The 144,179-nt window shown below is 37.9% G+C and overlaps 5 protein-coding genes across 5 annotated transcripts in view; 3 read left to right on the plus strand and 2 right to left on the minus strand.

Annotated features, from left to right (window-relative positions):
• Window positions 1–10,444: 10,444 nt before the first annotated feature.
• On the minus strand, window positions 10,445–72,946 carry csgalnact1a (chondroitin sulfate N-acetylgalactosaminyltransferase 1a). Its single transcript, XM_061733675.1, has 8 exons — window positions 72,816–72,946; window positions 48,890–50,211; window positions 41,054–41,270; window positions 37,232–37,333; window positions 24,260–24,438; window positions 16,570–16,664; window positions 16,278–16,359; window positions 10,445–11,344 (listed from the first exon to the last, which is right to left on the minus strand). The coding sequence occupies exons 2-8, from the start codon at window positions 49,713–49,715 to the stop codon at window positions 11,055–11,057; spliced, it is 1,791 nt and encodes a 596-aa protein (XP_061589659.1). The 5' UTR covers window positions 49,716–50,211; window positions 72,816–72,946; the 3' UTR covers window positions 10,445–11,054.
• A 9,774-nt stretch (window positions 72,947–82,720) lies between these two features.
• nxnl2 (nucleoredoxin like 2) lies at window positions 82,721–86,188 on the minus strand. The gene is made up of 2 exons (XM_061733269.1): window positions 85,737–86,188; window positions 82,721–83,971 (listed from the first exon to the last, which is right to left on the minus strand). Exons 1-2 carry the CDS (start codon window positions 86,036–86,038, stop codon window positions 83,803–83,805), a joined length of 471 nt encoding a protein of 156 aa, XP_061589253.1. The 5' UTR covers window positions 86,039–86,188; the 3' UTR covers window positions 82,721–83,802.
• Window positions 86,189–88,807: 2,619 nt separating this feature from the next.
• Window positions 88,808–91,857, plus strand: gng10 (guanine nucleotide binding protein (G protein), gamma 10). The gene is made up of 3 exons (XM_061733270.1): window positions 88,808–89,049; window positions 91,002–91,129; window positions 91,214–91,857. The coding sequence occupies exons 1-2, from the start codon at window positions 88,969–88,971 to the stop codon at window positions 91,125–91,127; spliced, it is 207 nt and encodes a 68-aa protein (XP_061589254.1). The 5' UTR covers window positions 88,808–88,968; the 3' UTR covers window positions 91,128–91,129; window positions 91,214–91,857.
• Window positions 91,858–97,864: 6,007 nt separating this feature from the next.
• btc (betacellulin, epidermal growth factor family member) lies at window positions 97,865–112,600 on the plus strand. Its single transcript, XM_061733271.1, has 5 exons — window positions 97,865–98,136; window positions 98,694–98,801; window positions 103,133–103,250; window positions 103,499–103,645; window positions 111,142–112,600. Exons 1-5 carry the CDS (start codon window positions 98,097–98,099, stop codon window positions 111,278–111,280), a joined length of 552 nt encoding a protein of 183 aa, XP_061589255.1. The 5' UTR covers window positions 97,865–98,096; the 3' UTR covers window positions 111,281–112,600.
• Window positions 112,601–143,927: 31,327 nt separating this feature from the next.
• The window catches only part of rxfp3 (relaxin family peptide receptor 3), a 1,302-nt gene continuing 1,050 nt past the window's right edge, over window positions 143,928–144,179 (plus strand). The window contains exon 1 of the mRNA XM_061733585.1: window positions 143,928–144,179. This exon is cut by the window's right edge and continues 1,050 nt beyond it. Coding sequence (XP_061589569.1) covers window positions 143,928–144,179 — 252 coding nt within the window.

The raw sequence follows: 144,179 nt of genomic DNA on the forward strand, positions 1-144,179 counted from the left end.
TGATTTCCACTTAAAAAGATAAGAGAGGCCTGTATTTTTCATCACAGGTACATCTCAACTATGAGAAACAAAATGAAACAAAAATCCAGAAAATTGTAGGATCTTTACTGAATGAATTGGTAAATTCCTGGGTAAAATAAGTATTTGGTCACCTACAAACAAATTTCTGTCTTTTACAGACCTGTAACTTCTTCTTTAAGAGGCTCCTCTGTCCTCCACTCGTTACCTGTATTAATGGTACCTGTTTTAACTCAGGATAAAATACACCTGCTCACAACCTTATTTAAAAATATACAGATTAAAAGATACCTTGTGCAATAATGAAGAAAGATGTTATTGTGAGCTACTTCTATGCAGTTCATTGTGACTATTGAGAATTTACAGTGAAGGTTTCTTTTTTTCCAGGTGAAACCAAATCTTTACCTTTATTGTCTGACAAAAAGAAACCTTTACTTTGTCTTTGTGAACTGTTTCTTTTAACATTGTTGACCACCGAAGAATTTATTCCCTGTTTAAATTGTTGCTGCAGCACTTCTTAAATCTGATGATAAAATAACAATGAGCCATTTTTTTGTAAGATGATTCAAAACCTTAAAAGAAGCATTTAATTACTGGTGTTTCTAATGTTTGCCATGAAACTGTCACTTTTAAAATCAGATGTATAAAAGTGTATCTAGGCCTAATTTGTAAAGTTATTTTTTTCATTTCATGTAAATTAGTTAAATAAACATTGGTGCTTTGTAAATGTTTTCTTAAATTATGTTTTTTTTCCCACCTTGTCTGCACACATATTAATTTTTAATACCATGCTGGTAAGAACCTAAGGCATATATATGTGCTTATTATTTATATATATATATATATATTATATATATATATATATATATATATATATATATATAGTTTTATCCACATTTTTATGCAATGGAGTCACGAAAGCAGTTTTCCAGACCCTAGGAACTGTACCTAATAAGATAGAACGGTTAACGTCATATAATTTACTATAATTGGGCTGGCAAGCTTTAAAAAGTAAGGGTCAAGTTTAGAATCATCTGAGAATCAGGAACAATAGTGGACAGAGGGGTTTCTGAATCAGATTTGTCAAAGAGGTCACCAGCAGCTAAAAAATGTTTGTTAAAAGCAGCACAGGGGCACGGTGGCGCAGCTGGTAGTGCAGCGGTCTCACAGCAAGAACGTCCTGGGTTCGATTCCCGCCGGGGGACGCTGTGGGTGCTGAAGTGCGTGTTAGTTCCCCCATGACTTCAGTGCCCACACCATGGGTGGGGTTGGCGAAAGGATCTTTCTGTGTGGAGTTTGTATGTTCCCCCCATACCCTGGGTACCTAATGGGAGCTACCCTCACAAAAACATGCAACAGTCCTGGGCTACACATGCCCCCTCTGGCCAACCGGGGCGCCAGATGGGGTGGGGAGGATCTGGCCGGAATAACGTGATCCTTCCACGCGCTACGTTCGGCCGGAGAAGCCCCACCCTGTCTGGTGATGCCCAGGACTGTCAGTAGGCAGGAGCACGGGGTGGTAAAAATGGGAAATATTAAAAAAAAAAAAAAAAGCAGCACAGATCTCTTTATGATCTGACATTGAGGATCCATCAGCTGCAGTGAGAGGAGGAAAAGAGGGAGAATACTTCAGGTTAAAAGAAATGATTTTGGAATTAAAAACAAAAAAATAATCAGCTTTAGCCTTTCTTATTGTGGCTGTGCATTTATTTCTTTATTTATTTATTTATTTTATTTATTTCTAATACACCATACACAGTAAGCCAGTGACTGGGGTCACCAGTGCGCCTGGCAAGAGCCCAGGCTTTATTTCTCTGAAAATATTTCTCTGAAATATTTCTCTGAAATCTCTGAAATGAAATTTCAGCTGTGAACCAGGAAGTTGACCTATTTTGCACCCTACGTTTTTTAAAAGGAGCATGTTTATTGACTATAGAATTAAAGGTCTTACAAAAATGGTCAAGAGCTAAGTCATCATCAGGAATTTTAGCAGTGTCATGAATGTCACTTTCATAAAGGTCAGACAGAAAGGCTTGTGGAACAAAATGTTTAAAATTCCTACTGATCATCATACGAGGACTTAGTTTTTTCTTCTTTGTTTTTCAATATCGGACAGTGATCACTAAAACCAAGCTCAAATACTCCTGAGTCAGTAATTTTGTCACCTCTGTTTGTCAGAATCAAGTCAATCAGAGTTGAGCTTGAAAAATCTTTCAAGTTTGGCCTGGTAGGTTCAGTAATTAGCTGTGAGAGATTAAGATTTTCACTGACTTCCTTCAGATAATTGGAGGCAGAGCTCAACCAATTTAAATTAAAATCACCTAAAATGATCATCTCAGAATCTTTATAAGGAGCTAAAAGATCAGCTATCTCATCAATAGCTGAGTAGGGGGCAGAGGGAGGTCTGTACACAGCAACCACAATTTAAAGTACACTCTTAAAATGAAACTAAGACTAAGGAAGGATGATTAAATCTATAAAACCTTTGTAATTTCTCCTCTTTGTTGTTAGAAGATGAGGAATAAAGCATGTGTAAACTGGGGAACAAGTTCACGTTATTTCAGTAATATAGTTTTACACTTGGGTTGTACATTAAAACTAACAAAACTGTTAAGCCAAAATCATAAAGTGTACCCTTGTGTTTATACCATTCTACAATGACATACAGTGACAAGTATGTGAACTAGAGGTGGGTGCAATTCATCGATGTGTCGATGCATCGCGATGCGACACGTGACGTTTTGGAATCGATTAATAAAAAAAAATATATATATATATATTTTTTTTAAGTTATCCTATCCAGATTCCAGACTGAATAAGCTGCAGAATCATTTCATTTTCAAGAATGCACATTTCTTATTGTTCACTTGAAATATGGCAGATATGTTTACAGTAAATAAATTTGATGGAAGTACATATCTTGTTTACTTGAATTAATGAACTCATTAAATCCAGGGCTTGACCGTTTTCAGTGTTTTCCGCCAATAGAGGGCGCTCTCATGCAAGTGCAGCTTTCCCTGGTCAAAGTTAAGTAAGTCAAAGAGCAAATGTTTACATAGTCATAAAATACATTATTTTGTGTCTTTGAAAAATACATGTCAAATGTTCAAAAAACCTTGTTATTTACTTAATGAGTGTTGTTAGAGGAACTGAGTTAATTGATTGGCTATTTATTTACAAATGTAGCCACAGATGAAGACAAAATCAATCTTGTATGGAAAAAAGCATTAAAAATCACAATAATCGAAGAATCGTGGCACCAATAATCGAATCGACAATCGTTATAATCAGAAGAATCGAAATTGAATCGAATCGTGAGGTACCCTTGTTTGCACACCCCTAATGTGAACCCCCCTGGAATATACAGTTTTTCTGGATTAACTGATCGTAAAATATGATCTGATCTTGATCTATGTCACAGCGATACAGAAACACCGCTACCACCTCTGTTTTCTTACGCCCCACTGGCTCAGTTTGTCCAGCTGGAGTTTCTCTGCTCAAAAAGTAATACAAAAAAATTCAGGAAAAAAACCCCCCACAAACTAACAAAGCAGCTCCTGTACCTATATTTAATGATTTAATTTACCACCAAGCTTCATGAAAGTCTGCCCCAGTGGCTTCCCCTTATATCTTGCTAACAAAAGGCAAACAACACATTGGTCACCAAAACAATTTGTTGTGTATTTCAGGGGGTTTAATCCAAACATATAATCCTGTCCAAATATGTCACTGCAGCCCCACAATTTAGATTCCAGAAACAAAACCTTTGTTCACGTTGGGGGGGTTAATCTTCATGGAATTACAAAAAGCCACTAAAACTAAGTGGCGCACTTAATTTAAATCTGTGTTATTTAAAACTAATCTTCACAAACCGACTGGGAAGGTTGAACAACAGCAGCCGTCTTCCCCTTGATAACGTTATTAGCTCAGTAACCCCATCTAGAGCCTTGAACTTACAGCTCTACCCAGGACTCGAGTTGTAAAATAAAATCAGGGGGGATGGTGGATTGTATCATATGGGGACAGATAATTTGTGCTGATTACAAATAATATAATATATTACAAATAATAGCAGTGACCAAAACACCTGCAGAAATACTGCAGGAATGACATAGCAGCAGTTAAATGCAGCCTTCTGTAAGCTTTAAATATCCACTGGGCTTACATCAAATACATCAAAACACAACAATAAAAAACAGTTTCCTGAACTTATCAATATGACTCTGTCCTTCACAGGATAAGTAAAATGGATCACTGCAAAAACTCAAAATCGTAACAAGAATGTTTGTCTTATTTCTAGTTAAAATGTCTCATTTTAGTAAAAAAATCTCATTACACTTAAAACAAGACTCATCACTGGAAAAAACAACAATTTTCACCTGTTTTAAGTAGATTTTCACTTGAAATAAGTAGAAAAATCTGCCAGTGGAACAAGATTTTTTTTGCTTGTAATGAGAAGATAAATCTTGTCCCACTGGCAGATTTTTCTACTTATTTCAAGTGAAAATTTACTTGAAACAGGGGAAAATTGTCAAATAAGTTATTTTTCTGGTGGTGACTCTAAATGTTGAAATAGCAGTAAAACCACATTCATTGATGAAATGACATAAGGGATGGAAAGGGGGGGTGGCAGTTTTACAGGGGGGATGATTTTGACCGTTTTTATTTCAGGGGGGATGCCATCCCCCTCATCCTCCCTCATCCCCCCTCAACTCGAGTACTGGGTGTTCCAATCAAACATGTTACAGAAACTGATAAATACAAATACTATAAGCTACCTTTTTTTCCTCTTTCATGTAGGCATTTCCTTCCCCCAAGAAGAATATGCTTTGTCACTTGCAAGGTGTTTCACGATTGGTATAAAAATCTTTCCAACTAAATAGCTTATTTAAATTACAGCTATATTGATTTTTTGTTTTTTTATTGGGTGGGGGGAAAATTAGACATCAATTATCACGTGAAACAGCATATTTTAAGGTCTTAAACATATATTGAGAGGCTGAACACTAATAATCTGACCATTTAATGAATAGATTTTTGTGGTATACTATAATTCAGGATTGAATAAAAGAAAATAATTACACTAATGGAAATGCCTTTTTAGAAGGGACAAAATAAATTATCATTAAATCTGCCATGACACTTTTGAGAAATATTTGTAATCTATGAGCGTAATGATCAACTTGATCTCCATACGTTTTTACTCAGTGTATCAATGACCAAAGGGAGAAACTAAATGAAAATACATAAATCATCTTTCTGTACAATTTCATGCCTCATAACAGACTAACAAAGAAATATACATACAGTGGGGCAAAAAAGTATCTTATCATAGGTATATCTCACCTATGAGAGACAAAATAAAAAAAAGATAATCCAGAAAATCACATTTTCTGATTTAAAAACAATGTATTTGCAAATTATAGTGGAAAATAAGTATTTGGTCAATGATTAAAGTTCATCTCAATACTTTGTATATATACCCTTTGTTGGCAATGACAGAGGTCAAATGTTTTCTGTAAGTCTTCACAAGGAGTTCTATTTTGGTTTCATCTGACCATATAACATTCTTCCAATTCTCTTCTGCATCATCCAAATACTCTCTAGCAAACTTCAGACGGGCCTGGACATGTACTGGCTTAAGCAGGACACGTCTGGCCCTGCAGGATCTGAGTCCCTGGCAGCGTAGTGAGTTACTGATGGTTCCTTTGTTACTTTGGTCCCAGCTCTCTGCAGGTCCTTCACTATGTCCCCGTGTGGTTCTGGGACTTTTACTCACCGTTCTTGTGATCATTTTTACTCCACGGGGTGAGATCTTGCTAGAGTCCCAGATCCAGGGAGATTATCAGTGGTCTGGTATGTCTTCCATTTTCTAATAATTGCTCCCACAGTTGATTTCTTCACACCAACCTGCTTACCAGAGGTGTCAAAAGTATTCACAATCATTACTCAGGTAGAAGTATAAATACTAGAGTTTAAAAATACTCCTGTAGAAGTTGAAGTATCAACTCAAGTTTTTTACTCAAGTAAAAGTATAAAAGTACTGGTTTCAAAACTACTTAAAGTATAAAAGTAAAAGTAATGTAAGGGGGGAAAAAAGCCATTGAAAATGAATGTATCTTAGTATAATGCAAATATATTAAAGAACCATATATGTGTACTATTGAGAATTAACATGTGTTTCAGAGAGCAGAAGATATGATGACTAGTTGCCTATAAGTATTGTAATGGTGCAAAAAGTCAAACTTCAGAGGCATGTTATCATTTATCCTAACCTTTATTGGAATGTACATCAAAGTTTAGTTGCAGGAATCTGAGGGAACGGATGTAAGAACAAAACTGGACAAGAACATCTGAAACAACCACAACCAAATTCACTCTATCCGGATGGAGCAATTTAACTGGATAGTTTTTTTTTTAAGGCCGAAATGAAATAGAGTAACGAGGTTGTTTTTAAAATGTAAGGAGTAAAAAGTACAGATAATTGTGTGAAAATGTAAGGAGTAAAAGTAAAAAGTCGTCTGAAAAATAATTACTCCAGTGTAGTATAGATAACGAAAATTTCTACTTAAGTAAGGTAACAAAGTATTTGTACTTCGTTACTTGACACCTCTGCTGCTTACCTATTGCAGATTCAGTCTTCCCAGCCTGGTGCAGGTCTACAGTTTAGTTTCTCACGTCCTTTGACAGCTCTTTGGTCTTGGCCATAGTGGAGTTTGGAGTGTGACTGTTTGAGGTTTTGGACAGGTGTCTTTTATACTGATAACCAGTTAAAACAGGTGTCTTTTATACTGATAACCAGTTAAAACAGGTACCATTAATACTGGTAACGAGTGGAGGACAGAGGAGCCTCTAAAAGAAGACTTTACAGGTCTGTGAAAGCCAGAAATCCTGCTTGTTTATAAGTGACCAAATACTTATTTTACCCAGGAATTTATCAATTAACTCCCCCCATTCTATCTCTCATAGTTGAGGTTACCTACGATCAGTACTCAAGTTGTAAAAAACAATCAGGGGGGGTGGTGGATTTTATCATATGGGGACAGATAATTTGTGCTGATTACAAATAATATAATATATTACAAATAATAGCAGTGACCAAAACACCTGCAGAAATACTGCAGGAATGACATAGCAGCAGTTAAATGCAGCCTTCTGTAAGCTTTAAATATCCACTGGGCTTACATCAAATACATCAAAACACAATAATAAAAAACAGTTTTCTGAACTTATCAATATGACTCTGTCCTTCACAGGATACGTAAAATGGATCACTGCAAAAACTCACAATCTTATCAAGAATATTTGTCTTATTTCTAGTTAAAATGTCTCATTTAAGTAAAAAAATCTCATTACACTTAAAACAAGACTCATCACTGGAAAAAACAACAATTTTCACCTGTTTCAAGTAGATTTTCACTTAAAATAAGTAGAAAAATCTGCCAGTGGAACAAGATTTTTTTGCTTGTAATGAGAAGATAAATCTTGTCCCACTGGCAGATTTTTATACTTATTTCAAGAGAAAATTTACTTGAAACAGGTGAAAGTTGTCAAATAAGTTATTTTTCTGGTGTTATTTTTCTGGTGATGACTCTAAATGTTGAAATAGCAGTAAAACCACATTCATTGATGAAATGACATAAGGGATGGAAAGGGGGGACGGCAGTTTAAAGGGCGGATGATTTTGACCATTTTTATTTCAGGGGGGGATGCCATCCCCCCTCATCCCCCCTCAACTCGAGTACTGCCTACGATGAAAATTACAGGCCTCTGTCATCTTTTTAAGTGGGAGAACTTGCACAATTGGTGGCGGACTAACTACTTTTTTGCCCCACTCTAACTGTCTCATAGTCCACCTTGTAGAAGTTGTTAAAAAAACATAATTTAGGAAAACATTTACAAAGCACAAATGTTTATTTAACTAATTTACATATAATGAAAAAATAACTTGACAAATGAGGCCTAGATACACTTTTATACATCTGATGTTAAAAGTGACAGTTTCATGGCAAACATTAGAAACACCAGTCATTAAATGCTTCTTTTAAGGTTTTGAATCATTCTACAAAAAATGGCTCATTTTGATTTTATCATCAGAGTTAAGAAGTGCTGCAGCAACAATTTAAACAGGGAAAACATTTTTTGGTGGGCAACAATGTTAAAAACAGTTCACAAAAACACAGTAAAGGTTTCTTTTTGCCAATAAAAGGTAAAGATTTGGTTTCACCTGAAAAAAATAAACCTTCTCTGTAAATTCTCAATAATCACAATGAACTGCTTATTAGTAGCTCACATACATTTTTCTTCATTATTGCACAAGGTATCTTTCAATCTGTATATTTTTGAATAGTCACATTGGTCAATTTAAAATTAAAAAAACACATTACAATATGGCTCTGACTAATTAAGTCATTGTCAAAGTCAATAATTTGACTGATTTTCCTCAACATGTACAGTATTAACATGCGTCGCATGCTTTTACATCAAACTGGTTGATCTACAAATAAACACACCTTTACTGTCACTGCAGGCACATTAATCTCATAATCAGAGATCTGAACAAAAATACTTTAAAATAATTTGAAATAATTCAATTTCAACCACGTTCTTGGACCCGGCAGCACTCTCACTTTATTAAAAGGTGGAGGAGTAAATCCTGCTAATACTGTATAGACTGAAAGTAAAATCTTCATCGTAAGACTTGTTGAATTTGAAGAAAGTACGACGGAGTATTAGGGCCAAACTAAGACAAAAAACATTGGAAATTACGAGAATAAAGTCATAATATAATGAGAATAAAGTCGTAAAATTACGAGAATAAAGTCGTAATGTTGCGAGAATAAAGTCGTAATAGAATAAAGTCGTAATATTATGAGAATAAAGTCGTAATATTATGAGAATAAAGTCGTAATATTACGAGAATAAAGTTGTAATGTTGCGAGAATAAAGTCGTAAAATTACAAGAATAAAGTCGTAACATTACGAGAATAAAGTCGTAATGTTGCGAGAATAAAGTCGTAATATTATGAGAATATAATTTATGAGAACTCTAACAGGAAGAGCTTCTTCTCCCTGTGATATAATGAGGAATATTGAGCATCTTGTGAAGTTATATTTATATATTTATAATATATTACGACTTTATTCTCGTAATTTTACGACTTTATTATCATAATATTATGACTTTATTCTCGTAATTTTACGACTTTATTCTCGTAATATTATGACTTTATTCTCGTAATTTTACGACTTTATTCTCGTAATATTATGACTTTATTCTCGTAATTTTACGACTTTATTATCGTAATATTATGACTTTATTCTCGTAATTTTACGACTTTATTCTCGTAATATTATGACTTTATTCTCGTAATATTATGACTTTATTCTCGTAATTTTACGACTTTATTCTCATTACATTATGACTTTATTCTCGTAATTTCCTTTTTTTGTTTTTTTTTGTTTGGCCCTAATACTCCGTCTTAAGAAAGGAACAAACACCAATAAAATACTAAAAACTGGTGGTTAATAATTTACGGAAGAAATAAATATTTACAAGAACGTTTGAAGTCAAAAATTCACCAGCATGCTGTTCACCCCCGCGGCCACTAGGTGGCACTGTTCCCACACATATGAGACCCTTAGGGACTTGTTTTTAATCACGTAAGGCACAAGGTTCAAACTGGTTTGAAGTCTATAAAATTAAATTACCTGTTTTCATTTAGATAGGCCTATAAAGGACATCTGCTGAATAATGCCCACTGCATTTACGTAGATCCATACTTTGAACAGTTGTGTCATTTTTAATTAACTGTGATCGTCGTTCAAATGTAAAAAAGGCCTCTGTTTTTTCCTTAGAGGAATAGCTTGAGGAATATCTTGAGAGGAACATCTGTTAACTGTCTGGCTGAGAGTCAGATTGACACTATGATGTATGGATGGTAGTTATGAGACTACAATTTATAATTTAGCGTCGTGTAGCAACTAGGGCTGTTCCATTAATCGATTTTAAATCGTAATCGCGATTATGTAATTAGAACGATGTTAAAACGTGAAAATCGTAAAATCGATTTTTCACTTTTTTTTTTTTTTTTTTTTTTTTATCTTGTCTGCACACATATTAATGATTGATACCATATTAATGATTGATGGAAATACCTCTCAATACCTGTGACAAGTGCCCCATCGGAGAATGTAATGACTGACATTACACACCTCTACCTCCTTCATGTGTTGCATTATTATTTAGCATGCAAAGACCCAGTTTAGTTTAATTAGAAAATGTCTTGTTTTATTTAATTGGAAATATAACTTACTGTATGTTTTCAAGTGCTGATTTGCTGATTTTTTTTTTTCAGAGATAAAACTTTATATTTTATTATATTTTTTAAAACTTTTTTTCAACTTATTTTACAGAGTTTTGCACTTTATTCATTCATTTTTGGTTTAATAAGAGCAAAGTTTGCACTTAAAGCCCAATGGGGCAAATGTTCAATAAAAAAACAGCATATTTGAAATCATTTCTTTGCCTTTTGTCAATTCACAAAATAATCGTAATCGAAAATCGGATTTTGAGAGAAAAAAATCGAGATTTTATTTTTGGGCAAAATCGAACAGCCCTAGTAGCAACTATAGACGCAGGGAAATGGCTAAGATGACTCTTCCATAGAGACAAAATTAATCTATTTCTTCTTATTTTGGGGGCTCAATCTAAACCAAGAGTCATGTCTCTACTTTGTCTTCCGTATGGCTCAGATATTTGCCACACCAAGGCATTTTTTGAAACATTTTCTCTTGCATTTCAACATTTTACAGAGACGGGCTTCTCCTTCCTTTTCCCTTTGTTACGACTCTTTATCTTTACTGTAAAACACGAAACAGAGTCCTTTGAATCGTCCTCTCCGCAGGGAAAGTAAAGACAGGCATGTTTCACATTCATTTAAGGATGATGCAGTCCAGCTTGGCTGAACTCACTTGCGCTGTTTTCACCGGATGCAGGTCCTGACAGTCATTAACATTCAAACAGCCTCGAGTGCTCATGTCTTCTTGGGGCTTTGCTGTTGTTTCTGTTTGCGGAGGTGAGCTTCAATCTCGTGTCTGAAGAAGAGCATCCCCAGCTGGCCGTGCGAGGCCTCGTTCATGGCCTTGGACTGCATGCACATGCGGTACTGGTCTGGAGGGAGCTCGTCGGCGCAGTGCTTGGCGTGCCACAGGTGGAACAGGCCGCGTGACGGGGCGCGGACGACCAGCAGGTTGCTGTGGAGGTACTTCCTGTAGAGGTGGACGTCTTCGCCACCCCAGCCTTTGATATCGATGTCAAAGCCCCCTGGGAAAACAGAGCGATAAGATCAACTCATTTCTTACGTAACATTTAAACCCTCTTCATAAACAAACTCTTTTCAGAGCAGTTTGTATTCCCAGTGTTGTGTTTGTTTTCTCAAAGGATTCGTGATTACAGTTTGAAGTATGTGATCACAATCACTAGCGAGGTTGGCTTTTTCTTCTTGAGGGGGCGGCAAGGACATTTTGGACTGCTGCCGTTTTTTTTTATGTGGCAAGCCTAAACCTATATAGCTAGATCAGGGGTCGGCAACCCGCAGCTCTAGAGCCGCATGCGGCTCTTTAGCGCCGCCCTAGTGGCTCCTGGAGCTTTTTCAGAAATGTTTGACCTTTTTTTTCCTTTTTTTCTTATTTTTTTCTTTTTTTTTTAAACTTTTTTTTCTCTTTTTTTCTGTTGTTTTCCTTTTTTCTCTTTTTCATCTTTTTTTCTTTTCTTTTTTCTTCTTTTTTTCCTTTTTTCTTCTTTTTTTCTTCCCTTTTCCTTTCCTTTTTAATATTGACATTTCAAATTTTTTCTCAACATTTCGACTTTTTTCACGAAATTTCTACTATTTCCTCGACATTTTGACTTTTTTCTCGACATTTTGACTTTTTTCTCGAAATTGTACTTCAACATTAATCTCGACATTTCGACTTTTTTTCCCCGAAATTTCGACTTTTTTCTTGACATTTCGATTTTTTTCTCGACATTTCAACTTTTTTCTCGAAGTGCATAATGAAAAAAAAACTTCCCCCAGTTATAACTAATATAGAAACAAGCAGCATGTGTTGCCTTCATTCTAAAGCTTATACAAGACTTTTCATTTTTTGCGGCTCCAGACAGATTAGTTTTTTGTGTTTTTGGTCCAATACGGCTCTAAAACATTTTGGGTTGCCGACCCCTGAGCTAGATGATAGAAAAGCTCAGAGTTTGTGTCTCCCTTCAATTCTGTTACGATTATGCCCTTTCCATGTTTATATTCACATCATATTCAAACCAAAGTTCCAGGGCTACATGGACATAAAACAGAATTACGAGGACAGGGATCCATGTTTCATGTATGTGAACCTATTAGTTAAAAAAGGACAAGGAAGCTTTCATTTCAAACATGAAGCATGTTCATGCTGAAGTGTCGTCAAAGTGCGGTACAGTTTAATGTCCAGCAGGGGGCGCTCTGATAAAAAGCAGAGGACTCCTTTAAAACAGGTATCTTTAGGTGAATACCTTTAATACTTTCTTGATTTGCTTCAGTAAAATGTTCCAGATAAGTTTATGGTCTCTGATTTCTTGTCCTTTTCTATACAGCGTGATGTTTTGTAACGCTTGGTCCCACTTAGAGTAAAATATGCAGTAAAGCGGATTATGTTGTAGTATTGTGCAACTTTGTGATTGACATATCTTCACATATCTCCTGCTTGCTTATAATTTCCCTTTTTTTTAACTAAAGGTTAAAAAAAAAGAGTCTGCTGACGTATAGGTGACATCATGGTGGCTACACCCATTTATTTCCCATTTCTGTATGCTAAACTAAGCAAATCTAAGCTAAGATGCGGCTGGCTGCAGCTTAACAGTTATTTCACTGTTCATTAGCCCATTAACCCATGCAAATTTGCACCATATGTTTGCTTTTACCTTTAAGTAAGTAGCCAATATTAAAAAGAAACTCCCGCACACCTTTCTTCTCACCGTACTCGTGTTTATTAGGCCAACGTTTCGGTCATAGACCTTTTTCAAGGCATTCACCCATTCCAGGCATTTCAAGGATGCCTTGAAAAAGGTCTATGACCGAAACATTGGCCTAATAAACACGAGTACGGTGAGAAGAAGGTGTGCGGGAGTTTTCTTTTTAATATTGGCTGCAGCTTTCCTCCTCCGACGCACCTTTCTGCATATCCGGTGTGCTAAAAGTTTTCTACTTCGGACCTTTAAGTAAGTAAAATATATTTATATAGCACTTTTAACGGAGAACGCTCACAAAGTGATTCACATAACAATACAAAGGTAACAAATTAAAACCATAAAAACAGGTACACAAGGAAAATATAATCCATAAAAGCACAAAACTAAGACTTAAAGCCTGCCTGTACAGATACATTTAATATGTTTTTTTTTAATGTCCACAGTAGCTGAGTCCCTCAGATCCTGAAAAAGGAACCTGCTGGGGGACATGAGGTGCCTGATGCCCAGTGTTGGGGTAGTTACTCAAAAAAGTAATCCATTACATATTACTAGTTACTTTAAAAAAAGTAATCCCTTACACTACTTAGTTACTGGTTGCTGAAAGTAACTAGTTACATTACTAGTTACATTACTTTTGGATTACTCCGCAATATCACCTGAGCTGCACCATAACTCGATTGCCAATGAACAACATATACAGGACTGTCTCAGAAAATTAGAATATTGTGATTTTCTGTAATGCAATTACAGAAACCAAAATGTCATACATTCTGGATTCATTACAAATCAACTGAAATATTGCAAGCCTTTTATTATTTTAATATTGCTGATCATGGTTTACAGCTTAAGAAAACTCAAATATCCTATCTCAAAAAATTTGAATATTCTGGGAATCTTAATCTTAAACTGTAAGCCATAATCAGCAATATTAAAATAATAAAAGGACTTTATCACAATATTCTAATATTCTAATTTTCTGAGACAGTCCTGTAGTTGGAACCTTATTACTGCAGTGCCCAGATCAGCACCAGAAGTCCCGTAAAATTTAAAGGTTAAAGGCTGATTTATGGTTCTGCGTTACACAAACGTTAAAGTCGATTTAACGCGGAACCATAAATCAGCCTTAAGTCAGACAAGTGTTGCGCAACGCGTGAAGACGCATGAAAGGCAAGTTTGATTTTCTTTTCTGTTCTCCTGTTCTACATGTAGCTGAAAAGCTTAAAGTAACTAAGGTAACGTATTTTTTTTTTGTCTTAGAGTAACTATAACGGGATTACCCAAATTACAACTGTAACACGTTACATTACTGAGTTACTGGCGAATGTAATCACATACAGTAACGCGTTACACCCAACACTGCTGATGCCTGACCTTGAAGAGCTCTAAAAGTTAAAATCAAGATTTTAAAATGAATCCTAAAACTAACTGCAATGCCGAGACAGGAGTTACACAGCAGCTCCTCTCAGATTTAGTCGGCAGCCTGGCCACGGCGTTCTGCAGTAGCTGCAGGCGGTTGATGGCGACCTGACTGAGACACAAGATTAAGGCATTGCAACAGTCGAGCCGAGATAACGCATGTGTCATCTTTAAAGCTTGGAGGAATGCACATGTTGCGTGAACACTTTGAAGAGTCGACACACAACTATTATTATATATTTTCTCCCCCCCCATTATATCACCCAGTGCTCTACCTAAGCTACAGTCCTGTGCATTGCCATCCTCTCCCAACCCCGGGAGGGCCCTGCACTGAGCTCAGGTCTCCTCGTTAACCTGAGGAGTGAGCAGGCCGCATCTTTTCACCAGACAGGGTGGGGCTTCTCCGGCCGGACGTAGCGTGTGGAAGGATCACGCAAAGATCCTCTATACAGAAGATAGCGCATTACCGTTACTGCCAATGGTATGACATGGTATACACTTCCTGTCTCCTAAGTTCAATTCAATTACATTTTATTATCCCCCAGAGGGGAAATAAGTGGGCGTGGCCACCCCTCTCCCCACATCGTTTTGGAACATACAACACCAGATACAGTACAACTTTCTTCCAAAAAGACTTAAATAATAAAAATAACAGTATTATTAAGCAAAGAAGCAAGTTTTATTTTAGTTTTAAACTTCATTTTATCCGATGGGTAAACGACGAGAGCCAAATCTCGCGAGTGTGTGTTGCTCAGACAGAGACATGTCTCAAACAAAGTTCATTTTCTCCTAATCTGTTGGTCTGAAAATTGCCATTTTGGTGTCAGAATGTTCAGAAGGTTTGTGGCTTTTGAAAAATGGGTCCCATATTTACTTAGGTTACTATGGGGTGAAGGAATTGGTAATAATCTGTGCTCACGTTCACTTTTCCCATAGGACTCAATAGACTCTGGACCTACTTCCGGTCTCCTAAAGGGGCGGGGCAGTCACGTGACACAGATACAGGAAACCGGACCGTAGTGGGCTGTCTCGTTTATTGAACATCTCTGGATCACGTTATTCCGGCCAGATCATCCCCACCCCATCTGAAACCCTGGCTGGCCAGTGTTCAGCCCAGGACTGGTGAGTCCAGGGGTGTGCATGTTTTTGTGAGGCTAGCTCATATTAGGTACCCAAGGAAACATGGGGAGAACATGCAAACTCCGAACAGAAAGGCCCTTTACAACTCCACCCAGGGTGAGACGGCTGCACTACCAGCTGCGCCACCGTGCCCCCGATTTCTTAATCACTGATAAATATGAGGGCAAAGTCAGTCATTTACTGGAAAATAGAAAATAGAAAATATAAAAAGTTTTCACGTAGTTTTATAGAAACCTCTTTTAGGTCTTATAGTATAGAGTTTATGTGTGCAAACTTGTATATGCGTCCAACACAGTAAAATACTCTGAAATCTATCGCAGCCTTTAATTGATTTCCCTTTGGAGGGAAACAAAATTGATGTAAATCTATCAGCAGAGCCAATATTCCTCCCCCAGTTTACAGATGGAGAGGACATGGGGAGATGTTAATGTATGCTGCTGTTCCTCAGAGTCATTTCATGCTGAGTAACTTCATAAAATCTCCTCCCTGTTATGAAAAGTAATATAATACTGAGCTATTTAAGGTCTGATGTTTTTCATTTCCATTAAGCGGCAGCACCATCAGCATAACAGAAACCCCTTCCTTTTTTTTTACATCTTTATCAACCCTCAAGAGCAACTACTTATGAAATCCTGCTCTGCTAAAATGTGTCATACGACAAGAGAACATCTCAAATTGTGTGACTGATGTGCTGCAAATATACCAATGTTGATGAAGTCGGATCTGTACTGGCAAGTCATGCCAAAGCCGAAATCTCTCCAGAAGCCTGTGTCTTTTTTGATCACCTACGGAGAAAATAAGAGGGTACAAGGGAACTCACGGAGGGTAAAAGAATATAATTTTCAACATGCCAATGCTAGCAGCTGAAGAGGTGACGTACTGTCAAACCTCTCAGCAGTAAGTACGTAAATTATCACTGAGTGAGATATTTTCCACGTGCGGTCAGCACGGTGACAAAGGAAAACAACAGGATGAGTTTGAGTGCTGAGTGTTACCAGCTGTTGCTCCACAGGTGGGATGTGATCAGGACCGCCGTAGATCAGCGTGGGGTTGTACTGGCTGAATAACACGGGGTAGAACACCTTCTTTCCTGCAGAGACACGGCAGAGTTGGACAATTCAGTGGTGATTTGAGGGGAATGAGATTCCATTGATTTCATTGATATCATCAATAGTTTAGATATATCTAAAGCAGTTTGATTAATCGCAATAACAACGTGCTTATTTGGAATGACTACTTCTAAAATATCTATATCGAGGTTACAGTTGCTTTATATGCACTGACAGGAGTCATTACATGTGTACTTGTGCATTTTATTTATTTATTTTTTATTCTACCCACATTCCTACGACGGAGTATTAGGGCCAAACAAAAAAACAAAAAAAGGAAATTACGAGAATAAAGTCATAATGTAATGAGAATAAAGTCGTAAAATTACGAGAATAAAGTTATAATATTACGAGAATAAAGTCGTAAAATTACGAGAATAAAGTCATAATATTACGAGAATAAAGTCGTAAAATTACGAGAATAAAGTCGTAATATATTATAAATATATAAATATAACTTCACAAGATGCTCAATATTCCTCATTTTAACACAGGGAGAAGAAGCTCTTCCTGTTAGAGTTCTCATAAATTATATTCTCATAATATTACGACTTTATTCTATTACGACTTTATTCTCGCAACATTATGACTTTATTCTCGTAATTTTACGACTTTATTCTCGTAATTTTACGACTTTATTCTCATTATATTATGACTTTATTCTCGTAATTTCCAATTTTTTTTTGTCTTAGTTTGGCCCTAATACTCCGTCGTACATTCCTACCCTCTCCATAATTACCCTAGGAAAAAAAACAACAAAACAATTAAAAAAAAAAAAAAAAAAAAATACATTAAGGGAGAACAAAATTAAATAAATATTAAAAAAAAAAAAAAAAAAAAAAAAATATATATATATAATGGCCGCAACAGCAATATCAAACTATATATATATATATCCATACATACATACAAACATACATACATATAAGGCACAAGTTCGAAAATAAAGATACTCATTGGTCCCCTTTGGAAAAATTCTCCAGTTTTGAAAATAATGGAAACCAAAATTCTTGAAAAATATGACCAAGGTTGTATTTTTCCAAAGTTAATTTTTCCAATGGTAAAAAAACTGAAATTTGATCCAAAAAAAACTTGAAAGTTGGAGGGGAATCATCTTTCTAAAGTAAAAGTATGCATTTCTTAGCGAAGTATGCGATCATAATTAATATCCTGCTTTTTTTCCGGTCTAACTGAAGATCCGGTGTGTCATTTAATAAATACAAATTGGAGCTTAACTCATTAATTTCTAATACTGATTGTGTGAAGGAATGAATTGATTTCCAGAAACGTATTAAAAGATCACATTCCCAAAACATATGTACAAATGTTCCATCGATTCTTTTACATCTTGGACATTTTGAAGAGATATCCTTTGAAATTTTGTGCATCTTAATTGGAGTACTTGTGCATTTTTGACCAATTCAGCTTCCCTGATTGTCTATTCTTTTTATAGAAATTATTTCCCTATTTCAGGTTCACAGCAGAAGAGCGAGACTCCCAGGCCTCTCCATCTCCAGTAACTTCCTCGAGGTTCCTCCTCTGTGATCTTCAGTCACTCCCAGGACAGATGGGAGATATAATTCCTCCAGGAAGTCCTATTTGAGCAGCGGGACCTCTGCCCAGGTGGCAGACCTCTAAAGGTAAATAACCAGGTAGATACAGGGATTTTAACAAATACAGAGCTCTCAAAAAATTTCGGCTTTTAGGGGAAGCAAGGGTAAGAAAAGAAATCTGCTAGGTAATTAGGTTCACAGTGGAATTTACTTAAGAAATCACATTTGGTTCGGAGAAGCTTGATTTCTGCTCTTTCTGCTCTGAACGGAAATTGCTACAATCACCTCTGTTTGTGGTGAGAAATGTCACCATAGTAACCAAGGAAGCACGTCTGAGTGACGTAAGTGAAATAAACACAACTTGTTTACAAGTTTCAGGTCGTTGGGGAGAATCTTATCACTTATTTTCAGCAGACTGGATGTCTCTGCCATGTGATGCAGTTACAAAAACTGTCCACTGACACGTCCGTGCAATTATGAACCGTTATCAGACAAACGGGAATAATTGAGAGCTTTGTCTTATGGCTGAACTTTGCTTCAGCTCTCAGACACGGTAGAGCAAAAGCATCACTGCAGAGGAATGGCCACTCTATAGCTGTTCATTAAAGGTATTGTGACATGAAAAACACATTTTTCTTGATTTTTTGTGTTTTGTTGGGTGTCTTGACATCAATTACACCCAAAAAACAACGAACTTTTAACATTCAGTGTATTGTGTGCTTTCTGGGATTTTCCGCATAACTGTGCAAAAACGGCGCACCTGGTTTGGTGGCGGGCCGTGACGTCAGGGCCCGCTAAATCACCGCCCCCTCCACCCAGCTCCCTGCCTCCTCTCCTCTCCAGCGCACCATAAAGGCTGATTTATGGTTCCGCGTTACACCGACGCAGAACCTACGGCGTAGGGTTACGCGGCGACGCGCGCCATACGCCGTACGCTGAACCCTACGGCGTAGGCTCTGCGTCGATTTAACGCGGAACCATAAATCAGGCTTAACACGGAGCTGTTTAGAGCCTCTTCTGTTCTAATCACCGGAGGAAAACTGCTAAGAAGACCCGCGGCCACTGACTGGACTTAAAGGTGACCTATTATGGCATTTAATGTATATTTTAAACAGGCCTTGAATGTCTTAAAAACAATCTAAAGCTTGTTTTTTCTACATAAATCATAAATCCAGCCTGTGGGCCCTGTCACTAGTTTTACCGCTTCTAACCTCTTTTTCTGCGCCTCATTTTTAGGGAAGGGGGGGGTATGATAATGAGGCTCTGTGCTGATTGGCTCCCTGAATGACGTGTAGCAGGGGAGGAGAATAAACCTGCTCCGCCAGAGCAGCCCGAGCCTGTAAATTATCACAACACTGAATTTTCACAAATGGAAACTTTATTGTTAAAAAATAAAATATGAGTTGTATATAAATAACATTTATGCACTATTTAAGCCGAATCTACCCGGCGGATGCTGAACGCTGGCCCCGGAGCCACGCCGGGGCGCATCGCGGAGCCGCGGCGTGGCTCTGGGGCGCATCGCCCGTTACCGGGGATCGAACCGACAGATTTAGCTGAAAATCTCGGAGGGTGAAGCTGGTCCAGCCTGGGACAGACCCCCGAGGACCCAGCTCCCAAACCACCCGGGAACCTGGATGATTTAACCCGGGTCCGCTCCGCTGCGGCGCCGCGTCCGACTGGCTCAATGAAAGGACCGCTCCAGCCTGGGGAGAGAGCTGGTTGTGGGCGTGGTTTCAGCAGCGGAGGCTGAACCTCTGGAAATCTGCTCCCGTCGTGACGTCACGACGGGAGCAGATTCTAAACGGCTCAAAAAAAACCACGTGACACTGGGGGACTCTGTCCGGCGGAGGTCAGAGACCTTGCAGAAATTCATGGTATTTTGTCTCCCCTGTGCTGGCAGGGTGAAGGGAGACCACTTTATATATGTTAAAACAAGAAAAAACATGTTTTTCATAATAGGTCACCTTTAAGATAAGGGGACATTGCTGCTTGCATGCCTTTATTTTTATGATTGTTTGCTGTGGACTGTCTGCTTCGCCCTGCTGCTTTTCCGTGCATGCTTTGTCTGTCGCTCCCGGCTTAACTCTCCGACGCCGCTGTGAGCGTATTGCTCGCGGGGAGCTGCGGTCCCGGTCCTCTGGTCCCGGTTGGACTTCATCCCCGGGCTGTAGTCGCCCTGTCTGGGCGCGTGTGTGTGGAGCACACATGTTTTATAATACATCCATGGTGTGGAGACGCCGGCAGAAGTGTGTAGCGGTTGGTTGGAGGAGGTTGGGAGGAGGAGCGGAGCAATGATTGACAGGAAAGGGGAAAAGGGAAGCGTTTTTCACGGCGCAAAAAAACACTGTCATAAAAAGCCAGGAATGGAGTACTAGAGTGAAGTTTTTCTTGTTGCACTCTTTTAGACACATTTAAGGGATGTTGGCCAAGACTTTTAATAGTGTTAAAAGCATGTTAAAAATGATGTCACAATACCTTTAAGAAAACCCTGAGCTACATGAACAAGCCTCCGGCTGGGGTCAACTCTCTAGCTTAACCTGAAGAGTACATGCTGTCCCTGTTTTCAGGAAAGAATCATTCAGAATGTGGAGTCATCAAACTTTTATGGGATTTTTCCACAAGTACCTACTCGGGTCAGCTCGGCTCGACTCTACTCTGCTTTAAGGAACTAGAACGAGGCCCCTCCCACATTGAGCTGGTACTGAAATCTAAAGGAAACGACGGAGACCGAGGCGAGTCGAATCCAGTCGAAAACTGTATAATTAATTTAATTTCATTTAATTATTTATGTATTCATTCAAACAGATTAAAACAAAAACAAAAAAATAATCAGAATACATAAAATGTATATACCGAGAAAAAAAAAAACAAAAAAAAACATAAGCAAAACAAAGCAAATTAAAGAGATAAATCTATATGTAGATAAATATTTCCTGTTTGAAAGGGTGTAGGATGAAGTTTCAAAAGATTTTTCTAGTCCTGCCCCTTTCTAATGTTCTGTTTTTACAATTTCTTAATTTCACAGAACTTCTAAAAGAAAAGCATAAAAGAAAAGAAAAAGTGGCTCAGCTGAGCAAGGCACTTTGGTCACTGGCTGTCAGTTCATGTGTCCATTTCCGTTTTGTATCCATAAAGAGTATTGATTTTAAAGATTTGTTTAAACTTACTTAGTGATTTGCATGATTTCATTTCATCTTTGCAGTTGTTCCACAGATTAACTCCCTTCACTGATACACAATGTGTTTTGATGTTTGGTCGTACATACATACATACATACATACATACATACATACATACATACATACATACATACATACATACATACATACATACATACATACATACATACATACATACATACATACATACATACATACATACATACATACATACATACATACATACATACATACATACATACATACATATATATATATATATATATATGTATAATGGGAAAGGGGCATTAGCTGCATCACCTTAGGGCTCAAACCATTCAAGCATGTGGCTCCAGAAAGACGACGTCATCCAGAAAAGATAAAATGTCTGAATACCAGATAAGGAAAATGGTAAAGTCCAGAAATCTGCATTTGAATTATAACCAGTAAATTAATTATTCTCTTGAATGTAGTTTTAATTTCAATTGAGGTTTATTTATAGGTGCCAAATCACAACAATTGTCATGGAAAGGCATTTCAAGAAAGAATACAGTTCAACTCATTCCAAATGAGCCAAAAACAATACAAAGCCAATAAAAATAAAACAATAATCATTGCCTAGTTAAGGAAACCAACTAATTGCAACAAAACTTTTCTTCGATACAACCCCCGTCCTAAGCAAGCACCAAGTGAGTGTGGGAAGGAAAAACTCCCCCATTTCACTGAAGGTTATCTTTTATTTAGCACATCAAAGGAAATCTTAAAAATAAAGAGCTATGTCAGTCAGCATTCAAGATATCTGTAACAGGAAAACGAGACGCAACGAAAATGCTGGTTATGTGATGATAACGATAATATATAATGCAATATCGTAGACGGATAAAAACGAGACTAAAATGTAGATTACAAAAAAAAACTGCTAAAATGTGTCTTCATTTTTGTTGAACAAAACAAGACGAGACAAAATGTTATAACAAAGATCCTTAACATATATTTTTTAAAGTTGTTTCCATTGGTTTAGTCTTTAAACCAGTTTAGTCCTTATATCTTTGTATACACTTTCCTACATAGACAGACATAGAAAAGAAAACCGAATGTGTCTTCAAAAAAGAAAAAGATGGGGAGAAACGCGGTAAAATAAATATGTTGTAAACTCAAATTAGAGTCTTCTGTATCTGGAATGAATGTATTCTTGAGTCTATAAGGTAACAATAATCTAATAATAAGATAACCTTGTTTGAATTGTATGGGTTTGGCTAAATACAATCTTTGACTAAAACTAGACTAAAATGGTCCTGGACAATTCTGACTAAAATAAGACTTAAATGCTCAGACTTTTAGTCGACTGAAACTCAATAAAAACTAAAATGATAGCTTGACCCAAAGACTAGACTAAAACTGAAAACTGAAACAGGCTGACAGAAACAACACTAGTAACAGATTCTGACTAGTTGATGTGATTAAAGGCATGGTAAGCAATTTCGGGCTGAGGCCTGATTCTGTTGATATTTGAAACAAAGCACCACAAAACACAGAGACACACACACTCCACTTCATGTCTGTCATGTGTTTGTTTTGGTTTTGGGGGGCAGGCTGTAGACAGTTATGTATGAAGACATTTTTTTATTTATTTATTTTCAACAGTGTTCTCGTAGTGACAACAAGATTTCTGCTTACCCTACCTTTAAACTAAGGCCCCGTTTACACGGAGCAAAAACTGTGGCGTTTTCATGCGTTTTGGCCGTTCGTTTACACGAAAACGAAGCTCAAAGTCACCAAAAACGATAATTTCTGAAAACTCCGGCCAAAGTGGAGATTTTCGAAAACTCTGTTTTCACGTTTGCGTCTAAACGGAGGAAAACGGAGATTTGGGCTTCAGAACGTCACATTATGCAACAGAAACGTCACCAGCATCATTTGTGCGACCTGTGTTTACAATTTGTTTGGCCACCGTTAGGGCTGTGCGATTAATCGATTTTAAATCTAAATCGGATTTATTAATCACAATCGATTTTCATTTTTTGCAGCTTTGCATTACAGACGGAGCTCGTCTAGTCATCTTTGTTTGGTCAAGAAAATTGTAAATGTTGTCACTTTACTAAACTCAAGGAGGATTTACAGTATCTTTCAATTGCACTTCATTCCCAATAGGGGAATTTGTTTGCTATTTTTCTTTAAAAATAAAGATCAAATATTTGAAACAATTTATTCCATTGTATTTTGTAGTTTTACCAAAAAAATCGAAATCAAAATCGAAAATCGTGTTTTCAGAGAAAAAAAATCTGGATTTTATTTTTGTCCAAGATCGCCCAGCCCTAGCCACCGTCAATATTTTCTTGTATTTTACCTGTTTTATATTCTAAAGTCACACCTAAAAGTAACTCCACTTCTCTGTCACTCCAAACGAAAGACTCTCGTTCCGTCTTGGAAGTAACTTGGCAGTCCAGGCTGATTTATGGTTCCGCGTTACACCAACGCAGAGCCTACGGCGTAGTGTACGCGGCGACGCCCACCGTACGTAGGCTACGCCGTCGATTTAACGCGGAACCATATTATTCAGGCTTCACACGTGTCATTTGTTGAGGTTTTTTTCCAGGATTCCGATTGGCTAGCATGACTTTACGCTTCTCGTTACACTGCCCCCTGCAGGTTTGGATGCTCATAGCACCTTAACAGCGTATTTATCCGGGTTCGTGTAAACGAGGATATTTTTCAAAACGTAGAGGGGGAAATATCCGTTTTTGTAAATACTCGGCTATGTGTAAACGTGGCCTAAGGTTCAGCTATGAATCCATCCCACACATCTTGGCAGTAAAGCACTAGGTTGAAGGGGGGTGTAATGGTGTCTGTGCAGCGTCTCACCAGCCTGTGTGTTGAGTCGGCAGGTGTTCAGGAAGTCGGCCGTGAAGTAGATGTCAACGTCGCAGAAAAAAAGCAGCACGTTGCCTCCCTTCCAAGCCCGGGCCCCGACGTCCAGACCCCGTCCTCGAGAAAACTCCTCATCTATCTGCAGCAAGGTGTAGTTCTTAAAATTCAGCTCCCTTAAGGTACACAGAAACCATGAAAGGGATTAGAGGTGTATGAAATGCATCTTATGTAATACACAACCCTTCTTGGTTGAACTAGGAGAGAATACAAAACTGTTGAAGCAAGACTCATGTGGGATTTTGAGGAGATTTTCTCAGCCTTGAGAAAAGACTGTTTCAAACTTTAATGAGCTGTGTACATCACTCTTGCATTTACTCTATGTATTGCCTTTAAGACACTTTCATTTCCTTCACTGAACTTTGTAGTTATTCTTTGAATGTGACTGTATTCATATTAGAAAAGTCCCAACACTGTTTTATCCTTTTAAATACCCGTTTTGATGCGTAGGTTTTGAGTATGGGTATTCAGTACTGACCCAGTACTGGTCCTTTTTTTATTTTTTACTGATTATATTTTCTAATATCCTTGATTAACTGTCAGATAATTATTGCCACGGTATCATTTAGACTTCTCAATTCAATTCAATTCAATTTTATTTATATTTGTTTATTTGTTTATTTATTTATAGGATCCCCATTAGCTGATGTCACAACATCAGCTATTCTTCCTGGGGTCCCCAATGCAATTTTAAAAGAACATAGTCCATACCAGGGGTCAGCAACCCAAAATGTTGAAAGAGCCATATTGGACCAAAAACACAAAAAACAAATGTGTCTGGAGCCGCAAAAAATGAAAAGTCTTGTATAAGCCTTAGAATGAAGGCAACACATGCTGCATATTTCTATACTAGTTATGACTGGGGGAAGATTTTTTTTTCATTATGCACTTCGAGAAAAAAGTCAAAATTTTGAGAAAAAGTCGAAATGTCAAGATTCATATTGAAGTACCTTCTTGAGAAAAAAGTCGAAATGTTGAGAAAAAAGTTGAAATGTTGAGAAAAAAGTTGAAATGTAAGATTAAAAGGGAAAGGAAAAAGGAAGAAAAAAAGAGAAAAAAAGGAAAAAAAGAAGAAAAAAGGAAAAAGAAGATAAAAAAGAAAAAAAGAAAAAGAAAAAAAGGAAAAGAAAAAAAAGAGAAAAAAGGAAAAAAAGAGAAAAAAAGGAAAAGAGAAAAAGAGAAGAAAAAAAGAAGAAAAAAAAAAAGGTGAAACATTTTTGAAAAATCTCCAGGGAGCCACTAGGGCGGCGCTAAAGAGCCGCATGCGGCTCTAGAGCCGCGGGTTGCCGACCCTTGGTCCATACATACACACATTTATCGCTGTTACGGATCACCGTAACACCGAGTCATAATATACACTAACAGCAAACTTTCTGTCTAAAATACATTAGTGGTACAAAAAAAAGGAATCATACAGTCATTCCAATACCACGAAGTATAACCAACGAATCAATTCCTGTAATAAATTATAGCATGTGATATATTTGTTATTCATTCAATTGTACGTAAAAAGTCTTTTGCTACCTTTTTAAAACTGTATTTTGATGTAATATTTTTGATGTTATTAGGTAATGTTTTCCATCCTGTGATAGCTCTGTAAGTGTGTTTTAAAAAGTTTGTTCTTGGCTTAGGTGCCAGTAAATGATCATAACATGATTGTCTGGTTGGATATTTATTGACGTTTCTAGTGAACACTATCTGATCTGCGAAATATTGTGGTTTTTTACTATTAATTAAATTCCTCATGAAAGTAAGGAGACTTAATTTTAATCTGTCTACAACCAACAGCCATGATAAATGCTGATGCATTTTTAAGATATTTGCATGCAGTGAACAATTTAAAGCAATCCTAGCTGCTTTGTTCTGTGCAATTTGAAGGGGCTGCAGGCCAGCACGCAGCTCCCTTCTCTGGAACGGCAGGCCTTGATTCGACTATGCCACGGCTCCAAATGTTTGACCAAGTGGCAAAATGACAACGATTTAAACGATTAGTAAAGTCTGGATGTCCAGGACAACACTTTTTTTTTTATTGCTGCATCATTCTGGCTTCGTTTCATCTTTCTTTAGTCTGATGAATCCTGAAGTGCTTGATGAGGTTGCAAACCACAGTCTTGCATAATGATCATTCCAGTGTTAAATAACACCATACCACCAACATAATGGTGAAGCTACACGGATAGTTATTTTGGAGGCTCATATCAGAATTGGAACAACACTCATTTATGTGCACCAGCAAATTATGATCTAATGCAGCGGTTCCCAACCTTTTTTCCTTGGAGCCCCCCCTACTTGTGTCTAAAACCAGCGCGCCCCCCCCCCCCCCCCCCCCCCCCCAAAAGAGTAAAGTGATTCGTTACAAACCTTTAATTGAAAAAAATTAACATTAATTATGTTTTTTTTGATACATTTCTCTTTGGTTTATCCTGTATACAATATCAGTCTGTCTACCTCACACACATTCTACCTGCTTTTTTTTTCTTTCGCACTACTTTTATTTCCATCGCAATGTATATACTGTCCGTTAATTATATATATATTTTTTTTTACTTTTTTACCCCCTTCCCTGCATGTGTGTGTTAAGTTACTGCTGCTTACATGTGAGTTTCCCCATTGAGGGAGAAATAAAAGATTATCTTATCTTATCTTTTATACATATGACTTTGTTTTTTTTCACTTAAAGGAGCTTGAGGCTCCTTTTAAGAAATGAGACTCTCTAGCGCCACCCTTCACCACGACGGCCGTTGGGGGTACTGCAGCCAACAGTGAAGCCGGCACGGGAGAACGGGGAGAACGTGCATGCAGCGTCATGTGACGTCACATCCGCAGCCCAGCGCGGGAAAATCGGGACCGAATTGCAGCACATTTTGCAGCACACAGCCTGTTTAAGGCAATGGAGAGATACACTAGAGGAATCATTCTTTTAGGTTTGGAACGCTTCATCTGACATTATTACTGGAAAACTTAAAATGTATACAGATTTTTTTCATAAATCTTGCCACAATCCGGCCTCAAGCTCCTTTAATTTTGTGTCACCAATGTTTAAAATCTGCACAAAAAATAATTGCAAGGACATAAAAATATTTCTGAAAAATGTCTCTCAATATGAGAACGCACATTTGTAACATTTTTCCTTTAACAACCTGTCGGAGTAGTAGTATGATTAAATGTTGAATAATTATATAATACGTTTTTAAGTTTTTATCCTGCTAAATAACTTAGTATTTTAAAATGACCAAAATATATGGGGTTATACAGATTTGGATTACTGTATTCCATTAGTTGTGTTATTATGATTTTTTATTTATTTAACATGCGCAAATATAATTTGTAAAACTGCATATCCTCAAAGCAGACAAAGTTTCGCGCCCCCCCAGAAATCTCTGGCGCCCCCCCCAGGGGGGGCCCGGACCCCGGGTTGGGAGACACTGATCTAATGTAAACCCAGAATGTACTTTTACAAAGTCTTGCACCAAAATTTAGCATAAAGTACTTTATTATCTTAAATCTCCTGTTTTCTGCTTTTTATGTCTTTGGTATTTTTAATGATTGCAACATAAAGACTGTGTGAATTGTCACCAAAACATTAACATTTGTATAAAACTCCTGCTCTAACTCTGATTATTGTCCAAATTGAAGAGGAACCACAAATGAAAAAGTCTGGAAAACAAAGCTTCCTGTGTCGCCGGCTTCTCAAGGCTGTGGCACCAGTAAAGAGAAACAGCTGGTTTCAGACGTACACAGCTGTGACTTTTTCATTAACCCATAAAATTTCACACTGTTAGTGACTAATCCTCTTTACCCACGCTTGCGTCTACACAGACACATACGAGCTTACGAGCACAATGACCTCAGTCGGGTACTGAGGGGAAAACATGGCTCGCATGCCTAAGTTTGCTGCAGAACAAACAGGATGAAACTTCCTGCCTGTTCGTGTGATTCGGCGTAACAGAACACATGTAAATAAGCAAACAGAGTGCAGGTAGGCAGGGGCTGGCACGCACGGCTTTGTTGAAGGAAACCAGCACGTTTACATAGGACGTCTTGTCTCGGGCAGGTTGAATCACGTCCTCTTCAACGCCACATCTTTACTATGTTCTGTGGTTTAATAGCACCTTTAAAACCAGAATATTACTTCAAGTGTGCGAACATCCCTTTTGTCATCTCCCATAATGCAACGTTTTGATCCTCAGCAGCTCTAAATCCCAAACAAGTATAAACTTGATGCCATTTACCAATAAAAACAACATAAAAACCTGTCCATATCTGCTTAAACGCTGTCAGTGATAATAAACTGATATGTCAGAGTCCGTGCATGTCTACAGTTCATGACTCCAAACAGAGTCGGCCTGTTTCGGTGCCTACGAGAGTCCCAGAAGACTCGAGCACTGACATTAAACTGTCCACAGATGGCAAAGACAGAACAATGGCTCTGTTTGTCTCACAGAACTTTAAAGCCACAACAGCTACATTGACGATTCAGTCTCCACTTTAATGGAGCATGAGGCTCATTTGTCAGAGATGAACAGAAAGCTGGAAACCGTTAAGTTAAATATAAGCTAAATTACTCCACAATGCTTCAATTGAGATTTTAGAGAGTTTTGTTGAGGCAGAAACACTGTGTACACCTTCTGTTTTCTGGTTTCCATTATACTTGGGGTGGTTAGCTCGACAGGGCGACTGGGTACCCCACGTAAAGGAGGCTGAACGTCCTCGTCACAGCATCCCTGGTTTCAATCACCGTAACCAGTACTGGAGTTGAGGGGGGATGGCAATAAAAACGGTAAAAATCATCCCCCCTGTAAAACCTTCATCCCCCCTTTCCATCCCTTATGTCATTTCATCAATTAATGTGTTTTTACTGCTATTTCAACATTTAGAGTCATCACCAGAAAAATAACACCAGAAAAATGTGACAATTTTCACCTGTTTCAGGTAAATTTTCACTTGAAATAAGTAGGAAAATCTGCCAGTGGGACAAGATTTATCTTCTTATTACAAGCAAAAAAATCTTGTTCCACTGGCAGATTTTTCTACTTATTTCAAGTGAAAATCTACTTGAAACAGGTGAAAATTGTTGTTTTTTCCAGTGACGAGTCTTGTTTTAAGTGTAATGAGATTTTTTTTACTAAAATGAGACATTTTAACTAGAAATAAGACAAATATTCTTGTTAAGATTTTGGGTTTTTGCAGTGATCCATTTTACTTATCCTGTGAAGGACAGAGTCATATTGATAAGTTCAGAAAACTGTTTTTTATTGTTGTGTTTTGATGTATTTGATGTAAGCCCAGTGGATATTTAAAGCTTACAGAAGGCTGCATTTAACTGCTGCTATGTCATTCCTGCAGTATTTCTGCAGGTGTTTTGGTCACTGCTATTATTTGTAATATATTATATTATTTGTAATCAGCACAAATTATCTGTACCCATATGATAAAATCCACCATCCCCCCTGATTTTATTTTAACAACTCGAGTACTGACCGTAACAATGGCTAACATCTGTCACCATGGGAACCAAGTTGAAGTGCTCACACACGAAGTGTTGCTTTTAGGGTTAGAAATAGTTAATGCGCGTTGGGAAATCAGTTATAGCGATGAAGGGAATGTAATCTGTGCACGGAGAGTCCTCCTGGGTATATATGTCTCTGCTTGTTTGCATTCAAATCATTTCTTCAGAAGTCACGCATGTCTCCTACCGTTACAGTCAGATAGTCAATTTAAATGTGCAAAATCCTTTATTTCCAAATTTGCTTTACATCCTGTTCTAGTTTTCCCTCCTTCCTGCCAAGAGACATCAGCTCCCTTTTTATGGCCTAAAATAGGCAATTTGTCTACAGTAGGCGTGATGGATTGTACCTCGGAGCGGCTCAAATTGTTGTTACTGTGTCAGAGCGAGAAGCCTGTGAAACGCTGTCCTGTTGTGTCTCCGCAGTAGGTCTGATCCTGTTGGTTCTGCTCAGTCAGGACAGGGAGGGGAAGACTCGATGCAAACATGCTGCTCCAAATCTCGCTGCTGCATTCAAGATTCTATACTTACGGCTATTTTTAAACCGTGACACAGCATTGCTTTCTAAATGCTGATGTCAGATGGGATGAATTGCCTGATTTTGTACGGACATTAAGGGTCCCCAGAGACCGAACCCTTCATGACCCTAATGGGGGTTTATGGACTACCACTTCAGTTCGAGAGTGGATAACCAGCCACAGCTCCCAAACCTGACCCAAGACAGGTCTCCAAAGACAAAATGTCATGCTTTTCCTGATTTTTAAAGATTAAAAGTTGTCTTTTAAAGGAGCTTGAGGCTCCTTTTAAGAAATGAGACTCTCTAGCGCCACCCTTCACCACGACGGCCGTTGGGGGTACTGCAGCCAACAGTGAAGCCGGCACGGGAGAACGGGGAGAACGCGCATGCAGCGTCATTTGACGTCACATCCGCAGCCCAGCGCGGGAAATTCGGGACCGAATTGCAGCACATTTTGCAGCACACAGCCTGTTCAAGGCAAAGGAGAGATACACTAGAGGAAACATTCTTTTGGGTTTGGAACGCTTCATCTGACATTATTACTAGAAAACTTAAAATGTATACGGATTTTTTTCATAAATCTTGCCACAATCCGGCCTCAAGCTCCTTTAACTGGCACATACCTAGTTTTTAGGATGTTTAGCTGTAATTTGAAGAGGTGCATGATTAAATAAGCAATGCATACAAGTTTTGAAAGGACAGACATAGGGCTGGGCGATATGGACCAAAAGTCATATGTCGATATTTTCTAGCTGAATGGCGATACTCGATATATATCGATATTTTTTCTGTGCCATAATTGGGGTTTCCCCCAAAGCATTATAGCATAGCATCTCTGTTAGCTTCATTTTTTTCTGAGGCAAACCCTTTTTATTTATTTTTACTTTTTATTTATAAAACAGTCAGTTTTAATACAAAGCCTCGTGCCAAATGTCACACAGGTTCCTTTATTAACAGAGGTCTGCACAATATCAAAATGTATAAAACAAATGAAATAAAAATAAACTGCCTGAATATATAGAATAAAAATGCTTCTTGAATAAAATAAAATAAATATCCCTTTCCTGCATAACAATTAAATTAAAATACACTGTGCAATTAATACAATGTAGACAGTAACAGGCAGACTTTTCCACTGAGGTTGACAGTTAAGTTAACACAATATATGTGCAAATCTCAAATAAAACATTCAAGTCAATTTGTCACAAAATAGGCTATATCAAAATCATAAAAAAAAAAAAATTAATAATTGATATAAACGATATTGTCTCGTACCATATCGCGTTTGAAAATATATCGATATATATTAAAATCTCGATATATCGCCCAGCCCTAGACAGACATACTCTTAGCTTCCAGGGACTTTTTTTGTTCCTCTCCAAACAACTTTCTGCTTATGCAAGCATGGATTGCATCTGCAGATTGGTCTTGCAAGCCCCAAGCACAGATCAATCAAAGCCATGCATCTCTTCCTCCATCCCCGTGGCGGGTGACTGTTAGTAACATGCCTGATTGGTTTAGGAAGGTAACCAATAACTCAGAGTGAGCGCAGAACAGCATTAGGGGGATGACAAACAGGCTGCTCAAGATTTAGGCTGCGTGATTCATTTTTTGAGGCTGCAATTAAAGTGAAACAACTCTACTGTGGTGCTTGATCAATATGATTAGGGATCAAAACAGCATAATAATGGTAAATGTAATTAAACATGTCTAAAAACTCTTTGTGCAGTTTAAATAGGTAAACTGGATTAAAATATGTGAGAATTAGCAATAGACCAAAAACCTTATTTTTTCTTGTATTAATCTCTTAAAATATAAACTTCAGTTCCTGTTAAAATATGATTCTGCAGAGACTTACTCACTTTAAGAGCTTTCCCCCTCCCCCTCTTGGTATTAATCTTAGTAATAATTTTTATTGATTTAAAAACATTCTCATGAGCCTTTTGTGCTAATTAGCTTAGTTGACCACAGGTAATATTGCAAGTGCCTAACGTTTTACGAGCGGTAAGACAAATTTATTACAAACAAAATGCACATTAGTGGTGATCACTCCCTGCTTGAACCTTCAGGCTAAAAAGGTCAACAGATTACTGATATTGCACAAGTTTGGGAGGCGGAGTGGAACAGAAGCACTAAATAAAAAAAACACACATAAATGGTTTGCATAAGATCTGCAAAGGCAGATGCTCTCTTCAGATCTCAATACAGACCAGAGGTGTCAAGTAACGAAGTACAAATACTTTGTTACCTTACTTAAGTAGAAATTTTGGTTATCTATACTTCACTGGAGTAATTATTTTTCAGACGACTTTTTACTTTTACTCCTTACATTTTCACGCAATTATCTGTACTTTTTACTCCTTACATTTTAAAAACAGCCTTGTTACTCTATTTCATTTCAGCCTTTAAAAAAAAACTATCCAGTCAAATTTCTCCATCCGGATAGAGTGAATTTGGTTGTGGTTGTTTCAGATTTTCTTGTCCAGTTTTGTTCTTACATCCGTTCCCTCAGATTCCTGCAACTAAACTTGGATGTACATTCCAATAAAGGTTAGGATAAATGATAACATGCCTCTGAAGTTTGACTTTTTGCACCATTACAATACTTATAGGCAACTAGTCATCATATCTCCTGCTCTCTGAAACACATGTTAATGCTCAATAGTACACATATATGGTTCTTTAATTTATTTGCATTATACTAAGTTGCATTCATTTTCAATGGTTTTTGTCCTTAATGGCTTTTTTCCCCCTTACATTACTTTTACTTTTATACTTTAAGTAGTTTTATACCAGTACTTTTATACTTTTACTTGAGTAAAAAACTCGAGTTGATACTTCAACTTCTACAGGAGTATTTTTAAACTCTAGTATCTTCTACCTGAGTAATGAATGTGAATACTTTTGACACCTCTGATACAGACTCAAAACACATAACTTGGATGTCACTTCATCATCTTATAATCCTTGCTGAGTCTCTTCTTCTTCCTCAAAGTTCCCACTGTCACAGACTGTTCACAGAACTGACTGAAATGCTTCAATTTATGAAAGTCAAGTTGCTAAACGAGAATTCAAACAGAAACATCGAGGCTGAAGGAGTGTCAGCGTGATCTCACCCTTTGGCCATGTTATCGTTCTCCAGTTTCCTTGTTGATAGGCTTCTTCCATCCTTGAAAGTGTGCCCCCCTCCCTTGTTAATGTTTTCCCTCCTTTACTTTAACCAACTTGTGCTGACTAATTATTCTGGAGGTGTGTATATGTTTCAGAAACTGTTCTGGATTTAAAATATATAAATGTTCATTAATAACTGCAAAACCCTCTAACGCCCTTGAGATGGCGATTCAGGATAATTTAGAGCTAATTAAAGGCTCAACGTTAATTACAAGCGGCTTTGTAGTGGTTGCTTATATTTACATGATGCTTCTGGAAAGAATGTGTGAGTAAGGACACTGCTCTGCCTGCAGTCATGCTCCCTGCTCAAAAGGAAAACAGTCTGACTGTAATGTGATTTTGGAAAACTAAAAAAAACCCTAATAGCTTGAGGTCATTGTAAGGAGTCACAAACTAACCCAGTTAGTTGAGGTGAATTGAATTCGCTGGAAGGCTGTGCAGGACATGACTAATGTGAGCCACTAATGATGCCGACATTTCTGTGACAAAATGGACATGTTTATGAATTAAGATGAGTTCATGTCAACATGTTTTTCCCAAGAAGCTTAGTCTGTCTTGGTGTGACATGAAAATAGAAGCAGCTCAAATAACTTGCATTTATCTAATGTCACATATTTAATAGCAAACAAAAGAATATCTGTTAGCAATACACTGTAAAAACAGCCCCTCTAGAAATAAGCCTCATTTTATTTAAAGCAAAAGATCTTTGCCAAAGGGGAACAGAACATTTTTTTTGACTAGAATTCTTAAAACCAGCAAAACCAGTCCAAAATAGTCTTTTCTATCTTTTGTGAAACACAGATTTTTTACTTTCTTCAACGTGTTTTTTTGCAGTGTATTTATAGGCCCAATCTCAATACTCCCCCTACTTTTCTCCACTCGCACTTCTTTTCTTCCCTAAGCCCTAAAAAAGAAGGGGGAGATTTTAGGGCACTTGAGATCAAGGGCACTTGGCCCAGGTGCCTGTCCCAATTCTCCTACTCCCCCTTGTTTCCATCCCTACCCTGATCAGGAAGCTGAGAGCCAAAAGCTGTTTTAATTTCAGCTGTAGCGCTGTTAATATGGCACTTTATTAAGTTTTAATATTTTTTCAGGCATAAAGGTAACCTTAAGATCCGCAACCTGGGCTCAGTTTATCCAAATAACGCCTGTTAAGAAATTTGACCCGATGTTTTCGTAGATGAGAAGAGCCGCCGCCCCCGGGGAGCAGGCTCAGCTCACAGCCCGAGAACAGACGTGTCCGCCGGCTCAGGCTGCTGCGTCGCCCCGGGAGAGAAACTCTCTCCCGGGACGCAGCTCTGTTGAGAATTACGCTGGCTGAAATAAATCATTTAGGAAGACGTTGGTTTAATAGATGAAATCTAACAGTTGTAGCTACGCCTGTTAAGAAATTTGCTCCGAAATTTAGAGATTTCTGTCTGCCGGCTCTGGAGTTTAGGTCCGCGTTAAATAGACGCAGCCTATGGCGTAGTTTACGTAACCTACGGCGTCGCTTACGTAGGTTACGTAACCATATTCCGGCGCGATCTTAGCGAACAACGGACAAAAAAGGGATTATGTACATTCACTGAGTGAATATTATGAAAGTAAAATATTGGTTTGCGCCGAGAAATGTAATCAAAATGCATTTTTATGCAGAAACTAACTCAAAATATTGATTTTATTCCCAAAAAAATAAGAAATGTCCGCCATGTTTTTTTTTTTGATTCAGTCCGCAAATGACGACGAAAAGCATTCTGGGAAATTTTCATACCCCCTCGCTCGCCAAGTGAGCATCTGCAAACCCTCGATTTGAAGGGGCTATTCTCAGCCCCTAGCCCTCGTTATGCCCCCTCCCCCTAGGTGAAAAGAGGAATTGGGACACCACTACCTTCACGGGAACGCGCAAAAGTTAGGGTTAGTGAAGAAAACGAGGGCGAGGGGGAGTATTGGGACGCAGCCATAGTGTGCTAATATAACTGGATATTACCAAGATTGTTTATGTGTCTGAAAAGCACAAGATAATGAAGCATTATTCATCATTGAAAACAGAATTTACATTCATGTCAGAAAACGGACAATGGATTAATTGTTTATTATTCCATCTAGTAATTAGTGCTGCTTTGTTTTTAAAATATCCTACAGCATGAGCACATGTTCGTGCAACAACCACCGGCAGCCAGTTTGGGATTATCTGTGAGAAAACTGTATGTGTGTATATCTGCTAGTTATCGTGCACTGATGATTCCCATTCAGCCCACAGCCTGAAGGCTGATAAAAGAAAACAAGTGTAAGTTGAGTACAGGCAACGACTCAAATCCAGAGATGATGATATAAAACCAATGAAAGCATCGGTAAAACTTGAGGAGAATACTAAAGACTGAAAGAGTTCAAAGCTCCCATTGTTCTGGACAGTATACTTAATAGACACCATTCTCTTCCCTTCAAATCCTCTCCCACAGGCTTTATGAATCACTCAAAATGAAAATCTCTTAACTCTTAATAGCACTTTTGTTTATTCTTGTGTTGTTTCCCGTTTTCACAACTCCAGGAGAAAAAACAGAGACATCATGTGATACTGGTGATAGTCTCGCTGATTCAAGGCCACACACAAACCTTCAAGGCTGGGAAATCGACAAACATCACCATAGCAACCCCTTAGGGAATCTGCGCCTCAATTCACATTGGACCTGACTCCCGGTCAACCAACGGCTATCAACTCCGGAGGTGATGCAGTTGTCAGCGTCCACGTGAAAAGGCAGAGCAGAGTCAGGGGTGATCACAGGCCTTTTTGCATTTTATCGGAGATGGCTCTTCAGCTCCACAGCTCCACAGCACGGGTGGCGCACTGCTCCATTATTTATCCGACAGATGACTGGCTGTGGCAGGATGCCGAGCCAGGAAGGTGCGTGTGTGTGTGTTGTGCATTTGTGTGTCATGAAGAAGAGAGGCACTACACATAATGAGAAGAGGAGATGCTTTTGATGCATATGAGGAGAAAGCAAAAATACTTTTACAGCATCTCTTCCTGCTAGATAGTACGACGGAGTATCAGGGCCAAACTAAGACAAAAAAAAATGGAAATTACGAAAATAAAGTCATAATAATATGAGAATAAAGTCGTAAAATTACCAGAATAAAGTCATAATGTTGTGAGAATAAAGTCGTAATATTACGAGAATAAAGTCGTAATATTACGAGAATAAAGTCGTAATATTTTGAGAATAAAGTCGTAATATTAAATATATTATAAATATATAAATATAACTTCACAAGATGCTCAATATTCCTCATTTTAACACAGGGAGAAGATGCTCTTCCTGTTAGAGTTCTCATAAATTAACACTTTATTCTCGTAATATTACGACTTTATTCTCATAAATTAACACTTTATTCTCATAAATTACCACTTTATTCTTGTAATATTACTTTATTCTTGTAATGTTACGACTTTATTCTCATAATGTTACGACTTTATTCTCATAATATTACGACTTTATTCTATTACGACTTTATTCTCGCACCATTATGACTTTATTCTTGTAATTTTACGACTTTATTCTCATTATATTATGACTTTATTCCCGTAATTTCCAATTTTCTTTTGTCTTAGTTTGGCCCTAATACTCCGTCGTAAGATAGTGTGTCATTTTGCTTTATTTTTTTTTAATATTACATCTGATATTCTACATTTGTCTAATTCAAGTGGATGGTCTTGGCTGCTGTTCAAACCCACCTGGACGTGTTCTCCAGAGTGCTGCGGACTTCGCTCATCTGCTCCTTCCCAAAATACACCACAGTCAGATGCACCCGGCCGTCCTGACGCACGCACACTTCCCTGCACGTACACAAGCACACACGAGGGATGGGATATTAAGGATGAAAGCATCACGTAAACGGAGCAGAGAAGATCGAAAGGAGGGCTTGTTGGTTTAATTCTCGTAGGACTGGAACACTTCAATGACTTGCTTTACAAGTCTAAAATCTTTCCTTTTTCTGTTTTATGCAATTGCACTTAGGATTTCATTTGATGTCACAGCACAAAGGGCATATGCAAGTAAAGGAGAGAACGATGAGTACTTTCATGGAGTCGTGTCAAATATATCTCGCACATGTTGCAGATACGCAAACATTTGTCAGAATTTTCTCCATTTCTTCATGAATAATGAAATTTTGACTGACATTATAGACTTGGTGCAATTCTTTGTTTCTTGGATCAGAGAGTTGAATATTTCTGCTCTAGCGATCTACAGTAAGAGGTTTGCAGTTTATTCTGAACATTATAGCATCAAATATGCTGCTATTTTCAAACCCATCCTCCATGTTCATATGTAAAGTGACTGGCGCAGCTTCTCTGGTCACACCGTTAATATCGAGAGGGGGAGACCGTTTGCTCAGCGACCTGCCAAGTCTTTTAAGTAAGTGTGCTTATTGTGCTGCTGTATATCAGCTACTGCAGATCTGCCTGGGGGGGGGGGGGGGGGGTAATTTTCATGGGTTACATTACTTCAACTAAGCTGGATTTACAATGTAAAAAAGCACAGTGAAGAAGCAAAACAAATCACCGACATTAAGAGGGATAATTCTTCCACTGAAGGTGACGGCTGCAGAGCTGAAACAAGTATATTTAGCTGTTTTTAATGGGTTTTGATAGCTCGTCCCAGTAAAGATCTGAATCTATGTGAGAAACAACATTTAAGCTTCAGGGCAGTAAGAAATCCTTATACAGAGTAAATGTTAACTGTGTTTAATTATCTTTAAGTGATAGCACAAGTGAAACAGGTACAGAAGTGGAAAGTAAGTACATGTTCCGGTGTGTGAATTGTTAAGAGAAGGTTTGTTCTTTTGAGTCTTCAAAAGATTCTTCAAAGTGGTGGGACGCCCTTGCACTAAAGGCGTTAGGTAGCTCATGGAACCACAAATGAAGAGTCTGGACTAGGGCTGGGCGATATATCGAGATTTTAATATGTATCGATATATTTTCAAACGCAATATGGTACGAGACAATATCGTTTATATCGATTTAAAAAAAATAAATAAATAAATACATTTTTAATTTTTTTTTTTTTAATGATTTTGATATAGCTTATTTTGTGACAAATTGACTTGAATGTTTTATTTGAGATTTGCACAAATGTTTTGTTATTTGCACAACTGTCAACCTCAGTGGAAAAGTCTGCTTGTTACTGTCTGCATTGTATTAATTGCACAGTGTATTTTAATTGAATTGTTATGCAGGAAAGGGATATTTGTTTTATTTTATTCAACAAGCACTTTTATTCTATATATGCAGGCAGTTTATTTTTATTTCATTTGTTTTATACATTTTGATATTGTGCAGACCTCTGTTAATAAAGGAACCTGTGTGACATTTGGCACGAGGCTTTGTATTAAAACAAGACTGTTTTTTTAAGGGTTTGCCTCAGAAAGAAATGAAGCTAACAGAGATGCTATGCTATAATGTTTTGGGGGGAAACCCCAATTATGGCACAGAAAAAATATCTATATATATCGAGTATCGCCATTTAGCTAGAAAATATCGAGATATGACTTTTGGTCCATATCGCCCAGCCCTAGTCTGGACTGAGACTGCCTTGTCCTCATGGATGGACACACCTGATGACATTTCTGAGAGGAATACAGCGAGCAAGAACGACCATAACCCTGGCTGGGTTTGGTGGAGGCTATCTCGTCAGTTTTCTAGACTTTGCAGGGCTGCAATGACTCAGATTTTGACGTTTGTGCCATGAGCTTGCATGTCAAGTGAGTGCAAGCCAAGAGCTACACATTTAGACGGATTAGCGTACAGTGGGACCTGCACTTACGAGCCCCTCTGCATGCAAATGATCTCGGTTACTAACCACTGCTCCCGCCCACTTACTTGCTCAGTTATGCACTTGGTACGAACCAGATAACACTAGCGTGGGGATATGTCGCAGTCGTTGTCTGTGCTTTCTTGTGCTTTTGTGTAATCTCTTTGTGCTTTAAGACCTTGCCAGTGATTGTGAGTGTGTAATGTGTGACAGTAACCCTCCTCCTCATCGTGCAAGCCAAGAGGATCCACCAACGAGCTAAACTGGATTTTTTTTTACCTTCACAATCATATTCTATTCTTAATTATTTTGTAACTTTTTGGTATATATCTTTTACAAACCATTGCTTGCATAGCAAAGAATTGGTACTTTTGTCAAAGCTGGAACCAATTATTCACATTTCCTTTATGTCTTGTGGGCAAACGAGTTCCCAGATACAAACTTTTCACCTTGAAAACCGCATTCACGAATGAATGAAGATCGTAAGCCGAGGTAACTGACCACACTGACCTTGGTATGTGATAGGTATAAGTTAACACCAGACTGTGTGAATAAATGAATCATTAAAATCACATATAGAGTACAGTGTTTAAAACAGGGAAAGAACCCTTCTAGTTGTAATTAAAAAAAAAACTCTCATCTACCTCAAGCCTTGGGTGCCTGACCTCCACTTAAAATGTGAAACTTTTTAATGACACTTAGTATCACTTTTCTACGACGGAGTATTAGGGCCAAACTAAGAAAAAAAATTTAAATTACGAAAATAAAGTCATAATAATATGAGAATAAAGTCGTAAAATTACGAGAATAAAGTCATAATGTAGCGAGAATAAAGTCGTAATATTATGAAAATAAAGTTGTAATATTATGAGAATAAAGTCGTTATATTATGAAAATAAAGTTGTAATATTACGAGAATAAAGTCGTAATATTAAATATATTACAAATATATAAATATAACTTGCTCAATGCTCAATGTGCTCAATATTATATAATATTTTAACACAGGGAGACAATGCTCTTCCTGTTAGAGTTCTCATAAATTACGACTTTATTCTCGTAATATTACGACTTTATTCTCATAAATTACGACTTTATTCTCATAATATTACGACTTTATTCTCATAAATTACGACTTTATTCTCGTAATGTTACGACTTTATTCTCGTAATATTACGACTTTATTCTCATAATATTACGACTTTATTCTCATAATATTGCGACCCTATTCTCGTAACGTTACGACTTTATTCTCGTAACGTTACAACTTTATTCTCGTAATGTTACGACTTTATTCTCATAAATTACGACTTTATTCTCGTAATGTTACGACTTTATTCTCGTAATGTTACGACTTTATTCTTGTAACGTTACAACTTTATTCTCGTAATGTTACGACTTTATTCTCATAAATTACGACTTTATTCTCGTAATGTTACGACTTTATTCTCGTAATGTTACGACTTTATTCTCGTAATATTACAACTTTATTCTATTACGACTTTATTCTCGTAATATTATGACTTTATTCTCGTAATTTTACGACTTTATTCTCATATTATTATATGACTTTATTCTCGTAATTTCCAATTTTCTTTGTCTTAGTTTGGCCCTAATACTCCGTCGTACTTTTCCTTGATGGAGTAACGTGAAGTAAAAAGGACGGCATGAATAATTTACTCCATCTCCGTCTCTGGAATATTTCCAACATAAATGAACACAGAAGTGTAGAAAAGTGAATTCACCTGAAGTTGTGCATGAACTGCTTGAACTTGTCCGTGCGTCCAGACAGCGGGACGACGATGTTGATGGGGACGTTGGCCGTGTCCACCCTCTCGTGCTTCACCTTCATCAGGGGTCCGAAGGGCCGGAAGAGCACAAGCCGCTTGAATTCATTGCTTGCATCCCCTCTGAACGTTAGCTGGTACAGCGTTCCTTTGTCTTTCTCTGTGCGAGCGATACCTGATAGGCGAAGTTGAAGTAAAGTTAAATACACTGCAGACATAAATGTGGTATGAGGCTCTCACTTTACCCTCAAAAACAAAAGGTCTCTTTCTTTTACCTCGTACTAAACTTTGGGATGGGGGTTTACCACGTTATAGACATACTGTATATATTTTAGTTTTTAATCATGATTGGGGGATTTGCCTGCCGTGCAAAGGCTTTAGAGATACATTTTGAGGCAGATATAGCTGAGTTCAGCTCAAACTGTTTTCCAATCAATCTCACATGCTCTCTGTTACTCCTGCAAGCTGTAAATAAACATCCAGAAGATTCTAATGGCTATATATATATATATATATATATATATATATTTCTATATATTCTATATATTGGCCCTTTTCCACTAGTACCTACTCTCCGCGCTTCTACTCGCCATGTCTGGAGCCGCAAAAAATCAAAAGTCTTGTATAAGCCTTAGAATGAAGACAAATGGCGAAAGGCGAAATGTCGAGAAAAAAGTCGAAATGTCGAGAAAAAGTCAAAATTTCGAGAAAAAAGTCGAAATGTGGAGATTAATGTTGAAGTACAATCTTGAGAAAATAGTCAAAATGTTGAGAAAAAAGTCGAAATGTTGAGAAAAAAGTCGAAATGTCGAGAAAAAAGTCAAAATTTCGAGAAAAAATTTGAAATGTTGAGAAAAAAAGTCGAAGTGTCGAGAAAAAAGTCGAAATGTCGAGAAAAAGTCAAAATTTCGAGAAAAAAGTCGAAATGTGGAGATTAATGTTGAAGTACAATCTTGAGAAAATAGTCAAAATGTCGAGAAATAAGTCGAAATGTTGACAAAAAAGTCGAAATGTCGACAAAAAAGTCGAAATGTCGAGATTAAAAAGGAAGAAAAAAAGGAAGAAAAAAAGGAAAAAAAGAAGAAAAATAGGAAAAAAAAGAAGAAAAAAAGGAAAAAACATACTGGCAGGGACTATGTTACAGGATAAAAAAATAAAAATCAGACAGAAACTTTGCTGAATATAATCCATGTATTTTTGGAGTCTCCGGGGTGCAGATGTTTAAACCTCTTGAAATTTCGGATCTCAACACCTACTTTTAAAAATGAAGCTTAAAAATAACCCAAGTCATAAGAACACTTTGTTTTATTTTTTATGAAGCCACATGAGATCTAGCCCTCAAACTCTGTTGCTGTTGGATACTGAATCATCACTAAACATGTAGCACACACGGGCAGAAAGAGCAGCCAGTCAAGTCATCCAGATTAATTTTCTTATTGCAGGCCTTACGTCAGCCTGGTTCCCAAGAGAGCAGTTGTTTTCCAATCACTTTGCCATTACTAAGATTTTTTATTTGCCAGCTGACCCAAGGAAGTTGCTGTGCGGATAGAAAAGGAAGGGGAATCTGATGCTGAAACTGAGAAGTGAGAGCAAGGAAACGAGAGGGAGAACACAGCGAGAAGAGGCAGAGGATCTCTGAAGAGAGATTGAAGACAAAAACGGAGCAGACACACAGACAGAGGAGGGTCAGAAGATGGCGGATAACGGGAGGATTTATGTGGGCAGAGATTCAACAGCTTGATAGCAGCTTGAATTAAAGCCTTCGTGTTCAATTGGCCCATGTGAGGGAAGGCCTCATTTCCCAGAGGAGCAAGATGAGTTTTCATTTAGTAAATGTGGAAAACAATTTTGGTTCCTGTCTCACTCTCTCTAATGGCACATCTCCTCTTTCTAAGGACTCCCTGGCTGGCGAGCTACATGCCTTTTGCTGACAGTCAGGTTTAAAAGTATTTGGACCACAACAGAACGTTTTCATAATTTTGCCTCCATACACCACCACTATCCTCCTGAGACCCAGGCTTTTGTTTGATGTGCATTTTTTATGTCTCCTTACTATTTGGGATCAGTAGGACCTAATTTTTGTTGAAATTAAATTTTTGCTTTCTATGTGCTGTTGAACTATGTCAAATCCAATGGCCTCACATGAGGACAATGGGTTTATTTTCTCTCTATTTCCCTTTCTTGGTCCTGCCCTGCATCCTTGCACATCCTGGTCAGGTTCTAATGATAAAAAATATGATACATTTTATTTGCAATATACTCAGCATTTTGAATGAAATAAAGTGCTACGGAGTAAAAACATGGGTATTAGGTTATATATCTATATAATTTATATGTATATATCATTTTCAATTGTTTTCTTTCCTATTACAAGGAAATAAAAACTTGCTCCACTGGCAGATTATTCTACTTATTTCTAGTGAAAATGTGCTTTAAACAAATGGAAATCTAAAAACAAGTATTTTAAGTGTAATGAGACTTATTTTGACTAGATATTGGACATTTGGGCAAGAAATAAAGACAAATGTTCTTGGAAAGAATTTACATGTTTGCAGTGAAGATAGACCTGATGTCCTCAAACGAGTACTTCATGTTTACAGACGTTGTAGCTTGCTAATATTACTCAAATATATCAAAAAAAGCATGCCATGTGAAGCTGCAGACGTTATTGTGCATAAATATACTAGTTTCAATCATAAAATTAGGTTAGGATTTTTACCAGGTCCATATTTCTGTCGGGAGCTGCCATAGAAGACTTTCATTGAGATCCCAGCCATCTTGTTTTTTCCCAAATTAGTGTAATTTCATTATGAGACCACTAGATGGTGCAGGCGGGGGTCCCGAATGAGGACAATGGGTCAATGTTCGTACAAATTAAGTATCATGGCGCAGAACAGCAGAAATGTAATGTCCTCATATGAGAACGCAGGGTCTCAGAATTTGAATTTAAACATCCAAGATGTTATTAAAGTCAGCTTTAATTTCAGAGGTTTCACTAAGGTTTAATATACAGGAATTACAGACATTTTAAACAAAGTACCAACATTTTCAGGGGCTTAAATGTATTAGAACAAATTGACATTGACAATATTTAATACATGAATATAAAGCATTTTCAGTCTGGAGATGATTTACCAGACCTTCACTGCAGCCGTCTTATCAGTTTTCTAACATTTGACTGAATATGAGGAGAGCAGAGCTGTGTACACATCGGGATTCATCCTGCTACATCCGTCAGCAGTCACATCATCAATAAACACCCGTTGGCCTTTCCTACTGGCAGCCATACAAGACCCTACCACAACACTGCTGTCACAAATGCAGGAGATCGGAGCAGCAGGAGTACAAAGAACTGAGACTGATGGGAACACAGCCTTCGTACGTCAATCAAATTAAGCTTTGGCTTCCGGGCCTTTCAGCTGAACGTCGCCGAAACATCTGCATGTTTAGATCCAGTTGAATATATCGTTTAACGGGCTGGGCTTCTAGGGCTGGGCGATATATCGAGATTTTAATATATATCGATATATTTTCTTAATGTTTTCTTATTTGCACAACAGTCAACCTCAGTGGAAAAGTCTGCCTGTTACTGTCTACATTGTATTTTACACAGGGTATTTTAATTGTTATGCAGGAAAGGGATATTTGTTTTATTTTATTCAAGAAGCATTTTTATTCTATATATGCAGGGCAGTTTATTTTTATTTCATTTGTTTTATACATTTTGATATTGTGCAGACCTCTGTTAATAAATGTACCTGTGTGACATTTGGCACGAGGCCTGTATTAAAACTGACTGTTTTTTTAAGGGTTTGCCTCAGAAAAAAAATGAAGCTAACGGAGATGCTATGCTATAATGCTTTATAATGCTATAATGCCCAATTATGTCACAGAAAAAATATCGATATATATCGAGTATCGCCATTTGGCTAGAAAATATCGATATATGACTTTTGGTCCATATCACCCAGCCCTAACGTGTTCTTGGCACTGAAATCAAATATGACAGTTGTGCTAAGCCAACGCTGGGTTAATACAGATGGCTAGTTGCTTCGCTGAGCGTGATAGGGTGACGATTATGGACGAAGAAGAGCCAACCGCCTCAATTAAAGCTGAACTTCAACACTTTGACCAAATCTTGATAGTTTATCTTAAATCCACTGCAGTGGTGTACAAAGACAAACTAATAAAAGAAACCCTGATGTTCTTCAAATACTTTTTTAACCAAACTGTAGCTTTGACTCATGAGCCCGATAATGCAGCCCTGGAACGCCAGTGTCGTCATCATGAATACTTATTCAAGATTAAATAAAATGCATGCTCACTGAGGAGAAAATTTGAGTAAGAGGCAACTGTAGTCTGTACGAGTGAAAAGAAAAGTCACAATATGTGTGAAGACACAAAGATGCAGAAAAATGTGTCACACAACATAGATCGCAAAAGTTCACCTACACACACACATATATATATATATATATATATATATATATATATATGTATATATATATATATATATATATATATATATATATATATATATATATATATATGTATATATATATATATACACACAAGCAGAGGTGTCAAGTAACGAAGTACAAATACTTTGTTACCTTACTTAAGTAGAAATTTTGGTTATCTATACTTCACTGGAGTAATTATTTTTCAGACGACTTTTTACTTTTACTCCTTACATTTTCACGCAATTATCTGTACTTTTTACTCCTTACATTTTAAAAACAGCCTCGTTACTCTATTTCATTTCGGCTTTTAAATAAAAACTATCCAGTTAAATTGCTCCATCCGGATAGAGTGAATTTGGTTGTGGTTGTTTCAGATGTTCTTGTCCAGTTTTGTTCTTACATCCGTTCCCTCAGATTCCTGCAACTAAACTTGGATGTACATTCCAATAAAGGTTAGGATAAATGATAACATGCCTCTGAAGTTTGACTTTTTGCACCATTACAATACTTATAGGCAACTAGTCATCATATCTGCTGCTCTCTGAAACACATGTTAATGCTCAATAGTACACATATATGGTTCTTTAATATATTTGCATTATACTAAGATGCATTCATTTTCAATGGCTTTTGTCCTTAATGACTTTTTTTCCCCCTTACATTAATTTTACTTTTATACTTTAAGTAGTTTTGAAACCAGTACTTTTATACTTTTACTTGAGTAAAAAACTTGAGTTGATACTTCAACTTCTACAGGAGTATTTTTAAACTCTAGTATCTATACTTCTACCTGAGTAATGAATGTGAATACTTTTGACACCTCTGCACACAAGCTCATATCCATACACGAGGTTCATAAGTAACTGTGGACCGTTTCCTGCAAGTCAGGTGCCCCTACTGCTCACTTTAAAATCTCAAACTACTCACACACATTCAAGGTAGTTCCCACACACACGCACGCACGCACGCACGCACGCACGCACGCCAACACACACACACACACACACACACACACACACACACACACACACACACACACACACACACACACACACACACACACACACACACACACACACACACACACACACACACACACACACACACACACACACACACACACACACACACACACACGTTTGAAGAGATGCTCCACTTGAACAGGGAACAGCTGTGCTCATTTCCTGACGTTTTGGTCGGAGTGGAGCAAAACAAACTAGGAGGATATCCTGATTGTAGTTACGCACAAATGCACGTGTTTCAGACCTTTCAGGGATGGCTTATTACAAGAAAAAGGACAAACGTAACACGAGACAAAAGGAAAGATGAAATGATGTAGAATACTGTTGACAAATGGAGAAACGATATAGTAAGTACAGCTAAGATTTTGCACCATAATTACGTTTATGTTGTATGTATCATTTGGTGCATTCAGAGAAACTAGCTTACTGTATCATTTCCTTTCTTTTACTAAATATCACACACAAAAATCATCCTTTTTTTGTCATGTCAAGTCTATCAGCTCAAGTTTACGAGCTGAAAGACTTCAACCAAGGAAATACTTCCCATATAAACGCCTCAGATGAGCCTATGTTAAATAACATGACTAAGGAGATTTTCTGTGTAAATTATCTATGATCTTGTTGGAGGTGGAAAAAAAACATGGTATAAAAGTACTGCTGTAGCATGCAAAAAATGTATAGAGGACTAAATAAAGGTGGGGAGTCTTTTATGTGGGACATATGCATAAAACTGTGTGCTTTCATGTGTAAAACTATGTGTACACACAAAGGAAGGAATGTGCATACGCATGCCTATTTGGCAGAATTATAAAGGGTATAATATATATATATATATATATATATATATATATATATGCACATGCACACATAATATTTTATAAATCTGCTTTATGGTGAAACACGCCTAAGAATTTAATCTTTTTTTTTTTAAGTATGACTGGATGCAGACACTCCTCTTAGTCACTGGGATTAAAACAAATCAAATTTTCGGCTCTACTAAATAAATATTCATTCATTTACTTTCTATACCTAGTTCAGGGTTGCTAAGGAGGGGGTAACTGTAATCAGAGTACACCAGGGCAGGCACAGGTCATCACCGGCCCACAAACACACACAGATACCTGCTCACCCTCACATTCACTCCCACAAGGGCTTTTTTCCCGGTGGGACAAAACAAATAAGTGGTCTGACAAACTAGCCAGGTACGCTAATTCTCACTGTACAGTAGGAATGGGCGATATTTTACCGTTCACGATATACTGTCAAAAAAATTCCTCACGATAAGAATTTGTCATCTCGCGGTAAAAATTATAAATTCCCGTTGATGACGTTTTTGTGTAAAGCTGATTTATAGTTCTGTGTTAAATCCACGCACAACGTACGTGAAGGAAGGAAGGAAGGAAGGAAGGAAGGAAGGAAGGAAGGAAGGAAGGAAGGAAGGAAGGAAGGAAACAAGGAAAGAAGGAAGGAAGGAAGGAAGGAAGGAAGGGAGAAAAGAGGAAGGGAAGAAGGAAGGGAGAAAACAAGGAAAGGAGGAAGGAAGGGAGAAAAGAGGAAAGAAAGAAATGAGCCAGAAAGAAAGAAAGAAAGAAAGAAAGAAAGAAAGAAAGAAAGAAAGAAAGAAAGAAAGAAAGAAAGAAAGAAAGAAAGAAAGAAAGAAAGAAAGAAAGAAAGAAAGAAAAAAGGATAAATTCCCGTTGATGACGTTTTTGTGTAAAGCTGATTTAGGAAGGAAGGAAGGAAGGGAGAAAAGAGGAGGGGAAGAAGGAAGGAGAGAGCAGGAGGAAAGAAGGAAGGAAGGGAAAAAAGAAGGAAGAAATGAAGGAAAGAAGGAAGGAAGGAAGGAAGGAAGGAAGGAAGAAAACAAGGAAAGAAGGAAGGAAGGGAGAAAAGAGGAAGGGAAGAAGGAAGGAGGAAAGAAAGAAATGAGCCAGAAAGAAAGAAAGAAAGAAAGAAAGAAAGAAAGAAAGAAAGAAAGAAAGAAAGAAAGAAAGAAAGAAATAAAGAAAGAAAGAAAGATAAATTCCCGTTGATGGCGTTTTTGTGTAACAAACATGGTGGATCTGAGAGCGATATAGATTTATATTTGAAAAGTTGGAGTTGAATTGGTATTTTTTTTATCGTCATTTTTATCGTTATCGGGATAAATGCCAGAAATTATCGTGATACATTTTTTAGTCCATACCGCCCATCCCTACCGTACAGTCTTTCTTTTTAAATGCCAGGCGTGTGTTTGTGTGCAAGAAGTCACCATTTCCAAATCTAATTAGTTAAATACATGAACGTATTTTCTGGGAAACAGTTCTCACCTTCTATGAAGTCCGACGGCGCATAGATCTTTCTTGTTTCAGTCTTCTCTGCTGCACCCTGGCCGTCCTGCTGGGACGAGGGCGTGTTCAGGCTGCGCAAGGCCATTTCCAGCACCTCTGCCAACTCATCTCTCTTGTCCTTCCTCACAGGCTTCTCCTCAGGATGCCGCGTGAGCCCCATCTCCAGTTGGAACACCTTTTGCAAGGTGAAGCTCTCAAAGGGCACCACGGCGTATTCGCTCGGCAACCTGGTGCCGGCCGTCACTTCGGCCTTCGACAGTTGACCCTTCAGGAAGTCCTGGAGGTCAGATTGCTGGCTCTTGGACCCTTGCACTTCTCCGAGTCCCGCTCCGTGTGATTCCGTGCCCCGTTCCTGCCCCTCCACCGGCCCCCCCGGCCCCGTGGCTCTTTTCAGGCTCTCCTGCACGCTTTTCAGCTGCTGGCTGCGCTCCTGCAAGTCCTCTTTCAGCTGAGCTATCTGCTTCTTCAACGAGGAGATGTAGAGGCGGTGCTGCTCCTCGCGCTCTTGCAGGAGCGCCTGGTAATTGCCGACTCCCGGCGGACCACCGCTTTGGGCAGCGGCGGCGGCACTGGCTCCTCCCGTCCCACCGGCCGCCGCACCGATCACCGGCCCCGTACCTCCTAGTTTGGGGTGGTTGGATCCAGGATGGGGCAAAACACGACTCAGCAGAAGGTCGTCAGAGTGCGGCGGGCTGCACGTCATCACGTAGAGGAGGGACAGGGAGCAGCAGAGGAAAACCAGGATGCCCCCGACGCGGGACACCCAGGTTAGCAGTCCACGTCGCAACATCACTGCATGAAGCATCCAAACTCACACATGCACACGGAAATATCATGTAACCTCACACAGGCCAGACTCGACGATAAGAGCCCATAAGCGATTATGTTCCATCACCCAGCGAGGAGGCAAGGCTACTTATCAACGTGAGGTCATTTGTTCTGCTTTTCAACCGCCTCAGAGTGTAACTTGTTTTGTCAGAGGAAGCATAAATGAAAGAAAAAGCCTGTGACTAAAAAACACTTTCTCTTGGTCCAGTTCACATCACGGTCTGCTTAAGGAGTCCGTTTCAGACATCGTTACATCATCTGTCACTCACTCGTGACTCATCCGTCTGTGTTTGCTCTGACTCTCTCAGTCAGTCCACATTGTCGTCCTCCCGTCTGCCCGCGCGCGCCGTGGAATGACTGGACGTTCGGCCACATGAGCCCGGCCGACGCTGGCTGATGCATGTGGGAAAAATGTGGCATTTCAATGAGAAAACAGATCCTCCTGCTCAGCGCTGGTGTTTCATGGTGTTTTCCTGACAAGGGAGACAGAAAGCAGAAGAGAGAGTTTTTCTTAAAGTTTGTCTTTAAGATGTTGTTCACAAATAAGACATCTAAAGTGTAACAAATCAGGCCAACTCTGGCCAGGGCCGCCGCAAGGGGTGTGCAAACCGTGCGACCGCACGGGGCCTCGCGCCCCAAGGGGCCTCGCGCTATGGGCCGTTTACTTTTTATTTTTATTTTTTTTCAAAATTATTTTTTTTCGTTTTTTTTTCGTTTTTTCCCTTATAAATATCAACAGTCACGTTCCATTACAGACCTAAATGTGTACTAGTCTGTGCATATCAATAAATATATGTGCAATGATGCGCGTGTCTGTTGTTCAATACAACTGATCAGACCAAGCGCAGACACAAGCTGCTCTGATCCAGACGGGTGGAGTGTGGAACAAACTGTCACACAATGTCGAGAGAACGATATAAATTCAGGAAATTTCCATCAGGGGATGAAAAAAGAAAAAAACTAAAGAAAATGGAAGAGTTTAATGCCTCTCTGAAAGGCTCGTTTGATAAATTTGTTACAAAAATCACCTATCCGACCAGGTCTCAAGCAGCCGCGGGGCCCCGCGTCGAGGCAAGAGATGATGATGAGGCAGGGGAAGGTATCCAGTATTTTGCTAATTGGAGAGTTAAAATTGCGCATATAGACACCCGATCCGACCCGAAAAACCCCAAAATTTCGCGCGCATGAGCGTAGCGAGCACGCGAGGGCCCCCCCCGGCCATTTCGCACAGGGCCTCGCAAATCTCCCAGTCGGCTCTGACTCTGGCATGTTGGTTTTAGGGTGCCAAAGGCTTGACGTGTCTTCGCCAAAATAAGCGTTTCTTCTCGGCTCCAGCTCTTGGACAGCAATGTCGTCACTGGTGTGTGACAACAAGAGGGAGTGTGCACAGAGGTGCCATTTATGCACTAAAATGTAGTTATCAAACTGTTAGTTACCATGAGTGCATATTCAGTGGGTGGAGGACAGAGTTACTGGGTCATATCCATACGTTTATCTTTCAAAACCTGCTCTACAGGCAGAGGTGTCAAACGTATTCACATTCATTACTCAGGTAGAAGTATAGATACTAGAGTTTAAAAATACTCCTGTAGAAGTTTTTTACTCAAGTAAAAGTATAAAAGTACTGGTTTCAAAACGACGTAAAGTATAAAAGTAAAAGTAATGTACCGGTAAGGGGAAAAAAAGCCATTAAGGACAAAAGCCATTGAAAATGAATGCATCTTAGTATAATGCAAATATATTAAAGAACCATATATGTGTACTATTGAGCATTAACATGTGTTTCAGAGAGCAGGAGATATGATGACTAGTTGCCTATAAGTATTGTAATGGTGCAAAAAGTCAAACTTCAGAGGCATGTTATCATTTATCCTAACCTTTATTGGAATGTACATCCAAGTTTAGTTGCAGGAATCTGAGGGAACGGATGTAAGAACAAAACTGGACAAGAACATCTGAAACAACCACAACCAAATTCACTCTATCCGGATGGAGCAATTTAACTGGATAGTTTTTTTTTAAAGGCCGAAATGAAATAGAGTAACGAGGCTGTTTTTAAAATGTAAGGAGTAAAAAGTACAGATAATTGCGTGAAAATGTAAGGAGTAAAAGTAAAAAGTCGTCTGAAAAATAATTACTCCAGTGAAGTATAGATAACCAAAATTTCTACTTAAGTAAGGTAACGAAGTATTTGTACTTTGTTACTTGACACCTCTGCAAATAAGACATCTAAAGTGTAACAATTCAGGCCTACTCTGGCATGTTGGTTTTAGGGTGCCAAAGGCTTGACGTGTCTTCGCCAAAATAAGCGTTTCTTCTCGGCTCCAGCTCTTGGACAGCAATGTCGTCACTGGTGTGTGACAACAAGAGGGAGTGTGCACAGAGGTGCCATTTATGCACTAAAATGTAGTTATCACACTGTTAGTTACCATGAGTGCATATTCAGTGGGTGGAGGACAGAGTTACTGGGTCATATCCATACGTTTATCTTTTAAAACCGGCTCTACAGGCAGAGGTGGGTAGAGTAGCCAAAAATTGTACTCAAGTAAAAGTACTGTTACTTCAGAATAATATGACTCAAGTAGAAGTAAAAAGTAGTCATCCAAATAATAACTTGAGTAAAAGTAAAAAAGTACTTGGTGACAAAACTACTCAAGTACTGAGTAACTGTTGAGTAACGTCTGATTTATTTTTTTAACACAACCATTCAAACAGACAAAAGTACAAAATAATCATCTCCAGGCAAATTAAATCAATAAAATAATAAAATAAATTAAAATTAATAAAAAATAGCTTAAATTAAAATAATCTTAGAGTAAATTCATGTACTTAAATAAATAATAAAATAACAGAATAAAAAAAGAAATTAAGCACAAGTAGCACAAAATTTCAAGCCTTTGTACTTTTCTTTTTTAACCAGGCAGAACTAGAACAAACATGAACTCATAGAAACTCTGTGTATATGTGACAAAACATGCAAAAACAAAAATTTTTCCCAAAGAATCACTCAGTGATGTCATGAGATTGACGCGTACGCGGATAAAAGGGATACAAGAAAAGTAACAGCTCAACGTAGCCTAATGTAGCGGGGTAAGAGTAACAGTTTCTTCTTCACAAATCTACTCAAGTAAAAGTAAAAAGTATAGTGATTCAAAACTACTCCTAAAAGTACAAAATGTCCCAAAACTTACTCAAGTAAATGTAACGGACTAAATGTAACTCGTTACTACCCACCTGGCTACAGGTAAACTAAAAACAACTTACGTTTGTTAGATTTATCTCTATTGTACTATTTATTTCACTTTTTTTAACCACAAAATCTGTTGAGATGCTTAATGTTTTCTTAAAGATAATTTATTTTAAAAATAATTACACCCCTGTTGAAGCATTTTGGTATCATGGTCTGTTCCATACCAGCATTAGATGGGGCTGGCTATGGATGAAAAGACTAAACACTGAGTAGTTTTCCATTTAATTCTTCATTCCTTTGGAGGAGGTGTATACATCTTTATTTCTTTTTAGGAGCTTTCAAAAATTTTTATTCCACTGGGAATGAACCAGCTTCGATGATCCACCAGTTTTATGGTTAATTTAGTAATTAGTGTTTTTACATTAGAAAAGCTGAACTGTAAGAATTACCCAGTTTGTTGTCAGGATACAGTTTAAAGCCAACATCCGTGATGATGGTATGTTGGTGCATTAGGGGGTTTACGACTTTTAAGTAACTGCATTATTTTTTTGCTTTTTTTTTTACACTTTACACACTATTCCAACTATTTATGATAAAAACAAATTGCATTTAGCTGTCCCTTTTTGAGACAGTTTAGATCAGGGGTCGGCAACCCGCGGCTGTAGAGCCGCATGCGGCTCTTTAGCGCCGCCCTAGTGGCTCCTGGAGCTTTTTAAAAAATGTTTGACCTTTTTTTTACTCTTTTTTTCCTTTTTTTAATCTTCTTTTTCTTCTTTTTTCCTTTTTCTCTTTCTTTCTTCCTTTTTCCTTTCCTTTTTAATCTCGATATTTCAACTTTTTTCTTGAAATTTTGACTTTTTTCTCGACATTTCGATTTTTGTCGCAAGATTTTACTTCAACATTAATCTCGAAATTTCAACTTTATTCTCGACATTTTTCTCGACATTTCGAAGTGGATAATGAAAAAAAAACTCTTCCTCCAGTTATAACTAATATAGAAACATGCAGCATGTGTTTCCTTCATTCTAAGGCTTATACAAGACTTTTAATTTTTTGCGGCTCCAGACATATTTGTTTTTTTTTTTCTTTTTGGTCCAATACGGCTCTTTCAACATTTTGGCTTGCCGACCCCTGGTTTAGATGTTTCAATCAGTCTGAAACCAAGAATTGACACATTCAGAATGGGTTGTGTACCTTCTGCAAGAAAAAAAAAAGGAAACACTATACAAGTGTATTTGGAAATGTGAAGGGATGGATGTATAAACATATTTTTGTTGGAATGTGTTTTTCAATGTTTGAGTTGCTGCATGCATCCGTAAATGTATCTCTGTGTATCAGTCTGAGTCCCCACACAGTCACCTCTTTGACAGGACCGCCTGAAGCTGGAGCAAATGAAAGGATTAGTATACGGCAGACGTGAATACTGAACTGTGCTTTAACACATGGCTGAATCGGGAGTCACAGGGCATCTCTCCAAGGAGGACCTCCACTGCTGATTCAAAAAAAAGAAAAAAGGAAAAGAAAAACAGATTTGAGGAGAAGGTGCTCATGGAGAAGTGGGTGCTAAAGACTGAGAACGGCTGCTGAAAACGAGTATCATCCTCATTTACAGTAAAACCCTTTTACAGCCATAAATCCTCGGAAAATATAGCATGACGTTCATGGAAATTTAATTAGCTACGCCGTTTGGTGAGCAAATGGTTCTCATTACTTAAGTGTTCTGGGAACTTACTTTTTATGATTACATCACCACTTGTAGAGGATTTAGTTTTTTTTCCTCTGTGATGAAACTTGTGCTAGTGCCAGAATGAGGCTTCACAAACCATTTGCACAAATTAAAGCATCCTTTTATCCTAAGAGTGTGAACTTCAATTTATCTTTACACTGAAGAAAAACTATCTTCACTTCGCTTCCTTGATGCATCACGTAAAGATTTCAAGCAAAATCTTTAAAAATGACAGAAACATCTGAAAATCCTTGCTTTAAAGAGGCATCTGCTCCATTAGATTATTGCTGCTGGTTTATTTTCTGCCAACTGACAAAAGAAAAAAAGCCAGACACTTAAGAGTAAAAAAGGAAAATTGTTTTAAAAAATAAATTGAGGTCAGACTGATACAATAGCTTAATCTGCTTTCCTTTCTTGCCTGTGGTATTAATGAGACCTTCAGAAACTTTTATCAAGCGTGGCACAAACACACCAGCAGTACAGATCACCTGAGGTGAGGCAACGGCTCCCTGATGCAAGGTTATGAGAGAAAGATGCATCGTTGAACGGGAGGCAGGCGTATGATTTGAAATTTACGAGCGGAGACCCACAGTTTCACCATCATGAGTGAGTTGATTCAGACCCAAATATTTGACTCCCCGTGGCGACAAGCATGACTGCAACACAAGAACACTGGCAGCTAAATAATCATGTTTGATTTTATTGGTGCTGGGATGCCTGAACAGGTGTTTGTGTTTTCCTGTTACCATAGCTGTCTTGCTCAAGCTCATGTATGGCTTATGTACGGTGGCCGGAAAATTAAAGAAACGCTGCAAATAAAAAGAAACGGCGCTGCAAATAAAATAAACGCTTTGCAAATAAAATAAATGCTGAAAATAAAAACAAACGCCAGTTAAAAAAAAGCAACGCTGCAAATATAAAGAAATGCCGCTGCAAATAAAAAAAAAAACAACGCAAATAAAAAAGCCACAACAGAAGTGAATTATTTTTGCTGATGCACCGGTGTTTTTTACGTGAGAGGAGAAGACGATGACGAACAGGTAAGTGAAAAGGAAGAAATAAGAAGAGCGAAGAATAAGAAGAAGAACGAACGAGAAAATAAGTGAAAAGGTTAGTGTTCAACGTCGCTACGTGTAATTTTTAATGTGCAACACCGGTGCATCGGCAAAAACAGTCCCCGGTAATTCACTTCCGTTGTGGCTTTTTTATTTGCGACGTTTTTTTATTTTATTTGCAGTGTTTCTTTTATTTGCAGCAGCGTTTCTTTTTGTTTGCAGCATTTATTTTATTTGCAAAGCGTTTATTTTATTTGCAGCAGCGTTTCTTTTTGTTTGCAGCGTTTATTTTATTTGCAAAGCGTTTATTTTATTTGCAGCGGCGTTTGTTTCTGTTTGCAGCGTTACTTTTATTTTCCGCAATGGCGGGTCTCGGCCACCGTACTTATGCTTATAGTTTACATCCAAACAACTTTGTGCCTAGAACCAAAATACTACCAAAGAAAAGTAAAACCAAACAAAGCAGAGAGAGGCAGCACTGACACAAGCAAAGGCTTAATTAATCTGACCTATTTTGCCATACATATAAAAGTACCGATTCAGTTAAGTGCAAGACGAGGCCATGAGCTCTCCTCTTTTTTCTTTTATTGATAATAGTTCACAAAATTGTCGGGTCGGCTTGTACACAGTTATATTAAGATCAACAAAATGCCCTTGGTTTTCCTGTAGAGACCCCATCTACACTATCTACATTTAATTCTTGTCAGAGTTTAAAATCATTTATTTTGATGCAAGTCTGCTCCAAGTGCATGAATTGCCATTTTGCTGCAAACACATATTGTGTTCTAACTCAATTCCGCTTTGATTCACATTGTTTTGGTCCGAGCAAAGATTTGCATTTATCATCCATCTATTAATAGACCTGGGGTTGTTTTAACTCCAAATGTTTTAATGGAAGACAACGTTTGTGTGATTGCATGACTTTGTTAGAGATAAAAAAAAAAACCTTACAACATTCAGGTTTAACACTTGCCGGGAGGTAAATCTATCATTGTCCTTGTCTGCCACATAATGACTATCCATTACCACAAGAGTTGCGTAAAACCTAATTACAGCAAAGAAAAACATGTAATGGAAACACCTGGAATTTGAAAAAACTTTCAAATATCCCAGAAACCCTTTTACGCTTCCATAAGGTGCTCCTTGAGATGTGTTGATAGTCCAGTTTAGCACCAAAGTGTAATGGAGATAAGACAGACGATTAATCACATTTGCAATAATATCGCAATATCATAAAATGCGATTTTAACATTGCAACATAAGCGATTATGGGGTTGTCATGTGACGCGAGCAAGGACTCAACTTCATCAACTCTTCATGCTGCGCGTTATTCACAACGGCCTCTGGCTAGACTGTTTTATACAGTCTATGGGCTAGATCAGGGGTCGGCAACCCGCGGCTCCAGAGCCACATGCGGCTCTTTAGCGCCGCCCTAGTGGCTCCCTGGAGCTTTTTCAAAAATGTTTGACTTTTTTTTCCTTTTTTTCTTATTTGTTTTTCTTTTTTTTTCCTTTTTTTCTATTTTTTTTTCCTTTTTCTTTTTTTCTTCTTTTTTCCTTTTTTCTGTTTTTTTTTCTTCATTTTTCCTTTCCTTTTTAATATCGATATTTTGACTTTTTTCTTGAAATTTTGACTTTTTTCTTGACATTGTGACTTTTTTCTCGAAATTTTGACTTTTTTCTCGATTATTTCGACTTTTTTCTCAAGATTTTGTCTTTTTTCTCGTCATTTCGACTTTTTTCTCGACATTTCGACTTTTGTCTCGATTGTACTTCAACATTAATCTTGACATTTCGACTTTTTTCTCGACATTTCGACTTTTGTGCATAATTTAAAAAAAAATCTTCCCCCAGTTATAGCTAATATAGATACATGCAGCATGTGTTGCTTTCTTTCAATGGCTTATACAAGACTTTTCATTTTTTGCGGCTCCAGACATATTTGTTTTTTGTGTTTTTGGTCCAATATGGCTCTTTCAACATTTTGGGTTGCCGACCCCTGATATAGATGGACCAGTCTGAAACTGAATCAGCTGAAACTGTCTAGAAGAGTAACAACACATCCATACTGTAGGATTAGCCCTGGTGCATAACCGCTGCTGCATCAGGAGACAGTCATCTAAATAACAAATGTTTCTCAAGATTTTTGGTTTTGAATAATTAAAATGATATTTTGCCATTATGGTGGGATATTGGATACTACAGTTTACTTTCGGAGCTCTGATTAAAACTATTACTATTCTACAGCGCAATGCTGATTTACCTTTTTTTTCTTGTTCGCGTGAGTCACAGATGTTGTCGCTCGTCAGTCTCACAGATATTGGTAATTTTCTTGCCCTTGAAAAGAGGTGTTTAAACCAGTAACACCACCAGATCTGTTTTTAATGTCTTTGAACCTTTTGGTGAGTTTAACTGTCCCACTTTGAAATGGAGGAGGAGGCATCTCTGCTAACACTGTAGCTGGTTTCTGAATCAAGGCAAGACCAAAGAACCATTGCACCATATTTTAGAGGAACGAGGCCTTAGACCAGAACCAGTTCTTAGACCAGAACCAGTTCAGAAGCCACAATACTAAAACTGCTCAACGTGGATTAAATTAACTCGGGGACACGTTCAGTTTCTTTTATTATTCAATTTGGGAACATCTTATATAATTCAATTTCACTGTGTTTTAATCAGGCCGAAAATTGAATATTTTGTGAAATCTGATTAAAAAAAAAAAACATACAAAAAAATGAAGTATTTCAAATTCGTATTACCTTAATTGTTTTGTTAGTTTAGACTTTATGTCTTTGAGGTAGTAGATCTGTTGGTTTGTGGTGTTGAAGTAATCTGGTTAAAACTTAGTTTAAAAAAGAATTAGTTATATTGTTATTATTAGTCTGTATATTGTATTTACAGGATACATTAAAATATGCAAGACTTAAAACAATGATGCCTAGCCTGGAAGAAAATGTTTTCTAAATGTATATAATATTGTGTTAGTATTAAAATCATCCATTAGGTTTTATTGAAGAAAAAAAAAAGCATATGAAATTGAAATATTGGGAAAAAAAAATCACAATAAGAGTATTTCCCAAAATCGTTCAGCCTTGACTGGAAATGCTCTTTCCACATTTGCTCCTCTTCGATATCACTGGATGTGATGTAGTTGGTCATATTTGAATGATTATCCGCAGCCTTCATCTAGTAGTCTAGTAGTCTAGTAGCGGCAGTCGCAATAACTTGTTCAAAACTAAAGGCATTTTTGTCCTTCTTCAAAGTCTTCTTTGTTTTGAAGAAAAGTCTCAGAGGACAAGATTCTAAGAGAGTAACTCTCATAAAAAGAAGTCTTGCGGGGCGACATTTCACGAGAATTACTCTTATTCACAAACTGTCAGGGTTTGGCATTCCCCCCAGTTTGTTTCTGTTTTGCCCCCTGTCCCATCTTCCCTGATTGTCTGCCACTGTGTCTCGTTATCCCCTGTGTATATCTGGTCTTGTCATTCCCTTGCTCCTTGTGGTTCCACTGTGTTTTCCTCCATGTGCCCTGCTTGTTTTTGCTCCAGTTTTCTGATCCCTGTTTTTGTGTTTTGATCTTGCTAAGCAGCGCTTTGGTTTTTGGTCCTTGCCTTTTCTTTGGAATAAACCCTTTTTGTTGAACTCCAGCCTCCCACTCTCTCTCCTGCGTTTGGGTCCTCATCTAACCTACCGTGACAGAACGGAACCACAAGGAGCAAGGGAATGACAAGACCAGATATACACAGGGGATAACGAGACACAGGTGCAGACAATCAGGGAAGATGGGACACAGGCGGGGCAAAACAGAAACCAACTGGGGGGAATGTCAAACCCTGACACAAACACCTTTCAAAGGAAACACACCCCCCTGCCCAGAGATTGATATACCGTATTTTCTGGACTATAAGCCGCTACTTATTTCATAGGTTTTGAACCATGCAGCTTATACAAAGGTGCGGCTATTCTGTGGATTTTTCTTCCACCGCTAGGGGGAGTGCTAACCGGAATTAGAATAAAAACTAAGACAAAATAAATGCAAAAAAGAATACGCTACTTCTTCTTTAGCAGATAGAAGTAGGTAGAAGCAGATTTCAAACAGATAAATAGATAAATAAATACCGGTTATTTTCTCTTGGTTCTGTCCCGTTTTAATCAGCAAAGTTGCTGTCGTGTTAAAAGACACCGTTAGGAAAGGATCTATTTAGGTACAAACATGTACATCATTTACAGTTCAAAATCGTTCTGTACATGTAGTAAATATCTAATCTAACAACATAAATATCTGCGGCTTGCATATCTTTTTTTTAAAATAAAAGTGGGTGCGGCTTATATACAGGTGCGGCTTATAGTCCAGAAAATACGGTATATTCTAGGGAGAACAAATAACCTACCGGTAATTTGTCCAGGGTGGAGCACAGCTTTTCACCCACAGAGAACTGGGATATGCTCTTGAAGACCCCCGTGACCCAAAACAGGAAAAGCGGGTATAAATGGATTGGAGAAATACTGTAGATAGCGTTCAGCCAGATTAAGCTATGGCAGATGAGACGGCACTTCATACTTTCAAGGAAACTTAAACCGAAACCGGATGAAGAAACAGCTCTGATGTTTTTGATGGTAAAAAAAACTTGCAATGAATGAACTATTAATCCCCAAACAAACATTGGAAAAACAGCGATGGAAAATTTGGCACTTGTGGGAAAACGTATTAAACGCTTTTTAAAATGTTCTTTCCAATTAGGTGAATATTCAGTCTGAAACTGATAAATTACCAATAAGGACTTGAGAGAGAATCCAGATATCAGTAGTTTTAATTAAACAGTTTCATGCAAAAGGGTCAAAACATAAGGCATCTCGATGCAGAATGACAATGAACATAGGGAAGCATAAAGATTTTAAAGCATAAAAGATGACTCATGATTAATATAATAGCTTTTTCCTCTCTTGTAGCTCGTAGACGTATTCTACTTCAATGGAAGGACCAAAAACCTCCATCTCCCAATTCTTGGTTGAAAGACCTGATGTCATTTTTATATTTAGAGAAAATTAAATACGGTATTAGGGGTTGCTCTGATAAGTTTTCTTATATTTGGGAACCTATTCTTTCTTTTGTTAATTCTTTGGCATCCTTGGAAGATTAATTTAATCTGATTTAATTACAGGGAAGTTTGATATCGCTAACCATGTCTAATTTTTTTTTAGGGTTCCTCTTATGTCAGTTTATTTAATTTTTTTAATTTATTTATCTTATTTCGTTTTTTAAATTTTTTAAATTTTTTTTATCTTTTTTTGTTTTGTTGTTGTTGTTTTGTGTGTCCTGTATTTTATTTTATTACTTTATTTTTCCTATTATTATTGTCTTCAGCCAGAGTTTGATTGGTAATTGGTACTTACTTTGGGACCTGTTTATAATTACGTATTTTGCAGTGTGTGTGTTTTGGGGTGTTTGTTATGTTAAGTTTTGTGTCCTTATTTATTTATTTATTTATTTTTTTGTGTGTATGGTAAAATATAAAACGGGGTATTCTGTCGAACCCTTTAAAAAAAATGTTTATTGTGTAATATCATTTACATGGACTACCCAATAAAGAAACATGTTAAAAAAAAGATGACTCAGTCGACAAATTATTGTGACGTCAAAGCTAATCTTTTAGGGGCAAAGTATCAGTCTGCATACTCTGTTGAAAGCTTAATCCAACTGTGCCAAGGCTACATTTTCCATCATAATCACAGCACTTCAGCTTCAAACTGGCTCACGGCCTCAGACATCTGGATGTCCAACGCTTTAGATGTCTGATGTCAACTGGATTACGTGTCTCGTGTGTCTAAGTGCTGCTGAAGACTCCCCGCTCTGGTTCGCAGGGACACTTGGTGAACAGTTTACCTCTGTGTTGGCGGAAATATCTGCAGTCAGGATAAAAACCCAAAAGCACGTACTTCCAGTATAATGAAAGAGACTGTCTGTCTTTTTGTTTTTAATTACCTAATCTCACAGAGTGAGTTTTGCTTTTAGTACAGCCTGTGAAAACTGTCCGAACAGCAGCCAGTAATGTCATATTTAAATAATATTTGTGTAGCTTATGCTCAGCATGAGCTCATTACAACAGCAACAAAAGCCACAGTGACCCTGACATGAAATTTACCACAACAGTTCCTGTTTTCTCTCTACCAGTCGAAATCTCTTTCGTGCAGGGCTGGCACCTGATACCAACCTCCTGATGTTTTTTTTTTTTGCAGATTTCAAACACCAAATAACAAAAACTTTGTTTCTGCATTTGCTTCTTTGGCTTTTACCGGGTGACAGAACCTGCATACCATTGCACATGCAGGTTTGTTTACCAACACAATAACTAGGCAGAGGATGCATTTCCTCTACTTCCTGAGACGACAACACTGATAAATGTGTTTTCCCGCCCTTATCACGTATTTCATTTTCTTTGTCACTTTGGGGATGAGAGGGTTGACTGTCGATGAAGTAAATGATCAAGCTTTCATAAAGAAAACTAAACAAAAGAGAAAAATGATTTCATCATATGGTATCTTGTGGTATCTCCAGCAGCAGATCTATGCAGTCTCTTGTTAAACCAATAAAATCACTTCCTCCTCTCATACTGCAGCTTCCTGCCAACAGAAGGTGTGTGAGGGTCTGTATTGTTCTGTTTATGTGTTTCTATTCAAAATGATACCATCTGCACTTGCAGCACAGATATTAATGTTGCCATCAGTCTGAACAACTGTTAAAAGTATCTTTCTTATCTTTGTGAAACTAAGTCTGACAGGAGAAATGGTGAGTAAACAAGAGCATTGAATGGCGAGTCTGTGCTGCAGGGTTTTACTGTCAGAAAACACAAAACTGTTTGGTTTGTTTTCTTAGCCCTCTGTTCCATTTCTGTTTGACAGTTAACACTGGTACAGCAGAAATCACACACATGTGACAGGCTACCTCCATTTGTGTGTTCCCTCTGTGCTCCAGCTTTAAACAGACCAACCCCTGAACATCTGAGGCACCCAACAAGCAACCTGGTGACCCCCTCAAAACGTGACAAGTGCACTATTTCAACCTTGCTGTCAGATATAAAGACAACTCGGTCTTTGTTCTCTGCTGGTTATCACAAATATAGAAGATGGCCTGCTGTGGCCATGCTCGGTATATGAACTTGTCAAATGGTGTTTGTGTGAAAACAATGAGAGTAATAATAAAATGTGGGGAAAGGGGTGGGCAAAAATATTGATACGGCAATATATCGCGATACATAGTCTCCTGATACGGTATCGATATTCAACGTATGTATCGCGATATATTGCCGTATCAATATTTTTGCCCACCCCTAGCTGCACTGTATTTTTGTGATTTCAATTTCAGTGTGGGTGAGACACTGCATTTTATTTTGAGCATTTTGTATCTAAGAATAATGCACACTGCACTTTTTATTGTGTTTCAGTGTGTTTTTTCATGCAAATATGTTGCATATTAAAATGGAAAGTTTGAATTACATTGTTTTGACTCAGTCTGTCCAATGCATTATCACTATCATCTGATGTACATATATACAACTTGGATTTTAAGATGTGTAATGCATTTTTAAATTTTTCGGTGAACAATGTAGAATATCGCGATAATCAGGATATATCGCATAATTGCATATCGCAATATTGTATCGTATCATGGCTCAAGTATCGTGATTAGGGATGTTAAAAATTAATCGATTTTCGATTAATTGCCGTTATGAAATTACCCGATTAAAATTAACGATTACAACTAATCTATTTATTTATTTTTTTTTTTTCGTTTAATTTCACCAGCTGGTATTACGCCCGGACCACATTTAATGCGACACAACGCGCCGCGGCGCACACATAAAGTTAGAAGAAAGAGACGGCGGATATGTTTGGTTTTAGTAATATCATGCTCAGGCAATGAGTCTGCAATGGCCCAGACGGGAGACACATGTAGCTCAGTGCTTAACTTTGATTTTTAATCCACTCTATATTCTTCTGGTTGTTCTCCGATATGCTGCCCTAAAGCCTGAATTATGGTTCCGCCTTAAATCGACGCAGAGCCTACGCCGTAGCCTACGGCGTAGGCTCTGCGTTGTTGTAACGCGGAACCATAAATCAGCCTTCACCCGGTACATACATAGGTTTCTCTAAACATCTGTCCCCGCTACAGTTTTAACTAAAAGAAAATGTGCTCCAATACAGCAGGTCTCATCATTTTATTTTGAACACTGCCAAAACTCTAACTTAAAACGTAACTAGAACTTAAAATTTGCTTGACACAAATGACACTATTATGGCTGCTGCTACTACTAATAGCCTTGAAGGGCACTTTATATTATATTCCTTGTGGTACAAAAATGTCTTTTTGTTACTTTTGTATCAAATAAATATTTGATTAAGGAATACATTAAAATGTCCTTTGTATTTTATATAAGCAAAAAAAATTATGTTTGTATCTCAGATGGGGGAAAAACGCCGCTTATCAACTAATCGATGATCGATCGATAAGGTTATCAACTGTCAATTAATGAAATAATCGATAATTTGCATCACGATTCGTGATGCGTATCGTATCGTGAGGTCCTTCCCAATACCCACCACTAGGGGAAACACAGAGAACACACTATAAAACAGTTTTGCGCTGTTTGACTTATTCTACCTGCAAAGCTTTTTGGCTTTGTTGAGCGTCTCGGGCCATCCTGCGTGAACTGCACTTTTGAGCTCTGGTTACTTTTTCTTTTCCAGGGGACTGTGAGAACCTTGGGAAAACATTCAGCTTGCACATCTTGACGTAGTTTGCAGAGGATGTTTAGGCGTGTTTAGCCACACCATTTTCATATTCACCTTCTTTACAGATGGTGTTGTCTGTAAAGAATTTGCTGGAACTTAATTGAATCCATGTTTGGCTTCCTTCAGCCACTGACTGCTGAAGGAAGTGTGCTCGATTCTGGCAAAATGAAGAGGTCTCTCATTAAAATGCTTATTTTTTTCTCTCCAAACATACTTTGACTAATTGTGAGTCAAATTAAATTTTGATTCACCTTCTTCAGCCTATCCACATTGTTACCATAAAGAATCAGTCTTATTTTAGTTGTTTGGAAAGCTCTCAGCCTAGATTTTGTAGCAGACCCCACTGTTACTGTTAACTGCCATTTCCTAATTACATAATGATCTGAGGAAATGCCTTCCTGAAAGCTCCTCGCTATCTTCTGACAACCTTCTCTTCCTTTGTGGCCATTGCTTCTTTTAATCTCAAAGCTCTGTCTAGGCAGCCGACTGTGGGGAAAAACAACCATGCTCACTTGTAAAGCTTTTACTTTACATGACCTGACTTTTGCTAATGATGACAGTGAACGATCCATCACCCTGACGAGCTAATTATGGCCTGAGATCATTGTAAGTGCCATACAAGACACCTCGAATGCCTTTAAAACCTTAACAATGTGCTCCTAAATAAAACAAAAAGTGAATACTTAACGTTGTGCCTTTGTGTTGATGAATTTAGGCTCTCCTTCAAATACCCAATGTAGTGTCCGAATTTTCACATCACACTGTAGATATTAGCACATCAGCTAAAAATACAAAGTTATTGTCCTTTAAGACCATAATGTGTTAAGACTGCCTTCTTGTTAGTCTCAGAGTTTCGCATACTTATCCCGAAACTATGCACATGTTTATGTGAGAGTGCATTAATCTTTTAAGCAGCGCCGCTCCTCCCACATCCCTCTCCGCCCATACACATCCACTCTAAGTAAGTGGTCTCTTTGATCATTAGAAACAGCCCCAATAAACCATGGGAGGATGCATGTTTCAGCTTTGCTGCATACTCTCCGTCTCTGTCTTCCTGCGCTGTCTCCCTTCAACCCCCAGCGGGTTGTGTGTTTGTTACAGGTCAAGGATGTTAACGTGGCTATGTGATGTTGGCCCTCAGACAGCTCTGTCTGAACATGCCCTCTGGCAACATCACTAAATAAGTGAAGTTTTCTTGTTTTTTTTCCTGGAGACGAGAGATTAGTTTAGATTTAAAAATAATGTTGGTATGAACGTCAAACTATCCACGGATTAGGAATGGGCGATATTTCACCGTTCACGATTTACCGTCAAAAAAATTCCCCACGGTAAGAATTTGTCATCTCGCTGTAAAAACGATAAATTCTCGTTGATGACGTTTTTGTGTAAAACTGATTTATGGAAGGAAGGAAGAAAGAAAAAGAAAGAAAGAAAGAAAGAAAGAAAGAAAGAAAGAAAGAAAGAAAGAAAGAAAGAAAGAAAGAAATGGGCCAGAAAGAAAGAAAGAAAGAAAGAAAGAAAGAAAGAAAGAAAGAAAGAAAGAAAGAAAGAAAGAAATGGGCCAGAAAGAAAGAAAGAAAGAAAGAAAGAAAGAAAGAAAGAAATGGGCCAGAAAGAAAGATAGAAAGAAAGAAAGAAAGATAGAAAGAAAGAAAGAAAGAAAGAAAGAAAGAAAGAAAGAAATGGGCCTGAAAGAAAGAAAGAAAGAAAGAAAGAAAGAAAGAAAGAAAGAAAGAAAGAAAGAAAGAAAGAAAGAAAGAAAGTTTTGCAGTACAGGTGTAACTTATTTAATTGGTTTTTATTAATTCAATTTAATTGGTGTAGTTTAGTAGCATTTAGTATCTTTTAAAGCAGTGTTTTGGGAGCTCCAAAGACTGAATGTGGTGATAGATTTATAGTTAAAAAGGTGGAGTTGAATTGGTATTTTTTTAATCTTAATTTTTATCGCTATTAGGATAAATGCCAGAAATTATCATGATACATTTTTTAGTCCATACCGCCCATCCCTACCACAGATAACTTGAGGGAAACTATTACGTGAATAGATGAGACACATGGTGCAAATGCAGAGCGGAGACATCAGTTAGTGCGGGTGTGGGAGGAGAGGAAGGCAAGAGAAAGGTTTCTTTTGATGTCTCTTGTTCCCTCAGGTGATTCTCCCTCATTCATTAGGGGCCAGTTTCCCCAGAACCTTTACCTGCAACATGTCATCTGGAAGACCCTTAAAAAAGAAAACTCACTACACTCCTTCACTTCGCTGCACTTGTGCGCATTTAACTTACAGTATTCCTTCTTTTCCCCCCCATCCTCTTCTCTTTTTCTCTTTGTTGATCCTCAAAGTGTATTACTTTTCCAAAGTTGGAGCATAAATATAGCAGACTAAACTTTATTTTGGGGTTTTGCTGCGATGAAAGAGATTTACAGCGGCAAAGAAACATGAGCTTTTAAAGGTGTTTTTGTTTTGCTTGTTTGAATAAATATAAACTTCAGTTTCATTTATATTGTGCAGGCTCACACTTGTGAGTGTGAACCTTTCCTGATCTCACCATCAGATTTTATATGATTTACTTGTTAAAGGTCTATGTCTTGCATCCTCCAATTTAGGGCTGGGCAATATGGCCTTTTATTAATATCTCTATATTTTTAGGCCATGTCACGATACACGATATATATCTCGATATTTTGCCTTAGCCTTGAATTAACACTTTGATGCATATAATCACACCAGTATGATGATTCTATATGTCTACATCAAAACATTCTTGGTCATACTGCATTAATATATGCTAATTTTAAACTTTCATGCAAAAGGGGGGAAATCACAACTTAGTCAAACGCACGTGACTGACGTATGTAAGTAGGTGCGCTTGTTTTATGTCTCTGAGAAGGAGATACGAGACGAGAAAGAGTGAGAAAAGCCTGCAATGTAATGCCCGCGGCTAAAAGCAAATGCATGACAATGTATACTCGAATATTCACGATATAGTCATTTTGTACATCGCACAGATTAGAAGCCGCGATACATCGAGTATATTCGATATATTGCCCAGCCCTACTCCAATTACTATAGCACTGCCTTTATTATAAAAGGCCTCATCTTTCCAGTATCAACATCTGGGGGACCGACCTCAGGATTGAACATACTTATTTCAAACCAGTCGGTAAAGAAAAAAGTGCATGAAACACATGTACTTCACTACATTTACTCCCAGAATCCCTTGCCTATACTTTATCTATGCAGCAAAGTGCGCAAAATGTTTTTTTTTAAATTGAAGTTTCATTGTTTAGGTGCTTACTGTTTCAATTCTACCAGGACTGGAGTTACGTACAGTGAGGTGTTCAAACCCCTGGGCTCCTCAATAAAACAAGCCAGTAGATGAGATGTCCTTGACCATTTTCTCAGTTATGTTTTTATCTCATTTTCTAACGTCATCTGCATCCTGCCTCGCTGCACTGATTACCCACACCAGTGACTGATGACTCCTGCTCAACACAGAAGCTCTGTTCGTTCGTCTTACAGCCCCACGCTAACGAGCCACTGGTTATTTCTTTTTTGACCCTCTTTTGTGTTTTGAAGCTCCATAGTGGTCGGTTACTTCCTTCTGCTAAACCCTGGTAATAGCTAGATCAGGGGTCAGCAACCCAAAATGTTGAAAGAGCCATATTGGACCAAAAACACAAAAAACAATTATGTCTGGAGCCGCAAAAAAATGAAAAGTCTTGTATAAGCCTTAGAATGAAGGCAAATGGCAAAGGCGAAATGTTGAGAAAAAAGTGGAAATGTTGAGAAAAAAGTGGAAATGTCGAGAAAAAAGTCAAAATTTCGAGAAAAAAGTGGAAATGTTGAGAAAAAAGTGGAAATGTCGAGAAAAAAGTGGAAATGTTGAGAAAAAAGTCGAAATGTCGAGAAAAAAGTTGAAATGTCGAGATTAAAAAGGAAAGGAAAAAGGAAGAAAAAAGAGAAAAAAAGGGAAAAAAAGAAGAAAAAAAGAAGAAAAAAAAGAAAAAAAGAGAAAATAAAGAGAAAAAAAGAAGAAAAAAAGGAAAAAAAAGGTCAAACATTTTTGAAAAAGCTCCAGGGAGCCACTAGGGCGGCGCTAAAGAGCTGCATGTGGCTCTAGAGCCGCGGGTTGCCGACCCCTGAGCTAGATAATATTACTCCGGTTTCCATTGTACCAAGCCCTTTTGGATTTGTTTGAGCCGTTCATCTATGAACTGATCTCCTTTTTGTGACAACACACCAAACTTGGCTTACAGCCTTGCCAGCCTGTTGTGTTGTGCATTTGAGTCTTCAGTTCTTAAGAAGTTCTTGTCACAGCAGATCCTTATCTTAAGAATGGAGTTTTGTCTGGAGAGGTTTACACACCATGTGCCTTTTATCCACCCTGTGCTTTCTGTTACACTCATAAAAACTAAACGGTGTAAATAAAAAAATTGGAAGAAACTGCTTCAAAAAAATCTTGGTATTGCTTCGTCTGTCATATCAATGTATGCTGCCATGATGCTGGGCCTCATCACCTTTCTTCTTCTGCTTCTGGCTATGGTTTCAAGTCTGCAACCCTTGCTTTAACAAACAACGAGTGCGCTGGTGAGGTGAGTGCACTGTAAAAACTGCTAGAAAAGCTGAAAAAAATAATATGTACATATTAAAGACACGATTAGAGGAAGCATATTTTTTGTAAAAGCCACAAGTTGTTGTGATTCGGTTTGCTGAGGACCCAAATGCAGGAGAGCAGGAGCCAGGAGTTGCAAAAACCAAGGATTTATTAATAGTTAGAGAAATAACAGGAATAATCGTTCAGTTGCGGCTACAAGCACCAAAATTGGTACATATACTCCTTAGGGTTTGCTCTTTTGATAAAACCATTGTGCCAAAAAAAAAAAAAGATGGCAGCCTTTTTTCAAGATGGCCGCCATCGAATATACAGTAATATTGCATTTCGCAACAAAATCCAATAGAGTTGTCCTATTGGAATGATCTTGGTGTCAGATCATAACCTTTTCACTATGTAGAATCTAAATTTGGACCCATGGACTTACTCATTGGCTTCCTTGTACCATATATCAGTCCCAGAATCCTAATATTCTGCCAAAATATAGGTTTTTTGTTATGTTTGATCCTGGTAAAATGGATATAATCAAAAAACCAAGAACTAAAAGCGCTGCAGAGCAGGATTAACAAAAAACCAGGATCGTGAAGGACAAAAACTACGAGGAGACATGGAGGTAGAAACAGTACGGACCGACAGGGAACAAGGGAATGACAAGACCAGATATACTGAGGGGATAACGAGACATGACGAGACACAGGTGCAGACAATCAGGGCCAATGGGACACAGGAGGGACAGAACTGAAACTCAAACTGGGGGGAAGTGTCAAACCCTGACACAAGTGAACTGAAATCAACCAGATGAACCAAGTGAACTGAACCAGTCGGTGAATAGTAGCTGCCATTCTTTGTTGTCACACCTAAAACCACCAGCCTGTAGCTATTGTGTATATATTTTAGATTCATGCTGCTTTCTTGCCAAAATGCAAAACAACACACATGCAATTACAAGAACGGCTTGGAGTAGCAAGTCTGGAAGCAGGATCTGGCAGGCACACCCATGAAGAACTATCACAGTTTTTCTGGTTGTTTCTCTTGAGTCCACAAACACTATTAGTATCTTTAACCTTGTTAAAGGTAGTAACCAATCTTTACTAAAGAAGCCACGTCAAGTCATTTTATTTATAAAGCCCAAAATCACAGGTCACAAATTTGCCTAAAAGGTCTTTGTTTCAATCCATTCAAAAGCTTTAAGGCCTGATTGATGCTGGAAGGTAGTATAGTTCTGCCACAATCACGCTAGTATGAACCAACCAAAGCTCACATGATTCCTGGTGTACAATCATGTACCTTCACATTTGTTGCTGCAAGGGTCCATCTACTGCATATCCCTGAAAAAAGTCCTCCAATAATACTCCAGCTAGACACGAGAGTAACATAATATCGATAATTTTCCATCCACAGTGTCCGCAAAGGGACGAAAATACAACTTTGGTAACAGCTGGTGAATAAAATTGAGCACTTAGCAGATGATGAGACGGACATTGCGGCCAGGAATCCTAAGAGCCCAAACCAGATCTATATTACTGACCACAATCACCGTTGACTGGGGTAATAGCTAAAAAAAGTAGCACAAATATTCTAAACATCAAATCAACAATGAGAAAAAGCACGACTTACAGTCTGTGCTCAGCAGAGACCACGGCCACAAAGTGTTAAAGCTTTAAGCTCCTCAGTGAGAGAATATTATGGACTTCAATCATTATATTGTGTGTTTATTTGTAGACAGGTTTTTTTTTTTTATCTGATATGCACTCAATTGTTTGCTCTGCCTCAGAAATCCACTACTGGTTTTATTTTGGACATAAACAGCATCAACCAGCATGTCAACCAGCATAAATGAATTGCTCTCATCTCAGCTTGCAAACACGCAAACATTGATTTCAATGCCTTTAGGGACACAAAAGTGACCCACTAAGATTGATCTATTCCATGAATCAATAGTTAAATGAATGGTGTCACCTTATTCTACAATGTGCTGGGTATAAATCTATCACTAAAAGGGGTTTTAATGGGTTGTAACCCATGAAAACACAATGAAAAACCACTTACTAATTCTGATAGGACGCAGCCAATCTCTCCGTAATTATGCCACTGTATGATAAATCTTAGTTTGCACAGTGAGACACTCCCTGTGTCATGTGCTTCATATTTGTGTGCAGGGTTTTAGCAGGGGGAAACGTATGAATAGCTGACTACAGAGATAGCAAGAGAGCAAACAATAAAAGTTGACACAAGATATATAAATTTAGGGAGTCAACAAATAGATCCCCTCAGACAATATCCTGGGATTTTTTTTTTTTACCATGAATCAAATTTGAAACTCCCGTCACTTCAAACAATAGCAGTCCATTAAAATATTTCACGGATATGTTTGCAAAGCTTCTTACCTCCCTGTTTTTCTCGAACTGCAAACAGCTTTACGAACATTAATAGCAGACTGTGCAGCAACATTTCCTAACTGTAGCCTGTCTGCATGCAAGGCGGTATTGCTTTTAGTAATTACAGCAGGTTTTGGAGGTTGTAACTCTACTGCCTCCACTCTCTGCTGTTGATAGTAAACACTGATTTACTTAAGCGAAATTGTCACTTGGCCCTGGAGTCAATATGCCCCGCAGTGAAGCAGATAAGATCACCATTTGATTCAATAGCTTGGAATAAATTGATAACATCTAAACAAGTTAGGGCCAAATGTAATTTAATCAAATGCAATTTGTCAATTTGCTGCAGGGAGGTCACTTCAGTGCCATGAAAATGCGGCTGGTTTAGCCTCCTGTATGGTACTGTTATCTGATCTGTGAAACATGAGAAGACAAGTCGTCTGCACGAAAAAAGAGAAAGTGAGAATGCACTCAATCCCAGACTTGCAGGACAAGTAATAAACACATATTTAGGACACATAGAAATACAACACAGCCCCAAATGGGGCAACCTTACCTTCAGGGCACAGGAAGCACATATATGTCATAATTTATTGCATCACAAATTTCACACAGATACAGTTATTTTCCACTGTTCTCTACTGCTTAGGTCTGTCTGTTCTGTGCTAAACAACCTCAAATACCACATAATCCCCAGTCCCATTCTTCTAATATGAGAGAGAGAAAAAAAAAAAAAAGTCTGCAAGCTTGCAAACCAAATATTTCAGGGTGCTCACTGTTTGTTAGTGTGAACAGTAAGCAGGATTAGAGCAATTTCCCTCATAAAACCTCCAGCTAACTCAGCATGTGTATGTGTGTGCATGTGTGTGCATGAGTGAAAATGGTTAGGTACCCTGTCGAAATAAAAGCATGCACTCACAGTAAGTGCATGTCATTTTATTATGCGGTTCTACTCGCATGATATTATTTGGGGTCATGTGATTTGACTTTCAAACCACAACAAAACATAAGTCCTGGTTCAGAAAGTGTAACATTTGTAATTAAGAGTTGTTTGTGGTTTAATATGCAGGAGGAAAAGTGTGCAGGACTTTTGTCTGTGACATGATAGTAGTGCGTCCTTAGGAGGTAAATACAGTTTACTTTCCACTACTTTAAGAAGTATGATCTATGTAATATTAAAAAAAAACTATTTAGAATTTAAAAGTTCTTACGAGAATAATCGCTAAATTCACAGGCACGTTATTAAGGTATTTATCATTTAACATATCTTTAATTTGACATTGCAGTACCTAAATATGCTTAAATTTGCCGCACCACTTAACTCACCTTTGGGTCCAGCAGTCGTTAGTCCATTGTGGGAGCAGGTTTTGTTGCGTCCCGGTGTGGCGGACTCTTCCTGCAGCCTTGCATCGCTCCACAGTCGCTCCCGGAGCGACCAGAAGCCGCTGTGAGCGTCTGCTCCGCGGAGAAGCGTCAAAAGTTAGAACAACACCGCAACGCCACAGCACCCGCCTTCAAAATAAAATACTTTTAATTGATACCATTTTGGCATTGACTTGTTTTAAGAATCGTGATCTAATCAGAGGTGTCAAAAGTATTCACATTCATTACTCAGGTAGAAGTATAGATACTAGAGTTTAAAAATACTCCTGTAGAAGTTGAAGTGTCAACTCAAGTTTTTTACTCAAGTAAAAGTATAAAAGTACTGGTTTCAAAACTACTTAAAGTATAAAAGTAAAAGGGGGAAAAAAGTAAGGGGGAAAAAAGCCATTAAGGACAAAAACCATTGAAAATGAATGCATCTTAGTATAATGCAAATATATTAAAGAACCATATATGTGTACTATTGAGCATTAACATGTGTTTCAGAGAGCAGAAGATATGATGACTAGTTGCCTATAAGTATTTTAATGGTGCAAAAAGTCAAACTTCAGAGGCATGTTATCATTTATCCTAACCTTTATTGGAATGTACATCCAAGTTTAGTTGCAGGAATATGAGGGAACGGATGTAAGAACAAAACTGGACAAGAACATCTGAAACAACCACAACCAAATTCACTCTATTCGGATGGAGCAATTTAACTGGATAGTTTCTTTTTAAAGGCCGAAAGGAAATAGAGTAACGAGGCTGTTTTTAAAATGTAAGGAGTAAAAAGTACAGATAATTGCGTGAAAATGTAAGGAGTAAAATTAAAAAGTTGTCTGAAAAATTATTACTCCAGTGAAGTATAGATAACCAAAATTTCTACTTAAGTAAGGTAACGAAGTATTTGTACTTTGTTACTTGACACCTCTGGATCTAATGAGACCTAACTGCTTATTTATTAAAAATGAATTAATAAATAAATTAAACGGAGACAAGCTTCTCTTCGTCTGTCTAATGTTAACATTTAATGCTGAAAACAAATTACACTAGTCAAAGTGATTTTTCATTTGAACAAAAATGATAATTTTTGGTTTCAAAATTATTGATCTCTTTCTCTGGTTGGCCAGGTGCGGGCACTTACGATGTAATTTACAGCTGTTGCCATGCTGAGGTAAACTATCTTAAAACTACAGAGCTGTTCGGATTTTTTTCAGGGGGTTGAAAAACAGCTATTTTATATTAAGATAGGCTACAGTAAGATATTTTATACATAAATCCAAAATGTATAATATATTCATTCGATTCAAGATAATGCAGGTTTTCTCTCTGTTCTAATCAATATGAATCCATGTAACAAAAAAATAAAACGTAAAAGACTAGTACGCACAATAATAAATATTGGTCTTAGTATGGGTTCACCAGTGTAATTTACACTGCAATTTTGCTGTGGATTTATTGTATTGTATCACATAAATCAGGTTAACGCCAAGAGATTAAACCTTTTACTAAATCTCTTGTGTGAACAAACACAAATGTAAACATTTAGGATGATACTTTAAGTATACAGCCTATAGCCACTTTTGTTCAGAGATTTCATTTGTAACTCTCAAAGGCTTGAAACAACTGGAATCCCTTTGTTCTTGAAGACGTTTTAATTTCCGTCGAGAAGACATAATCTGCTTGAACAGATCGGTGGGGAATTTTCAAGCTTATAAACTGTGAGGTCCCAAGGAAACTGCAAACGCTCCCTACACTTCTCATGATTGTTAGTCTTTTGTGCACTGTCAGATAAAATTGTGAATGGTAATGCTGGGTGGAACATTCAAGGGTGCGTTTTAGGAGATTGATTGCAGAAATCTTTATCTGTATCTGATTCCTGTTGAGGAGGATGTATATCAAGAGTTCTTTAAACTTCTCTGTCTAAAATGTGTACATTATTATCCTCAAAATTGTGTCCCTTATGTTTGACATGAAGCAGTTTTGATGCAGTCTAAGTCTATTGGTTTCCTTAGTGAAGCATTAGGTATTATTGTTATTTTATTGGCTTTGCATTAATTGGACTACTTTGGAACAAGTTGAACTGCATCGTTGACGTCTCTTGAGATGTCATTTGTCGTGATTTGGCACTATTTAAACAAGGCTGAACTGAATTAAATTGAACTGAAGTTGGACCATTAAGTCTTGCCATTTCTCGTGCTGTACCATACGTTTGTGGATGCTGCTTTTAGTGTTACCAATGTAAAGGTCTGTGCACTTCCACTGCACCGGACTGCATATCCTAAACTGTTCAGTTTCTGTTTGGATTTATTTTTTTGTCCTTTTGGTGAACAAGTTTGTGCCTGAGGTTGGTCTTACGTTTAAAGTGTGCAGGTAGGTTGTGTTAGAAAGAGATTCTTCAGATGCTCTTGCCACATATGGGACGACATTTTTGTTGACAAAGACCCAGTTTGATATCTGCAGGTTTGAAGTGCTGTCTTGAAATGCTTGTGCTTCTTTTCCTTTTCCTCTCTGTTAGTGGGATCATTCTTAACCCAAATGTGTAAAGTGGTGAGTGGTCCAGACAGTATTGGTTTGTGTGTGTAGGTTTTTGATAAACTTCAATATTTAAGCCTTCCATCCTCGTCAGGATGCACAGAGGGAACCCCAATATCACTCGCAGTGATACTTGCACTGAAAAACAGATAGATAAGTGAGACTTTGCATAGACGTATATGGGTGATTCTTCAATTAAGGGAGTTTTTCTGTCCCCAGGGTAGATTTTCAAGAAAAAAATGCTTTTTAGAAAAAACAATTATTGCATTTGTTAAAGTTAGGTTGTAGTAGCTATGAAAAAATAACTGTGTCTCAATGATGACATTTTAATACTTTTTCAGTGTGTTGAAAATTGAAATGTGCAAGAATTTCACTGTTTTGGGTTTGTCCCCAACCCAGACTTTTTGACATCCCCTCTATAATAAAGCAATAAAAAGTGCTAAATTCATTAAAACTTTACTTTGCATTTCCTTGTAACAACTTAAAAAGGCATTTTTCAAATTCATATAATTTATATTTGTTCAATTTGCAATTTATTTATAGTTAAATATCGCTGTCCCTCATACATCTGTCATTACCATCACACTCAACATTTTAGAGAGCAATAAAGTTTTTACAAACAGTTACTTACATTGTTGCATGCAAATTAGATGCTCCAGAGGAACATTCCCAGACATGAGGCATGTGTAAAATGTGTAAAGTGGTGAGTGGTCCAGACAGTATTGGTGTGTGTGTGTGTAGGTTTTTGATAAACTTCAATATTTAAGCCTTCCATCCTCCTCAATGTGGACAGCACAATCTGAAAATGGTAGCTTGTGGTTTTCTGCATCTTCTCTGGTGAATTTGATGATTCTGTCCATTGAGTAAAAGGTCTCTACTTCTTGTGTATCTTTGGGAGTCCATATATGCATGGTGATGCCTCCCCTGGGTAAGGTTTAAGGTAAAAAGCTCCATCAGTACTTCTTATTTTTCCAGTATTTTGAAGGTAGTCTGTAACCTTCTCCTTATATGGTGGATCCCTCTTCATAGCCTTGTAAGCAATACTGCCATTTATTTATGTCTTTACTTTGTTGTGCCAATCTTCTGTGATGCCTACTGCTGTTCATCCTCCCTTTTCTGCTGGAAAAATAGTGATATTTTCACTCAGCTCAGATGGATGTAACTGGATTGTCAGTTTAGGTGGAGCAGTTTGTGCACTGGTTATTACTGCCGTTACTGCCATCTTCAGTTGTTCCACTTCAACCTCAGTTGTTGGTGAAATGTCTTCAAGAACAAATTAAAAAGATGTCCAGTCTCATGCCTTTGGAAGATTCCATGATCTGGATACCAGTCACCTCTACATTTTATTTATAGTTGACCTATCACACAAAATCCATCAACAAAAAAAAGGAAGTATTTTGAGGAATGCTGTTTATGAGTGCTCAAACATCTTTCCTTATACACAGTACTCGAGTTGTAAAAAGAAATCAGGGGGGGTGGTGGATTTTATCATATGGGGACAGATGATTTGTGCTTATTACAAATAATATAATATATTACAAATAATAGCAGTGACCAAAACACCTGCAGAAATACTGCAGGAATGACATAGCAGCAGTTAAATGCAGCCTTCTGTAAGCTTTAAATATCCACTGGGCTTACATCAAATACATCAAAACACAACAATAAAAAACAGTTTTCTGAATTTATCAATATGACTCTGTCCTTCACAGGATAAGTAAAATGGATCACTGCAAAAACGCAAAATCTTAAGAAGAATATTTGTCTTATTTCTAGTTAAAATGTCTCATTTTAGTAAAAAAAAAATCTCATTACACTTAAAACAAGACTCATCAGTGGAAAAAACAATTTTCACCTGTTTCAAGTAGATTTTCACTTAAAATAACTAGAAAAATCTGCCAGTGGAACAAGATTTTTTTGCTTGTAATGAGAAGATAAATCTTGTCCCACTGGCAGATTTTCTTATTTCAAGTGAAAATTTACTTGAAACAGGTGAAAATTGTCAAATAAGTTATTTTTCTGGTGATGACTCTAAATGTTGAAATAGCAGTAAAACCACATTCATTGATGAAATGACATAAGGGATGGAAAGGGGGGATGGAAGTTTTACAGGGGGATGATTTTGACCGTTTTTATTTCAGGGGGGATGCCATCCTCCCTCAACTTCAGTACTGCTTATACATCATGGCTGTGCACAGTTAAATCTGCTTGTAATCTGTGGAGGAATGCCACACAATTTAGCAACCCATTGGAGTCTTATTGTGAAGGTCTCAAGAGGAAGTTGGTTTCGTTAACACCCTGAGCTTGCCAGGCATCTGTGTACAGGTCCTACAGTCCACACAGCTGTCACCTCCCTCCTTCCACATAAAGACAGCCTTGTTAGTGGACTTACTCAAGACACCGTTACAGCAGCACAAAACACTGGTGCCTTTCATTTTTAAAAGCCAACAAGAAATCCAAATGTGAAGACCAACATCTTTATCTAAAGTGACCTAAGGGGGGTCCTGTCAGAGAGGGACCCCGATCGGGCTGCAGGAGAACATTCTCTTACCTTATTACCTTGATACAGGTGGTGGAGAGCTGCTTTAGCGTCATGACCCTTTTCAGAAAGCGCCCACTCCACCTGTCATTTGAACTGTCATGACCACAGCCCTGTCAAGTATTGATAATAAAACACATTTAAAACATGCTTTTCTTTTAGAAGTTCTGTGAAATTAAGAAATTGTAAAAACAGAACATTAGAAGGGGTAGGACTAGAAAAGTTTTTTGAAACTTCATCCTACACCCTTTCAAACAGGAAATATTTATCTACATATAGATTTGTCTCTTTAATTTGCTTTGTTTTGCTTATGTTTTTTTTTTTTCGGTATATACATTTTATGTATTCTGATTATTTTTTTGTTTTTGTTTTAACCTGTTTGAATAAATAATGAAATGAATGAAATGAATGAATGTAAACCTATGGGCCCGTATCAGTGCCTAATAACCATATCTGTATAATAGTTGAACATGGAGCAGAACCAGGACATGACTTGATACATTTGATTAGGGCTGTGCGATTAATCGATTTTAAATCTAAATCGGATTTATTAATCAAAATCGATGTTAAAAAAGGAAAATCGGAAAATCGATTTTCCTTTTTTGCAGCTGGCTTACAGACATAGCTCGTCTAGTCATCTTTGTTTGGTCAAGAAAATTGTAAATGTTGTCACTTTACTAAACTCAAGGAGGATTAACAGTATCTTTCAATTGCACTTCACTCCCAATAGGGAAATGTGTTTGCTATTTTTCTTTAAAAATAAAGATTTTAAACAATTTATTCCATTGTCTTTTGTAGTTTTACCAAAAAAATCGAAATCGAAATCGAAAAGAGAGAAAAAAATCTGGATTTTATTTTTGTCCAAAATCGCCCAGCCCTACATTTGATTATTATAACATAAAATGAGAGAGCGGATATCCAGCTATCAATCAAACCAAAGCTCCAGCTGTCGTCAGGATGCACAGAGGGAACCCCAAAATCACTCGCAGTGATACTTGCACTGAAAACAGATAGATAAGTGAGACTTTGCATAGACGTTATATATATATATATATATATATATATATATATATATATATATATATATATATATATATATATATATATATATATATATATATATATATATATATATATATATATATATATATATATATATATATATATATATCTGCTCAGATGGACTTCATCATTCATAACTGAAATGAGCCTGGCCAGAACTCCCACAATAAATACGAAATACTGTCAGTGAAGCAAGGAGGTGGGAGTCTCACAATATGGGCCTTCAAATGCTTTTTTTATGGGTCTTTGTGTTTGGGAAGTGTTTTCCTCAGTATCTGTCACCTACAAAAATCAACGTTGCCGTATGACTCCCACTGGTGTGCAGGCTCAGAGACACCTCAGCGTTGAGCCATCTTTCCTCTTTTGTAACTCAAAAAACAAAGCGGTAAACAGTGTAGACCCAACATGTCTGGCTTGAACAGGGAAGTGAAAATGGTTAGAAAAGCACAGGGGTGAGGACGTGGCCATAAAGGGCAACATGATCGCAAAAGCTTTTGGAAGATGGCATTTATTGATGGCCCCACAAATGTCTGCAAATAATTCAAATTATTTGTGGAAAAGATGATGTATCAACACAATGATAATCCATAGTCCACGGCCAAAACATTAAAAGATGCTCTCAGGAGGAGAAGAAAAGGAGAGAAAAGTACACTACGGCCGGGGCAAGTTGGGCAAAATCCAATACTGGAGTAAAAAACTGGAATCAAAAACAAAAGAGGACATATATCGACTTCTGCTGCAGGTATTGTGCCGCTTGGATTACATTTAGTGCAGCTAACCTTTTGTATTTTAACTTTAAGAATAAACATTCTTGCCTATTAAAGAGTAACACATTGGTGGAGTGACTTTTGTTCTATAATGTATAAACACATTTGATTATATTTAAAACACTACTTATTTGGTGACTTTAATCTAGTTACTACGTTAAACTCGAACTTAAAGAAGTACCTACATTATGTCATAAAAAATTGCATATATATATAGAATAATAATTATTATTTTGTCCTCATAGCTCCTCCCCTTATGTAATTATAACACATTAAAGCCACAATATATCCTCATCACGCTGGTCTTTAGGGTGGTCATCAAATACTTAATAATTCTGCTTCTCGCTCACTAAATCCAAAAATTCTTAAATATATTTTCATAAAAAATATTTAACTGATGGATGCAGGATTACTTCTGCTTTACTTAAAAGATTATGCCCCATCAACTGAATGTTGAGACATAATGTACACTGTGGACTTTGCACACTTAAACTGGATAAGAAATGAATGAATTTTTTGAGTGAAACCAAACTAGAAAATAGAAACCACGTTCTCGGATCTCTAAATTAAACTCTCAATTATCGTATATAGCTTTGACTTTAAGCTAGAACTGGTGACTTATATATTTAAGTGATGAAATGGTCAAACCTCAAACAAATGAGTGGAAGCTTTCTGTCATACATGAAAACACAGCGCCCTCACATGGTAGACCGCATAACAGCAACATCTTAAATCTTGCTCTAAACGTTATCAAACAAACCAGATATATAAGTTTCTTTTTGATGTAACGACATCTTTATCTATTTTGAAGTGTACCAGATGTCAGTAGATCTGTGAGAACTCTTTCCAACGTGTCAATCTAGTTCCACCACTTTATTTATTGAAGGAGTTGCGTCATGTTATCTGGAGAGATCTAAGACGCCTCTTTCCTTGAACTCTCCTCTGGGATCTCAGACACACCTGGGATGCAGAAGGTTGGCATAAATACAGTTATGGTAAAAATGATTAGCTCCCTTTGTAAAATCAAACAAAATGGTTAACTGTTCATTTAAAAGGAGCATAAATAACTGTTCAGCTGTATTTGGTTCCAAAAAAACAAAGACAAATCTTAATTAAGTTAAATTAAGATATTTTACAAAGCATGCATTTCTTCTTCTTTTTGGCCAAAATAATCAGTCCTCTGTTGGCACTAGAGCTGGGTATCGATTCAAATGTCAAGAATCGATTCGATTCCGATCCTTAAGATTCAGAATCGATTATCACCTTTTGATCCGATCCGATTCGATTCGATATTGATTTGGGTTAGTGTTGCCTGGATTATATGACTGTAAAATAACTATTGAAATAACTAAGAAATAAATAACTCAAATAGGCATTTCAATATCCATTTAAAGTGCAAAAAAAGAAAGAAATTGCAACAGCTCAAGCAGTAAACAAATTATTTTAGCTTGTCTGATTTATTCTGTCACCAGACACACAGCTTGACATGAAGCACCCGACATTTTTCAGGCATTTCATGACAAACCGTGTCTGATAACAAAGAAACCAAACAAACTTCATTGAACTAATATAACATTTAGAAATTTAAGCTGAAATGTCCAGCATTTTCTCTAAAGAAAAGTTAATTTAGTTCAGGAGTTCAAAACTACTGGGACTACTGGGATTAAAGTTCACCAGGCAAAAATGTAATGATGAAATAATTAAAAAAAAAAAAAAAAAAAAATGTAATAAAAAAAAAAATCGATCTTTAGACACACAAATCGATTATTAGGAATTAATATGAGAATCGATTTAGAATCAGAAAATCGATTTTTTTCAACACAGGCCTAGTTGGCACATATTGAAATTCCTCCACAGATCTTTGATAGGATGGAGATCTGGGCTCTGAGACGGCCAGTCCAGGACCTTTTGGTATCCATCAAAAAGTTTTGGATGAATTCAGGTGTATGCTTTGGACTATTGCCTCTGTGGAAGATCCGGCAGTAACTAAAGTTAGACCGCTGGACCTCATTACAGTATTCTTCTGAATATCCACAAAATCACCCAAACAGGGTTCCCTGTGAAGCCGTAAAAAAGCCCCACGTCATCATGTCCCACCACCACGTCTCAATGTGGAAACTGTTCCTTTTCTTTCTTTTTTTTTTGAAGGCCTCTCCCTTCCTTTGCTGAACAAAAACACCATTTATGTTTCCCAACGACTTAAGTTTGGTCTTTTCAGACGAAAAGCCAAGACTTTTAAATCTCAACCCCATGTTTCAGACATTCACGGGCAAACTTTGATGTTATTCTTGCACAATCCTCTTGAAGGCCACTGCACCTTCTATGACACACTAATTATAGGGACAAATTCAAAACTAGTTTTATGTTGAAAAGTAAAACAAACAGAGGCCTTAACATTAAAGAATGTCTTATGGTGTGAATTGTTTTAAATTATGAACTTTATTGGGTCACTCTATTGGGGAAATGCTCTATTACACTGTAAGAAAAAAAAACGTTTTTACGGAAAAAAACTGGCAGCTGTGGTTGCTAGAATAATACTGTAAAAGATACAGCGGATTGTAAAAACACATTACAGAACAACCTGTGAATTTAACAATTTTAAACTGCAATCTTTTACAAAATAACATTATACAATTAACGTACAAAACTGGTAAATTCAACATCCATTTTCAGCCAAATTAGCATGACTATGCCTTCATTAAAGCTATTTTCTCCTGTACAATTTACGTGCAGCCATTGCTTATTTTACGTCTAATCCCATTAAATTTCACATAGATCGTCAAAATAGAGGCATTATTAATTGGTAAAAGCCTCATTACCTAGTACTTAAGTAATTAAGTACGTCTTAAGTAGGCTATAAGACAGTAATTTGACTGAATTTTTCCGCTTATTTTATTAAAAGATTGTGTGTTGCATAACATATTTTGTAGTATTAATAGCGGTGTTTTGTTGTGAAATACATAGGCCTACTATCATTGAATTCTTTGAGTAATGTCTTCATTAAATGAGTTATTACACGTTAGACAGACAAACTCTGACACAATGTCAACAAAGATTTTCATCTGTAACATTTAACGTCCTTCACCGTTGCTATTTCACAGTTTTTACGGTAATTTCTACGGGCTTTTCTTACAGTGTAGTTCCTTTTTCTGTGTATGTGACCTGACTGAAGCAGGAGCACCACCCTCTCCCTGAGACGACAACCAGGGCATTAGCAGCTGTGAATTTTTTGAAAAAGACCTACAAGGCAGTCAGAGCTGGCGAGACAAGCCCGTGCAGAGACATCATAAAGTGATCACGCCTGTTGGATGTTGTTCGTACGAAGTGATAACAGCGATGTCAGCACACACCAGGGAAACAGGCAATTAGGCCCACAGATGTGAATGTGCTAGCATGCTGGAAAAAGATCCTGGGGGATTTCTGCCAGTTAATGAGACTGAAGAAAGTCTGTTTGTTTGCTCTTGTCATGGGCTTTTTGGAAGAAAAAAAAAAAACAAACAGACACATGAGATAAATCCATAAAAATCCAGGATATTGTTCTATTTCTTTTATATTATCTTTATTACCAACTCATAAAAAACAAGATATAAAAATATACAAACAGCTCCACTTAGTACTACAGTTTTGCTTTTTTTTTGGGGGGGGGGGTGCAAGCAAAGCTCAACTTGTTAAGGAACGTAAATCAATGTTATCTTCAAAATAACCTGAGGAACTACAGCAGCTGTTACTCACACTGAAGACACACTCACTCTGATGGATATGCCTGAGATATGTATTTAAATGCATAGCATGCTTGAGCAAGGCTTGCAACTAAAGCAGAAGAGTCTGTTTGCAAACCTGTCGACAAACAGTGACTTCGGTGCAGCTGAACCAGGGTTAAGTGTATTAACTGAAGGATTTCTAGTACTAAAGGGCTAAAAAAAGCAGGGAAACAAATCATTATTATGCATCATTTTGTCTGAAAAGAAACATCATTTGCTATTTTTCCAGAGTTGAACTGAAGCGACAGGTTTTTCAGCTCTCTGAAACTCTGCTCACTCCACGTCTAAGCCTTGAAGTTCTGAAAGATCTCCGCTGCGTCCAGCCAGGTCCTGAAGCAGGCCAGGCCTTTGTCTCGGATCTGTTTTCTGCCTTTATCCGTGATCACGTCCCCGTTCTCCTTCACGATCACCAGTTTGGGAACCGCTGTGATCTTGTAGCGCTGCTTCAACTCACTGGAAAGACACAAGAAAAACATGTTTAACAGAAAATGTGTAAAAGCAAAAAAAAAAATCTACTTCTCTATGGAAAACGCTGCATCTTCTGGGATGATAAACCAACCAATCTATTTATCATTTCATAGAGCAAGTCCTTTACAATCGTACTTCTTAATAACCCTTTAAATTACTTTTGATTTCTTACCAAGTAATCTACAGCAGTTGTTTGTTTTTTCGAATCCAGAAGTTATAGATTATAGAAGGAAATATAATTTCAAACATCAGTATGCAAGGACCACTCTCAAGCAGATGTGTATATCGGTTGTGGGAGTAAAACTGTGGAACTCTCTACAGAATGATTTAAAGGAATGTACAAATTTACTTACTGGTAGGTTAAAAAAAATGTATAAAGATAAAATATTTAAGTTATATGATCATAAATAGGCTGGGACTTAAACAGTACTATTGATATATGTGGTTGGTTTCTATTTAAGTGTATATTTTAGTGTAAATATTGGTTACATTGACTGTTCTTTTAGTTTTGGTATTGAATAAGGGGCAGGTAAAATAAGGCTTGTCTTCATCCTGCTCCTTTTCGGTCATGGGTGTGTAGATTGAAGTGTACAATGAAATGTACTACTGTAACATTGTCAAACTATGCACTACCATGCACGAAATAAATAAATAAATAAATGAATAAAATAAAAAATTTCAATTGATTGAGAAGAACCTGCACACAACACACATACAACATAGAAATACCTGCATTAATTGCACATCAGGTGTCAAGGTATTTAGATTAGGGCTGTTCGGTTAATCGATTTTAAATCGTAATCGCGATTATGTAATTAGAACGATGTTAAAACGTGAAACTCGTAAAATCGATTTTTCACTTTTTTTTTTACCTTGTCTGCACACATATTAATGATTGATACCATATTAATGATTGATGGAAATACCTCTCAATACCTGCGACAAGTGCCCCATCGGAGAGGCTCTTTAGTGTAGGAGGGGCCGTTGTAACATGCCACCGGGCATCCCTCAAGCCAGATGCCGTAGACCGGCTCGTGTTCCTTGCAAATGTGAATAGCAAATGTAATGACTGACATTACACACCTCCACCTCCTTCATGGGTTGCATTATTATTTAGCATGCAAAGACCCAGTTTAGTTTAATTAGAAAATGTCTTGTTTTATTTAATTGGAAATATAACTTACTGTATGTTTGCAAGTGCTGATTTGCTGATTTTTTTTTCAGAGATAAAACTTTATATTTTATTATATTTTTTAAAACTTTTTTTCAACTTATTTTACAGAGCTTTGCACTTTATTCATTCATTTTAATAAGAGCAAAGTTTGCACTTAAAGCCCAATGGGGCAAATGTTCAATAAAAAAACAGCATATTTGAAATCATTTCTTTGCCTTTTGTCAATTCACAAAATAATCATAATCGTAATCGAAAATCGGATTTTGAGAGAAAAAAATCGAGATTTTATTTTTGGGCAAAATCGAACAGCCCTAATTTAGATATTTACAAAAACACCTATATAGAATTAGATTAAACATAAAATTAATGTTGCATACTGTCCCTAGGTTAAGGTACAGTAGGAAGACTTGTGTGTCTGGCCTGTATCTTAACTTAATCCCTGGCAGGGTGACCCCCTTTACAAGCATTTTACATAAGCCCAATAAGCTTTACAGTGTTTAACCCTCACAAGGTGTAAGTGCAGATAATTACTCTGATAATTACACTTAAAAAGAAAAGGAAACAAATGATACTGACTGTTTATATTCATCCGTCCAGGGCAGAGCGAGCCAGTCTCCGTGCATGTCGTGGTAATATTCAACCATGTCATCAGTCGACTTGTCAGAAGACACAAAAACTATCTCGAACTGTGCAGGTGGGTCGCTGTCCTCCACCAGCTCCGTGTAGAAATCACTCAGCACCGGCGTGAAGTCCCGACACGGGGGACACCATCCTGCAGAGAAGTAGATGCCCACCACCTTGTTGCTCAGCGCCTCCTCCGGGTCCACGAAGTCCCCGTCTTTGTTCAGGAGTGTCCGCCCGGAAAACACCTCCACCATGTCTGCTGGAGTCTCACTAAACACCTGCAGGCTGCTTTAGCTCATGGTGGACACCTAGACTGTCAGGTATCTGGAGGAGGAGGGCTCCAGTAATGTTTACCTTCCCACACAAGCTACTTACTCCCAATCCCCATAATCACATGCCGACCAATGAGGAGGCAAGGAGATCCACGTGGGTTTCCCACGGATCTGATCTGCAGCGATTGCTGCACGACATCCTCCGACGCTTTACGGTACACCCGAACCAACGCATGCGCATCGTCACATTAGTGAAATAAAATAAAATAAATAAAATAAAATAAAATAAAATAAAATAAAATAAAATAAAATAAAATAAAATAAAATAAAATAAAATAAAATAAAATAAAATAAACAGAATTTATTCAGGTATATGCAGAAAAACAACATAATTTGGAAGTATTTTTATATTCTTCATGGTCAATATAATTGGACAATAATAACAAATGTGTGCAATATCTTTGTATTTTTACCTCAAAAATTTAAAATTAAAACAAAATAAAATAAAATAAACAGAATGTATTCAGGTATAAACAGAACACAACACAATGTGGAAGATTATGCAAAATTCTATTTTTCTTTAGTAGTATTTTGATGTTCTTCATGGTTCAGCTCCACAGTATTTTAGTCCAGTCTTATTGCAGTTACAATCAGGCCTGCCCACAGTAGTAAATGGACAATAATATCAAATATGTGAAATATCTTTCTATTTTTACCTGAATAATTTATTATTATATTTATCATGTGCAATACCATCCCCATCCCTCATTCAGCACAATTACACTGTACTCATTCATACATATCCTACATGTTTTTGCACTGTATTTATATCTCATACTGCACTATTTTTCTTCTTCTGTATATATATATATATATATATATATATATATATATATATATATATATATATATATATATATATAATCTAAATTACTACTTTCAGTCCTTCACTCGAGTCCAAAAACAACACACAACTGAGCTTTTGATAGTTTTATTGAGTGATTTTGATTGTCCTACAATGTTATCCTATACATCCAATATCTATACCTGTGTAACCCTTTACAGGGCCTGCTGGATCCAATACTAGCTCTCTTTCAGGTGAAAGGCAGAGCTACACCATGGACAGGTCATCAATCCAATGCAGGGCCACACATACAAATAACCACACATGCTCACACTCACTTTTATAGGCGATTTATAATAACGAATTAATCAGAAATATATGTTTTTGAACCCAATAGAGGAAGTACCTAGAGTAAACAAGCACAGGGAGATATTGGAAACTCCACACAGAATGACCCCTGCTGGGAGTTGAACCGAGAACCTTCTTGCTATGAAGCAATAGTGCTAACCACATATCCATCATGCTGATCTATTGTATCGTAATTGTCATATTAAACTTGAATCATTTACCCTATTCCAGATATTTTGTTTCTGAATATATTTGTCCATTTATCTTAAATGGAAAGCACTTTTGGTCAGATCATGACGTTATTGATTAAAAAAATAGATTTAATTTTTCATTTGTTGTTTGTTCAAAACCAAAGTCAAAATTTACTTATTTAGACTTGCTTTTGGCATGTAAGATCACTATGTCCCTTTTTTCTGTTTTAATTTCTTTTATTGATATATTATTATTTCTACTCCATTTTAATGTGTTTTAGAATCAGAATCAGAATCAGTACCAGAAAGATGTTTATTGCCAAGTAGTTTTTTAACACACACAAGGAATTTGTTGTTGTGAAACCACAAAACCAACATGTTGTACATTCTTTTTCTTTTTTTAAGTTTATATTTTTATTGTATTTATGTATTGATTTGTATACTGTCCTGAAGCATGTTGGTGAACTTAAGTTGTTGAAATGTGCTGTATAAATAACAGAGGTTGGTAGTAACGAGTTACATTTACTCCGTTACATTTACTTGAGTAAGTTTTGTGAAATTTTGTACTTTTAGGAGTAGTTTTGAATCACTATACTTTTTACTTTTACTTGAGTAGATTTGTGAAGCAGAAACTGTTACTCTTACCGCTACATTAGGCTACTTTGAGCTGTTACTTTTCTTTTATCCCTTTTATCCGCGTACGCGTCAATCTCATGACATCACTGGGTGATTCTTCAGGGAAAATGTTTGTTTTTGCATGTTTTGTCACATTTACACAGACTCAAACACACACAGAGTTTCTATGAGTTCATGGGCTTGTTCTAGTTCTGCCTGATTAAAAAAGAAAAGTACAAAGGCTTGAAATTTTGTGCTACTTGTGCTTTTTTAAATTTTTTTATTCTGTTATTATTTTATTTATTTTATTATTTATTAAAGTACTTGAATTTACTTTAATATTTTTTTAATTTAAGGTATTTTTTATTTTTTAATAATTTTATTTTATTATTTTATTGATTTAATTTGCCTGAAGATGATTATTTTGTACTTTTGTCTGTTTGAATGGTTGTGTTAAAAAAATAAATCAGACGTTACTCAACAGTTACTCAGTACTTGAGTAGTTTTGTCACCAAGTACTTTTTTACTTTTACTCAAGTAATTATTTGGATGACTACTTTTTACTTCTACTTGAGTCATATTATTCTGAAGTAACAGTACTTTTACTTGAGTACAATTTTTGGCTACTCTACCCACCTCTAATAAATAAAGAAAGCTTGATCTGAATTCATTGTTCCAGCACTTTTACAGCTCTTCAGTTGTCTAAGTGGCGCCTGTGGAAGTCAGCGCGCTCCTGTCCTTCCTTGTTTCTTCAGTGTGGTGCGCTGAGGTCACTTGGAGAGAAACTGCAGGCCATTCTTTTCTTGTCCAGCATTTCCTGCCCTTTGGTGGAGTCAACTGCCCGTGTCTGGAAGCCGAGGAGCATATTTTCTGTTACAAGGGAATTTTTCTCCACCAAAACGAATTCTGCCGACATGTCCTCTAATTCCAATTTATCCAACATGCGACGGTTGGTGGAACAACTGAAGCTTGAGGCCAGCGTGGAAAGAATCAAGGTAAACAAGAGCGGGTTAAAGCTGACATGTCTGAGGAATAGGACACTCTGATGTTTACTCTGGTTTCCTTTTTTTAATTTCACACTCTTTTATGTGTAAGGAATGAAAACTGGTAAAAAAGTATATTCTGTATAGTGTAATGTTTTGATTTTGTGGCTTTATGAAAATAATTCTTGAGTTGATACAGTAAAATCATTTTATACAGTCCAAAAAAAGTTTAATCATCAATTCAGATCACCCCAAATGTTTCGATACAGCTTCTAAAATTTGAAAAACAAATGTTGCCTTTTCTTTGAGTATTAAATAAAATCTTGAATGTATTCTTTATTTTAGTTTGATTAACAAACAAAGAAAAAAAACAAAACAAACATTGCCTAGTTGAAAATTTGTGCCATGGGTTGCTATGATTATATTAGATTTCTTTTTCCCATTTGTACAAATCATTCAAATTATTTATGGAGAACCTGTCAAGACGAAACAGGTTATTTTCCTTAACGTCAAAAATGAAGCTCCAAGTTATTAGTGTAAAAATCCAAGCAAGCATCAATATATCAGTAGTAATAACATAAAGATATAATATTCCTTTGTGTGATTATACTTACATCCATTAACCGAAGTGGTGCTCTCAATTTAGCAGATCTGATGAAGCATAATTGCACTAATATTCTTACTTTAAGAAGGTGCTGACCAGTCATCCTGTCTGCTGGTACAAATATTAATATGTCATCAATATCTGCTCCTTTACCAGTATTTTCTTAATATAATCTTTAGGTATGATACTGCCTGAATGGCGAGTTTCTCAACCCAGTCGCCTGAATAACCGACAGAGGTGTCAAGTAACGAAGTACAAATACATCGTTACTAGGGCTGTTCGATTAATCGATTTTAAATCGTAATCGCGATTATGTAATTAGAACGATGTTAAAACGTGAAAATCGTAAAATCGATTTTTCACTTTTTTTTTTTTTCAACTTATTTGACAGAGTTTTGCACTTTATTCATTCATTTTTGGTTTAATAAGAGCAAAGTTTGCACTTAAAGCCCAATGGGGCAAATGTTCAATAAAAAAACAGCATATTTGAAATCATTTCTTTGCCTTTTGTCAATTCACAAAATAATCGTAATCGTAATCGAAAATCGGATTTTGAGAGAAAAAAATCGAGATTTTATTTTTGGGCAAAATCGAACAGCCCTAATCGTTACCTTACTTAAGTTGAGATTTTGGTTATCTATACTTCACTGAAGTAATTATTTTTCAGACGACTTTTTACTTTTACTCCTTACATTTTCACGCAATTATCTGTACTTTTTACTCCTTACATTTTAAAAACAGCCTTGTTACTCTATTTCATTTCGGCCTTTAGAAAAAAAACTATCCAGTTAAATTGCTCCATCCGGATAGAGTGAATTTGGTTGTGGTTGTTTCAGATGTTCTTGTCCAGTTTTGTTCTTACATCCGTTCCCTCAGATTCCTGCAACTAAACTTGGATGTACATTCCAATAAAGGTTAGGATAAATGATAACATGCCTCTGAAGTTTGACTTTTTGCACCATTACAATACTTATAGGCAACTAGTCATCATATCTCCTGCTCTCTGAAACACATGTTAATGCTCAATAGTACACATATATGGTTCTTTAATATATTTGCATTATACTAAGATGCATTCATTTTCAATGGCTTTTGTCCTTAATGGCTTTTTTCCCTCTTACATTACTTTTACTTTTATACTTTAAGGAGTTTTGAAACCAGTACTTTTATACTTTTACTTGAGTAAAAAACTTGAGTTGATACTTCAACTTCTACAGGAGTATTTTTAAACTCTAGTATCTATACTTCTACCTGAGTAACGAATGTGAATACTTTTGACCCCTCTGATAACCGACATATTATTCATAACTGCGTGTGGAAGTTTTGGTCTACAGGTGAATGTTTGTGACTGTGCTGTCAGGTGTCTCAGGCGGCTGCAGAGCTGCAGCAGTACTGTCTGCAGAACGCCAGCAAGGACGCCCTGCTGGTTGGAGTCCCCACAGGTAGCAACCCCTTCAGAGAGCCACGCTCCTGCACCGTGGTGTGAAGGTCAGAATCCACACAGTTTTCCTTTGTACTTCAACACGTCTTATCCCAACTTGGCTCCAACTGAGAAATATCCGACTTTTGCAGAGGAAGAAGATGTGGACACTACTGTGGCAGCTCACTCAGAGGAAATGGACTTTCTCTCTCTCTCTCTTTCTTTATTTTAACCAGAATTATATGTTTTAATGTTTTACAACAAAACTGAAATCTTCATTTATATGATTCCAAATGAATGACTTGTTAATTCAAATGTGATTACATTCTTAAGAGCTTCGTGTCAGCCTGCTTCATCTCAATCTTATGATATTTGAATACCTTGTAAAAGTTAATTTGTTTACCCTGCGTTATAAAGAAGACAGTGTCGGAGTCGTACAGTGATTATCTCTGAATTCTCCCGAGCGGATGTTTCTGGCTGAGCTCTAAATGACGCTTTGGAATTTCATCTGAGCTTCCTGATGTTCAGCTTAAGTTAGGAATGCAGCCAGAGAGAGGAAACTGAGTCTTCCTGTTTCAAACTGCAAGGACGCAGCGTAGCATTTCCATCAACCTTTGAACATTTTCAGAGCCAAGCAAACCAGGACAAATTAGAAGTAAAAACAACCAATTTCAGCGGTGTAAAAAGTGGATAACAAGTGTGAATGATGGCCATCGTATTTCAATGTATGTTCCCACATAAAGCAGGATCTGTTGTCTTATTTATTTGTATGTTCTCATATAAAATGTAATTTTTACTCAAGATTTGTCATCATTTGCATGGAAACACTCAAATTCAGTATTTAACTGCTCTTTTAGTTCTTTCTTTTTTTATCACTTCCTTTTCCTCTCAGTGCACAACTCAGAGATGAGTCTCAGTCATTTTCTGCCTTCGATGCCTTTTGAAAATGACCTCAGGTCAAATATCCTAAACAATGGAATCATACAATTTTCCAGCTTTTACATAACCCTTTTTTAATCTTACAAGGCTGTAGGATTTGTCAGCCTTTTTACAAAGCTGACAAACGTGTCTCCTTCAGCGAAGAGGCCACCTACTGGACATGTGGGTCTGGTCCAGACCAGTCGAGGCATGGTCAGGGCCGGTTCTAGAAAATAATGACTAGGGCTGCATCTCAGATCAGAGGGGGTGCCCATGCCTGGCACGTTATTCAACACTACATTATGCATTTTCCCATAATTTCAAGCGGAATGATAATAGCAAAACAAGAATATTTAAAGCCTATTTCAAATGCTTTCTTGCAGCAATATTGCTGCAGAACAAAGAAAATGCTACAATTATTCTGGGCTATCTCACCCATCAGACAATCTAGCAACAGATGTTTCTTACCCTGAAGATAAAACATAGAAATTCAAACTAATTTTATCTATACAGCTCAAAACTATCACTAAACATGACAGTCATTTCAAGTGGAATGATACCAGTCAAACAATAATATTTAAAGTGTCTTTCAAGTGCATTTTTACAGCAATATTGCTGCAGAACAAAGAAAATGCTACATTTAGTCTGGGCTACCTCACCCATCAGACAATCTAGCAACAGAAAATAAAACATAGCAACAAAAATAAATATAACCATAAATATACAGGACTGTCTCAGAAAATTAGAATATTGTGATAAAGTCCTTTATTTTCTGTAATGCAAAAATGTCATACATTCTGGATTCATTACAAATCAACTGAAATATTGCAAGCCTTTTATTATTTTAATATTGCTGATCATGGCTTACAGTTTAAGAAAACTCAAATATACTATCTAAAAAAATTAGAATATTCTTGGAATCTTAATCTTAAACTGTAAGCCATAATCAGCAATATTAAAATAATAAAAGGCTTGCAATATTTCAGTTGATTTGTAATTAATCCAGAATGTATGACATTTTTTTTTTTTTTAATTGCATTACAGAAAAATAAAGGACTTTATCACAATATTCTAATTTTCTGAGACAGTCCTGTAAACTTGCTTGCGTCGTTGTGCTTGAACCACTTCCCCTACGCCGTAGGCTACGCCGTCGATTTAACGCAGAACCATAAATCAGGCTTGACGCGTGTCAGTTCTCTTTTCGTCTTTTCAACTGAGCATGCAAACACATAAACTGAGGGTGCAATGCATGCTTATGCACCCTCGTAGAACCGGGCCTGGGCATGGTGCCGCTTAATTTCTATCATACTGCTTTTGGCAGAGAAGAGCCCAGCCATATTTAACACATAACCTCAAAATACAACATAGACTGCCTGAAACAAACACATTAACACATACGTTAAAAAAAAGGCTTGCAATGTACTGAATATGATGCTCATGGTTTGGAGTAGAAATGGGTACACTTAATGCTGACTGAAAAATAAATAGATTTGATCCACTACATCCTCTGCAAGGAACCACTGAGAGGCAGTAGCATTTCAGATTAGGTTTCACAACATTTCAAAATCTTCTGTGATAGAACTGATGAGAGGCTGAGGTTTGGACCAAACAGTTTACAGTGCATGAAACATATGATGCATTATTCATAATATTAGATTTGGTCCTAATATGACAATTGAGAAAACAATTATTGGCAACAGAAATGCAAAGAGTGATCACTTGATTAATGTTGATATAGCTGACTCATCTGAACCAGGCAGACATCACTGTCTCCATTTAAACTGATTCAACCTTCACTCTTACGTAAGACACTCCAGAGAACACAGCTGGATGCCCCAACGGCGCTCACATGGATTATTGGTTATCCACCAAATAATTTATGAGACCAAAGGATTATGTGTCCGAGACGATGGCCAAGAGCACAGCGGACTGCAGTCTCTAATTATATTTTCACCCTTTACAAGTCCGATTTGCAGTCTAGACCACTGTCTCCCAACCTGGGGTCCGGGCCCCCCCTGGGGGGGCGCCAGAGATGTCTGGGGGGGCGTGAAACTTTGTCTGCTTTGAGGATATGCAGTTGTAAAAATTATATTTGCGCATGTTAAATAAATAAAAAAAAATCATAATAACACACCTAATGGAATACTACGACGGAGTATTAGGGCCAAACTAAGACAAAAAAAATTGGAAATTACGAGAATAAAGTCATAATATAATGAGAATAAAGTCGTAAAATTACGAGAATAAAGTCGTAATGTTGCGAGAATAAAGTCGTAATAGAATAAAGTCGTAATATTATGAGAATATAATTTATGAGAACTCTAACAGGAAGAGCTTCTTCTCCCTGTGTTAAAATGAGGAATATTGAGCATCTTGTGAAGTTATATTTATATATTTATAATATATTACGACTTTATTCTCGTAATATTATGACTTTATTCTCGTAGTTTTACGACTTTATTCTCGTAATATTATGACTTTATTCTCGTAATTTTACGACTTTATTCTCGTAATTTTACGACTTTATTCTCGTAATATTACGACTTTATTCTCGTAATTTTATGACTTTATTCTCGTAATATTATGACTTTATTCTCGTAATATTATGACTTTATTCTCGTAGTTTTACGACATTATTCTCGTAATATTATGACTTTATTCTCATAATATTATGACTTTATTCTCGTAATTTTACGACTTTATTCTCATTACATTATGACTTTATTCTCGTAATTTCCTTTTTTTGTTTTTTTGTTTGGCCCTAATACTCCGTCGTAGAATACTGTAATCCAAGTCTGTATAAACCCACTTAGTATTTTAAAATGACCAAAATATATTTCTAAGTTATTTAGCAGGATAAAAACTTAATAACTTATTATTATATTATTATTCAACATTTAATCATACTACTACACCGACAGGTTGTTAAAGGAAAAATGTTAAAAATGTTAAAAATGTTTGCGCTCATATTAAAAGAGACATTTTTCAGAAATTATTTTATGTCCTTGCAATTATTTTCTGTGTGTATTTTATACATTGGTGACACAAAATGAAGGTGAGAAAGACAAAGTCATCTGTATACAGGATAAACCAAAGAGAAATGTATCACAAAAACATAATTAATGTTCATTTTTTCAATTAAAGATTTGTAACGAATCACTTTACTCTATTGGTGCTAGTACGTACGGGTCGGGGGGCCCGGCTGGTCGTAGACACAAGTAGGGGGGGCTCCAAGGAAAAAAGGTTGGGAACCACTGCTCTAGACAACTGCAGAAGTACCCAGACGATTCTGCTGTTGTGGGATTTCAGTGGTGGAAGCTGAGTACAAATCATTTTGTCATTTGGTATGAAAACAATCACCTCATCTCTGACATGTGCAACACATATTAGATATTGTTTTTGCATTTCAGTAGTACTAGGACGAGGCCAAACATTATTTCCATCCTGGGAGGCAAGCTGGAAGTGATGGAGGACCAAAGATGCCCAGGCGTTCACTTGGACAACAACCGTACCTGCAGATACAACATTGAAACTGTCTGAAACGGTCTCCATGTAGGGACAGAGCAGGCACTTTCTGAGGAAGCTTGGGTCAGTTTTATCTGCGGTTGTTAGTTGGGGCAGCTGCATCAGAGCTTCACGTAACCATCTGATAAAGTAGGCTGGCTCTGTGCTGACCATTTTTCTGGAGGCCCATAAAGAATAATGTTGCAGATGTTTCAAAGCATAATGAACAACAGTGGACACCTTCTACGTAAACTATTGAGTGGTTTCAGGTGAAGGCTTTTTCAACTTTGCCGCAATAAGGAATGCTACAGAGCTTGATTCCTGCAAACTGCAATAACCCTAATAAGAAATTGTCTCTGTGTGGATCCGTTCAGGTTCCTTTTGTCATCTTTATAACTCAAGTTGAGCTAATTCTTGCACAGCTCGGTTCAATGTCAAATTGGTTGCATGTTCTCCCTTATCGTGCCATACATGTCATATTGTGTGGAGGTTTGGGGGAATACGTATAGAACTTATATAGACCCTATAGTTAAACTCCAGAAAAGAGCTGTAAGAATAATAAATAAAGTTTCTTATCGTGACACTACTAATAAATTATTTGTAGAGTCATGCATATTAAAATTCATATATATTGTATATTTAAAAACATTAGAAATGTTGTTTCGAGTTAAGAATAATAGCCTTCCTGCTTGTTTTCAGCATTTCTTTAAATTAAGAGAAACAAATTATAATTTAAGAAGGCTGTGGGTCTTTGAAAGATGTCGTGTGAGGACTAATGTTAAATATAGATGTGTTTCATTTTTGGGAGTCAAATTATGGAATCAACTTAGTGATGAAGTGAAACTGTGTAAATCTCTGTTGAATTTAAAAAAAATATTGAAAAGTAAAATAATTAAGGATTACAATGCTAAATGATTGGAATATAATTTGGTTAAGCAGAACAATTTAAAGGGAAATTTATCTTTTTGTTTCTTTTCATATTGCAGATAATCTGGGTTTTCTGTTGGAAAGTACAGGGTAGGCAAATATAAGCTTTGGCTTCAGCCTATTCCTTTTTCGGTTATAGAGTTTATTATTATTTTTTGTGTGAAACTGATGAGTGTAAACTTGTATGAAAGTGTTTTGTCATTTACACACACACACACACACACACACATAGTTTGAATTGCAAATAATGTAATGTAACCGAAATAAACAATTCATTCATTCATTCATTCATGTTTTGCGTGCACAATCCGTAGACAGACACACGAGAGGCTGGTATAAGGATGAACTTAACCACGGGGTGGAAACAAAGCAGAGACAATAGAAAACATCAACAACGACAGCAGCAGTGAGAAAGTAAGTTCTTTCAAGTTTTCACATGACAAAACAGTTTTATGCTCAGTACTTTCTATATGGTGAAAGTGTTAAAGTCTGCCTACTGGTGGCCAAGTTTAGAAAAGCTAAAAGTATTCAGACCAGTGTGTGAATCAGAGCATAAATGTATCAAGTTCCTCCGGTATAATGGGAGACTACAAAGAAGTATAGTCAAATCTCTTTGTAGAAATGCTCAGTTAGAGGCCAAACATGTGGAAGATTCTTGCATGAGGTTTGATGAAAAGGGCCACATAAATGATTTAAAATGCATACTTAAATATGATGCTCAGACAGACTACATCACTATAAGCAGCATTTAACTGCTGCACTTAGTGAACGAGTTAATGAAATGCACTTTTATGCTGTTGAGGGCTTTTATCTGCAGCTGAGCATTTATGTGCTCACTGTGCTTTTTGTCTGTTAGATTTTGCCTTTAAAGCAAAATGCTAGGCATCTGATTGATGTAACTGGGTAAAAAGTGCTGCATTTTCCATTCAGGAGTTGTAGAGTAGTTGTGTAAAGAGCTGAAACATGGAACCAAGTAGCATTTATAGCCGTTCGCACTTTCACAGTTAACTTTCTTCCACTTTCTTCAGACTCTGCAGGAATCAGTCTAGACGTAGGAGAAGTCTTGATTTTGCAACAGCTCCTGTTAGTGTGCCACATTTATCTGCACTCTGTTAACCTGCAAAACTGTAAAGCAGAGTTGAACGGAAAACGCAAACAGAGTCTGAAGCACTTAGCTGGCAAACAGGTAATTCTTTATTGTCAATGAAAGCTTCACCTGTCGTGTCATTCTTAAGAATAGGATTATCAGGTAGAAAGAAGCATGTGTTCTTTGAAAGGGAAATAACCTGAATACCTTGAATGGAGTTGCCTTCTCTTTGCAGTGGGCGGGGAGCAGCGAGCAGAGTTGGGTTTCAGTACCATCCCCCTTTTAGAGTCTCACCAGCTGCGGTCCAGCACAGTCACAGTCCAGAGAGCCGCTCCGGACTCCGAGTGTGTATCAGTGTGTGTGCAGGAGTTTGTGTGCTTTTCTTATAGGTTCAAGCTTTTTTCTGGCTGACTATGAACATAGCCACGGCATCAATGAGGAACCACAACACGGCACACCACTGGGGAACTTCCACGGCTTGTCCACACCTTTCTCAAAAGGTTGTTGACCTCTGAAAAGAGACTGAACCAGTTTCACCTCCATTTGTCAATGTCAGTGACATTTCATGAATTGGATGAGCATTTTTACTAAGTGAGGAGATGGGAAACATGTACAGACTCATAATAAGATTATTAACTGGTAAGATTCACCATTTTCTATTTCAATCATACTATTTGAAGAATTCATAAGCCTCAGAAGTAATAAGTACTTCACAATGATATTGCATCTACCCAGTGGACGTTTTCTCCTCATGGAAAATATAAACTATTAAAGTTAATTCTATATTGCTTTGATTTTTGGTGCAGCCAAATCAGAGTTTGAGAGTACTTTTCACACTAAGTAATATGAGCTTCATTGTTGGTTAATGATTGAATGAAGAACTCATAGCTATGTAACATATCCTCTGTGATGACACATCATTATCAAAACAGGGCTCATAAGTATGGCATTTGGGATTAAATATGATATGATTTTGGCTGGGAGTTTGCCCAGTCAGTAGTAAAAAGTCATTTGTTCTGAGTCACCAGGGAATTTCAAACAGCATGTGCTAAAGTCCTGTCATCTCATCTGCAGATCAAGCAAGAGGAATGAGGTCACACATTGGTTAAATTTGCCTTTCAAATGTTATATTACGTGTGTGTGTGTGTGTGTATCATTTGTGTTTGATAGGCTTTTGTGTGTTTCTCTGGCTGCAGCTCTGGTCTTATGCTTATTGTGCCGGGCAGAATGGAATTCCACTGACGTGTCTGTCAATCGAACTGTGCCCCACTGTCATCTCCATGGCGACCGAGACAATTGCACAGGTAGATATAAAGAGGCGGTGTATCCTACTTTGCTGCCATAAACAGTTGACTGCTTTGAAGTCTGGATGAAAGGAAACTCAAAATCAAATGCATACATATCTTATGTCTTATGAACAAACATAAGAGAAAAAAAAGACAAAAAACAAAAGAAAGAAGAAAGACAAAAGAAAGTGGAGAATTCATTGGGAGAGCCATATCACAAAGAACACGTTAATACATGCTATGGAGAGGCAATGCCAACAAATTATGTCTGGTATCTTCTCTATGTTTAGAAAAATTCTGTCTGCTTTCCTGCAAAAATATTTACTGAGCCTTTCTGGAGCTGCGTTGTGCTGTCATCAGCCCTAATTATGCACTATTTTTAACTGCAAAGCTTAGAATTCAAATGCTGATACCACAACAGCTGTATTTCCTGACACTGTAAAACAAATGTCTGAGGTTCTTTCATTTTTCTGTTGACCATATGGATACCACAGAAAGTATTCCAGAGTTTAAGGAGTGCGCATTTTCATTAGACCAAAGACTTAGCAATTGATGGATGTAGAAATAAATAGCTGTTTAAGTCGGCGAGAAGACTAAAAAATTAATTTCCCTTCAGTGATAGCTTGGCTTTGGTTTCTTGCCAACAATACAATGTTGTTTGGACATTTTATCTGTGCACAAAATGTATAAAAAGGACTGTTTGTGCAGCCATCTCCTTTTGCTGTCACCTTGTTGTCAGTTTGTACAACTTGACTATATAATGCCACACCAACTACTGCAAATATACTAAAAGACAGAATAGTTCATGAGAAGAGAACAGAGGTCGCAGACTATTCTTTTGCATCCATTGATGGTGATTTGCGCGACATGTGTTGGTGATTTATGGACTTAATGACTATGGCATTGCTTGTACAGAGAGCCCTTGATATACACTTTTTGTATACTTACAAAGTTAAAAGGATTTCAGTTTGGCAGGAATGACGCGATCCACACCAACACTTTAGTAGCGTGGCATTGTAAGTCTCAATTTCGGCATGAAATAGCAAATTTATTTAGATGTAGGTTAACAAGTATTAACATTAATTACCATTTTGCTACAAATATGTTTTTTGTTCTCATTTAAAGGAGCTTGAAGCCGGATTGAGGCAGAATTTATGAAAAAAATTCGTATATGTTTTAAGTTTTCTAGTAATAATGTCAGATGAAGCGTTCCAAACCCAAAAGAATGAGCCCTCTAGTGTATCTCTCCATTGCCTTGAACAGGCTGTGTGCTGCAAAATGTGCTGCAATTCGGTCCCGAATTTCCCGCGCTGGGCTGCGGATGTGACGTCACATGACGCTGCATGCGCGTTCTCCCCGTTCTCCCGTGCCGGCTTCACTGTTGGCTGCAGTACCCCCAACGGCCGTCGTGGTGAAGGGTGGCGCTAGAGAGTCTCATTTCTTAAAAGGAGCCTCAAGCTCCTTTAAGTGTTGTTTTGATTCGTGATGAAAGTTTACACTCCCCGAATAAAAAAATCAATTTATTATTGTTTTAGCTCTAAAATGTTCATGCAAATTACTTTGAAAGACACCATCCTTTCACTCTAGGTGTCATGAAAGGCTTTTTTAAGTATTGGCTCCATTTCAGCAATATAGAAAGCTTAAAGAGCTTCTTTATCAAAAGTTGTTTTTCATGGAAAATGAAGAGCTTTTTTGGGACTCTCTTCTTTGTTTTATAAAGCTAAAACTTCTACAATTACAAAACACATTATTTAGAGCAGTTTTACACTTTGTTTTTACATGTGCTGAGCTTCAGAGGTGCTAGAACATTTTTATTTGTGTACAGCCTATCATTTTTATGCAAGGCTAAGCAAACCAACTGCTGGTTCTAGGACCAAACATACAATAAAACCATAGCGTGTTACTTTTTTTTTTTTTTCTCACCTTGGCCAACTGACATGATTGAAAAAATGACACACTTCACAACCAACCTCAATATACACAGTAACTTGATAATTTTTCTTTCACAAAGGTCATGGCAACTATCCGGTTCTCTTGTTTCAGCGAACAAACAGACTGGTTTCATTGATGACACCTGCACAGCGGTATAGTTTTACAAGCTCATGATTTCATTGAAGTAGACTATAAAGATAGTGGCAGCTTTGTAAGAAGTGCTACGTGAAACTGGCGGTCAGAGGTTCAGCAAGTGTTTGAGGGTGTGTTTAGTAAGTATGTTAAAATGAGAAAGGGAGTAGGATATTGCGAATTAGAATGGAAACACAATTTATGTTTATCTTTGGAGAGAATTTAACTAAGTGGCTAATAAGAAGTTGATGACACCAGGCTTTTTCATGGCACTGATGTTCAGGCTTCCTCTCTGGATCCTATTACACACAGTCTATATATAAATCCGACCATGCCATGCCAGAGGCCGTGGGTGTACTTTAAAGAGGCAAGATGATGGAATTTGACATGTTGACAGAAATAGGTTTATTTTTGTGTGTGTGTGGAAATAAGCTAATTTGCATTCTTGATGAGTGTTTTAATTGTTAATTTAGACAACGTGACTGTATGTGATGACATGATGATGTGTCTGTGGAACGATGTGAGGATGTCCACTTCCAAGTAACAATACTTTATATAATAAATGCCCAAAACAGCTCTCCTGTAGCTGCAGTTACATGATTATCAAGTACCATTCTTGTGATGTTTACTATTTAATATTCACATTACCAACAAAATATGCTTGTCTCCTAACCTGTGGACAGAGGGGTCAAAAGTATTCACATTCATTACTCAGGTAGAAGTATAGATACTAGAGTTTAAAAATACTCCTGTAGAAGTTGAAGTATCAACTCAAGTTTTTTACTCAAGTAAAAGTATAAAAGTACTGGTTTCAAAACTACTTAAAGTATAAAAGTAAAAGTAATGTAAGGGGGAAAAAAGCCATTAAGGACAAAAGCCATTGAAAATGAATGCATCTTAGTAGAATGCAAATATATTAAAGAACCATATATGTGTACTATTGAGCATTAACATGTGTTTCAGAGAGCAGGAGATATGATGACTAGTTGCCTATAAGTATTGTAATGGTGCAAAAAGTCAAACTTCAGAGGCATGTTATCATTTATCCTAACCTTTATTGGAATGAACATCCAAGTTTAGTTGCAGGATTTTTTTTTTTTTTTTTTTTAAAGGTCGAAATGAAATAGAGTAACGAGGCTGTTTTTAAAATGTAAGGAGTAAAAAGTACAGATAATTGCGTGAAAATGTAAGGAGTAAAAGTAAAAAGTCATCTGAAAAATAATTACTCCAGTGAAGTATAGATAACCAAAATTTCTATTTAAGTAAGGTAACGAAGTATTTGTACTTTGTTACTTGACACCTCTGCTCCTAACCTGTGGAATAACATTTTTGAGCCACAACTGAACAAACCTATATATGAACATATACGTATGTAACTGCCTCCAAAGTGACACTGACCTGTGGAAAAGAAGGCAAAAGGTGGTGCCAATTTTGACTTTTTAATATCTTTTTTGAATTGCAAGTAGAGATCATTGACTTGGTGAAGCCACAACCGCCACATGAATACTAGGACACAGGTTCTTAGCAGAACTTTGTATTGTAAAGAGATGAACCTTAGCTCAACGGATGATTGTATAGCCATGGATGTTTAGATGCTTTTATGATACTCAGATCTTATTTGGTTTCATGCATGGTTGCTCACATTTTTTTTGTTATTACTGTCCTTCGTCTCATACGTGTCAGTCAGGTGGTTATTGATAGCATGTAGTACACCACAACTACGCTACAGCCCAAACAGTCACGTGACAGCTCCGATCGGCTATTTCTGTAGTGGTTCATTGCATTATGGGCTATAATATATGAGGTATATGCCAACAATGAGGACAAAAGACCATGAAACCTATAAAACACTTAATAAGCTAGCTAATATTCCTTCAAATAAAAGTTAAACAGATATTTAGAAAAAAAATAATTTGTGCTGCTTGAAAGCCAATCCATGTAGCAATACCACTTCTGACCACAGGGAGATTTGTATTACCCGAGAAATTTCATGTGTCAGCCGCTGCTGTAAAAATCAATAAAGTGCATCCTTAGTGGGACAAAGGGGAATTACAAGATATTATGGATAATCCCCAGTCATTAACACAGTATTGTCGGTGGCTCTTTTATCAACCCAGCAGATCTTTGTCCCCATGCGGTCAGAAAGGATATTTCTACATAGAGTGCCTTTAAGTTGTGATTGGTTTAAATATTGTGGCTAATCACTGTACTGTGCATATTAATGGTTCATGAAATGTTGCACTCCTTTGCTGATTTCAGCTACTGTCATTTTATTTTTCCGACAGAAACATTAGATACAGGACAGTGGAGTGGCCATTTCTCAAAATGTCCAGAGGAGTTGACGTATTACTGCATCCATGGAGAGTGTCGTTACATTAAACAGCAGAAGCAACCTTCCTGCAGGTGAGATGACTTCAAGAAGATGTTGGCTTGGGAGTATATGCACAAGGATGAAGTTGTGAAACCTAGGAGCTTTGCTACAAAAGGAAGTTTTAAAATAGCACACGTGAAAGGGATGATATCTTTGCACTACAATGAATCATCAATCAAATTGCATTTATAAAACAGAGAAATAGATTTCTGCAGATACAAAACATATGAAAAAAGCCATGGAAATAAAATTTTGGAACATCTGCATTTTGTTTATTCAGGTGTGATAGTGGTTACATCGGCTCCAGGTGTGAATATGTGGACCTCGGCTTGCGGATAGGAGAGAAACGACAAATGATAATAGCTTGCATCATTGCAGCACTTGTATTCCTCATGGTTCTTATTGTTTTCATCTGCATCTATTCACAGTAAGACTTTTTTCTTCTGTTTTTTCTTCCATTGTATAAAACATAAAGGAATTGCTTGACATTCTCAAGGCTGCTGATCTCTTAAAAGATTTGTCAGATAACCATCTCGAGAGAATAAGTCTTGCTTGGATGCCTTGGTGCACATTCACAATGTCTGTCTTGAAGCTTTTTTAAACCCAAAAACCCCTCCAGTAGAATGGATGTAAACAGCTGGACTAAGTAGTATAAACGATAACAAAGGATACTGATAAATGTAATACAGTGAACAAATGGATAAAAACAGAAGGGAGGACTTCGGGCATGTTTTATATTGAAAATGTGAGGTATGTAATTCCAAGCAGTCAGTGTTATAGATGGGTTACAGGAGTGGCCCTGCAAAATTAGGTCCGTCAGAACTACATAGTGTTGCTTTAAAAGAAGGACAAACAATGACATTGGCCGAGGTGGAAAAAGTACTGAAAAATTGTAATTGAGTAAAAGTATCTTTACTTTGCTTAAATCCTACTCAAAGTAAAAGTAAAAGTACTCATCTAAAAATGTACTTGAGTAAAAGTACAAAAGTACTTCATTTAAAATGTAATTTGAGTAAAAGTTACTTTCAGTTATTTAATGCAAAAAAAGGATGAGTCACGAATCAAATCCAGCACAAGTTATTTTAATCAACTTTGAGGCATATTAAAGTATTAATTTAATTAATTTAACATCCACACTTGTAAAAGCTCAGCTGAGCTCAGTAACATGATCCTTTTACTTCCGCAGAACAGGACAAAAAAGACAGTCACAACCTGTACTGTAAAGTGCAAACTATGTTCAGTCATATTGTCCAACCGACAACACTAAAACCATAATCAAAGTATTCAAACACAAAATAAAGTGCCCAATGCCCGCAGGATCCTGCTATTCACAATAAACCAAAATAAAATGCCCACAAGATTTTCACGATAAATTTTGTACTCAGTAACGTGAGGGGTTTCAAATGTAGCGAAGTAAAATACTTGGGTCAAAATGTACTCGAGTAAAAGTAAAAATTACATATTTCAATATACTTAGAAAATTACAAATTACTCATAAAAAGTACTCAATTACCAACCCAGTCTCACATGAAAACGTACCCTGCCTACGTTGGTCCAAAGTGCAAAAACGTAGAGGGGCTACAATATTAGCCCTTGCAACGTATAACTGTTAAATTTTGAAATGTATAACTGTTACATTTTTCTGCCTATTCATTTTGCGTCCAAGTCACGTGACTTTTAAGATTCTGGCCGTGACAGCAACAAACATGGTGGACATTTTTCATTTCTGAGTGAAAGAAATCAATATTTTGAGTTAGTTTCTGCATAGAAATATATATATTTTGCTTTCATAATATTCACTCAGGGAATTTACATAATCACTTGCTTGCTCGTGGTTGCAATGTTTTTTCAGATCTCGTCAGAATAATGTAAAACGGTAACGTTTTAAAAAATGTGAAAAAGTAACATTTTGGTTGTGGTGCTGTGAAAAAAATCAATATTTTGATGCTTCCTCGTTGTTGGGAATTATTTTCAGATCTCGCCAGAATAATAATTTGAAATTGCAACATTTTGGTGCTGGGATATGTGGCCGTGATATATACACGGCCACGTACAGTATGCCGGCGGGGATTCCCCCAGCCCCCGGGTCTGGCAGTCAGAAGGCGCGCCGATTTTTTCCAGTGGCCAACCGCGGTACTGCAACCAAAAATCCCATGCGGCCCAGAAAGCTTTTTTCCCATAGACCGCAATAGTTAAAGAGAAGCCTCTAAAACTGTTCACAGGACACCTCCAGCTGTAATAATTAATGTACACATATATCTGGAAGTTGCCATGTAATTAATGGGAAAATACTCATAATCATGAATAAAATACCATAATTTGTCACCTGGTAATTACCGTACGGTAAAATGAAGGGTTACCTAATTCTATGCTTTAATATTCTTCTCTATTCTAGAGTAGTCTGTTGAACAAGTTTCAGTCTTTTCTCCGTCTTGTATTATGAACTCAACACCACCACCTTTACTACTTGCATGGGCTGTCACCTCTCCATTGCATGGTAACAGACGGGTGTGTTGGATTGGTCCTCTAAATAACTGTTGCTGATGTAGCTAGATACCAAATGAAGGTCATGAGACTGAAATGTATAGCTTAATACACAGATGCTCTACTTAAATGAAGACAGTGTGCAGGACCTAGTTTGCCTGCTCCAACACACGTCCCTGTAGGTGTGCAAAAGGACATTTTTTTACCTACAAATGAATAATGCAAACTCCTAGCTTGTGTGGAATTAAATCCAACCCTTTCTTGAATGAATGTACAGAAAGCATTACAAATAGAAAGGACTGTAAATAACCATGCCTACAGAAGTATATTTACTGTATTTATAAATATATAGACCAAAACATCAAATCTCCCCAAGTGTCCAAGGTGAGAATAATGTGCCATCTCATGTGGAACCTAGCATCTCATAACACGATTACCAACAGACTCCATTAAAATGATTCTAGTGCTATAGTCACATTTAACCTTTAGCTGACACATTGTATTGATGGACAAAGCTGAATAAGACATTTCTGCAATGGCTAGAAAAACTTTCACGACAAGAACATTTATTTAGAGCATTTATTCGCAGAGATGGAATGAGAGATGATTTCAATACTGGCAAAAGGGACAGAGACCTGGTAGGCAGTCTGTGTAATAACGGGGGTACTCCCCACGTTTGCCATTGCCAGTGAAGCCAACGCAGTCTTTAAACATCTCGCCGCAGTCATGGCACCGGATTATGCAAAATGCCTTCCTGGATTCCTCCTTGTAGACACATAACACATAACATGAGACATAACATAAATATATCACCATTCACTTCTACTTACCGTCATTGTGGATCACAAAGATAAAAGAATAAAATGATAAACGGTCGGGAAATATGTTCCCCGCGTTTGAATTTCATTGGGCGGCTTGGTTTGCGGTACGCCCAGTGCTTAGTTCGCAGCACGCCCCCCTGTGATGTCACTCGCTACTCCCTGCCTGCAGTTACTCATGACTCGAATGCATTGAAATGAATGGGCGGCCATTTTTAGTCTCCAATCCAGTTTCTATAATACTTTTTTTTTTTTTTTTTTTTTTTTTTTACAAACTTTATTCAACATTTTCAAAAATACAACATTCCTTTGAGGAAACATTAGTTTGCAATTGAAACATAAATTCACAACACACAAGCGAAATGTAACTTTAATTTTTTTCCAATATAAACTTCTAAATTTAAATAAAAAGAAAATAAATAAAATAAATTTAAATAATCACAAAATAAAATAATCACAGGGGTTGACATTTCAACAAAAATGTATAAGCGTCGCAAAAATGTAACTTAAAGAACAAGAGACTCTAACATGGTTTCATATAAATCTTGTATAAACTGATTATCTTTTGAAAGTACCTTAATAGATGTTATATAACTTTTAATTTCGTTTTTAAAACATACTAGGGAGGGTTTGCTGTTTTTCCATTTATTTTTATGAATATGATATTTACCCAAAATTAGAATTATGTTCACCATCTTGGATACCTTCTTTGGTAGACCATCCATATAAATTATGACCTGAAACTTGCTGAACATACAGTTGTTGATCCCAATCTTTAACCACCGATAAACATCTTGCCAAAAAAGCTTTGTGAATGAACAAGAGAAAAATAAGTGTTCAATTGTTTCGAGTTCTGTTTTACAGAAAATACAAGGATCTACATCAAAATTGAACCTTCTCCTTAGGGTTTCAGCGGCAGGATAAATATTGTTTATTATTTTAAACTGAATTTCTTTTGCTTTGGGTGAAATTGGCCATTTAAGGTAGCTGCTGTATGCCTTTGTTAACGTTACTTCAATTTCTGTTATCTTTATTTTTGTTGATTTTTTGATATCATTGAATAGCTTTTCTTTAAACACATTTCCAAGTACTTTGTTATTACATTTTCTTTCACCCAATTTCAATTCACCGACTTTTAAATCAGGCAGTTTGACAATAACACTTGAGTATGTAAGAATATTTTTTATCATGAAATTCAAGGGAAGTGGAATAGCTCTACAGATTTTATTGAATTCTCTATAAGAGCAATTTAAACTAAACTTTTCTATAAATGTATTAAATTGCAATAAATTACCATTTACATCCAACAAGTCAGTAACATATAGGACTTTCTTATCATACCATTCTTGTTTAAATAAGGTCTTCCTGTTAATAGTGATGGTTCTATTATTCCACAAGGTGGAGCTATGCGGTGTCAGTTTCTATAATACATCCATGGTCAGAAGGCGCGCCGATTTTTCCCAGTGGCCAGCCGCGGTACTGCAACCAAAAATCCCATGCGGCCCAGAAAGCTTTTTTCCCATAGACGGCAATAGTAAAAGAGAAGCCTCTAAAACTGTTCACAGAACACCTCCAGCTGTTATCACCGGCAATTACTAATCTTTGTATTCTATATTTTTAAGTCATGGACTTTATATCCGTCAAAAATGTTTTATAACGGCCAGAAAAGTAAAAGAAAAGTTTCTTTCTGGGCGTGACGTCACGGCTGACGTCACAGCCGTGTCCGTGCATTCCACGGATGTTTATATTAATATATATTATGTAATTATATTATATTAATACATTAATAATATATGTAATACTATACATGTAATAATATACATTAATTAATATATTATATTAATACATATTATATTAATATTCGCGGCATTGCCCCGGGGCATGATGGGAGGCCCCAGAGCATCATGGGAGGTGACTCAACTGCGCATGCTCTATGGGCCGCTGTATGCGGAAGTAAACCCGGAAGTCAGAGATTTTTTCGGTTTATGCGCTGGCTGAGCAGAAGGCATTGAAATGAATGGGCGGCCATTTTTAGTCTCCAATCCAGTTTCTATAATACATCCATGGATTCCCCCCCCAAACCAGATTTTGATAGTGGAGGAGTCGAGCCCACAGGAAGCAGTTTTATTTTGAAAACCAACCGGATTTTCTTGCATTCCAAAAGTCTGACTTCAAATGAATGAAAAAATGAAAATAATCCCTCTGGGATCCCCCTATACGTCATAGTGACGAGGGGGATCCTGGACACGTGACAGATGCCCCCATCGTGTGCCGGTTAACATTTAAGATAGTTACTAGTAAATGTTACTTTTTCACATTTTTAAAACGTTACCGTTTTACATTATTCTGACGAGATCTGAAAAAACGTTGCAACCACGAGCAAGCAAGTGATTATGTAAATTCACTGAGTGAATATTATGAAAGTAAAATATATATATTTCTATGCAGAAACTAACTCAAAATATTGATTTCTTTCACTCAAAAATGAAAAATGTCCACCATGTTTGTTGCTGTCACGGCCAGAATCTTAAAAGTCACGTGACTTGGACGCAAAATGAATAGGCAGAAAAATGTAACAGTTATACATTTCTAAATGTAACAGTTATACGTTTCAAGGGCTAATATTGTAGCCCCTCTACGTTTTTGCACTTTGGACCAACGTAGGCAGGGTACGTTTTCATGTGAGACTGGGTTGCAATTACAGTAACGTGAGTAAATGTAATTTGTTACTTTTCACCCCTGGACATTGGTATGTTTTCTTCCCGGAAAATACTTATACTCCTTTCTTCAGTGGTCTTGATAAGAGTTTAATTTACAATGGATTTCATTGATAACCATTTCCTAAGCTTATTGTTTGAGATAAACAGATATCTTATCAAATACCCTGCTTCTTTTTCTCTTCCTCTCTCTACACTTTTCCAAGATGAACTTATCAGATGTTTCTTAGCAACAGACCGTTGGTGAATACACTAGCTTATAGTCTAGTTCCACCAACTACCTTTTGAAGATAAATGATAAATTGATTATTGGAAAAAAAGTCAAAGAATTGCATAACACAAAAAACCTATCAAGACAGACTCGACAACAAAAACTCATGGGCAACGACTGGATCTTTCTTAGAAGTAATAAAAGGAGGGCTTCCATCAGTGGGGGTCCTGGGTAAAACCTAGGAGGCTGGAAGTTCGACAGGGCAGACTTGGTGCTTTAAGCTATTGTCTTCCTTACAGTCTTGGCCCCAGTAGGATCCACTGACTTTGTGGATAACTACTCCATACCACTTGATGGCAGTGGTGCACGACCTTTGGGAAAAAAAGTAGAACACTAGATCAACATTGAAGGAGCTGAGGTGGTTTCTGTGTTTCTGATGCTGTGTTTAAAAAATTGCGATGGTGATAAATCCCAAGAGACAACTCAAAATCAAAGGGGATATTGAGACAGCTTAAAGGGAAAGTTTGGTTTTTTACAACCTGGACCTTATTTCTGGCATTTTTTATGGTCGTATACTCACCCAGGCAAGTTTGGTGTCATTTGGAGTCCTTCGGAAGATATTAGGGGTTTTTTTGCGAGCCGCTTCTCCATATAATGGTAGTGAACGGGGCACAGCGGGACACAGACGATGCAGCGTCTAAATAACACATGATTGCTGCGAAACTCATTCATTTATTTTATGAATCACTAGATCTGCTTCCAGGACCTGTTGTCTACATCCGGGGCTGTGTGTGTAACAAATAAATCAGTTTGTAAACAAGACCTCTGAACTCATGACGTCATCTCTGTGCGCGCACTCTGTCCTCCGTTCAGTGAGCTCTTCAGCCGTAAACTCTGGCTCAAAACGGTAAGGACGTCCATCATATTCAAAGTCGTCGTCCACAACCTCAGAATTTGACAAATATTCAGACATGTTTCAAATAACTAACAGTAAACTAACAGTAGCGAACTCCAGCTGTACACAGAGCTGTGTCTGGGATGCGCGCACAGAGATGACGCCACGAGTTCAGAGGTCTTGTTTACAAACTGATTTATTTGTTATACACAAAGCCCCGGATGTAGACAACAGGTCCTGGAAGCAGATCTAGTGATTCATAAAAGAAATGAACGAGTTTCGCGGCAATCCCCCTAATAAAAACCCCCTAATATCTTCGGAAGGACTCCAAATGACACCAAACTTGCCTGGGTGAGTATACAACCATAAAAAATGCCAGAAATAAGGTCCAGGTTGTAAAAAACCGAACTTTCCCTTTAATAGCAACATGGTCTGCCTAAAGCTTACCTGAGCAGCACCAGACAACACCACCCCTAAGCAGCCCCCGTAGAAGTTGTTAAAGTTCTTATTGCAGGCCTTTTTCTGGTAATGGAGATGAGTGAAAGTAGTCAAGCCTCTACTGTAAAACTACTCCAGATTTCTGCTGATGTAAATCATTGAAAGAGGGAAAACCCACCCCTTAAAAAAAGGCATATGAATTTGCTTCCACAGATGTAGTTGAAACCATCCACTCCATAATGATTGTGCAGGACAGTGGCCAAACAGTTGAAATGGACATTACTAAAGCATTGTGATCTTTAAAATAAAAATCAACCTTTCTTTGCCTCCATATTTACACCCTTGCTGTTTTTATTTCAGTCGCAGGTGCAGATTCTGCCATCGGACAGGAAGTCCGAGAGAAAAACCACAGGATGGGACAGAAAAGCTCAGTATGATGGATACCAGTACAACACACACAAGAGACTCGACAGAAACAACACACACCAACTCAGTGTGATGACTTTGTGTGAACCAACCAGCACTGAAGGCCAGGAATTATTTATACATGCGAGATAGTTGCTGGTTATTGTCTCACAATGATGGCAGAGAGCTAAAGGATGTGCTTGGACAGCACCAGACTTAAGAGGAAGAGCACTTGAGGATGAACTGTCTCCTGTTGTCGCGATGTGGAGGAATTTGCACCCCTCCTTTTAAAGAAAGCTTCTTTCTTGAAGCTACTGAACAGATAAAAAGATGCTTTCTGGGATTTATGATAAACATGAACGCGGCAAGATTGCTCAGCTACTTGAGTGCTGCCAGGAATCTGTGTTTCCTTGTGGACAACACATCTACACTGTGTAACCAGAGGAAAGGGACTAAGATGTCACACTGGATGTACACTTTAGGGAATTGATGGACTAAAAAAAAGAATCATTTAATGTATAGCAATGTGTAATCTTTGAGATACCAGCAGCAGATGTAAACTGCTCGTGTCATTTTATATTATTTCTGTTTTGTTCACTGCAGGATTCTAGTGTCATTTCAAAATGTTACATTATCTGCACCACACAATTAAAAGTTATCATTGCTCATTCCTCACACCAGAACAATGTCTCAATTTAAAGAATATTGTTACTTTTACATGTTAGCGATGCAAGAAGAGACCCACGTATACTACAGGTTGCAGTTGCCTGCAGGGTTGGAGGCGGACAAGGAGAACTTGTGCTGTAGGCTTCTTTGATCTATATATTTGGAGCCGAGGGGCTCTGAGCCGCGAATTCAGAACAGCTGAGCCTGTGTCCACGGACCACGGCATGAAAATGTTCCACTGTAAGAGACAGTTTCCAAACTGCAAACCTTTCACTGAGCTTTAAATGAAGTAACTTACAGTCAGTGAAATCTAACTCCTGCCATTTACACCCCATATGAATAAACATCACTACTCTATCCATTGTGCATTTACATGATTTCTATTATTTTTCCAAGGAATTATCACTTCATTGTCATCTTTCAACGAGGTTGTGCAAAAACTCAAGAATTGATTTGCATAAAACTTGTCAGATAGTTGGATAAAACACAATAGAAAAAACAAAAAAAAACAATCAACCAACCAAAAAAGCAAACACACAAACAAAAGCCTGTTTTTGATGTCTGTACCTCAGGTACTTTATTGCCACAAATGCCTCCAGGTAGGAGTTATTTGATGCTACTGTAATTTTCCAGCTTCATGTCTGAGTTTTATAAGTAAGCTTTCATTGGATTCCTTGGATTGATGTGAGTTCAAAACAATGTCAATTTCTGTTATATTGTTTTTTTAATAAACATTATATAAAGTTCAGACATGCTTGGTCTGCTTCTTTCCCTTACTATTTTCATCAAAATTGGCACGGACGGTGCTTAAATCAGATCACACAAAAGCTGTCGCATCGAGTTCATTTATCCTCGTCAATCAAAATTGCTAGAGCTGCCAAACAGAAAGTGTCATCTTGCAACATCTCAGCAGCTGTACAATTTACAAAATCAGCTCCAAACGTAGTACATGGAGCTGAAATTCCATTTGGTGGTAATAATCAGCCAAACCGATAACAATGTGTTTGCATATCATTAATGATTCTCGTGTCTGGTTAAACTGTTATTCATCACATCAGGAGTGGACTGTGAGTTCCTAATTCACGGCTGAAATGTGTTCTGCTACGACCCAGCTCATTGAGCTGCAACTGAAAAAAGAGTCTGAACAAACAAATCACAAAAGTCAAGGTTTTAATATTAAAAAATAATTTTAGCAGTTAAGAAGCGTGAAGAACACAGGACAACCAACAACAACATAGCAAACTGCAGCTAGATTGGTGAGCCTCATGTGACCCATTCCAGGAAAATGATATCTACACCCTGAGAGGTGCGGCGAATTAAGCCATTACTCCCAAGCAGGCCAGCTGACAGTCTTGCCGGGGCCCCGGACAAAATAATCTAAGATGGGCCCCCCTGATCTCTCCTTCTCCTCTTCCTCTGCTCTTCAGGTTTTTATACAAGCTAATGGACGTTAACATTAGAGCTAGCCAGTTAGGTTAAGTTACAAGGTTGGTAAACGTTGGCTGTGCTGTTTCTTACCTTGCTCTACGCTGACTTTATTATTTCCAGCTTCACCGTCACCACCTTTCTTAAAATATTTAGAGAATCGCTGAGGCCTCTATTTTCTTCTTCTCTTCTTCTTCTTTTCTCTTCTTTTCTGAGTACCGGACTTGGGCTGACCGGACATTTTGACCATTCTAATGGTTAAATTAAATTATAACATCAAATTTTGATCAGCGGCCAAACCATTTTTGTGATGGGGGTTCTTGACCACAAGGACAATTAGGAAGAAAACAAATAACAAGCTTTTATGTAACTCAAATACTACATATCTGTTCCACAAATAGGCATATTTTGAAACATTTTGAAAAATGATTCCATAATTTAATGAGAATAAAAAAATAAAAAAAATATATATTTTTTTTTTTTCAGTTCTGGGCCCCCCCTCCCCTACCCTGGGCCCGGGACAACAGACCCGTTTGTCCCCCCCTATTGGCGGGCGTGCTCCCAAGCATTGACTCCTGCACTGGTGCTGCAAAGCCAGCAGAGATTCAGAGGGGTGCAACACAGTCCCAGTCACACAGCCTGTTGGTTCTGCTCTGTAGGATCTTTAATTCTGCCCAACTGTGCAGTATGATGGACATGAGACATGGAATGGTGTAACGATTTATACGTTACTTTTACGTTACGGGAATAGCAAGAGATCGCCCAATGGGCTGTGTGACAGCATAATTCAGTCTATGATCAGAACCTCTGAAGAATTCGTAATTTTAATTTATTCACTGGTCTTGGGGCACTAGGTACTAAGTAGCTATTATAGTTAAAACATAATCCCATTGACTGAAATATAACAAAAAAAACAGAGGTGTCAAGTAACGAAGTACAAATACTTTGTTACCTTACTTAAGTAGAAATGTTGGTTATCTATACTTCACTGGAGTAATTATTTTTCAGACAACTTTTTACTTTTACTCCTTACATTTTCACGCAATTATCTGTGCTTTTTACTCCTTACATTTTAAAAACAGCCTTGTTACTCTATTTCATTTTGGCCTTTAAAAAAAAACTATCCAGTTAAATTGCTCCATCCGGATAGAGTGAATTTGGTTGTGGTTGTTTCAGATGTTCTTGTCCAGTTTTGTTCTTACATCCGTTCCCTCAGATTCCTGCAACTAAACTTGGATGTACATTCCAATAAAGGTTAGAATAAATGATAACAGGCCTCTGAAGTTTGACATTTTGCACCATTACAATACTTATAGGCAACTAGTCATCATATCTCCTGCTCTCTGAAACACACGTTAATGCTCAATAGTACACATATATGGTTCTTTAATATATTTGCATTATACTAAGATGCATTCATTTCAATGGCTTTTGTCCTTAAAGGCCTTTTTCCCCCTTACATTACTTTTACTTTTATACTTTAAGTAGATTTGAAACCAGTACTTTTATACTTTTACTTGAGTAAAAAACTTGAGTTGATACTTCAACTTCTACAGGAGTATTTTTAAACTCTAGTATCTATACTTCTACCTGAGTAATGAATGTGAATACTTTTGACACCTCTGATAAAAACTAAAGTTCTTTGTTTTTTAATGAGACAAAAGCTAAATAATAAACTAAAATTAACATAGCAAAACTAACCAGCAAAATTAACTTCAATTTCATTTTGTGCCTTTTTTTAAGAAATAATTTTATTTTGATTCATTTTTTTTCTCTTTTTTTTAATTTTTTTTTTTTTTATCACCCTGTGCTCCTGCCTAACTATCAAACCTGGGCATTGCTCTCACTCTGCCAAACCCGGGAGGGCCAGACTGGGCTCAAGTCTCCTCTACCTGAGGAGTGAGCAGGCCCTTTTTTTCACCCAACAGGGCGGGGCTTTCCTGGCCGGACGTAGCCCAGATGTAGCATGTGAAACGATCATGTTATTCCAGCCAGATAAAACTAAAACTAAATTAACCAATTTTTTAAAACTAAAACTAAAACTACTGATGGGTTTGTTAAAATAACTAAAACTGAACTGAAACAATCAAACAAACTGAGAAACGGAATAAAAGTAAAGACTATTTAAAAAAATCTAAACTATTATAACTCTGGTAAGGGGTACCATATTTAGCAATTCTGAGGAGCCCCCAGCAGGTTTCACTCCCGCTGAACCAGGCCTACGTATGCCTCTTGCAGTCGTGGTACGGCCAAGAGTGATGGGGACACCAAACTGAGGCCAGCTCTGCTCTGTGTGACTTGCTTAAACAACGATGTAAAAACTTTATTTGTTTTACTGGCATTTATTCAGTGCTGTATAGTGAAACCGTAGAGCAAAGGTAGGGGAATTGTGGAAAGCTGTAATGCTTTGTAAAAGACGCGCCAATGAGGGAAATTATCAGTTTGAATACTCTTTTTTAACAATGTTTTTTCAGTGACAATACAGAGCTATTCTATTCTTTTCCATTCTAAATTATTGTGATTGCCACTACTGCTGGCATTCAAATGATTATTCCAAAGCACAGCTCTTATGTGATGCAGTAATGCATAATGATTAATCAGTGTTATAGCACAACTACATCATATTAATGAGGACAAAAACAGCAAGAAACTAGATTTTGATGGCTTTAGATTGACTGGCTACGTTACATCCAGTGCTGTTAAAGATGTCCGAATGCACAAAAAACATTTTCATAAAATAGATTATCGACACATCTGAAAAACCACCTCATGAACGCGTAAACAAGTTTATATATTTGGCTTTTTTTTTTTTTTTTTAATTAGTGGCGTTTCCACTACAGGTTTTTCTATGGGGATATTTGGTTTTGCACAAATCTTGAGGTAATGGAAGCTTGTCTCAATATATGAATATAAGTGAAACCAAAGGTACTAAAATAATTTAAATGAGGGGAAAAAATATCTATGAGTGGCTGAGAATTTGCTCTGGTCTTGCTTTCTGTAAGAAATCTTGAGCATATTTCATTCTTGCTACTGGCTTCTCCCCAGGAATGAGAAAGGGATTCTCAAAGACTCAACATGCCCTCAGACTGCGGGGCAGCCAATCAGCAGACTTGCAAATCTACAGCTCAGTGTCTCAGTTTCTCTATAATACTCCATTCCCTACAGTGGGCTTTGATCCAGGTGAAACCTTTATTTTCACACCCTTATGCACAGTATGGGCCTGATTTACTAAAGGTTTGCATGCGTAAAAACATGTGCAAACTTGACATCACCCGCAAACCAATGTGCAAGCTGATCTACTAACAGCGTGCAAAGAGGACTGCGCCTCTCAAATGAGCAAAATAGCACACGCTGTTCATTTAGTATTTTTGCCCTGATGAATAATCAATATGGGGCGTACCCGCCAGAAAGCGCTAAATACTGGGAGGGGAAAATGCAAATAGGTTAATTTACCACACGCAATGAGATTTACCAAGCCTGAAAGTTATTGCGGGGATTGTGATTGCGTCTGTATTTAATACGTTGGAAAGGAAGGTGCTAATCTGCCCAGCATTACGCACCGATGGCTGCTGTTATTGTGGCAAGGAGGCGACATCGCCAAAATCAAAGAATACGCAGAGAGAGAGTCTTTATTCTGCTGCATGCTATTTTAAAAATGGTTGCACAAGTTTTATTAAAGGCCACTTTTTCTTTAGTTCTTCGCCTTATATCTTGCCACCTTCTTTTAACCTCATCTGCCGTTCTTTTTGTCTTACCAACTGCATTTATTCTATCGCAGATTTTCTCCCATATTGCGTTTCTTTTGGTAATGTTTAAATTTCTTTGCTGTAGTTCATGAATGTGTTTATTTGCCTCTTCCACTAATATCTCTAACTCTAACTCGTCAAATTTCATTTTGCGCTTGCGACTATCCTGCTTTCCATCCAGACTCTCCATGGCGCAAACCGTAAGACACGCAACACCTCATTTAAATACTGCTGTTTGCACCTGTTATCAATTGCGCACGCAATCTTAGTTGATCACCCGCAAAACACACAACAACAACACGTGCAAACTTTTTCAGTGCACACGCAATTTAGTACTCTTTATTTAGGATCTTAGTAAATCAGGCCCTATGTGCGCAATGAAAAGCAAGTACAACACATTTAGATTAAGCTTATTGAAGAGCAGTTTTGCTGCTGTTTTGTTGCTATGGTGCCATAACACCAACTGGAAGACACAGTATAAATATCATCAAACACCAGTAGGCCAGTGTGATCATAACTCGTTATTGTCCTGTGACATATTGGACTTAATCCTGCCTGCACTAAAGCCTTATCTTGTATCTGAACTGTTGACATTGGCATTATGTCTTAAGCCAGTTTTAAAACTGTCTTATTCCTCCCCTTCTATCCACTTCTGCAAGTTTTTACACACTTTGCACCTATTTTGGAAAGATGCGTTAATTTGCACATATTTGTTTAGGTAAAGCCTTAGTTGCATTTAACCTTGCGATGTCCGAAAAATACAATAAAAGCTGTCTTTATGTCAGCAATAAACCTTTAAAATACACCCAAATCACCTGCTGTGATTGCATTCATGATGCATATCCCTTTAAAAAAAAAAATCTGGGATTTTTTTTCTTCATATCTGTGCCTGAATTATGTTTAAATTTCTGTTTGACATCCCCTATCTGTTTATAATGAAAACATTCAGATTACTGACCTCATTTCAGGTGGCGGTGTGTCCAGTTTGACAGCTGTGTTTGTGAAATTTCTATATGAGGCGTCTGTCTTCAGGAAATGAGGCAGATAAGAAAGACAAACAACAGCCAAATTGTTGAAGGTGTTTAATCTGGAATGAAAAGAGAGCAGATGAAGATCAAGTATCCTTTTTCAAACACGTTAAAAGGAAATCTGCTACAGTATGCTTGTGGCTGACGGAGCTTGGGTGAAGTGCGACTGCAGGGTAAAGTAGGTTTTCACTCAGAGTGCTAACAGCTCCATCTGTTCTTCTCTGGTATGTGTGCTCGCTGGTGGCTCTGACAGCTGCGCAGTGACCTAAGAGAGGAGAGACGCTATCAAATGGAGTTCTTCATGTTGCAAATCAGCACTTGAACAAAACATTTTGTGAGCTGTTGGCAAAAGAATGTTGTGACCTCTTCCAGCCATAGGCTACATGTTGAATTTTTGTAGTTTGTAATAATGCCACTGGAGGTCAGCAGAACCCAACAGCCTTCACACAGATGTTTTACTTTAACCAATGTCAGAATATAACTACAGTTTTTAAAACCACTGCACTCACCTTCATTTTCTCACTTCATTTTCTTACTTCATTTTCATAATAGTTTTCATTTTTACTGTAACTTTGTTACACTACATAGACTCCACCATGTCATAGCTATCTGTTTCTGGTTATTTTCATATAAAAGTACGTTTTTCAATGTTTATAATTATTCACAAGTATGCAGTGTCATAACTACATCTCTGACGTTCATAAGAAACCAAACTGTTTGAAAATCTGTTGAGAATTGAGCAAGTTAAGGTTGTTTAAGCAGTACAGGCACCATTAAACACAATGTTATGAGTGAACGAGCTCTCCTGTGGCAAGATGGCCGCCGGTGAACGACGTCGCAGCAGCGCGGACGAGTCATCTAGCCTTTATGTCTATGTGTCTACTGCAGAAAAATATGAGCAAAGCACACATGCGCCAGAATTTTCAATCAGACCACAGCAAATGGAAAGAGAAAGAGATATGCTCAACATACAGTATCTCCATATCCTTAGAGTAAACCAAGAGCTGGAATATTCTCCATCAAATACAACGTAGAGTCACAAAGCCAATATTTTTTTAATGTTATATTGTTTGGACAAGGGACATTTAAAAACTGAGAAATTTGGTCTACATTCAGTGAAGATGCCCCATTTCTCACTCTCCTTTTTTACATTAATTCAGCTAGACTCTGGAAGATAACCTTCAAAAATTAAACTATTAGGAATCCGTTTGATGGATGGCAGGTAAGTGATGTTGGCATCAATAGCTGTGATGGTAGAAATGTTCCTGTCACAGAGCTTTACACAGATTTTCTGGGATTGCTCTAGAAAATCTGACATGGTGGTGTCAGGGAGGTTGTAGTGAGGACCCAGATGCAGGAGAGCAGGAGGCAAGAGTACTCAAAAACTCTTTATTAACTTAAACAAAAACCAAAAACGCTGCTGAGCAGGATCCAAAAAACAGAACATGAACATGAATCAAAAAACTATGAAAACTTGATGAGGAGAACAAGGAGGAAGGAAACAGTATGGACCAGCAGTGAGCAGGAGAAAGACAAGACTAGATATACACAAAGGTTAACGAGACACAGGTGCAGACGATCAGGGCAGATAGGGAACAGGAAAGTGAAGACAGAACTGAATAAAAAGACATAGGCTTCAAAATAAAACGGGAAATGTCAAACCCTGACAGGTGGTTTCCACAGAAGATCTTTCGTATAGAAAGCAAAGGGCAAAGGGCTGGTGAAATGACCCGGGAGACTCTGAGCTTCTTTTTCTTGAATCTACTCTGAGAAAATGGATCCTTCCCTGCAGACTTGATTGATACTGGAGATTATTTACTTTTCTGTTACCAGATCATACTTCATTTATCCTATAGAACTTGCCGATTGTATCAAATGCACGATACAGCAAGATGGATATTGGAAAACTGCCTCTAAAAACATAAAGTAACACCATCTGACATAACTCAATGAATATTTTATTGATAAATGATAAATGATGACATAGAAATGTTATTCCAGCTTTATCTGATCTCTTTTACATACAAAACTACATTTGACTTTATTCCTACAATCATTGTTTTTATTTTGACAGTGTATCACAGCCATAAACCTCTCATGTCTTGCAACTCCTCATTCTTACAATAGCAGGAGCACTGAAGCATGAAGACGTGAAGCAGCAAGACGGATAGCAAATTAGTTTGCGTTTCAAAACTGAAAAGAGAGACTAAGAAAAGTAAAGAATGTTTTATTCAATTTCTACTGCAGAATATACTTGATTGCTATTCCAATGTGTTTTAACTTACTATCTTTATATTTCATGAACTTTTGTGGTAAAGAAAATCCTCCCCTCAATTATTTCAACTGATCGTCTGGGGAGTTTTCCCCTGCATGTACTGGTTAAAATTGAGATCTATGTCATCTCTAACAAAACCAAACTTTACCTAAAAGGACTGTATTGTCCCACTTGCATGGTGTGCAATGTTTTACCTCATATTTTAGTACACATTGTTTGTTCAGTGACACCCTACTTCAGAGGAAACGTGTTCATGGAAGTTGGGGACTGCTTCTAAGAAGATGCATCTGTCACGGGCCACGGCTCAGACAGGACAGAGAACCCAAATGCACAACACCAGGCAGATAGAGTCCAAGAGGCTTCATTCAGGTCCAAGGCAGGCAGGGGTCAAAACCAGGTAGTCAGGCAGATCAGGCAAACAATCCGAAGGGGCAGGTAAAATCCAAAAACCAGGAGTCATGCAGGGTCGCAGGCAGGCAGGCAGAAACAGAACAGGACATGAAGGCTGGAAAGTGTTGAGGAATTTATCAAAAACCAGTTCAGAAGTCCGCTCGTGGTATAGAGAGTTTTTAATCAGTAAGCCGGCGGTGGGCATGACCAGCACAGATCAAGTCTGAAGTTGGTGTGCCGACCCAGATTGGTTTGGTCAAAGGGTTTTTATACAAAAGTTCAATCAACAATGAGAAGAATAAACCAGCCCAGTGAGAGCCAGTCAAAGGTGTGACCCTTAAGCTTTGGGACCACCCCTGAGGGATCAGGAAGTCCATATATGGTTCTGTCTCTGTGGGGGCTGGAAGTCTCGGCAAGGATGCAAGACGCCGGACCTTGCGTGACAATGTCCCGGCAGGGGTCTTCAGGAACTGGAACCTGCATGTCTATGTCTTAAAGGGGGACATGAGGCAAAAAGCAATCTGCAAGGTGTCGTTGTGTCCCTGCAGGGGTCAAGCGCTGCTGGAATTCTCCGCAAGGCGTCATTGTGTCCCTGCAGGGGTCAAGCTGCTGGAATGTTTCATCAAAAGCGAGGCAAAAACACTCGACGATCTGGCAACTGGTATGAGGAAATGGGCCGGTATATGAAGGGGAAACTGATGAGGGAAACCAGGTGTGGAGCTGGGCCGGGGAAGCACAGGTGAAGGGAATGAGGCTGATGAGGGTGGCAGGATCCAGACGACAGGAGAGTCAGTAACAGTAAAAAATGAAACTGTGACCATGACAGCATCTTTTTATCAGTATTTCGTATGAGTCACTGAAGGGCAAATGTTGCAAGCACGTGTAAAACATTTTTACTACATCCAAAAACAGTGCTCTTGTTATAGTTGCAACCAATCTTTGGTCAAATTTTTTGTTGTCAAGTATGAAAGTTGACCGGATCTACAAAGAGCATCAAATACAGTTTAAAAGTGGTGCATTTCTTCTGTATTCTTGAGAAAAGTGGAATTTTTTTTTACCTATTCGCATACAAAACCTGACCCTACCCAATCAAAAAGGTTTTCTCTTGTTGATGGGTTTGGTATCCCTCCCATTTAAATCCATTTCTACTGATACAGAACTTACTGAACCAATCCAGACGTGGTGGGTGTGACTCACAGGTCAGAGTTCAGAAGCCTGTGATGATTTGGAGGTTATGAAAAGACCCACAATGCAGGAGAGCGGGAGGTAGGAGTGACACTAGTAAACCAAAAATGAGGCCAGGGCAGGAATAGATAACAAAATGGAAAATAAACTAAAGGAAGCTTAAAAAACAAGCAGAAAGGCACAAAAGCATTGGCTGAGAGGCTTGATAGTACAAACAGATGCACTGTTCCTATTATTCCTAGGTATTGTTCCTAGGTATAAAGCATTGTATAATATGTTGGGCTGAGATTTTCACACTCACAGTTAACATTAAAACAAAAATTGCAAGTGAATCTCCAAATGTACTTTGGGTAAAATCGTTCGTCATCAACAGCCGTCCATCAACGTCATACGTCATCAACGATCACTTGTCAACAGAGCACAGTAATCCTACAGCCTAAACATGAGCGGGAGTTATAAACACAAAAGTGGAGCGATAAAATGCAAAGAAAAAGAAAAAAGGGAGCAAGAAAAAGCCAAATTGCTCAAGCTATATGCATATTTTGTTCGCCCTAATCCTCCTCCTGTGGGAGATGAAGCTGACGTTGTTAGCAGCAATTCACCCCCGGGGATGAATGACGAGAGACTCCAGGCTGCAAAGGGCCCGATCATATGCCCCGCCCCCGGCCCGGCTCTGATATGTTCTGCTACTGTCCATGACAGGACCATGACAGTGATTGGCAGATGGCTCAGTCAGTCACTTGCCATAATCATTTCTCATCTGCAATCATCATGCTACCCTACAACATATACTATGACAATGGTAATGTGGCCCATTGGCCTCTGAAGACCGGTTTTGAAGCCTGTTTTCCTTCGTTTGGAGTGCAGCCATGTTGCTCAGCAAGCCTACAGGAGCACGCTCCCTCAGACAAACCCCACCAAAATATCTGCATAGGTGCTTTTGGAGCCAGCCTCTAGTGGTCAACCAAGGAACTGCAATGAAACTTAGTTCCACATCAGCGTCAATGGGAAAGTGAGATCGTTGGCGCTTGTCAGAAACCAATGGGTCACGTGAACAAATGCTTCGTCCATCGTTACATACAGTCTATAGTAATGACCAGAGAGACCAGACCAGACGAAGGAAGTGACACACTGGGGAAAATACTTTCAAAGTAAACCAGGAAAATATGCAAACCTTAACTGACGAGAGGCTTCACGAAAACACAGAACAGAGTAATATAAGATAACATTGTGAATATTGAGCATGACTGTGGTAGACAAAAGCTCAGAGCATGAAGAATCCACCTCTCATGCTTGGAGAGGAGTTATTTTTCTTCAATCTGTGCACAATTCCCCTCCATCTTTCCCAAACCTTGCTGTGCTGATTGGTTATAATTGAGCGGATACCGCTGCATCACCAGTTTATTGGCTTTTCTTGAAATCCTGTCAACAATTCTCTCAAGTTTTTTGAAATTTTTTTTTATCTTCCAGAAATGAACTTAACCTCATACGAACTACTCTTCCCATTCAAAACTTAAAGGAGCTTGAGGCAAGAATAAGAAATGAAGAAATTAAAAAAAAAAAAAAAAAAATGAATAAGAAATGAGACTCATTAGCGCCACGACGACCGTCGGGGTTCCTGAAGCCAACAGCGAAGGCGGCACGGGAGCACGCACGGACTCCTCACAGCACTTTTCAAATCAAGCTCTAAATATGACTTACAATGTTATCTTACCTGGTCAGTAGGAAATGAGCCATGTCAGCATCTGTGTTCAGTCCCAATTCAAGTTGAAGCTGCCTCCATGACTCAAACGCGTATCCAATGTTTACTCGTGCGCCGCCGAGAACACGCATGCAGCGTCATTTGACGTCATATCCGCAGGACAGCGCGGGAAATTCCGCCCGGGAATTGCAGCACATTTTGCAGCACACAGCCTGTTCAAGGCAATGGAGAGATACGCTAGAAGGCTCATTCTTTTTGGTTTGGAACGCTTCATCTGACATTATTACTAGAAAACTTAAAACGTATACGAATTTTTGTCATAAATCCTGCCTCATGCTCCTTTAAGAAATGGCTAACCTGAACCTTTTTTATAGGCTTTCCTGCTAAGTGGGCATCAATTAAATTTAGGAGTACACCTCAGCTGTCCAGAGAAGTCTGTGGCTGACAATTATTGGAAAGAGTTTTCAAGAGGGTTTTTTTATTGTATTTCTTGGCATTTGCTAATGAGGATTGGGAAAAAGCCAAAAGCTTGTAAAACTGATTAATGTCTGAAATGTTAATAAAGGTTTTCAGACACATGAAGGTTAGTAAGGTTACTTTTTGTTAATTAAAAACTTTAAAACATATGTCCACGTGCACACGCCCCATGCCTGTGGTGAGTATTCACATTTCTGTATTTCTTTTTCTGCAGCTCATCATATCATGACACAGTTAAAAAAATACTGAGTAATTTCAGTGTTTTAAAGGGCAATGACACAATCCTTATTTGGGCATATGTGATCTCTGATCCTGTTATCACGCACTACAACCTGGAATTATGTTTGCAAATGCAAGTTAAAACTTGACTGTGAAAGGTGATGCCAGCATCTCTGGGCTTAAATGATCAAACTGTGGATATGTGTGTTGTAGTCAGAAAAATATGTATTCCAGTCTTTATTTGGAAAAAAAAATCTGCGTTGCATGTTTGTTGCAGGCTGGTGCCATTCCCCCAGGCAAATGTAATTTACTTACATAAATACAAGTACATTATGACATGAAAATGAACATATGCTGCCTTCATGACCTTATATTTCCCTGGGACACCCATGCAGTTTTCGATAAGATAATGCAAAAAACTCCCAAAACAAACGGCCCCCCCCAAAAAAAACAAACCTTTTGCACACATTGCAAAGGCAGAGTGTAGGAAGAAGGGATCATGTGCACATGACATAATAAAACAACAATGAACTTGCACGTTTTAATTGAATATCTTTTTGAAATTATTTTTGTTTTTTCTGAATTTTTATTTAAAGCCTGGGATAGAAGGAGAAAGTTAACTTATATGGGATAAAATCCTCAATTTGTGTGTGTTTCTCTGTGACATGGACTGCATATTATTATTGTATGGATTGGTTCAATTGTCTGTAAGGGTTGGTATTGGCTGTTGTGGAGTGAGATATGATATGATCTAATTATGGACTTGGGTATGGGGGGGCTGTGTGCGTGTGGGTCGGTATTTCTGTGGGTGTATTTTTTATTTATTTTTTGTTAATTTTCTTGTGTGGGATATTTTATTTTATTTTGTTTTACTTTTATTTATTATTATTATTTATTGCTGCTTATTATCATTATTATTATTTGTAGCTGGAAGTAGGTGATTCACACACCTAAATGTTATATTTTGATGTAATTAATGTGTCTGTGTAATCCCATGAGGGATGGTTCATTTAAATGTCCGGACACGAAAATAAAATAATTATAATAATAAAATAATAATAAAATAATAAATAATAATAATAATTTTTAAAAAAGCCAGTGAGGCATGTTTTTGTTTATGATTGTTATGATTTGTATTATACTGTATTTATTATGATTATTATTTAACTATTGTTCTTTGGTTTAAATATATATATATATATATATATATATATATATATATATATATATATTTTTTTTTTTTTTTGAGCATGTTCGAATTAAAGTGATTCATTCATTCATTCATTCATTCATTCATTCATTCATTCATTCATTCATTCATTCATTCATTTATTCATTCATTCATTCATGCACTGTTGAACAAGACAATATAAAAAAATAATATTTTTTTAATATTGTTATGCCCTCAATGCTAGAACAGCTTTCAAGCATTTTGGGAAAGACTGTAGACATTCTCAAGTGGTAAAAGTTGAACAGTTACAACTTCATTTGGAATGTGCTGTGGCTCTGAAATGCAAAATAGATGTATGTTAATATGGAGATGCTGACAAGAGAAAACAGCTTAACTCCCAGCTTAACTCCCTTAGACATTAAGTCTGCTCCTCGTGGACATGCATCATATACAACTGCATGCATTATACGATGTTGATGAGAATAAGAAAGTACAATGTGGGAAGCTGAGAAATGAAAAGAAAAATATTTTCTCCTAACCTGCCCGAGCCTGTATGGTTTTCTACATGTAGGTTTTTTGTTTTTTTATTTTTTCGTTTTATTTTATTCGTTTTATCAAAACTGAAGCAAATGTCTTTTCTCTCACAGTGCAGCTCTTTCAGTTTCCAGAAATATCCTTTCCATTATCGAAGCTTTCACATTACAGGAAACTAAAAGCTGCTCCATTGCCTCAATTTCAGAATAAAAAGAAAGATAAAAAAAAGCCAAAAGTTACTGTATTATAAATCCTGCACCCCTTTCTTTTTTCTTTTTTTTCCAGGAGTAAAGGAACACTGATGTGTGCGAGAAGGCATTGCGGTTCTCACAGAACTAAAGTGCTGTAATTAGGAGTTAACGTCTCTGCTAAAATACCTGTAGTTTGTAATCAAATGCTAATCAAAACTCGGTTGAAAATTTGATAGTAAAGCAGCGTCTTTCTTTTCTTAGAGATTAATTTTTAGACATAGTAAGAGACAGGTATTGGTTAGTTACAGAAAGCCCACTACCACAATTTCTCCGACTGCACAGTCTCATTAAGTTCCACTTTTTTTTCTCACATCCAGACAGCAGAATAGAGCAGAGTACAGGGTTAAATGGTTAATTACACCTACAGCATTGTGTCCAAATGAGAGGATTAAAGTAATGCATGCATACAAAATCGGTCCCTCTATGTTCTGCAGACAGGCGCATCCCCCATTTGGGCACGGATTTCCATAATTACTCATGGAAGTTGTAAATTGGCCTTTAGGCAACTTTCCTACAGAGTGCAAAACAAACAACAAAAAATGTTAAGCAGGAGCTGCTCTGTGCAACAAATAAAAACTAGAGGGACACAGTGCTGGTAGACATCAACATTTATCAAGGTGAAAGACTTTTACCCTTCAGAATCACTAAGTACTAGAGGACTATGGTCCTGAGTTGTTTCAAAATTAGCTGAAACCTGGGCATTCTGTAATGGAGGATGAAAATTTATGGTATAACATGGATCTTATGTTATGTCTCAAACTCCACCACCCCCATCCTCCAAATATTGACTTGTTAAAACTACCCAAAAAAGTCTAAGGTCTTAAGAGTCTCATTTGAGGACGTTTGCTTTTATGTTTTACTTTACGTCCATGATGGAGAAGTCTTAAACATCTGACCATGTGCCAGTACCAGGTTTGAATAAAAATCAATACCATTTGAAACCGAGGGACACGGAGTTGGAACCTTGTTCATGTAAGTGATTCTAGTCTGTTAAGATGTCAATATTAGCATCATAACAGAGTAACGAGGTAACTCCTGGGAGCTATTATGGCAGGCAATGTGGAGTAATGTGTTTTGCTCTTTATGTTTCATTTAGATCACTCCATCTCGTTTGTTATTTTGTTTCTTTTTTAAGCACCAAAGAATACTTGTTTCTTGCCTCCCTTCTGATGGCTCTGCTTCATTATTATGATGCTGGTCATGGCTGTTTGTGGCTGTTGTCGTTGCCACGCACAATCTATGTTAACTCTTTAGTCTACATTCTGAATCCACACTTGAATTCTTACTGTTTTGGGGGTTCATTTATATTTGACTTCCCCAAATTCTCAATATGTCTTACAAGTGGGGATTCATTTTTGTAGCCTGTGTGGTGAGGTGAGGGAGCAGAGCCATAGGCCAGCCCAGGGGCGGAGCAGGGGTCCCAGCCTAGGGGGGGGCGAAGCATTCTAGATGGGCCCTTGTGGCCTAAACATCTCCGTTAAAACATAATCGCTAAAAATGCCACGGATCAGGCCCTCTGACACACAACCAAGGCAGCAGCACACGGTCAGAACCATCACATGAGGTTCTATAGCACCAGGGATTTACCAGTCATTATGTCAAACCTAATTATAAGCCTAATGCAGACTTTAAGATATAAGTATCAAACTGGAGATAAAAATCAAATGACATCCAGTGATGTCTATGGAAGCCCATTTCCGCCAGTAAAAGAAAAAAATAAGATGAAATCTTAACCTTAAAAAAATAAAAATATCCCCACTAGTCTAGATGGAAAGTGGGGTCCACGCGCACCCCCCGGATTTTTTTATGCCACCTGATTTTTTTTAATCCTTTAAATGTCTAGTTTCAGAATTTGGTCAGTGCCAAGATCAACTAATGTCTGAAAGGCTTCGTTTTCACACTTAATTGCATCTAACTCCAGACCAGAAAATTGAAATTTGAGATTGGCAAAGTAGCATATCCTATCATACATACAAGCCACAGAGACTAATAAACACATTTATTTTTGCTGCAACCACCAAGCAACGACCAAAACAACCTAGCAACCACCTAGCAACCACTTTTAAGACCCTAACTACCCTAGCAACCACCCTAGCAACCACCCTAGCAACCACACCTAAAAGAACTTAAAACCTCCTTGGTCTAGAAGGAAAATGGGTTTCAAGGGTAACCCCTATTATTTATGTCATCTACTTTTTGTTATCATCAAAGTGTCTTCTTTCAGAATTTGTCAGGTGCCAACCTGAAATCATCTCCCAAAGGCTTTATTTTGTATCCTTGTACTGCGAACCCCGACCAGAAAACTCTAAACACCGACATAGTATGTGGTGCAACTTTTGTCCTAAACAACTTACAGAGACAAATGAATACATTTTCCAAGCCAACTCTGATAGGCCATCACGTAGCAACCACCTTTAAGACCCTAGCAACCACCCTAGCAACCACCCTAGCAACCGCCTCTGTAAGTTGTTTAGGACAAAAGTTACACCACATTGTAGAGACAAATGAATATATTTACCCAGGCAACTCTGTTAAAATGAACACAATAAAATAATTGTTTATTACATTTGACTACACACTGACTGTTTAAAACAAAAATCGTAAATAAAAAGGCAAAAAATGTGTGTAGGATGCAGTTAACTTGTGACTAATCGTCAAATTCGCCATCACTGAGGAGATCTTCTATCTCTATTTCTTCCATTTCTAAATCTTCATCATTCTTATACTCGTTGACCTCTTCATCACCAGATATGTTGTTGACTGACTCACATCTACCTATGACTGTCTCACGCCTACATACGACTGTCTCACGCCTACCTAGGAATGACTCACGTCTACCTAGGAATGACTCACGTCTACCTAGGACTGACTCACGTCTACCTAGGACTGACTCACGTCTACCTACGACTGTCTCACTCCTACTTACGACTGTCTCACGCCTACCTAGGAATGACTCACGTCTACCTAGGAATGACTCACGTCTACCTAGGACTGACTCACGTCTACCTAGGACTGACTCACGTCTACCTAGGAATGACTCACGTCTACCTACGACTGTCTCACCTCTACCTAGGACTGACTCACGTCTACCTAGGACTGACTCACATCCACCTAGGACTGACTCACATCTACCTAGGACTGACTCACGTCTACCTAGGACTGACTCACGTCTACCTAGGACTGACTCACATCTACCTAGGACTGACTCACGTCTACCTAGGACTGACTCACGTCTACCTAGGACTGACTCACGTCTACCTACGACTGTCTCACTCCTACTTACGACTGTCTCACGTCTACCTAGGACTGACTCACGTCTACCTAGGACTGACTCACGCCTACCTAGGACTGACTCACGCCTACCTAGGACTGACTCACGCCTACCTAGGACTGACTCACGTCTACCTAGGACTGACTCACGTCTACCTAGGACTGACTCACGTCTACCTACGACTGTCTCACTCCTACCTACGACTGTCTCACTCCTACTTACGACTGTCTCACCTCTACCTAGGACTGACTCACGTTTACCTAGGACTGACTCACGTCTACCTAGGACTGACTCACGTCTACCTAGGACTGACTCACGTCTACCTAGGACTGACTCACGTCTACCTAGGACTGACTCACGTCTACCTAGGACTGACTCACGTCTACCTAGGACTGACTCACGTCTACCTAGGACTGACTCACGTCTACCTAGGACTGACTCACATCTACCTAGGACTGACTCACGTATACCTAGGACTGACTCACGTCTACCTAGGACTGACTCACGTCTACCTAGGACTGACTCACGTCTACCTAGGACTGACTCACGTCTACCTAGGACTGACTCACGTCTACCTAGGACTGACTCACGTCTACCTAGGACTGACTCACGTCTACCTACGACTGTCTCACTCCTACTTACGACTGTCTCACCTCTACCTAGGACTGACTCACGTCTACCTAGGACTGACTCACGTCTACCTAGGACTGACTCACGTCTACCTAGGACTGACTCACGTCTACCTAGGACTGACTCACATCTACCTAGGACTGACTCACATCTACCTAGGACTGACTCACGTCTACCTACGACTGTCTCACTCCTACTTACGACTGTCTCACCTCTACCTAGGACTGTTTCACATCTAACTAGGACTGACTCACGTCTACCTAGGACTGACTCACGTCTACCTACGACTGTCTCACTCCTACTTACGACTGTCTCACCTCTACCTAGGACTGTTTCACATCTAACTAGGACTGACTCATGTCTACTTAGGACTAACTTACATCTACCTAGGATAGACTCACCTGGGACAGACTCACCTAGGCTAACTCACGATTACCTAGGACTGTTTCACATCTACCCACGACTGTCTCACCTAGGATAAACTCACCTAGGCTAACTCACATCTATCTAGGACTGAATCACATCTACCTAAGACTGACTCACGACTACCTAGGAATGACTCACGTCTACCTAGGACTGACTCACGTCTACCTACAACTGTCAGGAGGAGACAGATAGCCGTATTGTTCTGTATCTACACCAGGCAGTTAAATGGGGGTACAAGTCCTGTGTGGTGAGGACACCAGGCACAGATATCCTGATGATCCTCCTCCGTCATGCCAGCAAGATCCAGCTTTCCATTTACCTGGACCATGGCTCTGGAAAGAATCGCACTTTCATAAATATCACAGAACTGGCTGACACACTGGGCCCTGAGTACTGCAGCAAGCTGCTGGGATTCTATGTCTTCACCGGGGAGGACTGTACCAGCGCCTTCAAAGGCAAGGGAAAGGTAAATCCCCTTAAGAAGCTACAGCAGAATCCAAAACTCCAGAGTGCCTTCACACAGCTTGGTGAAGACTGGCTCGTCACAGATGAGCTGCAAAATGAGATGGAAAAATTCACCTGCATTATGTATGGCCAACCACGAATAACATCGGTTGATGCAGCACGAGCGAAGATGCTGAGGAAGATGGTTGGTAGCGAGAAGTTCCTGGACTCTAGGTCGAAAGTAGACCTCGAACGCCTGCCTCCTCCCAAAGCCTGTCTCATCCCCCATGTGCAACGGGCTAACTACAGGGTGGCATGCTATAAGAGAGCAGCCAAGGCAATAATGGAAAGCCCAAAAGCATATGACCCGGGCATGGGCTGGGAGAAAACAGACGAATAGGTACTGGAACCCATATGGACAATGGGACCCATCCTCCCTCCTACTCTTGTCGAGCTCAAAGAGCTGAGGTGGAAGAGCAGGCGGCTCTTGACATGGGAGCCGATGCTGTCAACAACAACATATCTGGTGATGAAGAGGACAACGAGTATAAGAATGATGAAGACTTAGAAATGGAAGAAATAGAGATAGAAGATTTAGAAATGGAAGAAATAGAGATAGAAGATCTCCTCAGTGATGGCGAATTTGACGATTAGTCACAAGTTAACTGCATCCTACACACATTTTTTGCCTTTTTATTTACGATTTTTGTTTTAAACAGTCAGTGTGTAGTCAAATGTAATAAACACTTATTTTATTGTGTTCATTTTAACAGAGTTGCCTGGGTAAATATATTCATTTGTCTCTACAATGTGGTGTAACTTTTGTCCTAAACAACTTACAGAGGCGGTTGCTAGGGTGGTTGCTAGGGTGGTTGCTAGGGTCTTAAAGGTGGTTGCTACGTGATGGCCTATCAGAGTTGGCTTGGAAAATGTATTCATTTATCTCTGTAAGTTGTTTAGGACAAAAGTTGCACCACATACTATGTCGGTGTTTAGAGTTTTCTGGTCGGGGTTCGCAGTACAAGGATACAAAATAAAGCCTTTGGGAGATGATTTCAGGTTGGCACCTGACAAATTCTGAAAGAAGACACTTTGATGATAACAAAAAGTAGATGACATAAATAATAGGGGTTACCCTTGAAACCCATTTTCCTTCTAGACCAAGGAGGTTTTAAGTTCTTTTAGGTGTGGTTGCTAGGGTGGTTGCTAGGGTAGTTAGGGTCTTAAAAGTGGTTGCTAGGTGGTTGCTAGGTTGTTTTGGTCGTTGCTTGGTGGTTGCAGCAAAAATAAATGTGTTTATTAGTCTCTGTGGCTTGTATGTATGATAGGATATGCTACTTTGCCAATCTCAAATTTCAATTTTCTGGTCTGGAGTTAGATGCAATTAAGTGTGAAAACGAAGCCTTTCAGACATTAGTTGATCTTGGCACTGACCAAATTCTGAAACTAGACATTTAAAGGATTAAGAAAAATCAGGTGGCATAAAAAAATCCGGGGGGTGCGCGTGGACCCCACTTTCCATCTAGACTACACGGTAAGTCATAATTATGACATAAACACTCATAATTTCTATCTCATAATTATGACTTTCTATCTCATAATTTCGACTTTTTATCTCATGATTTATCGTGGGGATATTTTTATTTTTAAGGCTAAGTTTTCATCTTATTTTTGTTTCTTTTACTGGCGGAAATGAGCTACCATAGCTGTCGGATTCGCCGAGTAGCACAATTCAGACACATGTTTTCAACCTACACGACAACAGACTACAATGTGCGAGACATGTATTTAACACAATGACCGAGCGACACGGCGGTCAAACAGCAACAAACAATATAGGAAAGGCCATATATCCAGCATTATGACAATGTTATCAGAAATATAATTAATATTATGACAGCTTACCAATGATGGTTTCATCCAGCGGTGGGCAGAAAGCCACATCAAAAAATATTTCCATCAGCCTGCTGAAGCTCAGCATGACTTTCCTGCTACTTCTGATGCGACAACTGGCTAAAGGCTGATTTATGGTTCCACGTTACACCAACGCAGAGCCTACGGCAGGGGTATTCAACTATATTCGGCCGGGGGCCACATCTGCAAAAGGACTGTATGGAGAGGGCCGCACAATTTGAAAATTTGGGGGTTTTCAAAAGGTATTTTGCACTCAAAGACGAAGACTTATGTATATATAATACATTTGTATTATACATTTGAATATATCTAGTTTACATATGAATTATGTATTAATTGTCTCCAGATATAACTAAAATATTAACCATAAGCTCCTTTATTAATGACACATCTGTGCATTATATCAGCAAAACAAAACAATCACATGAAATTATAGGAGGCTTAGAAGTTCCATTTGAAATGCAAAGTCCTGACTTATTCAAATGAAAAAAATGTCAGGCCAATCCTAGAAGCCTAATTATGTCAACAAGGCCTCTGTACAACGGAGGTTAATAATAATGTGACAAACATTAACACTGTGCAACACTGGCAAAAAATCTGAAAAAAAAAAAAAAAAAAAATCAGGCTTAAAAGTAAACAGACAACATGCGCGCACGAACCCGTGCATGACAGGCAGACACACACGGGGTGAAGGGACTATTTCTTTCATTTTTATTTTTTAAACAACTTTATCCTTATGAACTCAATTGTTATATAGTTCAACTTTCCTTATTTTATTCAGAACACTTTTTTTTCCCCCTCTTCGGAGTGGGCCCGGGGCGGCCGCCCCCCCTGTCCCCCCTGCCCTCCCGCCTGCTCCGCCAGTGGGCTAGCCCCATCCTCTTGTGGCTTTCCATTCAGGGCGAGACATGTGGCAGCCCTTGCTTCCCACTTGCTTTTGTTTTTGCTGTTAGCTATGGCTGGCAGACCTATCTGGAGGTGAGTAGGGTGGCTATTTTGATAAGGAGACATTTTATATCAGATTTCTTTTTCAGGTCCACCTGCTGTTGCTGTTTTGTCCTCTATAGTTTAGTTTCTTCTGTTCATTTTCAATATCTTTAATGAAGTTATCTAGCTCAGTGGTTCCCAACCTTTTTTCCTTGGAGCCCCCCCTACTTGTGTCTAAGACCAGCCAGGCCCCCCGACCCGTACATACTAGCACCAAAATAGTCTTTAATTGAAAAAATTAACATTAATTATGTTTTTTTGATACATTTCTCTTTGGTTTACTCTGTATACATATGACTTTGTTTTTCTCCAATGTCACCAATGTATAAAATAGGCACAAAAGGACATAAAAGGACGTACAAATATTTCTGAAAAATTTCTCTTTTAATATGAGACCAACATTTTTTTACATTTTTCCTTTAACAACCTGTCGGAGTAGATTAAATCTTCAGTAATGATATAATAATAAGGAATGAAATCATTTCCTGTGTTTGTCACCAGTGTATAAAGAACACAAAAAATATTCAAGACATTCATAAATTATTCCTAACAATGTCTTATGAATGACTCATTCGCAAATAATTTTTACAACTGCATCATTTCAAAGCAGACAAAGTTTTACACCCCCCCAGAGATCTTTGGCGCCCCCCCAGGGGGGGCCCGGACCCCAGGTTGGGAGACACTGATCTAGCTGATGCTACTTATTTTATGTTTTGTGTAACTTTTGTTTGAGAGCTGTGTTGTAGGAGGCTAGGCACCGATGCTGAGGTCCTTCCACTTTAATGTATGTGTGTGTGTGAGTAGACACCTGCAGCACCTGTTTTGATTAACAGACCTTTTTGAGGTGATTCTGGTGAGTATGCTGTGTGTGTGGCACTAGGGGTGACTACAGGTAGCACCCCTGCCTTTCAACACGCAGCCTCAGTTTTAATGTTGGTGTGACCTTTTCAGATGTTCTTTGTAAATGTCATTGTTTTTTTTGTATTTACTTATCTGTTCATTTCTGTAAAACAGCATTTTAGTTGCGTTTGTTTCTTGTATTTAAATCATCTTAATACATCAATCAATCAATCAATAACTTTGTCCCCAATGGGGCAATTAATATTGCAGCAATATATACACATATACACATAGTAAAAAAAGGGCAACAAGTTTAAATCTAAAAATCCCAGCACCACAACAGCTACCTTTTCCTCATGGAATTGAGAAGGGAGATGGCAGAAGGTACAAAAGAATGTTTATATCTGTTAGTTTTGAGAAGTGGAAGTCTGAGCAATGTACCCGCTGGGAAAAACTGAAACTCTTGGTGTAGAGGATGGGAACAGTCCGATAGGATAGTTTTTGCTTTCCTATACAGCTGTTTGTTATACAGGTCCTGTAGAGTCACCTGAGCAGAGCCAATTATTTTACTACAGACACTAACCACCTTGGTAAGAACAGTTTTCTGCTTTACCCTAAGTGATGAAAACCAACAAATGAAAGAGAAAGTTAATACAGACTCAATGAGTGAGCAATAAAATATGGACATCAAGGATGAATCAACATGGAATTTGGACAGTTTTCTAAGACAGTACAGACGCTGCTGACTTTTCTTGTAAATTAAGTTGGTGTTACTCGCAAATGTCAGCTTATTGTCTATTATTATAGTTCTGTAGCAGGGCGAGTGCTACGGGGCCCGACCGACAGGACAGAGAGGACACAGGGTTTTAGTGCACAAACTGTTTTATTCTCAATTCACCCACACACATGCACAAGCACCTTCAGCCAGCCGAACCTCTTGCTGCTGTGTAGCCACTTCTTATCAAGGCAGGCAGGGTGGAGAGGTTGATTGGGAACACCTGTTCCCAATCACCTGAGTGGCAGCACCTCCACCCTGCCACAAATTCCCAGATACGTATAGGACTATACAATTTCTACATCTTGTCCGTTAATCACTGTCCTATCCGGAGAGGGCTGAGAACGTCTAAAATCAATACACATGTCCTCTGTCTTTGATACATTAAGAGATAAAAATGAATCCTGGCACCACTTAAAGGAGCATGAGGCTCCTTTTAAGAAATTAGACTCTCTAGCGCCACCCTTCACCACGACGGCCGTTGGGGGTACTGCAGCCAACAGTGAAGCCGGCACGGGAGAACGGGGAGAACGCACATGCAGCGTCATGTGACGTCACATCCGCGGGACAGCGCGTGAAAATTCGGCCCCCGAATTGCAGCACATTTTGCAGCACAAAGCCTGTTCAAGGCAACGGAGAGATACACTAGAGGGCTCATTCTTTTTGGTTTGGAACGCTTCATCTGACATTATTACTAGAAAACTTAAAACGTATACAATTTTTTTTCATAAATCCTGCCTCAATCCTGCCTCATGCTCCTTTAAGAAAGTAATCAACCACAGGGCCATGGGAGTTATCAGTGCTGTTCAACAGACTCACAATGACGGTATCACCCGCAAACTTCTGCATTCTTCTGAGTTCTGCACGTCAGGAAATCCAAAATCCAGCCAACAATGTTACCATCAAGACTAAAGTTGTCAATTAGTCTCTGAATCAACAGATGAGGCTGAATAGTATTGAAGGCGGATGAGAAGTCGATGTACAGCAGTCTGACATTGTTGTTAGAGACCTCGGGGTGCTTATAGATGTAATTTAGCAGAGTTAGGGTGGCATCTTGGACCCCCCTACTGGTCCTATAGGCAAACTGCATTGGGTCAAGCTGCTCAGTCTTGTTCGGCTTTAACCAATTTTTCAAATGACGTCATAACTAAAGAGGTTAAAGCTATACGCCTGAAGTAATTTAAAGATTTAAGGTGTTTAGATTTAGGAGCAGGAACTATGGTAGCCAGTTTCCACAAGTTAGGAACCTGCTGCTGGAAAAGAGACAGATTAAAAACATATGTAAAAATACCACCTAATTGTTCTGCACAATTAGAGAGCATTCGACCACTGTTGTTGTCCGGACCAACACTTGTTCTGGTTTTACAGTGTTTAAAAGTTTGAACAACCGTATGCACATCAAAGGCAGGCGTATCCAGATGACTTGACTCCGAAAGAGTGTTTTTCAGTGTAGTTATTTCATTGTTAAAATCATGCACATCAAACCTTGAATAAAATTTGTTGAGCTCCTGCGCCAAAGGAATACTCTTGAACCCACATAACTGCCTCTAACTTTGACCCTTGGTGCTAGGAATGGGCGATATTTTACAGTTCACGATATACCGTCAAAAAAACGATAAGAATTTGTCATCTCGCGGTAAAAACGATAAATTCCCGTTGATGATGTTTTTGTGTAAAGCTGATCCAAAGATTTTTGGAAGGAAGGAAGGAAGGAAGGAAGGAAGGAAGGAAGGAAGGAAGGAAGGAAGGAAGGAAGGAAGGAAGGAAGGAAGGAAGGAAGGAAGGAAGGAAGGAAGGAAGGAAGGAAGGAAGGAAGGAAGGAAGGAAGGAAGGAAGGAAGGAAGGAAGGAAGGAAAGAGCAAGGGAAGAAGGAAAGAGGAAGGGAAGAAGGAAGGAGAGAGCAGGAGGAAAGAAGGAAGGAAGGGGAAAAAAGAAGAAAGAAAGGAAGGAAGGAAGGAAGGAAGGAAGGAAGGAGGGAAGGAAGGAAGGAAGGAAGGAAGGAAGGAAGGAAGGGGGAGAAGGAAGGGAGAAAACAAGGAAAGAAGGAAGGAAGGGAGAAAAGAGGAAGGGAAGAAGGAAGGAGAGAGCAGGAGGAAAGAAGGAAGGAAGGGAAAAAGGAAGGAAGGAAGGAAGGAAGGAAGGAAGGAAGGAAGGAAGGAATGAAAGAAAGAAAGAAAGAAAGAAAGAAAGAAAGAAAGAAAGAAAGAAAGAAAGAAAGAAAGAAAGAAAGAAAGAAAGAAAGAAAGAAAGAAAGAAAGAAAGAAAGAAAAATTATAGTTAAAAATATGGAGTTGAATTGGTATTCTTTTTATCGTCATTTTTATCGTTATCGGGATAAATGCCAGAAATGATCGTGATACATTTTTTAGTCCATACCGCCCATCCCTACTGGATGCTAAAACTCATTTGTGTTTAAATCTTTGAAGATGCAATTATCATGAAGTTCACAATTTAAAGGTAGGATGAATGATTTCTCTCCTGTGCTCCTCATGAAAACACGCACCACCATGTATCCCCAAGCCTCTCCACTATTCCTTGGGCAATCCCCCTGCCAGTAATCGACTTGAGTAATTTTGTTATAGTTTTGGGGGTCAAGGGCTCTCCCCATTCTGCTTGTATCCAGTTTATCCAGTGCATTCAGCTAGAAATCGCAGGTGTGAGTGATGCCCTGATTGAGGCGACACGCAGTAGCACTCTGCACAAGTGTTTTTTTTTCTTTTTTTTTCTTGTTATCTGTTTATTGTCTTACCTCTAACCTGTAGGGTGCAGACCGTAGATCCTTCCAAACTGGGTGCCATGGATTTACACCAGTGCGGAGACACAAATAGAGGAGACATGGAGGAGTTACTCAGACTCTGGCTAATATTGGTCGCTCTGGAATTAAGTGCACAAGCTTCAGGCCAACATGAAACTTCTGACGTGGTATAAAGTAAGTAAGTAAGTAAGTAAAATGTATCTATAAAGCACTTTTCGTAGATACAATCACAAAGTGCTTTACATCAGGGATAAAATGCAGTAGAATATAAAACACACAATAGCACAACAACAGGTAACTTCACAGATGCCCAGGGAAACATCAACATCAGGGGAAAGCCTGTCTAAAGAGATATGTTTTAAGTTCTCTCTTAAAACTGTCAGTGGACTCAATGCTGCGTAAGGTCAGTGGAAGTGCATTCCAGAGGCGAGGGGCACTGGCCTGGAAAGAGCAGTCACCTCGCGTTTTAAAATGGGTGCGGGGGACCATCAAGAGTTTTTGATCTGATGACCTTAATGAATGTGAGGGAGAGTAGGGTCTCAGCAGTTCAGCAATGTACACGGGAGCTTGATTATTTAGGGCTCTAAAAGTAAGTACTAAAATCTTAAAATGAATCCTAAAATGAACTGGTAGCCAATGTAAAGAGTATAAAATCGGGGTGATATGATCCCTTTTCCTTGTTCCAGTTACGATCCTGGCTGCCGCGTTCTGCACAGACTGAAGGCGATTTAAAAGATCCTATCTTCTTATCTTCAGCCAAAACTAATGGGACGATTATGGATTTTAGGAAGAATCCCACAGTCATCTCCCCAAGCATCAGTTAAAGCTGGTACAAATATCAGAGATTTTAACTGAGCCCAAACGGACCTTCCAGTCAGGTTGATGCAGTGTGTTGGGGGGAGAAAATCAATAAAATGAAGGAAAAAAAAACTCCATCAGTGTTTGTATTTTATTGCACGCTGCAGCTGTCTGCTGGAATTGACTATTCACCTGGAAAAAATAAGTAACATGTCTAAAATTCTAGCTGCTTTTTTGCTGTTCTGTTTTTCTTCCTTTGCACTATTTTTTTATCTTATATTTTTTATCTTTTTATCTCCACTGCAATGTGTATATACTGTCCATATTTTGTAATTATATATATCTTTTACTTTTTTACCTTTTTACCCCCTTCCCCGCATGCGCGTGTGTGTGTGTGTGTGTGTGTGTGTGTGTGTGTGTGTGTGTGTGTGTGTATATGTTAAGTGTACTGCTGCTAACACGTGAGTTTCCCCATTGAGGAAGTAATAAAGGATTATCTTATCTTATCTTATCTTATCTTATCTTATCTTATCTTATCTTATCTTATGTTATCTTATCTTAAAAGATGCAACAGATGGAAGGAAGAATTTGTCTTTGTTGCTATTGGCCTGGTAAACAAGTTTTGTGGTGTGTGTGTGTGTGTGTGGGTTATTTTTTTTTTTTTTATTTTCATGTTTTGGTGGCTTGTCCATTGTAGTGCTTTTTTTGTCTTTCACTGCTCGCTGTAAAACATTTCCCTTGAGGATAATAAAGATATTTACTCATACCTAATGTGCAGCCGTCCTTCCGCTTTATCGTCACATTAGAAACGTTTTAGTGTATTAGGATAAATATAGTTATGATCAAGAATATTTTTCGAACATTCACTTTAATTGAATTGAATTTAATCTATTAAGCGTTTGAAAATGTGTGTGAATTTAAAGTACATTTCTGTACCCTAGTCAGAGTAGAGCATCTAGTTTTAGATGTTTTTTTTCTTTTGTAGTGAAGTTGCTTTAGTTGCATGCCCAGTATTTCTTACTAACTTTGTAAGCTATAGAAATAAGGATTTATGAAGAACTAAAGACCATGATTATCTTTTAGAATAATCACAATCTAATGTTCAGTTATAGCCTCTATTTCTCGGTTGGACCAATGGGCTCTTAAGTTATTTCTGGAATTATTTTACCGCTGATTTACAGGACACTGTATGGATAATTATTACAACAGCATCACTCTTTAATCAAAGCTCATATTCATCTGTATGATTAAAGAAAACCTAGAAACAATGACGAACCAATACGCTGGTGGTCATGAGCCAGTTAGAAGTGGTGAGAGCAGATCTTTCATCCAAATAAAAGCAGCAAAAAAACACAATTCAAAAGACATTGAAAGTAGTTTTCTTTTCTTTGAAAACTGTTTTGCTTTTTTTGCTCAAAGCTGCAGGGCCATCTCTGTGCATTGAGCTCCTTTGCAAATGTTTGGATGAATGAAAGAAAAAGAAAAGAAAAAAAAGACTTTGGTGTCTATTTTGTTTTGTTCGCTTATACTTTTCCTTGTATTCTTTGCCTTTTATCCCCAAACGATTTCAGATAAATATGCTAGAATAATATAAAGAAAAAAACATTTTTCTCTCTTCAATTTACTTCTTACTGCTGGTTGAATCAATTGGAGGCACCCTGAATCCACAATGAGGATGTAATTAATTCTCACTTTTTCTTTATACAATGCATATAGATTAGACTGCCTTTGTGTTTTTGTTCTTATGTCAATATGTCCTTATTGCAATTAAAATCTGACAGGATCATCCTGTTAGATAAAACTTGGTCATCTTGAACACATGGGGAGCTAATTCCTATTTCGTCTCTAGAATAAAGTATCTTTTTTACTTTTGAGCTTTAAGTTTTGAGGGTTTAGACTGTTAGTCTTCCGTGAGATTAGAGGGCATGAATAACAACCTCTGCAAGAGGAAGTGGACAAAACCTCTGTGACGCCTCCCACAGAGTTACTGAAAAGACAGATTGAAGCCTGAGAATAAAAAAGTGTCAACAATGAGTATAGAAGAGAAGACGAGAAGTCATAATAAAACCAACACAGGAGGAATACCACACAATAGAAGAAAAGGCAATCATAACACTGACCTTCCCATACCATACTGTACCATATACTGCACTTTACCGGACGATACTGCACCATCTTTATTTACAAAGAAATCTTAGCTGCTACAGTGGACCAAAGTGCTGTACAATGAAGTAAATAAAAAGTTACAAAATTAGAACATAATAAAAACTGAATCTTCCATTGACATAAAAAACAAAATACATGTGTGTGTGCATGACAGATCATGACAGAGACTATAGGGTAGAAGTAGAGCGTAGCGTTGGAGAGTGCTGGTTTGAGTCTCTGCTAGGGTTTTTTTCTGTGTGGAGTTAATAATAATAGGCCCTCAGGATAAACAGAATTACAAAATTTAGTAAAGAAATTGGATGGATGGTTAAACTTATGCTGAGTTTAGGGAGAAAGCTGAGATTCATCGGTGAAGTTTATAGATTAGATTAGATTTACTTTATTTTACTTTATATATACTTACAGTACATTTAATCAACCCCAACAATAAATAAATGACATACATAACAACAAAGACAACTTAAACGACGGATAGACAGACAGATCAGCGGGGCCTGCTGTCCAGGGCAGCGACGGCTGCTATGTTGGTTCAGTGGCTGAGTGATGTCTTGTACTATGGCATGAGAAACTGGTTATTTAGTTCTGTGAGGTTGGGTGTGGGGAGACTATATTATTATCATCAATTATATTAGCAGCTGTGTTTGTGATGTGTGTGAGTTCAGCCCGGTTGGTGAAAGAGAGCATATTAAAGAAACATGGCGAACAGTAGAGCAGGATGGGTTGAATGATGCTTTGGTAGAGTAGTAACAGGAGCTGGGGTGCAACGTATGGTTCTATAAGTTTGCGGATGACTGACAGTCTTTGTTGGCTTCTTTTCTGAATGTCAGTGGAGTGCTGGACAAAGGTGAGTTATTTCCAGATATTTGAAAGTATCCACAACTGTTTGAGTGTTTATGATGGTGAGGTTCTGGGGTGAGGGAGGTTTTATTGGCATTGATTTGGAGATGATTGTCTGAGCACCACTTGGTGAAATGAGTGACTTTATTGTGATAGTCCAGAGTGACAGCCACAATGGCACAATCTGAATATTTGAGATATGATGCGTTGGGAGAGATGCCAAGGCAGTATTTGGTGTAGAGCAGGGGTCAGCAACCCGCGGCTCTAGAGCCACATGCGGCTCTTTAGCGCAGCCCTAGTGGCTCCTGGAGCTTTTTGAAAAATGTTTGACCTTTTTTTTTACCCTTTTTTCCGTTTTTTTCTCTTTTTTTAATCTTCTTTTTCTTCTTTTTTCCTTTTTCTCTTTTTTTCTTCCTTTTCCCTTTCCTTTTTAATCTCGATATTTCAACTTTTTTCTCGAAATCTTGACTTTTTTCTCGACATTTCGACTTTTTTCTCGAAATTGACTTTTTTCTCGACATTTCAACTTTTTTCTCAACATTTCGACTTTTTTCTCAAAATTTCGACTTTTGTCGCAAGATTGTACTTCAACATAAATCTCGAAATTTCGACTTTTTTCTCGAAGTGGATAATGAAAAAAAACTCTTCCTCCAGTTATAACTAATATAGAAACATGCAGCATGTGTTGCCTTCATTCTAAGGCTTATACAAGACTTTTAATTTTTTGCGGCTCCAGACATATTTTTTTTTTTTTTTTGTTTTTGGTCCAATATGGCTTTTTCAACATTTTGGGTTGCCGACCCCTGGTGTAGAGTGTGTAGGAAAGGGCTCAATTCACATCCTTAGGACGGATGTTTGTGTGCTCCCCAGAAACTCCAGAGAAACACAGAGCAAGAGAAAGATAGGGGAGAGGGGAAAAGAAAGAAAGAAGAAATATTTAACATTTAAATTCCATTGTTCTTCAGCTTTGTACGAAGTCTGGATCCTACTCTAGTGGCGGACAGGTGAGGTCCGGTGGAATGGTGGCTTTAAAAAACTTACAGTATGTAATACTTCTGGACTGATGTTTTATGTTTGTTTGATGTTTGCTTTTGTATTTGTTATTACTATTATTTTCTAATTTGGCATACAGTATGTCCTATATGTTATGTTTTTGTTTTGGTCTCTGATGTTTTCTTTGTTTTGTTTTTTATGTTTGGGGTGAAAAAGAAAACGCAGTCTTTTCTTTTATAAGGTTTCTATTTACTGGGTTGTACTGGAAGTTTGCATGTAACTACAAAACTACCTCTGCTTTGTATACTTAAATATAATACAAATTAATAATAAAATTAAAATAAAATTAAGAAATTAATCCAATAAACAAATGTTTAAAAAAAATCCCATTGTAATTCCAAGAAATGTCTCTACCCCGCAAGCTTTTTATTTTATGAAAAGCACACACACACACACACACACACACACACACACACACACACACACACACACACACACACACACACACACACACACACACACACACACACACACACACACTGTTAATCAGCACCAAGGACAGAGCCAGGCTGAGCGCTGCGTCAGGACGCCTTTTCACTGTTGGAAAGCAGAGACTCACTGAGCAAATCTCAGAGCAGCTCGACAACCTGATGATCAGCTCTGCATCCTACAAGCAATACATTTTTTGTTTTTTGTTTCATTTTTTGGCAATACAAAAAAAACAATCTTTAGAGTATCTCCCTGTTTTTAGATGTCTTGCCGACATGGATTCTGGCGCGTAAATCTACAAAGACAATCATTTTATTTTCCCAAAGCGCGATTCTGTTGATCTGGGGATGACTTTGTTTAGCACCTTTGGGATTAAAGGTAAAATGTCTGGTGAATTAACTGACCCTGAGGACGAAGGATCGGCAGGGATCCATCCTGCATCCCTCAACTCCAGCTGTTTTCCCAACATCACCAATTGCTCTCACGGTGACTTCCACATGTCAGACTTTGGTAAAAGTGATTTCGTGGGGGACGGCGCCGCTGTTGTGAGGATTTCCATCTCTGTTATCTATTCCCTGGTGTGCGCACTGGGTCTAGTT

The sequence above is a fragment of the Cololabis saira genome, chromosome 11, assembly GCF_033807715.1.
Source record: "Cololabis saira isolate AMF1-May2022 chromosome 11, fColSai1.1, whole genome shotgun sequence".
Classification (NCBI taxonomy): Eukaryota; Metazoa; Chordata; class Actinopteri; order Beloniformes; family Belonidae; genus Cololabis; species Cololabis saira.

Bases quoted from the DNA above. Each gene is read 5' to 3' on its own strand.
- csgalnact1a (XM_061733675.1), bottom strand. From the start codon at position 49,715: ATGCTTCATGCAGTGATGTTGCGACGTGGACTGCTAACCTGGGTGTCC. The intron at 41,271-48,889 runs GTGAGAACTGTT...TTCGCCTATCAG, and splicing joins GCCGTCGGACTTCATAGAAG to GTATCGCTCGCACAGAGAAA. The intron at 37,334-41,053 runs GTGAATTCACTT...GTGTACGTGCAG, and splicing joins CAGTTCATGCACAACTTCAG to GGAAGTGTGCGTGCGTCAGG.
- nxnl2 (XM_061733269.1), bottom strand. From the start codon at position 86,038: ATGGTGGAGGTGTTTTCCGGGCGGACACTCCTGAACAAAGACGGGGAC. The intron at 83,972-85,736 runs GTCAGTATCATT...GTGTCTTTCCAG, and splicing joins TGGACGGATGAATATAAACA to TGAGTTGAAGCAGCGCTACA.
- gng10 (XM_061733270.1), top strand. From the start codon at position 88,969: ATGTCCTCTAATTCCAATTTATCCAACATGCGACGGTTGGTGGAACAA. The intron at 89,050-91,001 runs GTAAACAAGAGC...CTGTGCTGTCAG, and splicing joins CCAGCGTGGAAAGAATCAAG to GTGTCTCAGGCGGCTGCAGA.
- btc (XM_061733271.1), top strand. From the start codon at position 98,097: ATGGGAAACATGTACAGACTCATAATAAGATTATTAACTG. The intron at 103,251-103,498 runs GTGAGATGACTT...TTGTTTATTCAG, and splicing joins CAGAAGCAACCTTCCTGCAG to GTGTGATAGTGGTTACATCG. The intron at 103,646-111,141 runs GTAAGACTTTTT...TTTTTATTTCAG, and splicing joins TTCATCTGCATCTATTCACA to TCGCAGGTGCAGATTCTGCC.